The following is a 144179-nucleotide window of genomic DNA, read 5'->3' on the forward strand; positions in this document are numbered from 1 at the left end:
ATAGTAGGAGCACGCCATGTGGTGCCCTCTCTGGAGGCTCTTTACATGTGTCAGAAGGACAGGAGTGGAAGAATCAGATTGTGCCACCTCAGAGGAATTCAAATTCTACTTTTCTGCATGAAAGGAGAGGTTGACATGTGGTGGTTCCTCAGAGTGGCTCCTACAATGCCATGTGGCAGGAGAACAGGACTGGAATAAGCAGAATGCGCCACCTCAGAGTGGGGGTTCTACTTTTTCTAATGCAGGGAGGTTTGGACATGTGGCAGACAAGTGTCAACTGTCTGGAGAGGCCTTCTCAAATGGCGCCACCTCAGAGGGGAATTTGAATTTCAAATAGAGGTTGGCCTTGGAGGAATGGAGAATGGACATGTGGCATTTCCTCATAATGGCTCCTACGATGCCATGTGGCAGTTTGGGAAAGGCAAGGAACATGTGGCGCCATCTTAGGCCAAGTAGAAAAAGGTAGAACTCCAGGATTTTCGCCACCTAGCTCTTGTCTTAAAATTTTTGAATGGTTGCTTTTCTGAAGGAAGCCAAGAGTGACATGTGTCCTCTACTTTTTCTAAAGGAGGTAGAAGGACACATGTGTCACCTGCTTTTTCTAAAAGAAGCAGAGAATGACATGTGGCAGAGGGGAGAGAAGGAGGTCCAAGCCATGTGGCACCATCTCAGACAAAATGAAAAAGGTAGAAGTTCACGATTTTCGTCACCTATGGAGAGATTTGAATATTTGAATTCTAGCTTTCCTGAAGAGAGCAGGAAATGACACATGGCATCTACTTTTTCTGAGAAGAGCAGAGAATGACACATGTCACCTGCTTTTTCTGAAAAGTGTAGAGGATGACACATGGCATTTGCTTTTTCTGAGGAAATGAAAGATTGACATGTGTCCTCTGCAGGAGACACACTTCAAATGGCGCCACCTCAGGGGAGACAAGCTTTGCTTTTTCTGAACAGGACAACACATGACACTTGGCATCTTTTAATGATCTTTGGAATGACACCTGGCGCAGGATGGATAGGGTGACACATGGTAGATAAATGGGATGACATGTGGCGGCTTCTTAAGGTAGCCCCACACTGACACTTGGCATAGAAATGGGAGGAGAGAGAAAAGACACGTGGCACCAATCCAGAGGACAAGGCTCCTATTTTTTGGGGTTTTTCAAAATTCAGATTTTTTCAAAAGAAGAGCCTGTGTGACACCACCTCAATGTGGGTCCCACATTGCTTCTTTATTGACATAAGGATAAAACAACAAAACCTCTTTTTGGAATTTTTATAAAATCTGGACTAATTGGTAAAACAGAATTTTTTGGAAAGAATTGGCCCCTGTAGGGTGATTTTGCAAAAGGAAGATAGTTGAAATAGCTGACAAAAAGGCAAAATCTGAGTTGAAATTTATTGAAAATTATCCCGATTGTTTTCCTGAGGAAATATTTTGAAATTCAGAGCCCTGGGGGTAAAATGGGAAGAATTGATAATTTTAAAGACCCAGGGTATTGAAATCAATTTTGAAAAGAGTTAAAATTCTAATCTGGATTGAAGATTTTGAAATCAAGAGTTCTGGACCTTGAAATGTCATGTTGTGCAGTGCAGTGATATGAGATGCTCATGTAATGATATGCAATGACATATTTTATGAAATATAATCCTGAACCGGGCTTGGGAGATTGTCGTCTCTTGTCAGGAGTAGAATTTTGAACATCTGAGCTAAAATAGAGAAATTTTGAGAGTTGCAGATGAAATTGAGACTTTTGTAAGGCCCGAGCTCGGAAAATGACCATTTTGCCCTCCAGCGATTTCAGAGGTTGGATGATGATGTTTGTTGAAAATGTCGGGGAGGTGAGTGAAAATTTGGGGTGTTTACAACTACAAACCCTCACGAGACCTTACTTGTCCACTGAGGTAACTCAAGAGTTTAAAGAGTTTGTTGCATGTGCTAAATGCAATCGTGATTCGTACAAAAGTGAGTTAGGACATTTATTTTATTTGTTTATTATATGCATTGTTTTATTTTAGTTCTTAGCATATTAACTTTTTTTAGTAGTTTGTTAGGAGACTAACAAACATTCAAGCATGGGGTTTTTTATGATGCATAAAACGTATATCATTTTAATATAATATTTATATATTTTTATGTATTTTTAAGGTTTAGAACCCATGTATTGATGTGTTTAGAGGTGAAGGAGCTACGGTTCAAATTTCACTCAAATTAGAGTTAAAATGAGTGAGATAATGCATTTTTAAGTTTCTAGAGTGGTTTTCGAGGCAAATTGGATCCAAATTTGACCCACTAGCCTACTTTTGGATCATGGATCAATTTTTAAATTATTCTAATTCAATCCACATATGATCCAAGGTCCAAAGGATGAAAAAATTCAGAAAACCCCCTCAAAAAGTGGCGCCTAGCAAATACTTCTATTTTAAACCTATTTTTGAAATTGCAAAACTTTATAATAGGTTTAAATAGTTTTTGAAAAACCCTAGCAGACGTCTTTGGCTGGAGCATGGTCGTCCCTTCCTTCCTCTCTCCATTGTGTTCTCTCTTTCTGACTCCTTTCCTTCTCCCTCATTTCTCAATCTATCTTCCATTTTATAGCCATCTTCTTTCCCAATCATCCACCGTGTTTTTCATTCAACTCTTTACTTTGTTTGCTTGCTTCATTAACGTATTTTACCTTAAGATTGTTGCTGGAGTTTTGCAGGTAGCAGCCATAGAAGTATCACCTTCAACTCGGATTCGGTTTGCCATTTACCTCATATGAAGACCGGTCGTGTTCTTCCTTCAACCAATCTTCCATCTTTGCTTCCACCACGTGTCTTCCTCTTCGTACCTCAGGTTCTACTTCGAAGCAGCAGCTAGCAGAGGTGTAGCAGCACTATCAAGGTCGTATGGGGGTTCATTCTGCACCAAAATTTGCTCTCTTTCTTCCCCTCCACTCGTCGGACGGCCCTAGAGGTTAGTCTTCTTCACCCCTCTTCTTCTAGAGTAGATCGAGTCTTGTGAGTTGAGTCAGTTTGTTTGTCCAATCGTGGATCAGCCTTAGAGTGTTGTGTCAGCCCCAAAAACCCATGTTATTTACAGTTAAAGTTATGTCAAAATTGAGTTCTTCCATGAGCAAGAATCGATCTTGACTCCTATGTTAAACCGATTATCAAATCGCTTAATTCCATATTTATGATAAGATCAGTTGGATATTGTAAATAGTATTAATTGTAAATTTAATTCTTCATTTTATTTTCCTGTTTCTGATTTTATGTATGGTTTTGACAGATCTGGGCATGATCTAGTTGCAGCTAGATCTTGCCACTAACATGTGGTTAGAGTTAGAATTAGCCAATTTAGGGTGAGTCGTTCCATTATGTTAGTGTACAGTCCATAATTAACTTTTAAAATTAATTTGTAACTATTTTAATTTGGTCTTAGCAGTTGTTAACAATAGATTAATGTTGGTAGTAAGTTTGTATGATGGCTGCCTAGTTACAATTAACATAGTTAAAATGTTAGATAGGATAGATTAATGTCTCATTGTAAATTGGGTAGCATAAACTTTCTAAATTGTTTAGCTTTATGGTATTACTAATTTGTCATTAATATAATTAGAGTAGGTTAATTTGAATAAACTTAGGGCTATGCATGTTAGTGTAATCAGCATATTAGGTTAGCAATTCCATCCTCATTGTAGTTTATTAATTTAGTAAGAATTGGCCGTTAGTTAGGATTTTGAAAATTCGTGCATTGTATCTTAGGTAGGTCCTTGTTGTTTTGGTTGGTTTAGGTAAAATTTCATAATTTGAATATGTTCTAGCCCTTACTTGATAGATTTAATTAGGTTAGCATTTCATGCCTTGTCACTTGTTTTATTTAGTAGGTGTTGACTTCTCATGGGTATTTTGAAAAACCGTGTAGCATGTGGTTTAGGTAGTTTATTTGATTGCTTAATTTAGCCTAGGTGAATTGCCTACGTTGATTTGCTAGATTCATTGCTAGATTTTAATGCCTTGTGTTAAGTTGAGTGCATGTTAAAATGTGATAGGTTAGCATAAATAATCTTTCCATGTCATATATTTTTTTAGTACGTCTTTAACTTTTTTGTTTAGGGTCTTAGCTTTAAAACCATGTAGTGCCATTTCAGGTATTCTTTGATTCTTTGTTCAGCCCTTAGGAAGTTAGATTTTAACTTAGTAGGCTAGCATGTCCATGTCCATTGCATTTTATTATTTTAACAAGTTTGAATTTTTTTAGAATTGACTTTCAATACCGTGAATGGTATTTTAGGAAATCCTTGAATTCTTGTCCAGCCCCTTTAGGTACGTGAGATTGTTAGTATAATTTTAGGAAGTAATAAATTTTAAGAGGGTAGCATAGGTATGACCTTTTTAGCAAGAATTGACCTTTAATTAGATTTTAGGAAAATTGTGTGGTGTATTAATTGCATTTTATCTTCAATTTGAATTCATAAGATAGTTGCCTTTTGCATTCATTGTTTTTATTAGAGCTAGTTTGAATTTAAGGTAAGTTAGGAAAGTATTGCATGAGTCTAGATGATTTTCCCTTTTTGGCTTTTCTTCTTACCTTCTTTGTTTCATTAGATTAATTTAAGTAATGTATTAATTGCTTTATTTTACTTAGTTCCCCTTTGATTTTATTAATTAGCCAATAACCATAGTGAGGTCCACCTAGGGGGCGTGAATGCCTAAGTCAAAGTCAATCTAAAACCGCTCCCTTGGGCTCTAATCTGATTTAGTTAGCTTTAGTTAGTTAAATTGTTTAAGTAAGTTAGCTAGTTTTAAATTTAAGTTCTTCTAAATAGTTTACTTTAAGATAAGTTACATTAGACATTTTATTTTTACTGTTTTGAATTAGTAAATTCATGCGTTAATTAGTTGGGTTAGTATTTGTTTCAGTAGTATGGTTCATGTGATATAGCAGCCATGTAGCATAGCCTTTGCTTCTTAGTATTTATTTTTATTCATTTTCTTGTTAGCTTTTACTTTATTCCATTTACATTCTTTCATGCTTAGCTCCTTAGAATTTAAATTCTGATTAGTTCATGTTTTTAGCTTAAGTAGTTAAGTGACTTAGTCTCTTTAGAGTTATTGATTAATATGAAGATAGTTAATGTATTAGTTAGTTTAGTTAATTAAGCAGTGTGTTGTTGCATTGTGTCGCATGTAAAATTTTTGTTTTAGATAAAGTGAGTTCATGGAATTGCTGATTTCTTGCAGCGTATAGTTGTGAATGATCCGTCATTGCATGCATTTCATTTCAATAGTGTGTGAATCATATGCATTTGAATTGAATAGTGCATTAAAATTTTGAACCGGATTTTACAGCAAATGGCAGTCATCATTTTATGTGTATTTTTCTAGAGTTTTTCTGAAAAAACACTTTTGTCCTTTTTATTGGGGTGTTGACTTTTTGCAAACCAAAAATCGGCTCAATCAGAGTTGATTTGGTTGGGTTTTGAAACATTTTTCAAAAACCGGTTTTTCTGGATTTTAAATTTTGGGACAAGCTTGTTTTCAAATTGTTACTGATTTTGAAACACTTATATCTGGAGCTCTCAGATGAATTTTTAAAATCCATAAAATCTGTCAAATTTCTGCACGTATCAGGAATCCAACAAGATAAAAGTCATTTGATGCAGACTCTGTTTGAGCTTTCAAACTCTCTATTTTTTAAAAACCTATCAGAATGTGATTCATGCATTTCATTGAGGGCAAAATGGACTTTTCACTACTTAGTTAGGTTTATGTGATTTTTCATATTTTCCTGCATAGTAGTTAGTGTAAGTATAGTAATTAACTTAGTTAGATTGAATATAAATTAGTTAGCTTAATTAGTATTTACCAACAATCACATGTTTTCACAAAATCTATGCAATAATCATTCTTTTTAAATCATTTTTTTGAAAAAAAAAATTGTACATGGGATTTACAATTCTAAACATATGTCAAATCTTACAAAAGACATTCTATGAAAAGTTGGAAATTGATTTTCTAAAAAAAAAATCAAATTTTTTTTTCAATGATCCCTCCCCCATGCTTAAATGATGTTGTCCTCAGCAGCACTCCCCCATGCTTAAATGAAACTATATGCTTGTATGAATGTGTCATAAGAACAAATATAAATTGAGACAAGGATAGATACAACCCGACTATATGCTGAAGCTCATCTGAATACTCCATTGCCACATCCATTGCACCACCATCGTGTATACTCAGATGCGTGATTTTCTGTGAAGTTGGCATCTTAATTGTTGCTCCATCCTCGTATCCTATAAAAATAATCACTATTCTAGCACAAGAGATTAGATCAAATGACTAATGAAATGATAATTAACAAATAACCAAAAGAAAATTAAAATCAAAGTAGACACTAAAAAATAAATGAAAAATCAAATTCTACTCCCACTATGTACATGTGGTACATAATTTCTGCTCAAATCCTATCCTATTCCTCTCTTGGGCACAATATGCCCGAGCACACTCCCCTTCTCCGACACAACAAAAGACATCTTAACAAAATCATTGTCTAGGCTATCTTCTGATGTATAACATATATCGAGTGGATCTCTAAACAACAACAAGTCTAAGTCTTCTTCCAGTAACTCCTGAATAATATCTACATGAAAACAAGACTCATCTCTGGTGAGTTCCATGACAACATTAAAAATATTCAATCTCACCTTCTTGTTGCCAAAGGATAAATCCATCACTCTGGTACGACAGTTGATACATGCATTGGTCGTCGCCAAAAATAGTCGGCCCAGAATAATCAGAGTCTGATGATAACTATCTACGCCCTCCATGTTTAGGATAATGAAGTCGATTACAAAATAAAAATCCTCCACTTTCACTAGCATGTCCTATAGGATTCCTCTCAGAACCTTGACAGAACGATCTGTTAGTTGCAGGGTTATAGGTGTCAGCTTCATTTCTCCTAACCCAAAAGAATCATAGAAATATCCAGGCAAGATATTCAAGCTTGCCCCAAGATCTAACAATGCACGCTCAATTTGAATATTTCCTATGATGCATGAAATAATTGGGGCACTAGGGTCCTTGAGCTTTGGTGGAGTCTGATGCTGAAGCACTAAACTCACCTGCTCAATCAGAAGGACCTTGGTAGGAACTTTTTCTCTAGATTTCTTTTTTGTGTACATAGTTCCTTCAGAAATTTGTCGTACACTGACACTTGCTGAATGGCATCCAAAAAGGGAAGGTTGATCTGTACTTGCTTGAAGATCTCAAGCATGTCCTGCACCTTGGTTCGTTGCTTATTGATGCCCACAGGAGATTCTAATGCTTTAGGATGAGATAGTTTAGGGACATATTCTGGGGGTTCCTCCTCTTTGTGAGGAGACTCATCTTTATCCTTGTCCTCGTCGAGAGAAGATGACTAAGCCGAAGTAGATGGTATGGTCATGTCTAGATCATCTGTCATCTGTCTTGGCTCGATGTGGTACTCACGTCCACTCCTAAGGGTCATAACTGCTTTGGTCTGTTGGTGTGGTATATCGGTCATGTAAAAGCCTCTAGAACTATGCTCCTTGCCCTTAGGATTCATGACAGGCTGACTAGGCAAGCTACCATCGGTCCTCCTACTCAATGCTTCTGCTAATTGACCCATTTGTGTCTCGAGTTTGGCAATAGACTGCGTATGGGTATTCAGCACTTGATTGCACTTCTCAAAGGCATTTTGATTAGAGATTTTCACCTCCTGAAATGTTTGGAGAAGTCTCTCCTCGAAAGATAACTAATTGTGGAAGCTCCTAAGGAATAACTGAGGGATAAGTAGGGGATGACTGAGGGTAACTAGGCCTCTGATATGTCTGCATGGGAAAGTTGGGCCTAACCTGCTGAATGGGAGAAACAGAAATTGATGCTTGTGGATTTATCCATGAAAATGAGCATGGTTTGGTTTCGCCAATCAGGATTATGTATAAAAGAATACAGGTCATGCATGGGTCTGGCGAACCCCTGAGTAGCCTGAACTTGTTCATGCACAAATTCAGGGTACTGAGCTGTCGAAGGGCACTCAGTGACAGAATGTGTTGGACTAGCACATAGAGTACACGTCGTCTGTTGATAGGATGGTCCAGCTAAAAGTTGGTCCAACTTATGCGCAAGCATATCAACCTTACTCTGAATCACATCAGTAGAACCTACTTCTAGTAGCTCACCCTTCTTGGGGCCACTCGGTACAACTCTCTCAGAATGAGATGCTGAAGATAAAGTCGTGTGCTGTAAGAAATTCTCAGTTAATGTCTCAAATAACCCCCATGCTTCGTCTTCATTCTTCAACATAAAAATTCCACCACAGAACGAATCAATCATTTGTTTGTTCCTCTCGAACATGCCATCATAAAAGCTCTAAACTATCTGCCACCTAGGTACTTGATGATGTGGGTGTTTCCCAAGCACGTCCTTCATACGTTCCCATGTCTCATGAATTTGCTCACCATCCATCTCTGAAAAGCTGGTGATGGCTCACCTAAATTGGTTTGTGCGACCAATGAGAAAATACTTCTTAAAGAATTCTTGCTGCAATTGAATCCATGTCTCGATTTGCCCCGGGTTCAAGGTCTTGAACCAATGCTTTGCCTTGTCCTTCGAAGAGAACGGAAAGAATGTCAGCTTCATAGCACCATCTCTAAAGTTATTGATTTGGACCATTGAACAAATCTTGAGAAACTCATCGAGATGCCTATCTGGGTCCTCATGAGCAAGGTCATAAAATGAAGGTAGCATTTGAATAATGTTGACCTTGATCTCATATTGAGGCACTCCTATCTCAGGTCTCCTAATGGCAGATGCCTGGGTGTACTGGCTAGGGATAAAGAAATCCCTCAATAGATGGGTTTCAATTTGCTTCGCCATTCGATTCAGACTTCTAGATCTTCTCAAAATACACTCTGGTTCTGGATTAAATGGGTAAAGAGGAGCTCGTAAAGTTCTCTGCCCCTACATACACTGAGTCAGCCTAGTGTATGGATCAACTAAATCTAACTATTCTATCCTATCTAAACTAAACTAACACACAACACACAAATTCACACCAATATAAAGTAAATGAAAATAAAGATTAATTAAACAAGTCAGAATCACTTAATCTACTCTACGAAATTCAAATAATAAAATCTACTCTAATCCACACAATTAGCAAATACAGAAAATCACAAACTACGTTCTCTAAAACTCACATGTCTATTCGCTCCTTTGATCATGCAATTTAGTGAATCCTAGAAAAATAGTATGTGAATCATATATGTACTATGTTAAATCCTATATTTACTTACTAATCCTACTAACTAAATATATATATATATATATTAATAAACTGAAGTATTAGAGATACTGAATATCAATCATCGTTCCCCAACAACGATGCCAAAATTTGGTTATACTTTTGAAATAGTGTTTTTAAAACATATTTCTCAATCAAAACTTTGGAAAATCGATAACCAAATATATAAAAACCAACTTTCCACTTTCGTGGTGAGTACGGGTCGAATCCACAGGGAACGGGATAATATTCCAATTAAATCTAAATATTTTAGTTTATTAATATTGAAAAATGTCTACAACTACAAGTTATAAGTTACACTAACTATGAATTAATTAAAGAAATTACAAAAATCTAAACTATGTTGCTCAAGCACTCCTTCAAGTCTGCAAGGGCATTTTTATCTTTTCATCATATATGCATTTGCACTCTTATCATAAATGCACCTTTTTTCACCTACATTATGCTTGTTGACCTATAAAAATAAAAATACTAAGTCAGTAAATAAAATTATGATAATTAATTCAAAAATTACACTAGAACTAATTCTAAAAAAATAGCAACTATTACTGCATTATAATTAAAATAAAACTAAACTAAAATGTGAATTATAATAAAAGTAATTAATTTAATCTAAACTAATTATGCTAAGCTCTAAAATCTAACTACAAAGTATGCAGGAAACTATGAAAAACTATAGAAAATTAATTGGTTAGTGAAATGTCTATTTTGCCCTCACGATAGTGCATGAATGACTCTCTAATAGACTTTTGAAAACAGACAGTTTGAAGAGTCAAAACAGATCCAAAAATTCTAAAATTTGTTTTGTTGAATTTTTGACACGTGCAAGAATCTGACCCTTTTTACAGATTTCAAAAAATCATCTAGAAACTTCAGATATAAGCGTTTTAAGATTAATCAAAATCTGAAAATTTGTTTATCTTGAAATTCAAACTTCTAAAAAACCAATTTTTGAAAAACATTTAAAAATCCAACCAAATCAACTCTGAATGAGTTGAAATTTGGTTTGCAGACAAAATACACGTGAATGAATATAATAGAATCAATTTTGCTTTAAAACTTAGAAAATTTTTACATAAAATAAAGAGTGTCACAGACTACAAATTTTGGGTTTTAAAGTCAATTCAAAATCAAGTAAAAATCACTCAAGTCATGCACTATTGAATTTAGGCTCATGCAATAACAGGCATATTGGTCCTAATACTCTGCTAAAATACAACAACTAGAGTTAATTATGCAAAAAAAAATAAATCTAAAATTAAAACCTAGGTTAGCTTGAAGGAATTAATCTTAACTCTAACAAACAAGTACATAAAAGATTAAGTTAAATGAACAAACTTAAGTTAATGTGAAGATTAACTAAGTCTAAATGCACACCAATGTTAATTGTCCCCTATATGGAACCTATTCAATATTACTAAAAACAATGTCTATGAAATGAACTTATGACCATAAAAGACTTACCTAATTCAACAAACTTAAATTAGTATACAGGTTATCTAATGTGAACCGTCCCCTACGTGGGACCTACTTACATTTAAGTGGCACCAATAAAAAAATAAAAATGGAACATCTAATTAACTAAAGACTAATGAACCTAACTAATATGTAAGATTGCTTAGTAAATGCCATGCAAGAATAAAAATATCTAGGTCAACTTACCTAAATGATTAATTAAATCTAAAATTAACTATATTATGCTAAATTACCTAATAGAAGGGAGCCTTAATGAATAATTAGGCTGACATGGATTTAGGGGGGTCGCATACACTATGTCCTGAGGGGAGTCATTTACCTTTTAGAGCCAAAAACATCAGCCCCAAGTGGGCCCACACATTTTTGGCTCACTCTCTTAATTAAGGAGGTGATATTCTTAATTAAGAGGTGATCTCCTCTTCAGTCAATTCAAGATGCATTTAGGTAAGAGATTTGAATTTCAAGTCTCTTACCTAAATTAAAAAGAGGAGGAGATCCTTTTGGCTGGACCCTCTTTGAAGACCCAACTCTTGCCTTTAGTGAATTCCCGAAATTTGGAAACCCCCCATGTTTTACCAAAATTGCCTATTCTTTGAAATTTCAAAATTACCCTTCTTAAAAAAAACAAAAATCAAGGATTATGATAATAAACTAACTTGACTTAGTCTAATTTATATAGTATCTAGCTTAACTAATATCAAGTCAGAACTGAAATGCACACACATAAAAAGAAACGTGAATTCTAATTTCCTAAATAAAACTTACCTACACTAACTTAATTCCCAAACAAGAATCTATGCCCTAATACCAAATTAAAACTTACTAATTCTAATTAAAATTTCCTAAAATGATTATTACTTAGACCTTGACTGAACCAACAATGGCCGTCATCTTCTTGAAGCCCTATAGACTCGATTTTACAAGTAATAAAAACCTACTTTTAATTAACAAAACAAAGCAAGTCCAAAAATAGATTTTTATTTATACTAAAGCACTAACTAAACTTGATCTTAGGGGATTGAAAACTGAAATTTGAACTTTTAAATTTTCTGAAAAAAATCAGAACATAAAAAAAAAATTTAAAACATCAAAACTGGCTAGACATGAGCTAGCCATTTCTTGCAAAATAACAAAAAATACACAAAATACAAAGAAAAGCAATGAATCTTATCGGATGATCCATGCTTGGTCCAAGCTCTGAGGCATCCCACGGATTCTTCTAAATCTCCGATTAAGTCTACAACTTTCAGCCGCTTGGTGACAGAACGATGGTGGTGGTTCGAAGGACGATAGGTTGGAATGAAACGCAAGCCCAGAAAACTCCTTGGCTCGTGTGAGGGCCCAAAAATATCCTCAGTCGGAAAGCACCCGGAAATCTCCTCGGTGCGAAGACTAAGCTCCGTCAATGGTTGCCCTGCTACTGCACACAAAAATCAGAAAGTTAGGAAAAGCTTAACACAAAAATAAAAGAAGCACAAAAAGACATGAAGGGGAAGAAATGTAAGGTGCCCAGAAATCTCCTCAGCGACGCAACACCCAGAAATCTCCTCGGTGCGATCAAACAGAGGTGGAAGGAAGAAGATGAAGGTGGCTGGGGCTGTAGAGGTTTCTCAGAAATCTGGACCAAAACTCAAATGAGGGGGGCGTCTCCTTTTGTTTCTTTCATTTTTGACAATTTTAAAAAACACTCTTATGAACAAAATATTTTCGCAAACACTCAAAATTTCTTGAAAATTGTTGGGCGCCCCTTTTAGAGAACGTAAATGGGTCTTGGGTTGGCTCAGTGTGATCCAAAACTGATCCAAGATCCAAAATTTATTTTTTTAACATGGGTATAGATCTGGATCCCACCGAAATTCGCTTCTTTTTACGAAAATGCTCATAACTTCGCCAATTTAACTCAGAGTTGGACGAAATTCAAAACGTAGTTTTCTATGACTAGAATCAACATAAACATGGGTTTTAACTCTAAAAATATGGATAATGATATGCATATTATATTTATTTTATAATACATTTTATACATTATCATGTACTTGTTTCTAGTTTAAATCTAATTGGTAATTTTCCATAATGTGTACTTTTTGGTTACTTTAAATTTTATATTATTTCTTGTTGTTAGATTTTAACTATTTAGTTGCCTTTTCCATTTACTATAACTGTGTACTTTTTATTTCCACATGGCACAGGGTGAAGATGGTGGGCACTGACACGTGGCATGGAATGAAGGGGATGTCTAATGACATGTGGCGGCTTCTTGAGATAGCCCCACATTGACACTTGGCAGATAAATGGGAGGAAAGAGAAAAGAAAAGTGGCGCCAATCCAGAAGACAAGGCTCCTATATTTTTTTGGGTTTTTCAAAATTCAGGTTTTTCAAAAGAAAAGCCTGTGTGACACCACCTCAGTGTGGGTCCCACATTGCTTTTTTATTGAAATAAGGACAAGACAACAACCTCTTTTTGGAATTTTCATAAAATCAGGACTAATTGGTAAAACAGAAATTTTTGAAAAGAGTTGGCCCCTGTAGGGCGATTTTGTAAAAGAATGATAGTTGAAATAGCTGACAAAGGGGCAAAATCTGAGTTAAAGTGGTTGAAATCCATATTGAAACTATCCAGATTGTTTTCCTGAGGAAATATTTTGAAATTCAGAGTCCTAGGGGTAAAATGGGAAGAATTGATAATTTTGAAGACCCAGGGTTTTGAAATCAATTTTGAAAAGACTTGAATTTCTAATCTAGATTGGAAATTTTGAAATCAAGAGTTCTGGATCTCGAATTGACATGTTGTGCAGTATGAAATGGAGAATGAAGAGGAAAGATTTGGTCTATAAGAATGAAATTCAGGTTTATGCCCTTAACCTGGATGGGACAGAAATACCTCGCTTGGAACGAATCTCAGGTTTGACCCTTAACCTGATTGGGCGGAAGATGAAATACCTCTTTGATTGAGGCTCAGGTTTATACCCTTATCCTGATCGGGCGGAAAATGAAATACCTCTTTGAATGAGGCCCAGGTTTATACCCTTATCCTGATCGGGTGGAAAATGGAATACCTCTTTGAATGAGGCTCAGGTTTATGCCCTTATCCTGATTGAGCGGAAGATGAAATACATCTTTGATTGAGGCTCAGGTTTGTACCCTTATCCTGATTGGGCGAAAAATGGAATGGAATACTCGAAGGAAGAGACCATGATAGAACCTTCGGATTTTGCAGGATAAATCCGACAGGGTTTTTGCAAAAGAAAGGAAAATGGGGTCCCTAAAGCTTGAAAAGGGATTGATTTTGGACGTCTCATTGCTGAGACTAAATAGCTTTTGAAATTGCCTTTTGCGGGAAAATGATTGGTGGTTCGACCCCGAACCAAAATGGGACTGTCTATGGTTGGACAGTGGGGACACAGGGAAGTGTGCAAATCCGAGAGTTCATGCTCTCAAAGAAGGAAAGGAATCAAGTCCTTAAGAGGGATTTAAAATTGGTGTCAGGACGCATCGAAAACGAACATCAAGCTCTCACTTCACGTCAGGATAGCTAGAAAATATTGTCAAAATGTTGTTGATTCAAAGTTTTTGAAAATGTTGCACATTGTTGCAAAGACATTTTTTCTTTTCTACCCAAAGCATTACCTCCAAACAAGGTTCACTTCGTAGAATCGAGACTTGAAATCCAAATTACTTGCAATTGCCCTTCTTCAAGGAAGCTATAAATTTCCTTGATATGAACAGGAAAGAGAATTTGATATTATGAAAGCAGTTGATGAAAGAATATTGATAATAGAATTTCACATAATTAAAGAGGATTCTTGATAGATTTGGCAGTTTGATATCCTAGGAGCTTCTCTCATGATAATCTTTCTGCACTCTTTTGGCTCTTTTTTGGGTGTTTTGGCTACATTCTCCTTCATTTTGGAGATGTTCTGACTTTTTCTCTCTTTCTTTTTCCTCTCTTTCTTTTTCCTCTCTTTCTCTCTTTTGGAAGGGTACGCCACAAACTCCTTCAACTTGGAGATGTTTCGATCCTTTTTGGACGATCTTGGCTCATGGGTTTAGAAATCTTTGGATGATAGCTGAAATTAAATATCTTTTAGGGATTGTCGAGAGGTTCATCGCATCTGCCTTCATCTCGACAGTGCTTTGGACTTCCCTGGAAGGATCCGTCGCAAACTCTGTCATCTTGGAGATGTTTCGAATCTTCTTTGGCCACGGAGGTCTACTCGCTTAATTCGTCTTCATCTTGACGACAATTGAGAGATCCCTTTTGCGGATATTTAATTGCAGCTTAGGTGATTTTGAGGGGACAAGGCTTGGGTAAATGCTTTCTTTTTCTAGCGCTCAGGATATTTCCATTGCCTTGTCTTTACAAGAATATTCTTTAAAGATGTGTCATTGACTGTGATCAATATCAATCACCTACGACTTTTCAATAACATTGAATCTTCTTTTCTGGCCATATCGAGGACTTATCCTTCATCCTTTTGGTTGGCCAATAGAAAGAATTTGAATTCTAGATCTCTTTTCGCAAAAGCTTCACTCTTTTGGAAGTAATGCTGAAGGTAAATTGAGATAGAGATTTGTATAATAAAGATTCTGAAATCAACAATTAATTGATAAAATTTTCTTGAAATCCTTGGTGAAAGAGAGCACTTGAAGTCCGACTCAACACATCCGTGACGAAAATTCTCCTCTCTTTTTCCCCAAAAAGAGAGACTCAGGCTTAGCCCTTATCTGAATGGGAAATGGGAAATACTCCTCTCTTCCCTGAAGAGGAGGTGTTTGCAAAACGAACTTTCGAAGAGAAATTAAGCTTTCGTCAAAGCTCCCTAATATTAGGCTTCTCTTATGGAAAGGGGGCCGATAATAGTGAGGTCTGAAAATTGGGTCATGAAAGGAACGAGTCCATCACACTCTCCCTGACAAGAGGGTCCTTCATGACAAAAATGGCCTAGTATGAAATTGGGGGGTCACAAGAAAAGCGAGTCTCCGTCGAGCCTCTCCCTTTAAAAGGGTTCCTTGTGTGAAATTGGAAATTGTTTTGCAAACGGTTCACAAAGACGTGAGTCCCTTCAAACTCTCCCTGAAAAGGGGCTAAGTGAACGGATTGGATAGCATGCGAAAAGAACGAGCTCCCTCGAACTCTCCCGAAAAGGGGTCTCTCGCAAGAGAAAATGACTGAAATTGGATATTGAGATTGATTGACCCAAAGGTCGAAATTGGAAATTGGAAATTGGAAAATTGGGTGTTGGAAATTGAATGACCCGAAGGTCGAAATTGGATGACCTGACGGTCGAAATTGAGAATTGGCTTGACCAAAAGGTCAAAATTGTGTGACTCGAAGGTCGAAATTGAGAATTGAGTGACCCGAATGTCGAAGTTGAGAATTGAGTGACCCGAAGGTCGAAATTTGGAAATTGAATGACCCGAAGGTCGAAATTGGAAATTGAGTGACCCGAAGGTCGAAAATTGGAAATTGGTAATTGAAATTGAGAATTGGAAATTGGGTGACCCAGAGGTCGAAATTGGAGAATTGCCTGATTTGAAGATTTAAATTGGAATTTGGAGGGCAAAATATCAAATTTGAGCAATTGACAGACCTTGAGGATCGAAATGACTCAACCAAGGAGAATGATGAGTTCGAGTCAGAGCTCGAATAAAATACAGAGATCACGAATCGGAACCTGGATCAACAAAAGAAAATGAAGAGCTCGAGTCAGGACTTGAGTAAATAAAGAGATCTCGAGTCGGAACTCGGATCAACAAAAGAAAATAAAGATCTCGAGTCAGGGCTTGAGTAAATAAAAAGATCTCGAGTCAGAACCCGGATCAAATGAAGAGCTCGAATCAGAGCTCGAATGAGGTTGAGAGATCTCGAGTCGGAACCCGGATCAATAAAAGAAAATGAAGAGCTCGAATAGGAGCTCGAATGAGTAAAGAGATCTCGAGTCAGAACCCGGATCAACAAAAGAAAATGAAGAGCTCGCATCTGAGCTCGAATGAATAGAGAGATCTCGAGTCGGAACCCGAATCAACAAAAGAAAATGAAGAGTTTGAATCTGAGCTCGAATAAGGTAATGAGATCACGAGTCGGAACCCGGATCAACAAAAAAAAATGACAAGCTCGAATCTGAGCTCAAATAAAGAGATCTCGAGTCAGAACCCGGATCAACAGAAGAAAATGATTTGAATAAAAACCCGAGTCGGAACTCGGTTTTCCAAATAGCTGGATTTTGAAAATGTACCAGTTTGAACACTGGATTTTGAAATAATACCAGTTCGAGCGCTGGGTTTTGGTTCAGTATTGGTGATTACCTTTCAATTTTGAATCATTTAGGAATTGTGATGGGACTGTTTGTTGCAATCCCAATACTGACTGGATTGTTGTTAATGCAGTTGAATGCAAATGAATGTGAATTGATGCATGTGAATGCACAAGTGCGTGAAATGAGGAGTTTGTTTATCCTGCCTGCATACAGAACAAAATTTTAAAAATGCCCCAGTGTGACTGGGAAAAGAAAGTTTGATTATTATTTGAAAGAAAAATTAGGAGAGATTACAAGAGGAGAATAACTGCTTCAAGTATAAAACTTTTTCAAGTGTCGAGCATTAATGGGATCTGGCAATTCTACCCCATCGACATTGATGAGCCGATATGAGTTGCGGGGTAATGCTTCTTTGACAACATAGGGACCTTCCCAATTTGGCGACCATTTGCCGCTGGGATGATGCTTGAGATAAGTTGTGGATCGAAGTACTAAATCATTGACTTTGAATCTTCTTTCGATGATAGACTTTGTATATTGCCTTACTACTCTCTGGCGATAGGATTGAGCATGCTCTGCTGCTTTTAGCCTTCTCTCGTCGAGCAAGTCTAACTGTACCAGTCGCTGCTGCTGGTATTGATCAAGAGGTAATTGCAGAATCGATGCGAATTTCAAAGCGAGCTTTTGAACATGTAGCGGCAATACTACTTTTGTTCCATAGACCAGTTCTGATGGGGTAGCGTTCGTTGGAGTGCGAATGGTGGTCTGATAGGCCCATAGTGCATCATAGATTTTCTCATGCCAGTCACGGCCTGTTTCCACAGTTCGCTCCAAGATTCGAATTAAAATCTTATTGGTGGCCTCTGCCTGACCATTCCCTTGGAGATAATATGGAGCAGAAAATGATGATAGATCTTGAACTTTGAGCAGAATGTCTTTATCTTTTCATTCTTAAAATGACTGCCATTATCTGACACGATGTCATGTGGGATGCCGAATCGGCAGAGGATGCTCTTGTGAATAAAAGAGACCACATGTCAGCCTTCTATTATGCGGAGAGTGATAGCTTCTACCCACTTGGTGAAATATTTTGTTGCGGCAAGGAAGTATTTGTGGCCATTTGAAGCAGAAGAAGTGATGGGACCTACGACATCGAAGGCCCACATAGAGAATAGCCATGGAGAAACAATGAATTGCAAATAAGTGGCCGGAGCATGAATAGAAGGTGCGTGTATCTGGCATTACACACACTTCTTCACATAGTGATAACAGTCTTGTTGCATGGTTTTCCAATAGTAACCTGCTCTTATGATCTGTTTGACAAGGGTTTGGTAGCCGACGTGGCCACCACAAATGCCTTTGTGTGCTTCTCGCATGACTTCTTTGGCTTCATCTTCGTCTAAACATCTGAAATACTCTGAACTAAATCCTCGACGATAGAGAACATTTGCCAGAATGAAGTATCGAGTAGACATACGCTGGACTGCTCGTTGCTCTTTCTTTGAGAGTTCTGGAGGAAATTCACCAGTTTCTACGAAAGTTTTGATATTGTAATACCAAGGTTTCTTCTTTTGCTCAACCTGGTTTACTTGTTATGTTGGAAGGAAAGCAGGTTGATCAAGTCTGCCAATTTCAAAAGAACGACAAGATTCTCCATTCTTGAATGCCATAATGGAGCCTAAACTGGCTAGACTATCTGCCACTTGATTAAAATCTCTCTTGATATGGAAGAGCTGAAATTCTTCAAACTTACTGACAAGAGCTGAAACGATCTTCTGATAAGGAAATAACTTTTGATCTTTGACTTGCCATTCGGCTCGAACTTGATTGACAACGAGTAATGAGTCGCCGTAGGCATGCATTCTCTTAACATTGAACTCTAGTAGAATCTTTAGACCTTGAATCAGGGCTTCATATTCAGCCATGTTGTGAGTGCATTGAAAGTCTAACTTGAGAGAAAATGGAATCATATCCTTCTCTGGAGTGATTAATAAGATCCCGATGCCTATTCCGGCCATATTTTTGGAACCGTCAAAAAATAAATTCCAGATTGGATACTGCTGGATGTTGCATATTTGTTCATCAGGGAAGTCATCTTCGGCTTTCACTTCTTCTGCCAGAGGAAAATCCGCCAATTGATCTGCAATTGCTTGGCCTTTGATTGATTGTTGCGAGACGTATTCTAAGTCATACTGCATCAGTAAGACTTGCCATTTTGCGACTCGTTCGTTGAGGAAAGGTTGCTCTAAGATATACTTGAGGGGATTGAGTTTGGACAAGATTTTGACTTCAGATGCCAGCAAGTAGTGTCTTAGCTTCTGACACATCCATACCAGAGCTAGGCAGGTTTTCTCTATTTGAGAGTATCTCTTTTCATAGTCTATGAAAGTCTTACTCACGTAATAAATGGCGTGCTCTATCAGGCTGCCTTCTTTGTATTGCGCCAAGAATCTGCCGCATGCGACTTGATTGACTGAGATGTATAATAAAAGAGGTTTTCCTAATTCTGGTGGCTTCAAGATTGGAGGATTGAGAAGATATTTCTTGATTCGATCAAACGATTGCTAACACTCTGGTCCCCATTAGAACTTAACTCCTTTTCTGAGCAAATGATTGAAAGGTTCGCATCTCATTGCCAAGTTGGAAATAAATCGCCGGACTGATTGCATACGTCCTTGAAGGCTACGCAATTCTTTGAGATTCTTTGGGGGTGGCATATCAATGATAGCCTTTGCTTTGGCTGGGTCAACTTCAATTCCCTTTTTGCTGACCAGAAAACCCAACAATTTGCCTGATTCGACTCCAAAGACACACTTTTGCGAGTTAAGCCTTAACTTATAAAGGATGAGTCGCTTAAAGACTTGATCAAGCGCTTCGAGGTGATCTTCTCCCTCTTTAGATTTCACGAGGATATCGTCAACATACGCATCCATGATTTTGTGCATCTGATCGTGAAATATAACGGCCATTGCTCGTTGATATGTTGCTCCAGCATTCTTGAGCTCAAAAGGCATAACTGTATAGCAGAAAGTGCCCCAAGGCGTAGTGAAGGAGGTTTTGGATTGGTCGCGGGCGGCCAACTTAATCTGATTGTGGCCGGAATATCCATCCATAAAAGAGAACATAGCATGTCCTGCCGTGCTGTCGACTAGAAGGTCGATGCTTGGAAGTGGATAATCGTCCTTCGGAGTTGCCTTATTGAGGTCTCTGAAGTCTATGCAGATTCTTACTTTGCCACTTTTCTTTGGGACAACGACGATATTGGCTAACCAATCTGGGTAGTCAATAGCTCGGATAAATCCTGTTTTGAGCAGATCTTCAAGTCTTTCCTTGACTTGTTGCTCTATTCTAGGATCCATTTTTCTTAGCTTCTGCTTAACTGGCTTAGCATCTGGCTTCAAGACAAGACGGTGTTCGACTAATTTTGGGTCTAAGCCCGGCATATCTTCATATGTTCATGCGAACACTTCCTCATGTTGCTTGAGAAAATTTGTAAGTCTTTCCTTCTCTTCCGGACTCAGACTGGTTCCGATCTAGAGAATTTTGGGATCTTCCTCTGAATCGATATTGACATCTTCAGTCGGATCTTGTACTAGAGGAGATGGTTCATCCTGCTTCTGAACTGCGGCGAACTCCGGTAATTCCTGTAGAGACTGATCATATTCTACATAATCATCGGACTGCTTTGCACTCTTGCCATCTTTGGTGCTTTCTTTGACTCTGTGGATTGTTGCCGACTTCTGAAAAGCCTTGGGATTGAGAACGAGCTTCTTGATTGTCCGAGAAGTCATTCTGAAATTTTGGATAAGAAATTTGGTTCAGATAAAATTGCCCATCGTAAGACAAGCAATCATTTGAAGAGAACTATGCATAAAATGGCATTAAAATTATAAAATGAAGAGATAGACGGAAGGGAGACAGATGGCATCCGGATAGACAAAGAAATTTGGAATTTTATTGATTGATCAAAGACATTGATAAAATGAGACATTTATTTTAAAATAATAGAAAATAACAAATGGTCTTTAATGTGCCCCTTTGACAAAAACAGTCTTCTTTGACGAGCTTCCTCCGGAGAATCCTAGTCCTGCTCTGTGGGGACGATGTTTTTGGATCACTGGCTCTATGCGGCCATCTTCATTCTTGCTGAGTCCCTTGAAGGGTTAATAACCGTGCTTCAGGAGTAAATCAAATCCATTTCTTGCTTTCATGAATTGAGGAAATAATGGGTGATCCTTAATGGTACTGTAGTTGATCCGACCTCCAACCTTGAAGAATTGAGGACCTCTCCATTGGGTCATGGCTACCGTGTGCGAAGATAGTTCTAAGGATGCCTAGAGTATTTCTCGATTTTCTCCGTGACTGATCTCTTCACTTTCCCTGATGCTGGGAATATCCGCAGTGAATGACGGTCGGGGAATCATGGGCTGCGGGAGCCTTTCTTCTGGGTCTTCTCTGAGCACTGTAGTAATCATTCCACCTTTTGACCACTTCACGCATTGATGCAGGGTGGAAGGCACTGCATTTGCATTATGAATTCACGTCCTTCCGAGCAACAAGTTGTAGATGGGTGGTACATTGACCACATAGAAAAGCATTGAATGCACTGAATAGTTGATGAACACCTCCAGAAATATCTTGCCCTTGGCCGTTTGACCATGGTTGTCAAACCCATAGATAGTGATGGGATCTGGGATATATTCTTCGTCCTTGATCCCTAATGCCTTCACTGTCATCTCGAGACAAATATTGAGGCTACTGTCTCCATCGACCAGCACATGCGGTACTGTCATTCCCCTGACTCGAACGACAATGTACAAGGCATTATTATGAAAGGAATGAGGCTTTGGAAGGTCCTCATCTAAGAAGGTGATTGGCGCATTGGTCATGGCGGAGTTCACAATTTGTGCCATGTCTTCAGGAGTGGTACTAGGTTTAACTTTAATTTTCCTGAGTAAATCATCCAGAACTCGTTGGTGTTTGCGGGAATTTCTAGCCAAGTCCAAAATTGAAACATTGGACAGAGCAATTAGAGGCTTCTGAGTTGAAGTTTCTCCCTTTTTTGGGTGGGATTTGAGAAAATGCTCTGGGAGTCGGAATTTTACTGGCTGCTGCAGGAAATACTTCGGATGGCTCCGCTGCTACTTTTAGGTTGCCAAAAGTTGCAATTAGATCCACCTTCTTGGTGGCTGGTGTTGCTTGTCGTAGCACCGAAACCTGGTGCTGAACTTGGAGATCTTGTGCGGAACACGGCTTGATGTGTTTGTGCGGTAGAAATGGTTGTGCAGACACTACTGCCGTGGTGTGTGGAGGAAAGGGGTGATTGAGAATATCCATTTTATCTTCTTCTTCTCCTTCCACTAGAAGATTTTTTTCAATAAGATCTTGCACGATGTTTTTGAGAACAAAGCAGTTCTCAGTGTTGTGCCCCACTGTCCTGTGGAATTTGCAAAATTGATCCTTCCACTTCCCCATAGGCACAGGGGGATCAGCCAATCTGGGAAACTTAACCATCTCTTTTGACATCATATACTCGAGCACATCCTCGAGTGATTGGTCTAGACGAGTAAACTTTCTGTTGTAACTCCATCTTTCATGCTTAGTATTCTCACGCAGTTTCGGCCCTTGATCCTGCTGAGGAGGCTTGTTGTACTGAGGAGCAGGCTTCGCTTTCTGATCTCCTTTGTGGTTCGAACTTTCTGCGCCGTAGCAGTAATCCCTCTTCTGCCCTTTGTACTGATTTCGGCTTTTGTTGTTGTTGTTGGCAGAATAGGTGAAGTAAGCTTTCTTCTTCTGCTCACCTTGGGGATTGTTCTTGAAAAATGTGAAGCCTTCGTAGACTCCATTCTCCACACTCAGCTTGAGCCATTCGGCTCATTCAGTCAACTCAATGAAGGTACGAGATGGTGCAGTAGAGATCAATCCTCTTAATGGTTGCGAGAAATTATTGAGAATCAATGACAAGGTGTGCGTTTCTGAGATAGGATCTCTCATTTTGTTGCAGGCCGATCTCCATCTGTGAATGAAGTCTTGTGCCTTTTCCTTCTCATTCTGCCTTAGATTGCAGAGATGACTCAATGTAGGAAGTGCTTCTGTGTTGAACAAGAAGCGTTCAATGAACAAATTTACTACTTTGTCGAACTCCTTGAGCTCGATGGGGTTGATATGCTCAGCATACCACTTAGCTGCAACTCCTTCCAATCTGTGGGGAAAGCATAAGAACAGTGCTTTGTTGTCCCTTTTGAACCTAGAGCATTCTGCGAAGAATGTGGCGAGATGAGCTTTTGGATCGCCAGAACCGTCAAACTTAATGAATTTACGGGGAAGATTCTCCAGATCATCATCCCCTTCTAGGCCGTCATAGAAGTCCTCACTGGTGAAGACTTTCTTGCCCTTGTCGCGGGCTTGCAGATCCTTGACAACTCGGGTCATTTCCTTGAATTGTGCTTGCAGGGGCTTTTCTGCATCCTGACTCTTAGATCTGTGGCTTTTTCTCTGTTCTCGGCCTCGCTTCTGAAATACCGGAGGCACTTCATATTCTTCCTCTGTATCTTCAGTGGAGTCTGTTCCATCTGAGATTTCTTCCAGCTGGATTTGCTTTCTGGAAGCCCTCTTATCCCTTTGACCATGGAACTTTTCTCTGAATGGGTTTCTTTCTGAGCTGGTCCCGGGCTGCTCATTCATCATTTTGTTCATCATCTTTGGAAACATGACATACATTTGAGGGTCTATGCCATCATCTTCTTGTTGCTGCTCTTGACTCCTCTCAGACCGGGGGGAACCCATCTCTTCTTCTGAGGCCGACGAGTATTGAGATGCCGCTGTCCTTTTGCCTGATCTTGTTTGCACCATCAAATGTTGTAGACGCTCTCTGCAGGGCAAAGACCTGATTAGATTTTTTAGGAATTGATTTTTGGAAGAAATATTTGCTAAAAATATGGTAGACAATTTGAAAAAGATATCCCATTACTAGGGACTGAGTCATCGCGGGAATCACGACAATTGTGTTGTCATTCTTTTTACAAAAGAAATAAACAACGAAAATATGCCTTGTTACCTAGGTGAGGTCGTCAAACCATAATGGAAATAGAGAAAATTTTATAGAAATGAGAAAACATGATTTTATTGATCTTGACAAAGAGGTGGAGAACAGACAATTTGCCACCATTCATGATAGTCGGCCGACACTCTAGGACCAGGAAAGATTTTAAGAGAGACAAAGGAATCCCAGCTGTAGCGGGCAGAATGATATGCTCCGGACCATTGTGCGGAGGTGAGATCGAACTCTGCCATAGCTTCTGATAGCAGTCGGGCTTCGATGTACTGTTGCCTCTGGGAGAATTGTCGAACACATCTCTCTGGTTGGTAGTAAGTGCAGAAGAAAGGTCCCAGCAACTTGAATCGTTTGCCATAAGCGTATGTATATCTGGGAGGGGATAATTGCCGATCAAAATAGTCCCAAACTATGTCATATTCTTGAATGTCGTCGATTATGGATCGGTACTGCGACACTGGGAGAAGTTTTTGACCATTGTATCTGAAAGAGCTTGCTCGGGCTGGAACATGTTGGAAGAACCAGGACTGAAGTGCATAGATGCAACCTTCAACTAAGATGGATTCTCCCAGTGAGAATCGAGTCAGACCACGATATAGGAAGGCGAGCGCTGCCATGGCTATGGAGAGGCGATTGGTCTGCCGACTTCCCCATCTTCTCATAAGCTGGATTATTCTGATGTCCATGTAGTTTTGTCCATCTGGAAAGAGGGATAATCCTACAGTGCACAGAACCATTGCATTCTGAATCCTTTCTTTAGTCGTCCTGGATAGCGAACTGACTTCAACGAAGGTCCCGTACTGGCGGTACAACTCGAGCAGGTCAACATATTCATTTCCCTCCAACTGGATCAGGGGCCAGGATCGGCGGCCTGTCATACGGGCTAAGGAGTCTCGGAGGTCCAAACCCTTGACATTGATAAGGAATTGATGTTCTAATGGATCGCCTGGTTGACCGGCTGGTTCTGGTAACCCCATGATTTCTGAAAATTCATCCATTAAAACGGTCATTTCTCCCCATGTGAACCAGAAGGTGCACGTCTGTGGATTCCATCGCTCCGCTATTGCGTGGATCAGGTTTCCATTGATGGTCTGCTTTCCAACTGCTGACGCCAGTTCTAATCCGCACTCGCTCAAATGGTTCGGGAACATTTGGGAAAAGCTTTTTAGCCAGGAATAGTACCACCGGGGAATGAAAGTTCGGTGCTAAGGGCTCGATGTTCAGGACGACCTTGTCGCACCTCGTAGGAGATGTGACCTTCAGGAAAGATAGGATCAACTTGACTGGATGCCATCGAACTAAAAACAGAGACAGACTCAGAATGAGACTTAGGAAAATGTGAGAAATTTTGAAAAAATTTTGCAGGCATGATATAAAATGCAGCTGAAAATTCAAGATCCAGTAGAAATGTAGAATAGAAAATCACTTGGAGTTTTGAAAGAGATAGGATATTTAAGAAAAATCATCCAGGGTTTGAGAAAAAAGATCTCGTGGAAAATAAGGATATTTTGAAAAAGGCCTAATAAGTTGGAAAACATTGGGAAATATGAAGAATTGAGGAAATAACATACAATCACATCCTGCACAAACATTTATGCACATTCAGCACTCCCTAAAAGGCTGACTCTAGATGCATCATTTTGAAAACAGCTGTAGGACCCTAATCCTAACTCTAGGTTCAGATCATCTTTATCCAATCCAGTTATGCCGATATACCCGAATCGAAATCCAAGGTACGTGGCATATAATTTCAACTCCGGTTCTAAGGTAAGGATTTTCAACATCCTTGAGCGCCTACCGATATACTTCGGACTGTGGCCTGCAGTACGTGGTAGAGGGGTGTTAACCCAAATAGTTGGCCCAGTTGTGAGGCTCTGTCCCGAACTATGGTTCTGGAAGAGAGCCCAGCAACGTGAAGACCGGGTAATGATAGGTAAGGGAGTTTTGAAAAAAATGATCACATGCAAGAAATAGAGGGCTCTAAATCCTAGAGAGATAGATTTTGAAAACCTTTGAAGAAGCATACATTCTTTGCATTCAGATCCTAAATTGAGGAGAGTTGTATTTAGACCTAAGTCTATGTGAACATGAAAATATCTCCTCAATCTGGTCTTACCAAACCATGCCTAGTCTATATGCAGTCAATGTCAGCTAGGTCAAAATCTAGGCTCCTAGGTTCACATGATATCAGAAAGTAAAGAGCTGACATTTTGGGAACACAATTTTGATAATTAAACTAAGTCAAGCACACTTTTGATCAGACAAGGACAAGTCCCATCACGGTCGCCAAACCTGTTATCGTCGCAAAATTTTTCCCGTCTTTCCTTCCTTGCGGAAGAGAGAGGGAAACGCTTTCGCAATTCAAACTTGACCAGATTTTGGAAATTGTTTTGAAATACTCACCTCCGTTTTAAAAATTGCGGGAAAATGCATGGGATGGGGCTCGAGCTGTCGGTACGAGGTTCGACCTTTCCTGTCGCCTTTAACAGGGGTAATTGAACCAAGGACCAAAATTGTGCTTGACTTAGTTAAATCATCAAAATCATGTTCTATCCTAAATGCACAGAGAATTCAGGCATGTGCTATGCAATTTTATAAAATGCAAGTTGGAAAATATGATGTATGCTTAGAAAATATTTGTAGTTGAAAATAGTTTTAAGGCAAATGATGAAAATCAATTTCTCAGGAAAACTCAGATGGATAGGATTGAAAATCTCGAGAAAGTTCATAAAGATGTGGGAAAATCATGAATGGATGAAAATCCTGAGAAAATGGAAAGAATTCTTAAGAAAAGGGTAAACATTTGAAGGGAAAATGCTTGTCAGGAAAAGCTTCAAGTTTTGAAAGCTTCCTTTGGAAAATGATTGAAATTCATTGGAAAATTCTTTGGAGAGGGATAATTGAAACTCGAGAAACTGAAATCCTGAGAATTTTAGCCTTGAAACACTTGGAAATCGATTTTGATCTTTGAGAAAGGTGAGAGACTTCTTTTGAAAATCTTGAGAAAATAACCTTTTTCATGGAAAACTGTGGAAAAACTTGACTTGGGAAAACCGATTTTGAAAAATTCTCAGAGTTTCTTGAGAAATCGATTTTCTTGAGAATGAAGTTTTCTTAAGAAAATCATGGGAAAACCAATGATTTCATGATGCAAATGATATGAGTGAATGAATGCACTTTAAAAAGATTTTTTAAGAAATTTGTTGGAAAATGTGTATTAAGTTAGAATAAATCCTTCACATATCCTCACTGTGGCCATGAATATGTTCAGAGTTTAATTGATTTAATGCACAATACATTGCAAAGTTTGAAATATGATGTGCATTTTAAGATAGCCTAAGAGTGTAGGCTCAATGTGACTGGTAGAAAGATGATGGATCTGGGTCTCGTCCATATTCCGACTAGGGCCGTAAATATGGATTCCACCGAGTTCATCAACTCCCTAAGAGTTGGTTCATGTGTCATTCGTGTACATCCATAGTGCTTTTGAAATAAAATGCATGAATCATATAAACAGGATATTATATGAATTCAAACTATATGATATGCATCCTAGTCTAAGCAGAAAATTAAATCTCTTATTCCAAAATTTACATTATTACATCACTAAATAAATGAAAGAAAGGGAAATTGCAGACTTTGGCTCCTTCTTTTGAATGTCCCTGCCAAACTTGAAATAAGGTTAGCTCAAATATGTGGGTTTTTCCAAGATTTTCCAATAATATTCTGAAATTATTGGATTTAATTGGATATAAACCCTATTATCATGCTTCCTTGATATTTGAAATGATGTGAATGCAAGAAATACAGTAGAAAATAGTTTGAAATTCGAAATTATGATCAAATTGACCAAAATACCCCTAAAATTAAAGTTATATCTTTAAAATCAGGGTTTTTGAAGAAAATTTTGGTAAAAATTGAGATTTTTAAATTCGAATTGAAACAAATGATTGTGAAATGCAGTATGAGGCATGATGACATGCTGCTAAGCACATTAAGACTGTAAAATCAGAATTTTGGCATGCTATCATTCATCAAAAGTAACGAATTTCGCTTGATTTTCGCTTGGATCAGGATCCCGCGGGGCCCTGTTTTGATGATATGGCTAAATCGAGCCTCAAATGAGATCCAAATGCTGTCAAATTTGGTATGGAGCATCTACCTATTCTGATAAACATTCTAGAATGTTAAAACTCATGAAATGATATGAATTAAATGCTGAAATTTAAAGAAAGTCCTAAAATGGACGAATTTCACGTACGGACCCGAACCAAATACAATGCTTAATATGATAATGCAAAAATTACACCATAAAAACCTCTTGATATTTTTTACACTGCTAAAGGACCCAAAATTGAACATTTTTGGTTTTTACAGCCTTGGGATTTGAACTACGGTGAGTTCGGTAATGGGCATTTGGTTCTATTGGAGGTAAAATTGACCTAATCTAATGTAAAAATGCTAAAAAAATAGGAAACAACGATGGAAATTTCTGATATTTAACTGAGCTACTCATGACACATACAGAGACAACATTCATGTTTATGACTTCGGCATTTGATTAACAGAAACATGGATAAAAAATACAACTTTTCATGCCTAAAGTAACAGAACAGACAAATGTGACAAAACAGAGGACTAACAAGAAAAATCTGAAACAGATCTTAAAACTGTTCTAAAAATCAAAAACTTTCAGATGCAAATAGAGGACATCCCGAACATGACATTCATCTTTTACAGATTTGGATTTGGAGCAATACCCAAAGAGAAACCATCTCCTTAAGTCGATCCAAGATCTCAAAGGCCCAAATCTGGCTCTGACACGTGTCCCGAACTCTGAGATTTTTGTCAGACATAAAAAAAAATCCGAAAACTCTGAGAAAATCTTGTTAAAAACTAGACATTCTCTCGAGTTCATAACAACTTTCAGATCGAAAATCAAACCTCCCACGAGAGAGATCTCGATTTTACAAGTCGGAAATGAAATTTTAAAACGCATCCCGGGTAACAAAACCCGACTTACCATTTTGAATGTTTACCATAGTAAAAAAATTCAAATCCTTCCTAATTTTTGGCACATTTCTAGGGACACCTAGGGGCGCATTCCACAATTGTTTTAGAATTTTTAATGAAAAATAAATACATGAAATAACGTGTGGACTGACTGACAAAAATAGAGAGTTACTGAAACTGAGCAGAATTGAAATAAATGCCAAATTAAACCTAATTAATTTATAAAACATGCTAAGTTAAAGAAATAAAATATGAATTAAATTCAACTAAATGCATGAATGCTAAAAATTATCAAGGAAGTATAATTGTATTTTTATATATGTCGTTTTATGAGAATAGCTCAATCCATCCCTCGGATGAGCTCTTTCTTCAAACGACACGTGAATCAAATCATAATATTATGAAATCAAGAGAAAATGAGGTGCACCTTGCGTCATTATGCAGCTTTGAAACTCTCGAGATGGATGGCTACCAACGGCTTCGTTCGTCCTTCGATTAGGGCTTCAAATGATTCACAAAGATCGACCCACGCTTGAATCAAATTGGCCACGGCACGAGCAATGTAGATGCTTCACTGCACCTTCTCCACTGAGCCCAAGGGGGCGTGAATTCCAAAATTCAAAATCGTGTTCTAGGTTGAATTTCAAAATCCAAAATTGGAGTCCCCTAAGTTGAGCGTGGGGGCTTGTATTTGTAGAATTCTTCTGAAAATTTTGAATTTCAAACACTCTCAATCTGAGCCCTCCATGTGGCACCATCTCAAGGCATGCCATTTGGAATTTTGAAATAAATAAAATATGAATTTTGTGCGTGAGACACCTCAGCAGCATTTGAAAATTTTCAAAATTGGGGTTTGCTTGATTTTCTCTGCAGGAGGCTCTGAAATTGCACCACCTCAGGAGGTGCTCCCTTGGAGTTTGAAATTCAAACTTGGCTTTTCTGAAGGTCCTCCTATGACGCCACCTTAGGGGGCTAATTTTATAAAAAAATAAAATAAATATCAAAAATGGAGACAAGTGGGGTTCTGGAATGGCGCCACCTTAAAAGGGATTCTGAGGTGTAAAGTTGGAAACAGTAGGAGCATGTTATGTGGCGCCACCTTTGAGGAGTTTAAATGTTCAAATTTATGCTTTTTCTGGAGAGAGCAGAGGCTGACATGTGGCGCCACCTCAGGGTGGCTCCACACTGCTATGTGACAAGAGGAGAGGAATGGAAGAAGCAGAATGTGCCACCTCAGAGGGAGGTTGTTTCTACTTTTTCTGATGCAGGGATGTCTGGACATGTGGCGGTTCAGGATGATTATGCTTTTGACAAGTGTCGGCTGTCTGGAGGAGTCTTCTCAAATGGAGCCACCTTGGAGGGAGATTTGAAATTCAAATGGGGGTTGGTCTGAAGGAATGGAGAGTGGACATGTGTCGCCACCTCAGGGTGGCTTCTACAGTGCCATGTGGCGGTTGGGAGGAGCGAAGAACATGTGGCGCCCTCATAGACCATCTGGAAAAGGCAGAACTTAGGATTTGCACCACCTAGGCCTTGTCTGAAAATTTTTGAATGGTTTGCTTTTTCTGAAGAAGGCCAAGAGTGACATGTGTCTTCTACTTTTTCTGAAGGAAGCTAGAAATGACATGTGTCATCTACTTTTCTGAGAAAAAGTAGGGGAAGACATGTGTCATCCTACTTTTTCTGAAAGAAGCAGAGATTGACACGTGGCAGAGGGAAGAGAAGGAGGTCCAAGCCATGTGGCGCCATCTCAGACAGAATAGAAAAGGTGAAGTTCAGGATTTGCGCCACCTCTAGAAGGATTTGAATGTTTGAATTCTAGCTTTTTCTGAAGAGAGCAGGAAATGACATGTGTCATTTGATTTTTCTGAGAAGAGCAGAGAATGACATGTGTCACTTGTTGCAGGAGAGAATACTTCAGATGGCGCCACCTCAAAAGGGGACAACTCTACTTTTTCTGGAGGAAGCTAGGAGTGACACGTATCTTCTACTTTTCTGAGAAAAGTAGGGAGAGACATGTGTCAGTCTACTTTTCTGAAGGAGGGAGAGGTTGACACGTGTCCTCTGCAGGAGACACACTTCAAATGGCGCCACCTCAGGGGAGACAAACTTCACTTTTTCAGAACAGGACAACATATGACACTTGGCATCTCATGGTGACTTTGGAATGCCACATGGCACAGGGTGAAGATGGTGGGCACTGACACGTGGCATGGAATGAAGGGGATGTCTAATGACATGTGGCGGCTTCTTGAGATAGCCCCACACTGACACTTGGCAGATAAATGGGAGGAGAGAGAAAAGAAAAGTGGCACCAATCTAGGGGACAAGGCTCCTATATTTTTTGGGGTTTTTCAAAATTCAGGTTTTTCAAAAGAAAAGCCTGTGTGACACCACCTCAGTGTGGGTCCCACATTGCTTTTTTATTGAAATTTGGACAAGACAACAACCTCTTTTTGGAATTTTCATAAAATCAGGACTAATTGGTAAAACAGAAATTTTTGGAAAGAGTTGGCCCCTGTAGGGCGATTTTGTAAAAGAATGATAGTTGAAATAGTTGACAAAGGGGCAAAATCTGAGTTAAAGTGGCTGAAATCCATATTGAAACTATCCAGATCGTTTTCCTGAGGAAATATTTTGAAATTCAGAGTCCTGGGGGTAAAATGGAAAGAATTGATAATTTTGAAGACCCAGGGTTTTGAAATCAATTTTGAAAAGAGTTGAAATTCTAATCTGGATTGGAAATTTTGAAATCAAGAGTTCTGGATCTCGAAATGACATGTTGTACAGTGCAGTGATATGAGATGCTTATGCAATGATATGCAATGCCATGTCTTTATAAAAATGTAATCCTGAACCAGGATTTGGAGATTTTCGTCTCCTGTCAAGAATAGAATTTTGAACATCTGAGCTAAAAATAGAGAAATTTTGAGAGTTGCAGATGAAATTTAGACTTTTGCAAGGTTTGGGCTCAGAAAATGACCATTTTGCCCTTCGGCGATTTCAGAGGCTGGATGCTGATGCTTAGTGGAAATGTTGGAGAGGTGAATGAAAATTTGGGGTGTTTACAGAGATGGTCATATTTTTCTAGCCAAACGGTAAAGAAAAAATATGATTTGTCTCAGTTAAAATATATCAGACTTAGTTGTATATTTTATTTTGGGTTTTATTAAATTTATGCAAGAGAAATCACGGGTGTACTGATTCGGGTGACCCGAATGCATAGACCCAGAATTATAGCTTTCTGGCCAGACATTTGACCAATAAAATTTTCGTATCTCCCTTGTCCGAAGGAGTTTTGATGAATGGTTTATTGCGTTGGAAAACTAACAAAATTTTTCATCTACTTTGAAATTTTGAGCTTTGATCATGGATTGAGCACGACCCTGTGACAGTTAAAACAAAATATGTCATATCAATAGTAAAACGCTCATAACTCACTCATACAAAGAAATTTTCATGAACGGTTTGCGACTACGAAAAGCTTACAAAATTTTTTACATGTAAAAATATCAGCTCTATTCAGCGATTGTAAATTTTTTTATTAACTCTGTAACAGTCGAACAAAGTTGAGAATTTTGCTAATCGAGACTGATCTTTGGATCAAGGGTCGACTTCTACATAGTTTGCACATATATTGTATAAATTTCTTCATATTGAATAGCATGCAACATGTGAATGAGTATGCAAGTTTGATTTTATGCAGAAGTTTATATGTCTAGCTTAAAACATGAATTGCCCTAAGAAAACCTACACATAAAGATGAAGAATCGAAAGGTCCATTGCATGCAAGTTTATGGTTTAATTTCAAATATTGTATTTGTTGCATGTATGCCCATGTCATAATGATATTGATGTTGTAATGATATGGATGCTCTAATTCACATTCTTTATTCTATTGGCCATGTACATGCATATGTGCCAACTATAGCATGAATATGAATGAAATTTTTATTTTTGCATATGCTCAAGTTTATGTTACAAGCATCATTGTTATAAGAATGCATTCATTGCTCGTAAAGTGGCCAAAGGTTTTGATGTTGTATAAAAAATATAAATATAATCAAGTAAACATGTGACATTAAAATCAAGATATTTGCTAGGAGAGTGGCAGGTGGAACAAAACTTCGTGTGGCAAGTATGTTTCGAGCACGGAAGGTTGCTTCTCTCCTCTCATGATTTTATGAGAAAATCTTTGCATTAGACTGCAACGTAGAGGGCAAGGCACTCATGAGAAAATCTGATGCATCTAGTTGAAAGGTGTTAGAAATTTCTCTCGTATTATCATCCCTGACCCCGTCTTGGTGAAAGGGCCTGGCCATGCTCCTGATCTGAGAGTCAAGCATGTGTCGTATCAACGAGGTTAAAAAGTGATAACTTAAGATGTATGCACATTAGTTAAGCATTGCATGCACCGTTTAAGAAAGAGAATATAATTAAAGAAAAGAATATATGCACGCATCGAAGGGTTTCTGCATATGGTAAGTCATGCATATTAACTCCTCATGCATTTTACTTCTTGAATATGTAAATTAATGCTCTCTTGTTTAATTTGTTATATTGAATATGCATGACTAGTTATATAATTATTTCAGTAAATTTTAAATGCTAAACTGTGGAACTGTTGTTGAAAATTCTGCTTTGTATTTCTGTCTTACGCGTTTAGCATATCTCACTCTACTGAGACATGTGTTGTCTGACCCTATACAGTTTAATATTTTTCAGGTAATGAGGAGTAGCTTATATGTGAAGGCGGGAGGTTACGACGAGGACTAAGCCTACCCTTCCTTTGCCCTCACAGAAATTTTGGACTCTGATTTATTATTTGATTATTATGTCAATGGACTAAAGTAATTAATTTCTTTTGAATCCCCACAATCGTATGGTTATGCATGAATAAGAGAAGTAGCATGCCAACTTTTAGACCCGATGAATTTTTTGTTGTATTTGTTTAAGTATTTTAAAAGGGTTTAAAAAAAAACACCAGTTTTTGGGTTATAAAAATTGGGGTGTTACACAACCACTGCCCCCTTCCTTTGCTGTTAGAACCACGGGCAGGGGTTGTGCCCCTGCTCCTTCTCTCTTTATTAATCGGCGAGCAGGGGTGGCACCCTTGCCCCTTCCCTACTTTCTTTATTAGTCGGCGGATAGGGATGCAACCGTACCCTATTTAGGGTCGTAACCCCTTTCTTTTAAATTTTATGAATGATTCTCATATTTTATCTTTTGCAGCTTGCGCAACATATGTCGCACGAAGACGTGCACAACACCGCGACTCCCCAAGGTAGGAGAAAGTTGCACAAAAAGGACAATAGATTAACTAAATTAAACAATTAATATTAAAATGGAAAAAGGACAAAATATATATATGTATACATATATATATATATATATATATATATATATATATATATATATATACTTTTAACTCAAGGACGCAGTTTCGCGATCCTTATCCTTTTCCTTTCTATCATTTATTGCTTTCTACTTTTACTTTGCCGTCGCACTTCAGTGCACATGCTTCTGCTTTTTGTTGTTTATTGCATGTCATTTACTACTCTTATCTTTACTTTGCTGTCATGTTTTAGTGTACAAGCTTCTACTTTCTATCATTTATTGCTTTTGTCATTTACTGTTGTTGTCTTTACTTTGCCGCCACACTTTAGTGCATAGGCTTTTGCTTTCTGTCAATTGCTATTTTATGTCTTTGCTTTGCCGCCGCGCTATTATGTGCACAGGCTATTATTTATGTAATTTATTTGGTCGATATACGATTGCGTACATCGTGCATTGCTTATGTAATTTATTTGGCTGATGTATGGTTTCATACATCATGCATTGCTTACGCGGTTTATTTAAGCTCGTCGTGTGGTTTCATATATTGAGTCTCGCTTTATGTTGATTACCTTGCCATATCACTAAAATTTGTACATACTTACACTTTTAAAGACGCAGATTTGTGCGTGCTTGCCTAGACATTTGAAAAAGGGGATTTCATGCAAGATTTAAATATTTGAAATATCCATCATTTCGAAAAGCAAAAATCAAACTTTTGGCGATTGCAAATTCGCAACCAAGTCTTTCTCTCAACCATGTGTAACCCTGAGAGTTATGTACGGTCGTTTGTTTTGATATTCAATAATGACTCAAATATCCCCGACCAAAGGTTTGTGATGTTGAGATTTTCTAAATAGAGTTTGGGGTTACATTGTAATAGATGTATAAATGCAGCCTCGTAGGATATACAAGACTGTATCCTATCCTGTTTCTCACTTGCTCATTTTCGAAAGACACGAGTTTTCATATGAGCATTAGAGTTTTAAATAAAAGGTTTTCCTTACGAGAATCTAGTTTTTTTCTAACTATGTAGTTTTGCAAAAGCAAGGTCTCCATGCTTATAGTTTGCGAAAATGCAACTAAGCCTTCCCAAGTCGGCACATTTGAGAGAAGTGTTTTATAATTACGGTTTGAGTTTCTGATCCAATTCGGATAACCCCAATTAGGGGCATGAGCATGTGATTGGGTGTGGTTCTGTTGAGAATCCCATATCCCCATTTATCGAAACCAGTATCATGAGGCATGCACAACATGCAGATACTGTGATAGACGGATGAGAGATCTATGGCGATCTCTTTTCATGCGATTTGCACAAAGTTGTATCCATGTTTGAAAGATAAATCATGTCAAAATAAGATATTTGGTTACAATGTATTCTATTTATGCTCTTTTTTGAAAGATACGGGTTTGCACGTAGGCGCTAAAATTCTTAAGAAATGGATTTCTTTTCATGAATCCGGCTTTCCAAATATACAGTTTTGCAAAAGTAACGTTTGAGAGCCTATAAGTTGCGAAATAACAACTAAGTTTTCTCAAGTCGGTGCATTTTAGAGAAGTGTTTTACAATTGCGGTTTGAGATTCTGATATAACTTGGATAACCCTCATTGGGGTCTGGGCATGAGTTTGGGAGGGGTTTCTACTGAAGAAACCTGTATTCGTAAATAGTATCGTAAGACATGTGTGACATGCTGATACTGCAATTGGATAAGAGATCCATGGCGATCTCATATCGTGCAATTTGCACAATGTTGTTCAAGTAGTATAAATCTTGTTAAATTAAAAATGTGTTGCATTATTCTTTTATGAAACATTGAAATTGGATTTCTTCTGAGAAACCAATACCCCTCTTATCGTAGCCATGCTTTTAGATCGGCACAACATATTTATACTACGATGATTGGATGAGAGGTCTGTGTAACCTCGAAGCGTATGAATGGCACTTTGTGGGAATCAGTTACATAGTAATGTTTTACCTTCACAGGCAAGATGCTCGTGTTGGTTTAAAGGACTAGAGCATGTCAAATAAAATTATTACATCGTTTCTTTAACAAACACATTAAAGCTGAGGTTTCTTTCAGAGAAACCTATACCCCTCTCATCGTAGTCATACTTTTAGACAGGCATAGCGTGTTAGCACTACGATGATTAGATGAGAGGTTTATGATAACCTCACAACATGCAAAGGCAAAATGATGAAATGAAAATCATATGAATGGTGATGTTTGCCTTCACTGGCAAGATGCTCGAGTGGGTTAAAAGACCAAAGTATATGAAATAAGTCTTAAGTTAAATAACACCTGACTTACCCATTTGACCCGCTATTTTTATCAAGGGAGAGGACGGATTAGTACAAAACTCCAATGAACATGTTGTTAACAACCACCCCTCAGGAAAATGCAGTCATCAGAGTCAGGGGACAAAACTAACAAAAATTATCCTAGATGGTAGATCACATAGATTTCTACAGAAGTAGGATGCATCCATTGTCTACAAATGCCTTTGGAGAATTCTCTTTCGGTCACTGGCCATCCCCTTAGAAGCGAACTTAACTAGCTATTCGGGGTAATAAAAATACTTGTCATAATAGACCCCCGAACTAGTCTGAGTTGTTTTTATGTGTTGTGCCTTGTACGTACCTGTAAGGGCAGCTAATATTGAAATAAAAGTTATCTTGCTCACTTTACTATTGAATCTAGATTAGTTCATATTACTTATCGAATCTAGATTTATTCACGTTAACTTGTTGAATTGCATATTATGAATGTATTTGATGCAAATGTTAGTTTTATTCACAATATTTGTGATTGAGTCTCTTGTATTAATTAACTGTTTATCTGTGTTAATTAACTGCTTACATCTTGTGATTATGAACTGCTTATTTACTTGTAATCAATTTATGATGCTAGCTATAACTTATTACTTGTTAAAATCACTTAACATATTAGAATAACATACATTGCTTAATTTTGTTCTTTATTATCTTGCTTGTGCACCTACCATTTTTTTTGAAACTTACTCATTTTATGGGTATAAGTGATATTTAGGATTACGAGACATGCGATAACATGATGATGTGATGATATCAAGATGAAACTCTTTCCCTGACGTTTCACTCCTGAGGACATTTCTATAGTTTTGCTTAAAGGTTTTCTTGAATTTTTTTTCTCTGTATAAACTTTAAATTATTAAAATAGTGTTTTAAAATTTTTTTGGTTTCAATGAATGTATGGAGTTTCAAATCTGTTGTCTAAAAAAAAGTTTGCACTGTAAAGCGCCCAAGGTTTGTTGACTTATTGTTTTAAAAATACCATTTTTCGCTAAATTACTATTTAAAACTTTGATAAAGGAATGATCACAAGGTCTTCCAACTTTTTTTTTAAAAAGTTACAAGTCCTGAATTTTAGGGTGTTACAATTATTATGCAGGAGGGTAATCTGATTGCTTATGAGAGTCGAAAGCTAAATGACGCGGAGAGGCGCTACACTGTGCACAAGTGTGAAATGACGACCAATGTGCACTACCTCAGGACATGGCAGCACTATCTTCTGGGTGCCCAGTTCATCATCAAGACAGACAATGTCGCCATGAGCTATTTCTAGATACAAAAAAAGATGACACCCAAGTAAGCTCAATAAAAAATGTTTCTAGTTGAGTTCGACTTCGCTTTGGAGTATAAAGTGGGGAAGATCAACGTTGTTGTTGACGTCCTGAGTCGCAAAGCAGAACTGACAGTTGTGCGGACAGAGCCTTCCGAAGTTCTTTTGGGGGACGTATTGTTGGACCGTATCCACGAAAGAATGCAACAGGACACACAACGCAACACCTTGTCTATCTAGCGTAGGTGGGAAAGACTCGATGATTCTGGCTACGGAACCACCTCCTGGTGACTAAAGAGGGACACATCTTTATACCATGGTGGAAAAGCCTTCACCGCAAATTGCTAAAGGAGTGCCATGATACTTTATAGGCCAGTCATCCATGTCAAGAGCAAACCTTGGTACTTCTTGAGCGCAATTACTATTGGCCGTAGATGAGAGACGATATGAAGAGCATGTGTAAATGTGTCTCGTCTGTCAGCAAGACAAGGGGATCAACTAGAAGACTGTCAGCCTCCTTTAGCCTCTATCTATCCCAGAACATCCTTGGGTAAGCATTTCCATGAACTTTATTGTTAGGCTATCGAAGGTAGATGACTTCAGCTCCATCCTGATAATGGTGGGTCATTTCTCTAAATACGTCACCTTTATCCCAGCTTTCAAAAAGTGCCCTACAGAGAATAGTGTAGAGTTGTTCGCCAAGCATGTTATGAAGTAATGGGGTATACCAAGAAGCATTGTAAGTGATCACGATGCTCGCTTCATGGGCAAATTCTAGCGTGAAGTGTTTCGGCTACTCAACTTCGATTTGTTATTTTCAACAAGTTTTCACCTATAAACCAATGAGTAGATGAAGCGTATCAATAGACTATTGGAGCAGTGCCTCAGGCACTTTGTTAGTGTCAATCAGAAAAACTGGGTGAAACTGCTGAACGTGGCCCAATTTTGCTATAATCTTCAGAAGAGTGAGTCTTCAGGCCATAACCCATTCAACATATCTACAAGACAACAATCACTAACCCCGCACACTCTAGCCACATAGGAAAAGAGATCCAGAACATAGCATGCCACAATCGCTCCTATCCTGTAGAGGGCCCCAACAACATAACAGGTTGATAGACGTCTCTTCAAGATCCTTCCCCAGAAGGTCAACTACTTGGGCAAAGCGAAGGAATATTTGGTGCAGTGGAAGGAGACAACGAAGCCGACATGGAAGCCAAAATTCTGGATAAAGAGCCGCTACCCGACCGAAGTCAGGGCCTACTACGAAATAGATGGCGTCGAGGGCAGCGTATGATTTGAAGGGAAGAGCATGTTCTCCTGCGACCTACTTTGTACAGTTGTATCTAGAGACTGTTTTGCTTTGGTTGAGTCTTGATCTAAAGTGTCAAGTCACTTGTACTTTTATCGGTGCCACACTTGCACTTTGGCTCAGGTTGATCAGTACCCTGAAGGGTTAGTTCGTAGATCTTAATTGTAATGAGTCATGGGGCAAAATTATGAATGAATGCAAATGCAAAGAGCTTTCTTTTGCTCACCCTCGTTATGATTGCTTTTGAATGATTGTGATTTCTCTCACTCCTATTCTTTCGCTCTCTTGCACTTCTGCAGTGGCAAGCGAGCGACCAAAAGAATTGCAGCGGTAATGAAGGACCATTGTGCCACACTAGCCTATTGAAGAAGTAGGCCCGTGACAGCCTTAGTCGGTCAATGATATCCCGGAAGCACCACACGATGTAATATGAAAGGCCCTGGGCTCCACTGAAGGGTCACTCATAGTTGATTACCCAAAGAGCCCAGTGATCAACCCGCTTTGCATGAAAGCAGCAGCAATGCTTATGCGATAAGACCGGTAGAGCAGACTCTGGACAGGAGTGGTGGACCACCAAAACTGATTCAAAATGAGCCAGACACTGAATGCAGTATTACCTCATTTATTAGAATAGATAAGTTGCAAACGATGAAGGAAATGAAACAAAACTAACTCTTGAACTTAAATATCGAAGAGAAAATATCAAAGTACCAGTTTCAACTTTTAAGCTTCGGAAATGGATTCTCCAAAAAATTGTAATCCGCATTTTTATTGTAATTAATCAACCAAGCCCAATGGCATTAAAAATCCATGGGTGCTTGATCTCAAATAACCATGCCTGAGCGTCTAAACACTTAATCACCCAGTTGGGCCTATTTACTGCTCAAGCCCGGTTGATGGACCAAGTTAAGCGGTGATGCTTCCCGATTCGAATGTGCGTAGGAGACCAAAAAAGGTCAATCAAACCTCGGTTTGTTTAATGCTGGCAGGGTGGGATTTGAGAAGAAGCCATGATGTTAACAGCCCAAGAAGAAGGAATAAGGAATGGTATGGAATGGCCGTATCTCACTCGAGGGTGCGGATAAAAGAATATTCCTTGGATGCCCACTTTGATGCGGGCGGGCAGGCAGGCAGGCACCGTTACTTGCATCTCTTCGTATATCTGCCTGCCATCATCACCTTCGGGTGGTGTGGGTAACCCAGGCCTTGGCTCGTAGTTATATCTCTGCGAAAAAGAAGCCAGGTGAGGTACTCCCGGGCCAACCGGTTGAAAAAGAATGGGAGGCGGCTGCTTCTGCTTGGGTGCTCTCTCCCTTTCATTTCCTTCTTCCTTTCCCTCCACTACCATCGCCTTCTCTCCCCGACTTCCTCCTTCCTTCTTCCTCTTTGCATTCCCATCGAGGATCACCTACTCGCGACGCAACAACTATCGGTCGGCAATACACCCCTCTCTCTCTCTCTCATGTTTTTTACGAAATTTTGAAGCTGAAGAAAGAGAGCGGGTTGTCGGTGAGGAAGAGCTTTTAGCAGCCGAGAGGCTCTTCTTGCCTTCCCCATTCTGATGATCCCCACCTTATCAAATAAATGCGTGATGACATTTGATGGAGGTGACTGATCCAGGAATTTGAAAAAGACTAGGAGAAAAAAAAACGTGTTTTCATTCATCCGCACCCAAGCTCACACCCACGATGAACTCTTTTATTCATCCTCTAGTTCAAAATATTCCTTTCATTGGAATCAGAATTGAGAATCGTTTTCAGCTTTGTGTATCAGCATCTTTCTGATCTTCTTCTTCTGGTCCCGCTAAGATTATTTTTGTTATCATTGCCAGTGTGGCTGGTTTTTGTTCTAATTGTTGCCGGGGAATGATGAGGCTTTTTGTGTATTTTTCATTGTTTTGTCTTGTTGCAGGTTCGGAGGAATTGCGATGGCAAGCTTAAACCAAGCGAGCACTTGCCAGGGTGTCCAAATCGTGGAGGAACTCGGGAAATTGCCCAATGTCTTGGCAAAATCTGCTGACGGTGTGCTTTTGCAATTCTCATTAGGAATCCCTTGAACTTCATCGTAGCTGCTTGGTTGCATCTTATGATGAATCGGGTTAAGCCGCTTATGTTGTTGCGGTTTAATTGCTTGTGTTTTTACAGGTTCTGAGGTTGAAATTTATTTGTTTGGTGGATGCATTACCTCCTGGAAATTGGACGATGGCAAGGATCTACTTTTTGTTAGACCAGACTCTGCGTTCAATGGCCAAAAGCCCATCAGGTTACACATCGAACCAGGAATCCCGTTTTATCTTTTCACAGTTCGTGGAGGCTTTATTTGTGCATTGTCTTGTCGGTTCAACAAAGAAGTTAGCGCACAGCCAATAGGTAGGGCCTGCTTAAGCACCATCCACCGTTAGAGAATAGTTCAGCCGTAGCACAAAACCAAGTCAGGAACCCACAATGGGACGGTACATAGTTACGCTAGATGGCTATTTTAAATTATGCAACTATATCTAAACAATTTTCTGTCATCTACTCCTTTGACGAACTGTGCTTTTCTGATTCTTTAACAGTAGTATTGCTCATAAAAGGTTTTCAGGTTGGATATAACTCTGTAACACAGAATGATTGGTGGGTGAAAGAACATGAATCAGTCGTTTCACTTGTTTGAAGGTCAGAAAAATGAGTCCACAGGATGTAACGACAATTGTTGCCAATGGTCCTAGATATATCTGAGTCTGAAATCATACAATCTACATCCCACAATGGCTCCGGGAATTTCATAACCATGGATGCTTAAAACTATAAACAAAATCTCTTTTGTTCTTTTCTTCCTGCTTGGTGGTAATAAAGTTTCTGATGTATGAATTTTGTGCTTGAAATAGTGGAGGCATCCCTCATTGTTTCCCTCAGTTCGGACCTGGACCAATACAACAGGTATGATGATGACTTCATGTCTCCTCTTCTCCATGAAAAGTTGCAATGCTGCTGGTTGTGACTGGGTTCAATGGGACTCATATTCTGTTTTCCTAGAGTTCATATTTTTCTGTTTATCCTCTATTCTCTTTATTCAACTATCATTTGTATCATGTTCTGTGCTATAGTTTGCTAAAATGTGAACATATTATTTTTTAACTTTGAGTGTAAAATGCATGTCTTACAATATTTGAAAAGTAAATGACGGCTGTAGAATGATGCTCAAGTAGGATTTTTTTCCCTAGTTTATTGACCTTGTCAGAATTTGTTCGCCTTGCAGTTTGAGTTTGCATATTTGCTAATAATTCCCCTCCCCTTCTTCTATACACTAGTTTTGCTCAACAAGAAGCGGAGGGTTGGTTCACATGATCAAATTTAGCATTGCCTGTACAAAGTTAGCCTACTACGTATACTCCCTCCAAAGCTTACCAGAATTTTTCCTGCCAAAGACATCTGAAGAATCATGTCATGTGCAAATTAGATTCTGATTTATGTATCTCCCATACCATACCCATTTCAACTTTACCTTACATCTATTGTTATGCCTTGCAAGTACACGATATGTGAATGCTTTGTATCTCCTCCGTTCTCTTTATAGAAATACATCAATAAGGGCATAGATAGGCAATAGTGTTTCACTTCCATAAGCCCTTTTCCATATGGATGATAAATCACTTGTCGACAACCATGAATATCTGGGGAAATTTGACTCCTATTTTCTGAAAACTTAAATTCGTACTTGGTGCAGCTTTTCACATTAATCACGACATATATTCTTAGCTCATGTACAACTTTTCACATTAATCATGACGTATATTCTTAGCTCATGTACGGCTTTTCACTTTGGCTTTCCTCATGATAGTCTCTAATATGTTGTATTCGTGTGTGTGTGTGTGTGTGTGTGTGTGTGTGTGTGTGTGTGTGTGTGTGTGTGTGTGTTGATTTATATCTGTGTATTCATGGTACATAAGGATTCACCCTTTGTTAACTGTACTGCTAAGATACCAAAACTTCTAATGCTGAGAAATCCTAGCCCAGTAGCAATTGAGGGCAACAATAAAAGTCACGAATGAACATCTAAGGACTCTAATGTGGCCTCTCAACCATCAAGATTATGCAAAGAATAGTTCATAAACAAACCAAAACTAATATAAGGAGCAAAAGAGAATCCGAAATGAACATAAAACTCCTATTATGTATATTCATAAGCAAAATGAACACCAAAATAAAGCTTCAAATTCCCTACTCATGTATATAAACAAGCAAACGAAACCCCATGATAAAGCATAAAACACCATGCCTAATCCACTGAACTTGAGAATGGGTTTCTCCCTAACCCTTCCGAGGATTACCTGTTGGAAGAGGTTCTCATTGAAGAGCCAACATCCTGTGACTTTGCTATGACAAATAGTCCTGTGACTTTGCTATGAGAAAATAGTCTGCCACTAGCTAACCATCAGCAACAAACAACAACTACGCCTTCATCCCAAAACAATTGAGGTCAGCGATATGAACCAAAAAAGAAAATCATTCTGGGTCTTCCACATGAATCCTTCTCCTCCAATCATTTCTATCCAATGCCATGTCCTCGGTGAGGTTCAAAGCATTCATATCCTTTCCTATCATCTCCATCCAAGTCTTCTTAGGCCTACCCCGACCTCTTTTAACTAATATATTTTCCCATTTCTCCATCCTTCTAACTGGAGCATCATTAGGCCTTCGCCGAATATGTCCAAACCACCGTAAACGATTCTCTCTCATCTTATTTTCAATGGATGCAACGCTTACCTTCTTACGTATCTCCTCGTTTCGAATCTTATCTTTTATTGTATTATCACACATTCATCTAAGCATACGCATCTCAGCTACACTCATTTTTTGAATATGATGTCTTGACAGCCCAACATTCCATACCATATAGTAAAGCGGGCCTAATTGTCGTCTTATAAAACTTTCCCTTCAACCGCAATGGCATTCTACGATCGCACAAAACTCCAGTTGCACTTTTCCATTTTGTCCACCCAACCTTTATCCTATGATTTACATCTCCATCAATTTCTCCATACTTTTGAATGATAGATCTCAAATATTTGAAACAGTCATCCACCGATATTTCTTACTCACCAAGCTTCACTACACTCCCATCACTCCTTCGTTGCTTACTAAACCGACATTTCATATATTCTGTCTTACTCTTACTCAACTTAAAACCTCTTGCTTCCAATGTCTGTCTCCATAATTCTAACTTAGCATTAACCCCAACTCTAGACTCATCAATCAAAACAATATCATCAGCAAACAACATACACCACGACACATTTTCTTGAATTGATCTCGTAAGCTCATCCATCACTATAACAAATAGGAAAGGGCTTAATGCAAATCTTTGATGTAACCCAACCGTTATAGGAAAATTGGTTGTCACCCCTCCACAAGTGCGGACATTGGTTACTACTCCTTCGTACATATCTTTAATTATACTAATTTACTTGAGAGAAACACCTTTCTTCATCATTGTCCACCAGAGAACATCCCTAGGTACTCTATCGTATGCCTTCTCTAAATCAATAAAAACCATATGCAAATCTTTGTTCCTCTCTCTCTATCTCTCAATAAGTTGTCTAAGAAGATGTATAGCTTCCATAGTTGATCTTCCAGGCATAAAACCAAATTGATTCTCCGATATCATGACAACCTTCCTCAACCTATACTCAATCACTCTCTCCCAAAGTTTCATAGTATGACTCATGAGTTTTATACCATGATAATTTGTGCAATCTTGTATATCACCCTTATTCTTATATAGAGGCACCAAAGTACTATTCCTCCACTCATTAGGCATCTTATTTGTCCGCCAAATCTTGTTAAAAATATTTGTCAACCATTCTAAACCTTTTTCACCCAAGCATTTCCAAGCCTCGATAGGTATACCATCTGGGTCAACTGCCCTTCTTGATTTCATTTTCTTCAAAGCCTCTACAATTTCTTTCTTTTGAATCTTGCGCACATGAAAAGGAATGGAGAAGTCTCCAAGATCCTGAGTATGACTTCCATTAAATATTTATCAAAATAATCTTTCCATCTCTCTTTAATCTCCTCATCTTTGACTAAAACCCTATGCGTTTCATCTTTGATACATCTAACCATACCCAAATCCCTCGATTTTCTATCTTTCATCTTTGCAAGCCTATAAATATCCTTCTCGTCCTCTTTGGTATCCAACTTGTCATAAACCTCCTTTTATACCTTATCCCTTGCGTTTCGAACTACTTTTTTAGCTTCTTTCTTTGCTATCATATACTTCTCCAAATTCTCATTATCATGACTCTTACTTAGATTTCTATAACACTCTCTTTTAACCTTAGTAGCTAATTTGGCATCCTCGTTCCACCGTGATGTATCCTTACCCAGCGGCGCATCGTCTTTAGACTCACCCAATACCTCCTTAGCCACCTTTCTCATGCTACCCGCTATCTTATTCCACATTGATTCTGAATCCTCCTCGAGACACCAATCAATTTCCTTAACTACCCGCTCTACAAACATTTCTTGTTTAGCTCCTTTCAGTGCCCACCACTTAATTCTAGGATCTATCCCATGTCTATCCCTATTGCAAAGAATTGTTAGAAATTAGAAGATTCACGGTATACATTTAAAATATAGCTGGATATTGGATCCAAAACCCAGATTCAATATCCATCTATAACTTTAATAATAAAACACACAAATACACACGTACGCTAATAAGAATCACACATTTCATGAGCACACGAAGCATATTGAGATGGACTGCCATTATGTTAGAGAAGAATATCTAAAGGGTGTCATTGATCTACCTTATGTAACATCAGAATACCAACTGACAGATTTCTTCACTAAGGCTCTCCATTCCCCTAGATTCATTTTTCTTCTTGGCAAACTTTTGGTCATCACACTGTAAGTTTGAGGGGAGATGTTAAAATGTATCCTAAATATATATATATCTATATATATAGAGAGAGATACATAGACATATATATATTATATATAAATATATGTCTATGTATCTATATATAAATATATGTATATATATATATATATATATATATATATATATATATAAACTATTTCATATAATACCCTATAAGGGTAAAAGTGTCCTTTCCCATTTTTACGCATATTCCACTTGGAATACATATGTAATTTATTTTTTATTCTTTTTCCTTTTTTTTTTCCTTCTTTTGAGGCATTGGGGGGCCCATATATAGACGTTGGGCCCCTCCAACGGTCATATTTGTGATCGTTGGAGGGGCTCCAACGTCTACATGATTTAATTATTTTATTATTTCATTTGCATTTTCTTGTTATAGTTATTAAATATTTTTTTTGCAGAAAAGGATAATGATATCTTAGACGGTGCAATGCTCGCGCTTGTAGTCATATCTGCTGGAAATGAAGAGCTATCTACACTTTATAGGTGTAACGCCCCAAATTTCAAACTTGCAAACCTTTTCAGAAAAACAGGCAAGAGACTAGAATTATCTCTTTTCTTCAGAGTTTGTTTATGAAATCAACGGAAGATTTTTCTTTTGTTAAATCAGAAGGCAAGCTGACAACTTTGGGCACGTTAGCTAAAAGAACCAAAACTCACAAAATTAGGGTATCCAAGGGAAAATCTGTTACAAACCCAAAACGTCCAGGATACGAGCTAAGAGCAGGAAGAAGAAGTCTTGAAGCCATCTTGCAATCGCGCCATCGCCCGTAGTGTACCTAATCATCACCTGTACCCATAGAATGTGTTAGTTTCACGAAAAACTAGTAGGTGCACAAGAGAGACTACAGGAAACTGAATTAAGTACATTTAATTCAGTATGCTAAGTAGTTTAAAGCAGATATGCAGTTAAACAAGGAAGCAGTGCAACAGGGTAAGCAGTGCAAGCGGGTAAGTGAGCAGTGCAAATGTGTAAGTAGTGCAAGCAAGTAGTTCAAAGCAATGAAGCAGTGCAACTGGCAAACGCAGTATACAATCCATTTGATCGTAAGCTGTGAACTACAACACAACAAGCGTGTTCTCGTTCCTAGAACGGGGTCTCTGCATCTAATCATTATCAGGACATCGTTTGTCGCTCTCACTATTTCTAACAAACGCTTTGTCCTGAATAACCTTTATCTATTCCCATCTCTCAAGGCCTTACGCGGCTAACTGTCACCGGTTATGACTCACTAAGGCGTCATACTTTCTCAGAAAAGTCCACCCTTCCATAGAAGGTCCAAAATATGATAATGATCTAAAATCGCTAAAGATCTGATTCTCACATAAGGGATCAACATGTAATTATGCTAAAGCAGAAAGCCAAAACTATAGATTCATAAGTGGCTATCTCAAACAATCTCAGAAGATCATCACAGCTCACCATAACTTTTTATGGTAAGCAAAAACACAAGATCCACGTCGGATCGCTCGGTCCGGGAGATATACGACCTGACAAGGAATTACCGCCTTAGAGGGTATACTTGGTCTTAGACCATACACTTCTTCACAAAAGTTCACCGTCTTTGCGGCTACCCGTTCGTGGATAGTGTACATTCTCACAGAGATTCTACCGCTCTAGCCGGATTACCCGATCTGGGAAATGTATAACCTCACAAGAAATTCTACCCTAGATGGTATACCTGGTCTTGGACCATACACTTTCTCACAGGAGTTCACCGTCTTTGCGGCTACCCGTTCGTGGACAGTGTACATCCTTATAGAGAATCTACCACTCTAGCCGGGTCACCTGGTCTTGATCATACATACCCTCACAGCGAAACCTTTGGGAATCCGGTCCCCAACAAATGCCATATCCAATGAAAATTATTGCGATACACACATCAACGCAAATGACCACTCTCAGGGTCGATAGCCACTATTGCAATCAACAAGATCAACGCCAGATCACCTGGTCTGGGAAATGTATAACCTCACAAGGAATTCTGCCCTAGATGATATACCTGGTCTTGGACCATACACTTCCTCACAGGAGTTCACCGTCTTTGCGGCTACCCGTTCGTGGACAGTGTACATCCTCACAGAGACTCTACCACTCTAGCTGAGTCACCTGATCTTGATCATACACGCCCTCACAGATAATCCTTTGGAGATCAGGTCCTCAACAAACACCACACTCAGTGATACATGCATCTATACAATCGATTGCTCTGAATGATTGACCGCTCTTGGGGTCAGTAGCCACAATATGGGCATAAGCACGTATATCAACAATATGCATCGGATCACTTCACATAGTAAACACAACACGCTAGAACTGTAATGAAATATGCGAAAAAACAAAGAGTGCGATAAGCACTTACAATACCCAGTAATGAACAAACAAAAGAGGTAACACCCAAACCCACAAGAGACAACACAACATAAAAATATAAATGTCTCTTATTGAAAAAGAGAGAGAGCTCTCAAGAGTGAAAAATACAAGAGGGGTTCACCCCTATATATACACAAAAGAAGGAGAGAAGGGATGACCTTAAAAGAAGAGCCACCTAGGGGCTCCCCATGGAGTCGTTGGGAGCCCCCAACGGTCACAAATGTGACCGTTGGGGGCCCCATCGACTCCATGGTGGGCCCCCTTTTAAGTGAACGAAAAAAGAAAAAAAAAGAATTACAAAAAATAAATGAAAAGAAACAAGTACCCCTATCGGGTACTTGTGAAATGACTAAAATACCCCTATTGGGTATATTAGACAATATATATATATATATAAACATATATATATATATATATATATATATATATATATATATATATGGATTACATGTATTTTAACACCCTCCCTCAAGTTTTACGGGGATATAACCGAAAGCTTGTTAAGGAGAAACAAAAAGCGAGGAGCAGCAAGGGCCTTAGTGAAGAAGTTCGCCAACTGATACTCGGATGTGACGTAAGGTAGTGCTATGGTTCCTCTTAGGTATTCATCACGTACGTAGTGGCAGTCCATCTCAATATGCTTAGTACGCTCATGGAAGGTGTGATTGCTTGCAATATAAATTGCGCTTTTATTGTCACAACACATCTTCGAAGGAGTAGAGATGACAATGCCCATATCACTGAGGAGACTTCTTAGCCATACAAGTTCCATGGTTGTAGTGGCCATAGCACGATATTCCGCTTCTGCTGAGGACAAGGATACTTTGTGCTGCTTCTTGCATCTCCAAGAAATCATAGAGTCACCTAAGAAAACATAAAAACCCGTAGTTGAGACTCGGTCATTGGGATTTCCTCCCCAATCAGCATCAGTATAAGCAATTAAATTGAGTGATGAGGAGGAGGAAAGAAAAACTCCCTTAGTTATGGTGTTTTTGATATATCTGACGATCCTTAAGACTGCACTCATGTGTACTGTTGTAGGTGCATGTTGAAACTGACTGACAGAGTGAACGACATGAGCTATGTCTGGCCGAGTGATGGATAAGTAGGTTAGAGACCCAACAAGTTGCCGATAGGGAGTAGGATCCTCGAGAGGTGTTTCATCTTCCAACCTTAACTTTGCATTGATGACTTCAGGGGTTTCTGTCTTCTTATCATCGGAGATACCAGATTTGGAACAAATATCAGCATCAAGTTTCATCTGAGAGAGAATGTACCCTCGAGGAGAGTACGCCACTTCAATTCCTAAAAAATATCTTAAGAAACCAAGGTCAGACATGTCAAAATTTTCTTTCAAAACTTTCTTAATATCATTAATTCCTTGCTCATCACTTCCAGTGATGATCATATCATCAACATAAAGTAGTAAAATAACTACTGAAGACCCTGCACTTTTCACAAACAAAGCAGTGTCAGTATAACATGAACGAAAATTCAAACTTATCATTACATTACTAAATCTATCATGTCAAGCCTTTGGGGCTTGTTTCAAACCATATAATGCCTTTTTAAGTTTGAGAATTTTATTTTTACCAATACATACTCTTGGTGGAGGATCCATGTAAACTTCTTCATTTAATTCACCATTTAGGAATGCATTCTTAACATATAGTTGATAGATAGGCCATTTTTTGACTGATGCAACGGCGATAAGAGTCCTAACACTGGTCATCCTAGCTACGGGTGCAAAAGTTTGTTCATAATTTATACCGTATTCTTGAGCATATCCTTTTGCTACTAGTCGGGCTTTATAGCGTTCTAATGAACCATCACTTTTAGTTTTAATTTTGAAGACCCATCTACATCCAATCGATCTCTTTCCAGTGGGTAATGAAGTTATTTCCCAAGTTTTTGCCTTTTAAAGGGCACTAAGCTCTAAGTTCATGGCTTCAACCCATTGGGAATGCTTTTGGCTTCATTATAATGTGAATGTTCATGAAATGAGTGTAACACAATTAGACACGCTCTATACCTTGGAGTTAGAGACTCATAGGAAACAAACCTATTAGGAGGATTGGAGATTCGGCCGGATCTCCTTAAAGAAGTTTCTTCTATGTTGGACCCTTGAGAGTATTTTTCTAAGGCGCTCATTTGAGCTTGTTGACCACGCCTAACATAGGTTTGGATTGGTCTATCACTTTCATTTTCAACATTGTCAAGAGGAATATCCTCTAGGTCATTTAACGACTCATTAGAGATTTCCTCTTCTTGAGGAGTCTCATCTTCTTGGGAGAGAAGATCAAATAAGAAAGCATATTCACTTTCGTCAATATCTTTAGTTTTCATAAAACCATTTTCATTTTCCAAAAATGTTACATCTTTGGATACATAGAGTTTATTATTTTTTTAAGTCAAAACATCTAAAACCCTTTTGATTTTCTCCATATCCTAAGAAAACACATTCAATAGCTTTAGGAGATAATTTGTCTCTTTTATGTGTAAGAACAAAACATTTACACCCAAAAATTCTTAATCTATTGAAATCGGGTGTTCTTTCAAATAATTTTTCATATGGAGATGTATTTTGTAAGGATGAAGATAGCATTCTATTTATCAAGTAAGTTGAGGTTAAGGCGGCTTCGGCCCAAAAACTCTTTGGATTTTTTTTGGAAATAAGGAGTGTCCCAGTGGTTTCCATGATGTGTCTATGTTTTCTTTCGGCTAAACCATTTTGTTGAGGAGTCCTAGGACACGATCTTTGATGACAAATTCCATTTATTTCTAAATGATTTTGAAATTCATTTGATAGATATTCTCCACCTGAATCAGATCTAAGAGTAGATATATTACTTGAAAATTGATTTTTGACTATCATATGAATTTTTTTGAAGAAGTCAAAGACTTCAAATTTTAAATTGAGAAAGTAGATCCACACATATCTAGTATAGTCATCAATGAAAGTAACGTAATAGGAGCATCCTCCTTTAGACATGACCGGGGAAGGACCCCAAACGCCCGAATGGACTAACTCAAAAGGTCTTTTGGACACAAAAGTTCGATTTGGAAAAGGGGTGGATTTCATTTTGCCAAAAATACAACTCTTGCAAACAAAATGTTTCTCATTACAAAATTTCTTTCCAAATGGAAAGGAGTACATTTTTGAGAAACTTGGATGTCCAAGTCTTTGATGCCAAATTTCAATATTTTTATCTTGGACATGGTTACAAAAGGAATTAGTGGGAAGTTTCAAGTTGCTCATGTAATAGAGATCTCCCCTCCTATGGCCTTGCCCAATCTGCTTCCCGGACTGAAGATCCTGTATAGAGCAATCCGTAGTTGAGAAGGAGATTTCACATCCATGATCACATATTTGAGCAACAGTGAGGAGATTTAAATTAAGTTGAGGTACCACTCTCACGTTTGACACAAAGAAATCTTTAGAAAAATTTAAGGTTCCAAAAGTTTTTACTTGTAAAGATGTACCATTGGCAGTTGAAACATAAGAGTTTTTAGAGTTATTACACAAATCAGAAAGCTCATTTTCAAGAGGGGTCATATGAAAGGAAGCTCCAGAATCAAGGATCCAAGAAGACATACTTAGAGGAGAGGAAGAAGCTATGGCGGCACCCGAGGTTAATGGAATCTTGAGTAGAGTTTGTAGTGCTTCCGATAGTTGAGCAAGAGAAAAAGACTCCTTCCCTTTGATAGTTTCCTCCTTTTGAGTAGCTTCTTCAACGGAGGCAACCTTGTTTTTAGGTGCTTCACTCAACTTAGGGCAATTAGGTCTTATGTGACCCGGTTCTTGGCAATGATGACAAATGGCTTTTCTATAGTTGCCATTGTAATTATTTTGCCTTCCAAAGTGTGGAGGCTTATAGGCTTTTACATGGTTGCTGGGTTTAGATACGACCAAAACATCATCTCCTCCTTTAATCATGCCAAGACGAGTTTCTTCTTGGCATATTTTGGCTATGGCATCTTCCAAGGGAAGAAGCTTAGATCTATGAAGAAGGGAAGATCTAACTTGTTCATATTCGGGCCTAAGCCCATATAGAAATTTGAAAAAGTGTTCTTTTTCCATTTGTTCTCTTCTTAGTTTCACATCCACACTAGAAACCCACTTTGGTTCTAGTAAAGATAGCTCATCCCATAAGGGTCTAAGAGTGCTATAGTAATCCCTTACACTCATTTCTCCTTGCTTGATAGTCCGGATTTTTTCTTGGAGAAAAAATTGACGAGCAAGGTCTTTTTGAGTAAACATACATTTCATAAAGAACCATGCTTCATTAGCCATCCAAAAACTTGGCAATGTTGGCGCAAATCTTGAGCTCTACATTGTTCATGAACCAAGCAAGAATCTTCGCATGCTTACTTTTTCAATCTTCCACTTTAGATTGATGATCTTCAATGGCCTTCATGCGTGCATTTCCTTCAAGAGTTTTTTCTTGATCACCATCCATCTTAGTGAGTTGGAGTTGTGGTTCCGGAATGGTGCCCATAACGTATCCCAAAAGTTTTTTACCTTTGAGGTTGTTCTCCGTGGCGGCGGCCCACATCATGTAGTTGGAGCCATTGAGCTTGGAGGAGAGATCAATCTTTTGTTCCCCTTCCATTTAATCACTCACAAGAGGACAAACGAAGCGAGATACAAAAAACAATAATATATAACTACTCAACTAGCTATATTAAGAAGAAGAGCATACACAAGGCTCTGATACCATGTAATGAAATATGCGGGAAAACAAAGAGTGCGATAAACACTTATAATACCCACTAATGAACAAACAAAAGAGGTAACATCCAAACCCACAAGAGACAACACAACATAAAAATATAAATGTCTCTTATTGAAAGAGAGAGAGAGCTCTCAAGAGTGAAAAATACAAGAGGGGTTCACCCCTATATATACCCAAAAGAAGGAGAGGAGGGATGGCCTTAAAAGAAGAGCCACCTAGGGGCTCCCCATGGAGTCGTTGGGAGCCCCCAACAGTTACAAATGTGACCGTTGGGGGCCCCATCGACTCCATGGTGGGCCCCTTTTAAGTGAACAAAAAAAAAGAATTACAAAAAATAAATGAAAAGAAACAAGTACCCCTATCGGGTACTTGTGAAATGACTAAAATACCCCTATTGGATATATATATATATATATATATATATATATATATATATATATATATATATATATATATATATATATGGATTACATGTATTTTAACAAGAACATGCAGATATGGCAATCCAACTGATTTTATAGGCAAAGAGTAACTAACTCTATCCGACAGCCAAACAAAACAACTGAATAAGACAAGCACTCATAACAATGCTCATAAGACATACAATTACCATCAAATGACTCAGTCCATCAACAAGTAATTAAATTAATCGTAAAGCATAAACCATTGCATCACAAGCCATTTATAAACATTCATACGGCAACAGTTATATCAAATATGTAAGCAGCTTATAAGACAAGCGACCACATCAATCCTAGTTGCCACTGTATGTATTAGAATATGGATCGGATATGGATCCAGTAGAAGATCCATATGGTTCGTGTATGTTCTATACTCCAATGTAATTTGTATTACTAACATAGGACAATTTTGTCCATGTAAAAAGTACTCTAACCCTATTTATCTTAATGAAGTATTAGTGCAGCTGCATTGAAAAAGTTAAGGCTGTCGATTTCACCAAAGAAGTCTCTGCTCTCTCTCTCTCTCTCTCTCCCCCCCCACTCCTCTTCTCGGTTTCTACAACAAAACACGCCAACCTACTGGCAGTTTTGACATGGTATCAGAGCAACGACAGTACTGGGAGTAAAACGACTTTCATCAGGGACGTGAAAAGCTGTATCCCCATTCTCGTCAGGTCACACTTCATTTCTGGAAAAGCTGTGTTCTCCTCCTCGACAGGTCATGATTTGTTTCTCTTTTTCTTTTCGTTTTTCTCCTCGTTATTCCTGTTTTCACGTATCTCTTCACATGAATATAGTCTGGTCTGTCTCCTCACGTGAATTTGATCTGGTCTGGACTGATTATCCCAGCCGAGTTCTTTTATTTTTGAGTTCCCCCCGTTTCACGTGTCCTCTCACGTAAATCTAGTCTGGTCACCCCAGTCGAGTTTCCTCTGTTTCGAGTTCTTTCTGTCTAGACTGGTCACTCCAGTTGAGTTCTCCCCTTTTCTTTTGTGTGTGTTGTTCTTCTTTTTTCACGTGACCTCTCTTGGTCACGAGAATTTGGTCTGGTTACATTCTTCTTATTTAACACACCTCTGTTACTCCAATTCAAAGCTCGTTATTCCATTCACAGATTTGAATACACTCAGATCTGCTCATGGTTCGTTATTTGTCTCACAAATACTGAAACAATACCCAGATCAGCTGTCTAAACCCTGTTGTGACATTCTTTAAAATCCTGTCATGACGTTCTCTGGTTCTTCTATCATAAGCCGATTTCTGAGTCTTTTATAATATCAGTCTCATTTCAGCCAACCTTGATCTTTCTGTTATAAAGTCTATTTCTGCCATAAATTTCTGCAAATGGATAGTTCAACAATCTCTGTTCTTTCTTCCAATTTTCTGGGGCAACTAGTTTCCGAAAAGTTAAACACAAACAACTACCTGGCCTGGAAAAGGCAGATTACTCCCTTCATTCGAAGTCAAGACCTTTCAGGTCACTTGGATGGCTCCATTCCAACGCCTCCAGAATCTATCACACAAGAAGCGGAGGATTGCCAAACATCATTCGCAACCCTGCATTTGTTGCTTGGATGAAGTGAGATCAGGCCCTCGTTGCGTACATCACTTCCACATTGTCGCAAGAAGTATTAGTTTCTATTCCTGATGATTGCACAACTAAAGTATTGTGGGAGACTCTAGCTCAGACCTACTCTTAGATATCAGAGGCTAAGGTGTTATTTCTCAAATGTGAATTCCAACTTTTAAAAAAGGGAGCAATAACCATTATTGAATTTTTAAATCAAGTCAAAAGTATCACAAATCAATTGGGCATTGTTGGATATCCAGTGTCAGATAAAGAAAAAGTGCAGCAGACATTGAATGCCCTAGGATCAAGAGTATCATGTTCTTGTCACTTCTTTATTGTGCTTGCCGACGTTGCCCAGTTTTGAAGATTTACGCGCTAAACTGTTCTAGTACGAGATGTCTTTAAAAGGCATGTCAGATGATTCGGCCGGACAAGCATCTACGCATGATGTTCTTGCCACAGGGATGATTGCTGATCGTGCACTAGGAGGGCGTGGTAGAGGCAGGGGAGCACAACTCCAGGGTGGACGTGGGCTGTTACCTACACCAAATTTCACTGTCAGCTTTTCAACAAATGTTCCCACATGCTACTAGTGCAACAAATGTGGTCACATTAAAGCCAACTGTTGGTACAACCCCCAAAATCGTAATAGAATACAAAGCAATAGAAATGTTGGCACATCAGGAACTGCAGGTACCTTTCGGGTTAGTGATGATGCTAAGGATCTCCTCTTGTCTGCTATGGCCAACTTGAACCTGAAACAGAGTGATGATGGGATATGGTATGTGGACTCTGGGGCAGCAGCTCATGTCACTGGCAATGCCGGTAAGTTCTCTACTTTGATTCCCTATTTTGGTAAATCTAATATTGTAACTGGAGATGAGACTCACCACCCTATTTCAAATGTAGGCAATGTCCTCGTCCCTTTGTCCGAGTCTTCTTCCATTCCTTTATCTAATGTTGTTCATGCACCAAATATAAAGAAAAACATTATCTCTATTTCTAAGCTTGTTGACTCTACCAATTCATCTGTGGAATTCACTCCTACTTCTGTCTTTGTCAAGGATCTTCAAACGAAGGAGATGTCCGCTAAAGGAGAGCGACGTGAAAACATGTATGTCTTCAATGAAGATCGAGCCTCCAATGTCCTGAAGCCCAAGTTTGATCATGTCTCTAAAAGCATCCTAAGTTTATCCAAATGTAATAAGTCAGATCTCTAGCATTCCCGTCTTGGTCATTGTAGTCAAGTCTTTATTGAAAAGTTAGTGTCCAATGGTTTTCTTTCAGAGTCTGTTTCACCTTCATTGAAGGATAAAATGTGTCTTAGTTGTCAGGTCTGCAAAAATCATGTACTTCCTTTTCATCAAATAAATAAAAGAGCTTCCATGCCTTTTGAGATAATATGTTCTGCTGTTTGGGGCCCAGCTCCCAATCCTTCATCTTCTGGAAGTAAATATTATGTATCCTTTATTGACAGTTTCTCTCGCTTTACCTGAATATTATTTATGAAACACAAATAAGAGGTTTTTCTTATTTTCTGTTACTTTCATGCCTACGTTAAAACTCAATTCTCCCAAAATATTCAAATTCTCCAATGTGATGGAGGTGGTGAGTATTCCTCCAGAGAATTTTTAGATTTTCTCCAAGAAAATGGGATACATCATAGAGTTTCTTGCCCGTACACTCCACAACAAAATGAAATTGCTGAATGTAAACACAAACATATTGTGGAAAGGGCAATGAGTATGATGCATGGCTGTAACTTGCCTATTAGTCTTTGGACAAAAGCTTTTCACACTGCCACTCATGTGATAAATCGTCTTCCTATGCCTATTCTTGAATATCAGTCTCTCTATTATGTTCTTTTTGGTGTACAACCTGATTATGATGAGTTACGAGTTTTTGGATGCAGATGTTATGTACACATTGATAAATCGATGAGAACTAAATTTCAGGACAAAGCCTCTATATGCCAATTTGTAGGTTATGCAGATGAACACAAGGGTTACAGGTGCTATGACCCCGCAAATAAGAAGATCAGAATTTCCAGAAATGTTGTATTTGATGAAAATAATTTTCTAGAAAATAAAGCAGATCACAATCGTGAACATATTGACGCAACTGCTAATTGGTATGATCCATGGCTCAGTGCTGAACTTATTTCACATACTACAGAACATACCACTTTGGTTCCTGAAAGCGTACATGATGAGACAACTTCAGATAAGGTATCAGAAACAGAATGTTCGATATACAAAGGAAATGTCTATACCAGGAGACCTAGAGAGCAAATAGATGTACCTGTTGGAGAACAAGTGGCATTTTCCAGTAATAAAAAGGCAACAAGAAGATCAGGCAGGATAAGGCATCCTATTGAAAAATGGGTGAGTTATGATAACTTCTCTATGGATTTTTAGATCTTTCTATCCAAGATTGAAAAACATGAGGAACCACTTGGTTTTTGTCAAGCTGTTCAATTTAACAAATGGATTGAAGCAATGAATGAGGAGATCGAGACACTTCATGAGTGTCAAACATGGGAGATAGTTGGTTGTCCCCCCGATAAAAATGTTGTTGGCTCAAAATGAGTGTATAAGATTAAATACAAACCAGATGGTAGCATTGAACGATACAAGGCATCTCTTGTTGCCAAAGGTTTTACTCAAGAATACAATCAAGATTATGATGAGACATTCAGCTCAGTGGTGAAAATGGGAACTATTCGTATGATTCTTGGCCTGCCAATTGAACATGAGTGGCCCCTTAGTCAGTTTGATGTTAAAAATGCATTCCTTCATGGGGATTTGAAAGAAGAAGTTTACATGGAGCAACCTCAAGGTTATGCAGAGGAAGACCCAAAAGAATATGTATGCAAATTAATCAGAGCATTGTATGGTTTAAAGCAAGCCTCTAGGTCATGGTTTGAGAGCTTCTCCTTAGAGATTCAGAACCACGGTTTCATTCGTTCCCAACTAGATCATTCTCTATTCATATACGGGGATGAAACCACTATGGTTTTCTTACTCATATATGTTGATGATATAGTGATCACTGGTAATGCTCCAGATCATATTCAACGAATTAAAACCTTACTAAGCATGCGGTTCAAAATGAAAGATCTTGGGGAACTGAGATATTTTCTTGGTGTAGAGGTGGACAGACAGGATGGAAAAATGTCATTAACTCAACACAAATACACTCTTGATCTTCTGGCCAAAGCAAGAATGACGGATTGCAAACCTGTGCCTACACCCAGTGTTGTCAATCAAAAGCTCAGTATTTGTGATATTGAGTTATATCTTGATGCAAGCAAGTATTGCAACTTAGTGGGCATGTTACATTACCTTACTTTTACTAGACCAGACATTGTATATTCTGTAAATCAAGTATCTCAGTTCATGCATGAACCGAAGACTGGTCACATGGATGTTGTCAAACGTATCCTTCGTTATCTAAAAGGCACGGTGGGTGGACTCACATATGCACAATCTCCTTTGGGGACACCAAAACATGACATATTGGCCTATACAGATGCAGACTGGGCAGAAGACCCAGATGAAAGAAGGTCTGTTTCAGGATACTGTGTTTTCATTGGAAGGAATCTTGTCTCATGGAGTAGCAGAAAACAAAAGGCTGTGGCAAGATCTAGCACAAAGGCAGAGTATAGATCTATGGCAGCTACCACAGCAGAAGTGACCTGGATTAGGCATCTACTTACAGAGATGCGAGAGGATATCTCAAGATCGACTCTTATGTGTGATAATAGAAGTGCTATACGAATTATGTTAAATCCGGTTCATCACAGTCGGACTAAGCATATTGAGGTTGACCAACATTTCATCAGACAAAAGATAGCAGACAAAGAGATTGAACCGGTTTATGTGCCTTCAGAAGACCAAGTCGCTGATATGTTCACAAAAGGTCTCACAAGTAACCGTTTTTGGTACTTGAAGAACAAGTTGCACATGGTTCACTCCCATGCACAACTTGAGGGAGGGTATTAGAATATGGATCGGATATGGATCCAGTAGAAGATCCATATGGTTCGTGTATGTTCTATACTCTAATGTAATTTGTATTACTAACACAGGACACTTTTGTCCATGTAAAAAGTTCTCTAACCCTATTTATCTTAATGAAGTATTAGTGCAGCTGCGTAGAAAAAGTTAAGGCTGCCGATTTTACCAAAGAAGTCTCTGCTCTCTCTCTCTCTCCCCCCACTCCTCTTCTCGGTTTCTACAACAAAACATGCCAACTTACTGGCAGTTTTGACAATATGCAATCACATCAATCATAAGAGATGCAAGCCAACAAGTGCTACGCTACAATAAGCACCAAACAGTTCGACCAAGGGGTAAAACAAGTCACATGCTAATATGTAGCAACTGACATAATGCTATTATTATAAGCATTTAATTAGTACGAGAAGCTAGATGTTACTTAGCAAAGAACTGCGTAAGCAGTTTAACAAACTAGAGTAACGCCTCGACAGGCAGGTACAGCTCGACGAGTAGCGTACTGAACTACCGAGCAAGCAAACAAGCACTCGACCGGTGTGAACAGACTTTATGTTTCGATATTACTGGCCTGCGGCTACGCGTAGGCAAAACGTAGAAACAACTGAGACTAGTTCGGGCGTCTGTTATTCTATGTATTTTCAATAACCCGAATAGCTAGTTGAGTCCGCTCCTAAAGGGCCGGCTTTAGCCAAGAGAGGATTCCCCAAAGGAGGCAGTGCCACGGATGCATCCAACTTCTGCAGAAGTGTTCAACTAACTATTGTAGCCCCTTTTCCCTTAACTCCAATGACTGGGGAGGCCGGATCATTGCCCGTGAGGTGGTTGTTAACAACGTGTCCATTGGAGTTTTGTACCGCTCTGTCCTCTCCCTTGATAGAACAACCAGAAACGAATGAGTGCGTTAGGGGTTGCTTAACTAACGACCCATCCTATGCTGTGGTCTTTAAACTACTCGAGCATCTTGCCTGTGAAGGCGAATGTGAGGCCATTTATGTGATTACAACATTGTGCATTTAGCACTGTTTCAGGTCGCACGACCGTCTCATCCGATCATCGTAGTACTAGACGTGTCGTGCACGACTAGAAGTACTCTAGGATGAAGGGGGTATAGCTCATCAATAGAAGCCTCAAAATGAGTGTTTCACAAAGATGTAATGTTTATCAACTATACTTTGATATTCTTTATCTTTTGAAACAACAGTACCTTGTGCCAACATTATGTATGCGATTTTCTAGAATCTCATCCGCTATCGGGGTATCTACATGCCTCGCATGACTCGATACCGGCCTCGATAGACGGGATACAGGTTTCTCAACAGAACCCCTGCTAAGTAGTTCGCTCGAACCCCAACTCGTCTGCAGGACCGCATACTCAAAGAGTCAGGATCCTTGCAAGGTATCCCTCGCCTTAGACGAGGATGTAACGCTAGCTCCCAACTCAACTCTCGTCGCAAGAGAGAGAGTGGTGAATGCCCCTTCCATCCTCCATGAGGATGTCTTTAAGGCATACGCAAAGAGCGAAAACCTGCACGTCATCTGCAATAGCAAAGCAGCAACAACACATATGCAAAAGCAAGAGCCTAGGCGCAAAGCGCGACTGCAAAGTAAAGACTGTAGGCAGGAGTGCAACGCAGAACCTTTGCGCAATGCGCGACGACAAAGTAAATGAATGTAAGCAGGAGTGCAACGCAAAACCTTTGCGCGATGCGCGACGTCAAAGTAAAGGCTGTAAGCAGGAGTGTAACACAAAACCTTTGCGCGATACGCGACGACAAAGTAAAGGACAAGGATCGCGAAATCGCGTCCTTGAGTTAAGTGCGTACTCGTATAAATATATATGATATATATATATATGCACATATATTTATTTAATTATCCTTTTTAGTTAATTGAACTTAATTTAATTGTTTAAGTTTTATGTGCAATCTTTCCCTACCTTTGAGAGTTGCAAGCTTGCTGGCGTCTGCGAGTGTAAGCGATGGACGGCTCGGGTCGCAGAGCGCGAGCAGGATTCGTCGCACGAGCTGCAAAAGTAACGATCTTAGCAAGCTAATACCAAAAATAGAAGGTCAGGGGCACTGTCGCCGTCCTGACGTAAGGGAAGCAGAGGCAGCAAGATCATGGCAGAGGGGCGAAACCCCCTACCGAAAACAAACAAGGTGCAAGGGGGCAACGGTCCCCGCCAACCTTGAAGAAATGCGAGGCAGGGTCCAATGACCCTTACTGCCGAAGAACAGATGCAGGCAATAGGGGGCGTCGCCCCTGTCGACAAAGGACAGGCAGGGCTCCAGCCCCTGTCGACCTACAAGAAACGACAGGCAGGGGCTTTAGCCCTTGCCGATCCAAAAGTTTCAGGCGACAGGGGCGATGCCCCTGTCATCCTGCCAAAAGACGATAGGTACGGGCCACAACCCCTACCGACCAAAGGTAACAGAGAGAGAGTGAGGGGCAGGGGCTGTAAACCCCTGTCAGTCGATCAACAACAGGCGGCAAGGGGGATTCACTTCCTGCCAACCAGTCGGACACAGGCGACAGGGGGCATCACCCCTGCCGGCTGAAAAGGAGGAGAGAAGAAGAAGACGATGGTGCAGGGAGGGGGCTCGACCCCTCCCCTGACCAAAAGAGGCAGTAGGGAGGGCTCGACCCTCCCCTGCCGTCAAAGGTAGCAGGGAGGGCACGACCCTCCCCTGTCGTAATGAGACGCAGGGAGCAGGGAGGAGGGGCTCGACCCCTCCCCTGCCGTAACAGAAAGCAGGGAAGGGTCGGGTCGTGCCCCTCCCCTGCCGTAATAGGGAGCAAGGAGGAGGGGCTCGACCCCTCCCCTGCCGTAACAGAAAGCAGGGAAGGGTCGTGGCCCTCCCCTGCCGTAATAGGGAGCAGGGAGGAGGGCTTGACCCCTCCCCTCCCAAAAGTGGCACAGGGAGGGGGGACTCGGCCCCTCCCTTACAAAACACGTCGCAGGGAGGGGCTCGACCCCTCCCTCGCTGAAAAGAGTCGCAGGGAGGGGGCTTTGCCCCTCCCTTGTGATTTAGAGCAGCAGGGAGGCGGCTCGACCGCCTCCCTGCGCAACGGAAAGTTGAAGGAGAAAGAGAGGGGATCGGGAGAGAGACGAGTGAGCAAAGAGGGGGAAAGGGCGTACCTGGGGAGGCTGCCGGAGAGGAGCTCACCGGAGGAAGGAAGTCGCCGGAAGGAGGGGGGTCGCTGATGGGGGTACTCGACAACGCAGAGGTCGACAAGGGGGGTCGATCGAGAGAGAGAGAACAGAAGGGGGGAAGGAGGTTTCGAGTGACCTTCCCTTTGTCGCTGCGTGCTTTTATTAGCACGCAGCCGACTAAGCCCGTGACAAATTCGGGTCGGGTTCGGGTTAGGGTCCGACCCGGGCCCAAATAATTTTTTTTCTTGAGTTGTTACAATAGGTCACAACTTGTGGCTTTTGCATCAAGAAGTGGAAGATTTAGCCGAAATGCAGCAAAAACAGATGCATTGAATCCTACAATGTCGGTGCTTAATTGGTGGTGTTTTTATGGTGGTGATACACCTGAGTTGGGAGCATTAGCCATTAAGGTTTTATCTTAACCTATTGACACATCTTCTGCAAAAAGAGTGTGGAGAACCTACAGTTATATTCACAATGTTAAAAGAAATAGGCTCAATGAAGATCGTGCTGATACCTTGGTGTATATTCATTCCAATCTTCGATTGATTGATATGTATAATTAAACTGTGTTGTACTTTTGTTTTTGTATTTTTTTCCTTTTTCTATCATTGATTGTTTATTAGCATTCATATTTTATATTCTTGTTATAAAAAGGTGCAACAATCGCTACAAAGAAGGACCTAGTCGAAAATGGGATATCAATCCTGAACTTTTTATTGTAGAAGAAAACACGTTGAGATTAGAGGACATGCGTTTGAGAGATTTGGATGATAGTACACAACAATCAAACACTATTTTCTAATCCAAACCCAAAGATGTACAATTAAGAGCTTCATTACCTCCAATAATCATACGTACAAATGAAGTTGAAGAGTATACAAATCAATCCAACAGAGCTAGTAGAACTGCAGATATACAAGAGCGACCATCAGTTCCTCAAGGTCGGATTGATCGTTTCTTTAGCAGGATACCTAGGCAAGGTATGTTGATCACTTGATCTTGTGTTTTTTATTTTTACTTTTTTCTATATATTTTTTTATATTTTAAATTATGTTTTTTGAACATTTTAATTTTTTAACATATTCATTATAAGAAATGAAGGAAAGAGCAGAAGGCATGGTCGTGGAGGATAAGAAGCGCGTGATGATGCAGAAAGTTCTCGATCTATTGCTGACTTGAAGGGGAATGCACTTTTAAATGTTATTAGGTGAGACTCCCTCTTCCTAAACCAAGTGTTTGCTAAGATCATATCCTAGGACAAATCAAAATCTAAAATCCTTTCTTCACTTTCGTTTCTTTCTCCTATACCATAGCCTCCATGGATACTCTCAAATCCATTCCTACTAATGCCTACATGCCCATTAAGGTCACCGCCGATGAAAAGCCTTTCTCCATAAGATATCCCTTGTACTACTCCATCTAAATCTTCCCAAAATTGACACTTAATGGAATCATCTAAACCTACTTGAGGTGCATAAACACTAATAATATTAATAATATCCGTACCTAATACTAATTTAATAAGTAAAATCCAATCACCCTTCCTATGGACCTCAATTACATTATCTATAAACTCACGACTCATAACAATCCCTACTCCATTCCTATTCCTATCTATTCCTGTAAACCAAATCTTATATCCCCAAGGTTCTATCACTTTTGCTTTCTCGCCTACCCATTTGGTCTCTTGTAGACATAAAATATCAATCTTTCTCCTACACATAACATCTACTAACTCTACCAACTTACCAGTTAAAGACCCTATGTTCCAAGTGGCTAACCTAATTTTATGGTCTTGGACTAACTTCTTTACCCCCACCCGTCCAACAAAGTGAGGGAACCCTTGCCTATTTGACACCACACCCGGGCGCCGGTGTGACGCGTTGCTTCCGGGCGACGACCTAGCAACCCTTGCCCATTTATCAGTGCCTTCGGGCCTATAGAGTACAACGCGTCGCTCAGTAGGAAACGCCCCAACGAAATTCTCATATTGGTTCATATTCATAGGGTATGACTAAGTTTTTATGCTGGCTGTCACAGGCTTACCGCAACCCTCCTCCTTTATCCGGGCTTGGGATCGACAGTGTATAACTAAACAGTTATACACAGGCGGAGTTTTCAAGACATATCACACGATGATAAAAAATCAATTTAATGGTAAGTTAAAAATTCTTAGAACTGATTCCGAAGGAGAATATCTCTCAAATGATTTCAAAAATTATCTTGACGCTAATAGAATTATTCATAAAAAATCGTGTCCCAAAACACCCCAACAAAATGGCCTAACCGAAAAAAATACAGACATATTATTGAAACCATAGACAAAAATGATAAACTTTTACTTAAAGCCATTCCTTGTGCATTTCTTGGATACTCGAAAACACAAAAGGGATTTAAATGCTATGATATTAAAAATGATAAATTATATGTTTATAGAAATGTAACTTTTTTGAAAAATGTTGGTGGTTTTGAAAAATGTGAGTCTCGTAAAGAGAATGTTGACTATTCTTTTTTGTTTGAATTGTTAACTAGAGATGATAATATTTGTAGCGATAATGAATTAGCACATAATGATCTTAGTTATAATGAAAAAATAGAAGAAAATAATAACTCTTCTTATCAATCTATTAATCATCCCATTAAAGAAAGAACATCTAGTGATCCTATTATCTATACACATAGAAATAGAAATAATTTTAAAAGTGCAATTGAAAAATACAATGAATCAAGTGAGCCCTTCTCTATAAATAACCCAAATCCTAGAAGAACCGAAAGAGTTTGAAGAATTCCTTCTAAATTTATATCTTATGAATCCTTTTCACCAAAATATAGAGCATGCCTTAATGTCATCCATTCGTACGTAGAACCTAGAAACTTTGAATAAGCAAAAAAAATTATCGAATGGAGGGAAGCCATGGATAATGAACTTAGAGCTCTTAGAAAAGCTAAAACCTGAGAATTTCAAGATCTTCCTAATGGTAAGAAGACAATAGGATGTAAATGGGTTTTTAAAGTAAAGACCAAGAGTTATAGGTCTCTTGAAAGATATAAAGCTCGTCTAGTTGTCAAATGGTATAATTAAGAATATGGAATTGACTACGATGAAAGGTTTGCCCCCGTTGCACGTATGGTTACTGTTAGGTGCCTTATCACAATTGCTTCAATTAAAAAATGGAACATATATCAAATGGATGTCAAAAATGTTTTTTTAAATGGTGACCTAAACGAAAAAGCTTATATGGATGCTCCTCCAGGAATGGATGTTCCAAAAGGTAAAAGTTTTTTGCTTACGAAAAACCCTCTATGGACTAAAACAAGCTCTCAAGGCTTGGTATGATCGTTTTAACAATTTAATGATAGAAAATGAATTTACCTCATGTTATACTGACACTGCTTTGTTTATAAAGAAATCTGATACAAAAATTGTGATCTTGCTATTATATGTTGATTATATGCTGATTGAAATCAAGAAAATTAAAAGTACATTAACAACAAAATTTAAAATGTCAAACTTAGGATTTTTGATATATTTTTTGGGCATTGAAGTTGCCTTCTCTCACAGGGGATATTTTTTGTCTCAAACTAAACTTGCTTGTGAGGTCATTGATAGGTCAGGAATTAATTATGACAAAATTTGTGAAACTCCTAAATTAGTAGGATCAAAGATGAAGATTGATAGGATTTCTCAAAGATCCCACTCCTTACAGGCAATTTGTTGGATCACTGATATATCTTAGCATTACCAGGCCAAATATCTCTCATGCAGTACATGTTGCTAGTCAATTTTAGCATGCCCCTACATCAGTACATATGAGCGCCATTCTTCGAATTATCAGATATATAAAGGGGTTTATAAATAATGCAATATTTTTATCTTCGTCTTCTGAATTAAATTTAATTGCTTATACTGACACTAATTGGGGAGGTGACCTAAATAACCATCACTGCACCACTGGTTTTTATATTTTTTTAAGAGAATCTTTGGTTTCATGGAGATGCAAGAAACAACAGAAGGTGTCACTATTTTTCTACGGAGGCTAAGTACCGGGCCATGGCAACAACTATGAAAATTATTTAGATTCGATGGTTATTGGAAGATATGGGAGTTCGTATTCAAGGTCCTACTAAGTTGTGTTGTGATAACAAAAGTGCAATATATATTGCAAAGAATTGTCAGAAATTGGAAGATTCACGGTATACATTTAAAATATAGCTGGATATTGGATCCAAAACCCAGATTCAATATCCATCTATAACTTTAATAATAAAACACACAAATACACACATACGCTAATAAGAATCACACATTTCATGAGCACACGAAGCATATCGAGATGGACTGCCATTATGTTAGAGAAGAATATCTAAAGGGTGTCATTGATCTACCTTATGTAACATTAGAATACCAACTGACAGATTTCTTCACTAAGGCTCTCCATTCCCTTAGATTCATTTTTCTTCTTGGCAAACTTTCGATCATCACACCATAAGTTTGAGGGGAGATGTTAAAATGTATCCTAAATATATATATCTATATATATAGAGAGATACATAGACATATATATATTATATATAAATATATGTCTATGTATCTATATATATATATAAACTATTTCATATAATACCCTATAAGGGTAAAAGTGTCCTTTCCCATTTTAATGCATATTCCACTTAGAATATATATGTAATTTATTTTTTATTTTTTTCTTTTCTTTTCTTTTTATTTTTCCTTCGAGGCATTGGGGGCAACGGTCATATTTGTGACCGTTGGAGGGGCTCCAACGTCTACATGGAGCCCCTCGAAGGCCTCCGTCCTTGTGTATTATAAATAGGGGTTTAACCCCATTGTATTCTTCAAGCTTGGAGTTTAAGCTCCTTCATTGTTCAATAAAGTTTCTCTATTTTTCATGCCTTTGTGCATTTGTGTTTGTCTATGTGCCTTTGAGCACATTTATTCAAGTGTTCTTGGTTGTGCCTTCGTACACGTTACTCTTTGAGGAGTTTACACCTTTTGTGCATATTGTCTCTTTGAAGACATTTTCACACTTGGTTCATGCATGAATTAAGAAACTTGATTAACAAAATACACGATGTCTGGCCTGGTAAAAGTGAGAGATTGAAGCATTCCAATGATACTCCGATATTTGGTCGGATCATCACATAAGTCTCCATCATTAGAACTTAGTTTTTTATGCAGAATACAAGGTGTGCTTAGGGGTTTACAATTAGACATACCTGCATTGCACAAAAGATCATGAGTATATTTATGTTGAGTGAGAGTTAAAACACCATCTCTTCTGTCCACCTCAACTCCGAGAAAATACCTTAAGTCACCAAGATCTTTCATCTTGAAATTTTGCATCAATAATTCTTTCACAATCTGTATATGACTGTTAGAACTGCCTGTAAGAATTATGTCATCAACATAGATAAGTAATAGAGTAATGACATCATTATCCTTGAAAATGAAGAGAGAATGATAAAGAGAGCATCTGCGAAAACCATAGTTTTGAATTTTAAGGGAAAAACTCCCAAGCCAAGAATGAGAGGCTTGCTTTAATCCGTAAAGAGCTCTTTTAAATTTACAGACATAATCCTTGGGTTCTCCTTCAGCATATCCAAGAGGTTGCTCCATGAAAACTTCCTCCTTCAAATCTCCATGTAAGACGGCATTTTTAACATCAAGCTGGTTTAACTGTCAACCATAATCAACAACCAGAGATATAACAACCCGTATTGTTCCCATCTTAACAACAAGACTGAAAGTTTCATCATAGTCTTGCCCATATTTTTTTGTAAAACTGCGTGCCACAAGTCTTGCTTTATATCTTTCAATATATCCATTAGGTTTATACTTAATCTTATAAACCCATTTGCACCTAACAACATCTTTCTTTTAAGGTCTAGGAACAATTTCCTAGGTTTGACATTCACGAAGAGCTTCAATTTCCTCATTTATAGCCTCTATCCATTTATGTGATTTAACGGCTTGATGAAAGTTAACAGGTTCATCATGCTTCTCTACTTGAGACATAAATAACTAAAAAATCATGAAAAAAATATCATAGTTGACTCATCTTTGAATAGGATGACATATCATTTCTGATCTTCTCAAAGAAGGTTGACTCATACCTTGCTCAACATTGTGCCGTGACATTATCTCTTGCCCTTCTGACATAAACTTGACAAGAAAATCTCTGAAATTATCTAGGCACTTCATTTTTAGAAGGATGTGAAGGCTCGAGATATTGTTCATTTGAATTCAATTCTTCACAAAATGGCAGACAAGATCTCTTTTCACTCTCAAACGGTTCAACACTTAACCATGGATCATAAACTTCAACATTTTTAGATGAGTTATGTTCTTGAATTAATAACATGTTCTCAAAATTCTGTTCATCAAAAACAACATTTATGGAAATCTTCATACGCTTGGATACCAGATCATAACATCTGTAGCCCTTATAATCATCCGCATATCCAACAAATTTGCACTTTATAGCTTTATCCTGAAATTTATTCCTTGGAGATTTGTCAATATGAACATAACAAACACAACCAAAAGTGTGCGAGTTATTATTATTCAAGATGCTTTCCAAAAATGGTAAAATATGGGGACTTGTCTTCTAAAATTTCCATGGGCAGACAGTTAATCACATGTACAATAGTATGAAAAGCTTCCGTCTAAAGATTAATAGAAATGTTACTATCATGAAGCATACTTATGGCACTTTCAACGATATGTCAATGTTTTCTTTCAGCCACTCCATTTTGTTGAGGAGTGTGTGGACATGACACATGCCTACTTATCCCATTATTTTAAAGAAAATCAAGAAAGTCATTTGAAGAATATTCACCTCCACCATCACATTGAAAATGCACAATATTGGAAGAAAAACGATTCTTAACAAGGACACAAAGTCTTGAAACAATGTAAAAACTTCGGACTTGTGTTTCATGAAATATATCTAGGTGAAACGAGAATAATTGTCAATGAATAAAACATAATATCGACTTTCAGACGAAGATAATACAGGAGCTGGCCCCATACATCAGAATACACAATTTCAAAGGCTTTTAAGGCTCTTTCATTAACAAGATTAAAAGGAAGGACATGACAGTTACATAACTGACATCTTGAACATTTTTTAACATCTAAGACAGAATGTAGACAAGACTTTAAAAACAATTTTTTTGACACAAGTTTTTTAATGAAACCATGACTACAATGACCCAATCGACTATGCCACAAATTTGACTTATTATATTGAGAAAGACTAAAAACATCTGAATGACAAGACTTCAGACTCTGAGATGTCCGCTCCAAAAAAGGTGACTTCAAGGTAGAAGAAGAATGAGAAGTTAGATCCTCCTTGAAGATGTACATATTTTCTCGTCGCTACTCAGCGAACGTCTCCTTCATTTGAAGATCCTTAACATACACCGAAGAGGGAGTAAATTTGACAGAAGAATTTGTATCATCAATAAGTTTAGATACAGAAATGCTATTCTTTTTAATATTGGGAGCAAAAAGAACATTGGATAGGTTAAGAGAAGTACTAGACAAAGGAATTTGTGCACTTCCAACATGAGAAATGTGATGATGTGTTCTATCTCTAGTGACTATACTAGTTTTTCCGAAAGAAGGAGATAAGCTCGAGAGCTTACCAACATTACCAGTGACATGAGTGGCCGCTTCAGAATCCAAATACCATTCTCCTTTATCATTTGCTTAAAACTCATCTGTAATAAAGCTGCAAGCACTGGTTTATCATTCTTTCTTTTATTTGGAGGATTAAACCAACAATCAGCTTTTACTTGTCCTTTCTTATTACACTGAAAACATGTAGACACTCTTTTCTGATTCCCCGTATTGACAAATCCTGGTGTGCTCGGAGTAGGAAGAATACCACGTCCTCCTTGACCAAAATGGCCTCGACCTCTACCACTTTGAAGATTGTTACTTCCTTGTACAAAATCATGATATATATCAGATGATAAGACATTATGTGAATCTGCATGATCACTTCCTTCTGTCAGGTGTTTTATGCTCATTTCATACTAAAGAAGTTTAGCTTGAAGATCCTCAAAACTGGGTAACACAGGCAGAACCGATAAAGAAGTAGAGAGAACATGATATTCTGGACCCAATCTATTGAGAGTTTGCTGCACTTTCCTTGTCAGAGAAGCACTTCCAACAATAATAAGCTGGTCACACTAACTGATTTCACTTTGTTTAAAAATTCCATATTTGACATTGAGCCCTTTTTAAGAGTTTGGAATTCCCTCTTTAGAAATAAAACCCTTACCTCTGAAATCTAAGAATATGTTTGCACAAGTTTGTTCCATAATTGGCTAGCTGTACAATCTATTAGATATCGTGAGAGATCTTTACCACAGTTCAAGTTGCACAGAAAATAAAGAAAAGAGAGAGAGGGATGCACAATGACTAGGGTGGCAAAAACTAATTCCACCTCCAAGCCCTAATCTTTTTATATTAAAATACTTTTACAATGGGGACTAAAATATCATATTACAAAAATGCCATTAATGAAAAAGACGTCAACAACATAGTTAAAAGGATTGACGCGTATGGATCTGGATCTAGATCCATACACATGCTCTATTTTAACACCCTCCCTCAAGTTGTACATTGTTTTGGAGCATGTACAACTTGCTCTTCAATAGCCAAAATTGACGTCATGTTAACCCTTTAGTAAACAAGTCTGCCACTTGATCTTCTGTTCGAACATGACGTAGTTCTATCTCTTTTATATCGACTTTCTGCCATATAAAATGTTGATCAATCTCAATATGCTTCATTCTGTTATGCTGAATAGGATTAAATGCAATATTGATTGCACTTTGATTGTCGCATAGAAGAAATGATCGAATAATTGTCTCCCCAAGATCACTCAATAAGTGTCTAATCCATGTAACTTCTGCCGTGCCTGCAGCCATCGACCTGTATTCTGCCTTTGTACTCGATCGTGCCACTGCCTTTTGTTTTCTACTGCTCTAAGACACTAAATTGTGTCCAATATATACACAATATCCAGAGATAGATCGTCTCTCATCTGGATCCCTTGCCCAATCTGCTTCTGCATAAGTGATGAGTTCATGTCCTTTATGTAGGTTATCATTCTTGTAATAAACAAGTCTGTCTCCTATAAGTCCTTTTAGATAGCGTAGAATACGCTTCACAACTTCCATATGACCTTCCTTTGGAGCATGCATAAACTGGGATACCTGATTGACAACATAAACTATATCAGGTTTGGTAAAAGTCAAATACTGCAGCATCCCTACAAGACTTCTATACGTTGTAGGGTTGACGCAAATGTGGCCATCTTCAAAACTCAGCCTTTGATATAATGCACTCAAAGTGTTGATTGGTTTACAATTCGTCATCCCGGCTCTTTCCAGAAGATCAAGAGTGTACTTCTGTTGCATGAGTGTCAATGTGTCTTTTTGTCTGTCAACCTCTACACCAAGGAAGTACCTCAACTCTCTTAAATCTTTCATCTTGAAAGTTTTGATAAAAAACCGCTTCACTTCTAATATAATGCAACTGACCAACAAATCACAATATAATGCTGCTAATATGCATATGCCAACTAAAAATATGCGAAACGATGGAGAGAAATATTGGAACCGAAAGAAAATTGGGATTACGGATTCTAGAGAATAAAAACTGCACAAATATTGGAAAACAATAATTTTTTTTAAGATTTGGGAATATCAGAACTAGATTTCAGATAAGGGTATTGGAAAACAAAATAACCTCTATTTTGACATCAAATGCATATTCCTTCCTCCCTTTTTTTATTGATGTCAAAGTGAAAGCATCATGAAAATGGATAAATAAACCAATAAAGAACTTGCAGTCAGTAAAGGAAAATTGACAGTATAGAGAAATAGGAGAGAAAAGAAAGATTAGAAGAGATTTTGACCAGAAGAAAACAATATTCGATCTAAATAGGCATACCTTTTGGAAGAAAACCGAAGTCCCGCTCTGATACCATGCAAGAAAAGGCCACAATTACATTCAGTTGAAGGTGGAGAGAGAGAGAGATGCTAAAAAATGACAGCCATTAAACAAGAGGTATGCCCTAATTCTATTATATGAAGCATAGTTTACAATGGGTTTAAAATATAAACAAATAACGAGAATGCCATTATACGTTATAAAATAGGATTATATGAATAGATGTCACAGATCTGGATTCGATCCAGATTCAGATCCAGTGACGTCTAGTCACATTTTATCAGAGATTTCCAACACCAAGATACGAATTGATGATTGAGAACTTCTTTAAAATCCTACTCTCTACATACAACTTATTAGAGCGTTCTCTTATCTTTCGGTTACTAGACCTGATATAACACATGTACACACAACTACTTAATTTCAACATGCTCCCACTTCTGTTTACTTAGGAACAATTTTGTGTATTATTAGATATATTAAAACCTCTCTTTATCGAGGCTTTTTTTGCCTGATTCATCCTTTTTAGATTTAATTACTTATACTGATGTTGATTGGGGAGATGATGCTAATAACAAGCACTCAACCACTGGTTTTTGTGTTTTTTTAGGTGAACCTCTAATTTTGTGGCCATACAAGAAGCAATAGAAGGTTTCACTTTCATCAATTGAGGCTGAATATCATATCACGACAACCACAATGATGAAGGTAGTTTGGCTCAGAAGGTTCTTGGCTGATATGGGAGTTCAAGTGATAGGAGCCTCCCGCATGTGTTATGACAACAAGAGTGCGATCTACATTGACAGTAATCGTACTTTTTATGAACGTACTAAGCATATCGAAATAGATTGTCACTATGTTCGAGAGGAGCATCTACATGGGACCATAGATCTGCCCTATGTTACATCAAAGTATCAGTTAACATATTTCTTCACCAAATCTCTTGTTACCCCCCGATTTCACTTTCTCTTAGACAAACTTTCGATTATCTTACTGTAAGGTTGAGGGGGAGTGTTAAATTGTATATATATATATTGATATATACATTTTTTATTTTTTTATATTTTATCTAGTTCTTTTAGAACTGGAGTTGGACTAGTCAACACTTTGTTGACAAGTCAAAGGATTCGTTGGACTAGCTCCAACGGCTCTATTTTCACACGACTCTTTTAAGTACCTCTTGCTCCTATATAAATAGGGGTGTTCCTCCTCTCTTGTAACAAAATGCATTTTGCATGGTGATGAATAAAATAATATTTATTTTAGCCCTCTTATGAAATACCTCTTTTGTGAGTTTGGTACTGAGCACATGTGCCCTTTTGTGGACACTTGTTGTGTGTGTTCTTTTGAATCTTTGGTGATTGAAAGGTTTTTGTTTTTTTACGGGAAGCACTCAACCTCTTTATATTCTTTGTGACATAATTGATAAACAAAGAGAAAAGTGATGAGTCTTAAAGACTCTAAGGGTCATGTTAAATTGTATTGTAATTCCTATATATATATATATATATATATATGTGTGTGTGTGTGTGTGTGTGTGTGTGTGTGTGTGTGTCTACCTAGATATATATAGATATATATATTTTGTAATACCCACTAGGGGTAAAATAGTCTTTTCCATGTAACACACATATTCCTCTTGGAATATGCTTTTCTTTTCTTTATTTTTTTCTTTTTCCTTTTTCTTTTTTCCTTTTCATCATTGGAGGGGTCCCACCATAAAGTCGTTGGAGGGGCTCCAACTACTCTATGGGAGCCCTTCCTTGGGTCCCATTTTGTCTATAAATAAAGGGGCATGCCCCATATTCTTAAGCTTTTTTGAAGCTATTCTCAATAGAACAACTATATTTTTTACCTCTCTCTCTCTCTGTGTTTTTTGCCACTTAGTGGCTTATTGTATTTTTGCCCATTAGTGGCTTTTTGCTTGAGTGCTTGCGCATTTGCTAGTCACTTTGTGACTCTTTTATATTTCGTGACATGGTATCAAAGCCTTGGTTGTGAAAGCTCTATTTGAAGACTTCTCAAGCTTAACACATTGTGTTATTTTTGCTCTTCATCACTCTTCTCCAAAATGGCATTGGATAGAAATGATTGGAGGAGAAGGATTCATGTGGAAGACCAAGCATGATTTTCTTTTTTGGTTCATATCGCCGACCCCAATAGTTTTGGGATGAAGGCGTAGTTGTTGTTGTTGTTGTTGTTGTATCACTCTTCTCCAAAATGGCCAACAAAGATTCAAAGATTGATCTTTCATTCAAGTTGAATGGAACAAAGTATAGGATGTGGGCGGCCACCATGAAAAATAATCTCAAAGGTAAAAAACTTTGGGGTTATGTATGTGGAACCGTTCTGAAACCACAACTAAAGCTTACAAAGGAGGGAAATAAAGAGAAGGCCTTGAATGAAGAAGAGAAGGCCAAAGTTATTCAAAAATACCAATCTAAAATGGAAGATTGGGAAAGTGAGCATGCCAAGATATTGACATGGTTCATGAACAACGTGGAGCTTAAAATATGCACCAATCTTGCAAAATTCAAGAGAGCAAACAAAGCTTGGTTTTTTTATTAAAGGTATGTATACTCTTGCTAGACACTTTTTAGTGCTTTATCTTCTTTATGGGATGAAATCGCCCTTCTCGAATCTCAATGGGAAGGAAGTGCTATTGCCATGAGGCAAGAGCAAATGGAAAGAGAGAGATTCTTTCATTTTATTCATGAGCTTCGTCCCGAATTTGAACAATTAAGAGGGTCCCTTCTTCGTAGGGTTTCTACCCCTCTTAGTGAAATATTAGCCGATTTATGCCAAGAAGAAACTTGCTTGGCCTTAAAAAAGGATATTGATGAAGTACATGCGGTCTCAAGACCGGGAAAAATGTGAGGACTTATAAAGCACCTCATTTTTTGAAAAATAATAGTAGTGGAGGAAGAAAGATTATTTGCCATCATTGCAATTATCCTGGGCCAATCTTTCGGAATGGGGCATGTGCAGTGCGGAGCTCTACTGAGTGAAAGATGCATCGAGTGTAAGAACATGCGATATGCATTGGCTTGATCGGTGACGTGCGGTGATAGCATGACATGCGATAGGCATCGATATTGTTGTTAGTGCATCACTGTGTGGCGGCATAGAGGTGGAGCGTTGTTCGGTTAAGAAGTGCCAATAGATCATAGGATTTGCCTTTGGAGATTTGGTTAAGGACCTCTCGGCTTGCAAGATGTTTCCCACGCGTAGCGGTTGGACGCACGGGGGTGCGTGTGGGTTAGGGCTGATTCCCTCAGGAATCACCTTAGGTGGTTCCAACCGAGTATGGTGACTCGGGGCTAGGCGAGTGAATGCCTAGGCGCCGACGAATGAGTCTGGGTGGTGCTCTTCGCTATGGTGTTCAATCATCAACTGGTCTTCAGACTGGGGCCGCAAGATCTTGTTCCTTCAGTGACGAGGTTTTGCTATGTTGTGCGCATGGAGCCGCGATACACTCTATGACACACAAGGCTAAGTCAAAGTTTGTGCCTCTTTGAGAAGAGATATAGCTGGTATGGGACGGCTATGCACCAAGCGGCATGAACTACATGAAATGCGCATTTGAAAATGCACTTGATCAACTTCTGCTAGGCTGTGCACGGGGTGGTGCGTAGGGCCAATAAAAATGATTCAGTACATGGAAACGTGATGGTACGCGACCTTTGGCTGTTAGGCTGGCCAATTTGGGCAGCTTGGCGCATTGCGGGTTTGCGAAGCATTCTATGCCTGTGACAGAGCGATAAGTAGGCTTGCGGCGGTAAGGAAGTACCGTCACGCCGCATTGGCTTATTGAAAAAAGTAAGCCCATGACAAATTGGCATCAGAGCAGAAAGATTCATGGAGACCTTGTTCTTCATTGTGTGCGACACTGAAAAGGACAATGCTGATTTATCTTGGTTACGTAATTTTATGGGACATCTTGTCGATGATAAGAAGAAGTGTAAGGTTGCCTTTCAGTTGGCTAAGGGAACATAGATAAGCCAAAGATTCCTACCAGTTGTGCGTTAAGCTCACAGGTGGAGCGTGATGTTTGCCTTGTGCATGCAGATAATGCATGTTGGATTTAGCTGAATGAATTTGCACCTTTGGGTATGGGAGACTCAATTAAACTTCTAGATACTCTTCCAAGATTCTGGGTTAGCAGAGTGCTCACGTTGAGCAGAAGGCTTATTGTTTTGGTCCCTTGAGTTGACAGATCTTCAATGGATTGCATATGTAAAAAAAGTTGTTGTTTGTGACTCGTTGGTTCTTGTGAGAACGTTTTGCTGACTTTGAGAGAGAGTACAATGTTCTGACTTCGAGAGGAGAGTGCAACATTAGGGCAAAGTGCCCTTGTGAGGACGAGTGCCCAGGAAGACACTTTGAAGGACCACATTGGGGTGTTACGTAAGAAGGCATCCCCCACTTGAGGACTAATTTGGACCAGTGAAAAATCGCAAGTTGCTTAAGGGAGTTGATATCCCTGCGGCACACATTGGTGGTCGTCTTTCTCTGTGAGGACCACGAAGGGCTTGGACTTGCCCTTGCTGGGGTTGGAAGGCACCCCAGCCATGAGCATCAAGACGACAAGTTTGTCGTGCGGGCGAGGATGACCCGTTTGTATTTGAGACTGCACTGGGGTCTCACGAGCAGAGAATGCTCGATGTTGATAGAGCAGTAGACCATTGTCTAAATGATCGGAGATGCGTTAAAGGTATGGAACTTGACGTATTAAAGGTTCTGGCGACGATGGATGTAAACCGAAAAGAGTAAACCAAAGATAAGTACAAAGGAAAACTGGTGTATCAGTGAAGACTGTGTTTTTACCTACACCAATATTGTCGAGGACGACAATGGTTTTGGGTGAGGGAGAATGTCCCAGGATGATCTTTCAGAATGGGGCATGTGCAGTGCGGAGCTCTACTGAGTGGAAAATGCATCAAGCGTAAGAATGCGCGGTATGCGTTGGCTTGATCGGTGACGTGCGGTGGTAGCATGACATGCGATAGGCATCGATATTGTTGTTAGTGTATCACTGTGTGGCGGCATAGAGGTGGAGCGTTGTTCGGTTAAGCAGTGCCAACAGATCATAGGATTTGCCGTTGGAGATTTGGTTAAGGACCTCTCGGCTTGCAAGATGTTTCCCACGCGTAGCGGTTGGAGGCACGGGGGTGCGTGTGGGTTAGGGCTAATTCCCTCAGGAATCACCTTAGGTGGTTCCAACCGAGTATGGTGACTCGGGGCTAGGCGAGTGAATGCCTAGGCGCCGACGAATGAGTCTGGGTGGTGCTCTTCGCTATGGTGTTCAATCATCAACTGGTCTTCAGACTGGGGCCGCAAGATCTTGTTCCTTCAGTGGCGAGGTTTTGCTATGTTGTGCGCATGGAGCCGTGATACGCTCTATGACACGCAAGGCTAAGGCAAAGTTTGTGCCTCTTTGAGAAGTGATAGCTGTTATGGGACGACTATGCACCAAGCGACATGGACTACATGAAATGCGCATTTAGAAATGTGCATGATCAGCTTTCGCTATGCAGCTGCGCATGGGGTGGTGCGTGAAAAGTCTATTTGTCTGTGTATTGTCTGTGTATTCTTTACTTGTATTTGTTATTTTGTATTCCGGGTCTGGATAATATAACAGACTCGACCCATATTGTAAACGAAGGATATATATACACGTTTTAGGTCACGATTTCATTATTGGAAATCGTGACAGCCGCAACTCCTCCTTTCTCTTTCATCTCTCTTTTCGCGTGTGACAAATCCTAGTGAAATCTAACATGGTATCAAAGCAGAGATCCATCTAGGGCTTTAAAGCTGCTTCCAGAAGGTCTGACCTAAGAGATCGACCTGTATCCAATCAAGAGGTTTTCTTCTTCCACACTTTTCTTTCATCTTCTTCTTCTTTCTTTCATTTACTCCTCTATTATTTTTCATGCCTGAGTATTCAGATTTGACGTGAATCTGCGTTAGACCTGAAAGGCTCAATTTTTTCTTTCTCCCAGTTTTTCTTTCTATTCTCGTCTCACGGTTTGTCTTGAATATTCAGATCTGATTGTATACATGTGTCAGATCTGAAATATTCAATCCTTGCATCAGATCTCAAATTTTCTTGATTGTGCATATTCTCCGTTTCACACTTCCTCATTCTGTCAGATCTGAAATACTTAGATCTGATCATGAATACTCTTGGTCTCGCAATTCATATTTCTGCCAAACCTTGTCTGAAACAATCAGATCTGATCATCCATCAGTATCCGATCTGGAATACTATATTTCTAGATTGCTAAATCACGCAAATCATTGGGCCTACAAATCGTTGTGTCTACAAATCGTTATACCTACAAATCACTGTGTCTACAAATCATTGTGCCTATAAATTGTTGTGCCTGCAAACCGTTGTGCATGAAATACACCTGTTGTCAAATTCCATATTCACAAAACTCTTTGTTTTTGAACCAGCATAATTTCCATCTGCGATTTATTAAAGTCTATACAACGTGAGCTGTTTTGCTCCCTTTCCTGCATCTATCACAACTGTAAAAAAAAAAAGCAAGAAGGGACGACCAACAAGTTTCTCAAGCAGTGGACTGTGCATCTCGTGAATACCTTGTTAACTTTTAAGCTATGGACTCCTCCCATTCTTCCCACTTTGGCCTCTCTTCGAGTTTTCTCAATCAGCTTGTTTCTGAAAAATTGACTACCTCAAACTTCTTAACTTTTTGATTTGGAAAAGACAGATCATTCCTTTTATAAGGAGTCAAGGTCTCTTAGGTCATCTGGATGAAACCGTTTTAGCTCCACTGAAATTCGTTGCGCGAGAAGAGAAGGATGATAAAAGGTCAATTTCAATTGTGTATGTCAAAAATGCAGAATATCTCAACTGGGAAAAGAAAGACCAGTCAGTGGTCGCGTATATTACCTCTACACTCTCTCAAGAGGTACTTATTGCAATTCCTGACAATTGCACAACCATGCAACTTTGGGAGAGACTGGTTCAGACATATTCACAAGTTTCTCAAGCAAGAATGGTTTTTCTCGAGAGAATTTCATCTACTAAGAAAAGACTCCATGACTATCATGAAATATCTAAACAAGATAATGACCATCACAGATCAACTTGCGGTTATAGGATGTGCTGTGAGCGACAGTGATATGGTGCAGCAAACCTTGAGTGGATTGGGATAAGAATATAACATGATTGTTACTTCATTACTGTGTTTGCCTGCTCTTCCCACCTTTGATGAGCTTCGGGCTAAATTAATTCAGTATGAAATGACTCTGAAAGGCTTTTCTAAGGATAATCACACTCATACGAATACCCAAGAGGTCTTTGCCATAGGAATGACTTATGGTTGAGGACAAGGGCAAAATGGACACGGGGGACATGGATTACTTCCTACACCCACCATTACTCAGGGATCAAGACCCATTCCCACATGCTTCTTTTGCAACAAAAGGGGGCATATCAAGGCGAATTGTTGGCATAATCCTGAAAATAAAGGAAAGTCTCATCAGGCAACATCTAAAAGGAAGTCCAACAACACCAAAGACAGTGGAGAGATTAAAGAGTTTTTAATATCTGCCTTGTCGGGATTGAATCTAAAGCAAAATGAACAAGGAACTTAGTTCGTTGACTCTGGGGCAGCAACTCACGTGACCGGTGATGCAAGTAAACTTTTCAAACCTATTCCCTATTTTGGAAAAAGTAAGATTGTCATTGGAGATGGATCTTCCTACCCTGTTACTTACGTTGGAAAGTCTATCATCCCCATGCCACATTCTACTCTTGAATTCTCCAATGTCCTTCATGCTCTCAATATCAAGAAAAATATTGTCTCTGTTTCTAAACTTGTTGATGATAATCATGCTTCAGTCAAATTTACTCTCTTCTCTGTGTAGGTCAAGGACCTTCGCACGAGGAAAACATTCGCTGAAGGAAAGAGACTAGGCAATATGTATGTCTTTCAAGAAGACCCATGTCATTCGGTCTGTCTTGCTCGCCCGGATTTGAAGTCTCCATTAGAGTTATGTCTTTCTGAAAATGTTCTTAGTATTTTTGAATGTAATAAGTCTTCTCTATGGCACAGTCGTTTAGGACATTGTGGGAGTCATTTTATTGAGAAACTTGTTTATAATAATCTCATTCCAAAAGAAAGTCTCAATGTAGAAGAGAGAAGTCAAAAGTATTCCAGTTGTCTTTTATGTAAGAGTCATGTATTACCTTTTCGTTCCATTAATAAGAGATCTTCAAAGTCTTTTAAGATAATATGTTTTGATGTATGGGGGCCTGCTCCAATCATCTCTGGATCTGGAAGCAAGTACTGTCTAATTTTTGTTGACAGTTACTCTCGATACACCTGGATATACTTCATGAAAAATAAGTCTGAAGTTTTCCTTTTGTTTCAGAACTTCCTGTCCTTAGTAAAAAATCAATTCTCCGAGTCCATTCAATTTTTTCAATGTGATGGAGGGGAGTTCACATCCAGTGATTTCATTTATTTTCTTCAAAATAATGGGATAGGAAGAAGAGTGTCATGCCCACACACGCCACAACAGAATGGGATTGCTGAGCGCAAACATAGACATATTGTTGAAAGCGCGATGAGTATGCTTCATGACAGTCACCTTCCCATCAATCTGTGGACAAAAGCTTTTCATTCTGCTGTACATGTGATAAATAGACTGCCCATGGTTGTTTTAAAAAATAAGTCTCCTTATCACTGTCTTTTTGGAATTCATCATGATTATCATGACTTACGTGTTTTTGGATGTGTTATGTGCATACTGATGAGTTCTTGAGAAACAAGTTTCAGGATAAGGCTTAGAAGTGTAGATTTGTGGGATATGCGGATGACTACAAAGGATACAAATGTTATGATCCCATTAACAGACGCATCAAAATCTCGAGAAATGTTGTTTTTGACGAGCTGAACTTTGATCATAAAACTGACACAGGTGACATGTCCTCTACCTCAGTTGAAGTTTATTACCCTTGGCTGAATTCAGAGCTCTTTGATAGTTCGAATGAAGAATGTCATTCGAACTGTGTGCAACACGAAGAAGAGAGTCCTAAGATCGTTGGTACATCGAAATCACAGAGCTGTGAAGCAGCACCACCATTGGAATCGGGAAGGTATAAGGGCATTTTCTACACCAGACAGAGAACGACGGCTTCAGGACTCCCAAATCGGGCTCAAGAGGCTGCACCAACCTCCCCACACACCCTTGACGTCAGGAGGTCCAGTCGCATGCGGCATCCTATTGATAGGTGGGTTAGCTACAACAATTTCTCCATGGATTTTTAACTCTTTTTGACTGCTCTCAACAAGGAGGATGAACCTATTATGTACTACCAGACAGTCACTTATAAGAAATGGGTAAAAGCCATGAATGATGAAATGCAAGCCTTTCATGAATGTAGAACCTGGAAAATTGTTCCCAGACCGCCTGACAGAAATGTGGTAGGATGCAAATGGGTCTACAAAATAAAATATAAACCAGATGGGACCATTGAACGATACAAGGCAAGATTCGTAGCAAAGGGTTTCACACAAGAAGCAGGACAAGACTATGATGAGACCTTTAGTCCAATGGTGAGAATGGGAACGATTTGAATCATTCTTTCCATAGTTGTTGAATATGGATGGACACTGAGTCAGCTTGATATTAAGAATGCATTTTTGCATGGAGATTTGAAGGAGGAAGTCTACATGGAACAACCACCTGGATACTATGAGGAAGATTGTAAGACAAATGTATGTAGACTAAAAAGGGCTATCTATGGTTTAAAGCAAGCATCTCGCTCTTGGTTTGACAACTTCTCTCTTGAGATTCAGAAGCATGGCTTTGCTCACTCGATCACTCATTGTTCATCTTTAGAGGGCAAAATGTGATCACCTTATTGCTAATTTATGTTGATAACATTGTCATCACAGGAAACTCTGAGGATAATATCAAAGAAGTAAAGAAACTACTAAAGAAACTACTGAGTCAGAGATTCAAAATGAAAGACCTTGGAGCCCTGTTTATTTTCTTGGAGTTGAAGTTGATAGCCGAGCTGATGGGTTAACTCTCACCCAACCAAGGTTTTAAAACCCAGTGACTCGGGACTCTACTCGTTCTTTATTGACTCGTGACTCGGCGGGTCAACTTGGTGACTCGGACCGGGTTTTGTTAACTTTTGATTTTAAAAGAAAAACAATATATAATTTGTCTCAAACCATATATATATATATTTTCTAACAAATATTTATTAGTTATGATGTCTTTGTAGAAGGATCGCTACAAATATTCAAAGTTGCTTATCATGGCTTCAATGAGATGTTCAAAGAAGATAAAATTGCAACTTATGAAAATACTTTGATACGAGATTCATTTGAAGTTTTACTGGTAATAATGAGCCATTACATGTGCGTGTGTGTGCATGAAGTTTTATTGGTAATAGTAGCAGTTTTGTGTGTGTACGTGCATGCAGTTGGTTGTTTTATTTACCATTAAGGAAATTTGTGATCTGTCAGCTGAGAATCAAAATATATGGCGATAGTTGTTAACTTGGTACAATTCATTTTAGTCTATAATAATGCTGAAGTGGAGGACATTCATATTTTTGAAGACATGAAGTATTTGTCTTCGTACACTAGGGCCTCCAACTAAGTACAACACCTTTTTTTTTATTTTGTGGCAACCCTGATGTTTGTATTGAGCCAGTTAAAAGAGGGGCCTTGAGATATTTTGGTTTGCTAGCCATTTGAAATTTTGAAGTAAGCTATTGCAGTTGAAAAAGTCCATTACTAGTCATTCTGTAGTGTCAATAGATTTTTAATGAAATCTTTTTAAGAGTAAGCAGGTTACTTGTTTGTTTTGTTAAGTAACTCTTGAACATATTTTTGCCATTGTCATAATGAGGAGAAAACTACGTGCTTTCTTTTGTGCTTCTTTAAATGTTCTCTATTGACTCTTTTTTATTTCTAGAAATCTTTGCAAGTCTAAACACGTCACATTTGAGTTGTTAAGAATTAACTGTTAACATATTTGTGTTGTCATCATAGCAAGGTCAAAATACATGATTAGGAGAATCAAAGAAATATCGATTGATGGATAATAAAATGAGACATATTTACCTTAAAAGGTCTATCTATTCTAGGAATTATAGGTTCTGGGGTGAGTATTAGAAAGCCGGTAATTCTCTCAATAATATTATAAATTTCTTTTTATTCTGAAATACCCAAAAAATCAAATTTCAAACATCCTAGAACTCGCCCGAGTCAGCAGCCGAGTCTTTGCAGCCCGAGTTAAGCTTGCCGGGTTGACTCGCTGGAGGGCCGAGCCGGGCCAAGTCAGCCGAGTTGACTCGGCGAGTTTTAAAACATTGCACCCAACATAAGTATACGATGGACGTTCTAACCAAAGCAGGTATGAAGGATTGTAAACCTCTAGGGACTAAGTATTCTTCACCAAAAACTGAGTGCCCATGATGGAGACTTGTGTGAGGATCCCATCAGGTACCACAACCTAATAGGGATGTTACAATATCTCACATTCACTCGACCTGATATTGTTTATTCAGTCCATCAGGTGTCCCAGTTCATGCATGAACCGCGTACTGAGCATATGGAGGCTATCAAAAGGATACTCAGATATCTGAAAGGCACAGTTAGGGATAGATTGATATACTCTCCAAAATCATATGGCAAGGACATACACGAGATTACTGTATATTGTGACGCAGACTGGGCAGGGGATCCAGATGAACGAAGGTTTACATCAGGATATTGCATCTTCATCGGAAGAAAATCAGTATCCTGGAGCAGTAGAAAACAAAAGGCCATTGCTAGATCAAGTACTGAGGCTGAGTATAGATCCATGGCTACCGCTACTGCTGAAGTCACATGGGTCCGACATTTGCTAACTGAAGTGGGAGAAGTGATATCCCGGTCTATCTTGTTGTGCGACAATCAAAGTGCCCTCAACATGTCATTCAATCCGGTTCATCACAGTCGTGCCAAGCACATTGAAATAGATTAACATTTTGTGAGACAAAAGGTTAAAGAAAAGGAGATCGAGCCCGAATTTGTTATCATTAAAAGACAAGTTGCAGACATATTCATAAAAGGCTTGACCAAGGATCATTTTTGGACACTTAAAGGCAAGTTGTTCATGGTTCAAAACCATGATCAACTTGAGGGGGGGGGGTGAAAAAATCTATTTGTCTGTGTATTCTTTACTTGTATTTGTTATTTTGTATTCCGGGTCTGGATAATATATCAGACCCAACCCATACTATAAACAAAGGATATATATACATGTTTTAGGTCATGATTTCATTATTGGAAATCGTGATAGCCGCAGCTCCTTTCTCTTTCATCTCTCTTTTCACGTGTGACAGATCCTAGTGAAATCTAACAGTGCGTAGGGTCAATGAAAATGATTCAGCACATGGAAACGTGTTGGTACGCAGCCTTTGGCCTTTAGGCTGACCAGCTTGGCGCGTTGCGGGTTTGCGAAGCATTCTATGCCCATGACAGAGCGATAAGTAGGCTTGCGGCGGTAAGGAAGGACCGTCGCGCTGCATTGGCTTATTGAAAAAAGTAAGTCTGTGACAACAATGAACTCGATCATGTTCGGTCGAATTGTCCTAAGTTAAAAAGAAAGGTGGCTTCTGTTGGAGAGACTCCAAGCAATCCAAATGAAGAACCAAAGAAGGATGGAGACAAAAGACTCCATTACACAACTCGCTGAAGCTCTCAGACAATTTATGAGAATCAATTCCTCTACACTTTCCACTTCCGGTGCCGCAATCTCATCAATCCCAGGTATGTCCTCTTGGATTCTTGATTCGGGTGCCTCTTTCCATATGATTCTAAATGCATCTTTTTTATCAAAACCAAGTCTCAATACTTTCAAATTTTTTGTTTCCATTGCCGATGGAACATCACTAGATGTTGAAGGAATAGGAAATCTTGAGAAAGTTTATGTCCAAAACAAAGAGTTTTATGTTCTAAAAATAAGAATTATTCCAAAACTTAATTTAAATATTTTTTCGGTTTCTCAAATCATCGATTTTGGATGTAGTGTCTCTTTTTTACCAACCCATTGCTATGTGCAGGATCTCTGATCCAAGAAGCGGATTGGGTAAGGCCATAGAAGAGGAGACCTATATTATATAAATTTTTTGTCTTTGCCATCCAAATCATTTTGTAATCATGTTCAAACTAAAGATGCTGAGACTTGGCATAAGAGGCTTGGTCATCCTAGCATTTCCAAGTTGTATCTCTTTCCATTCTTGAAAAAAATTTGTAATGAAAAATCATTTACTTGCAATGATTGTATCGTTGGAAAAATGCATTCGCTTTCGTACTCACATAGTAATTTTGTTTCCAAAAGACCATTTGAACTAGTGCATTCCGATGTATGGGGACCAGCACCCATCATATCCAAAGGAGGTTATTCATATTATGTTATCTTTATTGATGACTTTACTAGATAAACATGGGTGTATTTTATTAAAAATAAATCCGATGTCTTTTCTAATTTTAAAGAATTTCATGCTCTTATTCAAAATCAATTTCAAAGCAACATAGCTATTTTTAGATCGGATTTTGGAGGCGAATATATGTCAAAAGAATTTCAAAATTATTTCAAACTAAATGAAATTATACATCAAAGGGCTTGTCCAAAAACCCCTCGACAAAATGGTCTTGCTGAGAGGAAGCATATGCATCTCATTGAAACAACAAGGACTCTTCTTGTTTCAAAAGGTGTTCCAAATTTTTTTTGGGCCAAAGCCATTCTTACCGCCACTTATCTCATAAATCGTATGCCTTCCTCCTCTTTTAAAAATATTTCTCCTTTTGAAAAATTGTTCAAAATATCTTCGAATTTTAAGAGACTGAGAATTTTTGGTTGCAAGTGTTACATTCTCTTTCAAGGACAAGATAAAGCTTTTATTGGCTATGGTGAGAATAAAAAAGGTTATAGGTGTTATGATATACAAAACAATAAACTTTATGTCTCTAGAAATGTAACCTTTCTAGAAGATCAAAATGGTTTTGAAATTCAAAAGTCTAAAGAATAAGTTGATTATTCTTTTCTATTTGACTTGGTACCTAGAACTAAGCCTAACAATGATTTAATTTATGACAACAATCAAATTGATAATTTTTCTAATGAGAATCCTAATGACATTCATGTTTATACTTGGCGTGAGGGAAATGAACACCAAAATGCTTTTGATAGATACTCTCAAGATCTCCCCTTAGAAGATCAAGTTGAAGAAGCCCAACTTAGGCGATCCTCTAGAAATAGTAGACCTCCTCAAAAATTCTTGTCATATGACTCTTTTCATATAGAACTTGCTTAATGATGATACACTCCTATGATGAACCTTCCAATTTTAAAGAAGCTATGTAATATCTTATGAAAATGAACCAATATGAGAATTTCGTTGGGGCGTTCCTTACTGAGCGACGCGCTGTACTCTCTAGGCCCGGAGGCAGTGATAAATGGGCAAGGGTTGCTAGGTCGTCGCCCAGAAGCGACGCGTCACACCGGCGCCCGGGTGTGGTGTCAAATAGGCAAGGGTTTCCTCACTTTGTTGGACGGGTGGGGGTAAAGAAGTTAGTCCAAGACCATAAAATTAGGTTAGCCACTTGGAACATAGGGTCTTTAACTGGTAAGTTGGTAGAGTTAGTAGATGTTATGTGTAGGAGAAAGATTGATATTTTATGTCTTCAAGAGACCAAATGGGTAGGTGAGAAAGCTAAAGTGGTAGAACCTTGGGGATATAAGATTTGGTATACAGGAATAAATAGGAATAGGAATGGAGTAGGGATTGTTATGAGTCATCAATTTATAGATAATGTAGTTGAGGTCCGTAGGAAGGGTGATAGAATTTTACTTATTAAATTAGTATTAGGTACAGATATTATTAATATTATTAGTGTTTATGCACCTCAAGTAGGTTTAGGTGATTCCATTAAGCAACAATTTTGGGAAGATTTAGATGGAGTAGTACAAGAGATATCTTATGGAGAAAAGCTTTTCATCGGCGGTGACCTTAATGGACATGTAGGCATTAGTAGGGATGGATTTGAGAGTATCCATGGAGGCTATGGTATAGGAGAAAGAAATGATAGTGGAGAAAGGATTTTAGATTTTTGTTTGTCCTATGATATGATCTTAGCAAACACTTGGTTTAGGAAGAGGGAGTCTCACCTAGTAACATTTAAAAGTGGGGTTAATACGAGTCAAATAGATTTTTTCATACTTAGAAAAAGAGATAGGGGTTGTTGCATCGATTGTAAGGTTATACCGGGAGAAAGTGTAGCTACACAACATAGAGTCTTAATTTTAGATCTTAGAATTAGACAATGCCGCAAAAGGGATAGACATAGGATAGATCCTAGAATTAAGTGGTGGGCACTGAAAGGAGCTAAACAAGGAATGTTTGTAGAGCAGGTAGTTAAGGAAGCTGATTGGTGTCTCGAGGAGGATTCAGAATCAATGTGGAATAAGATAGCGGGTGGCATGAGAAAAGTGGCTAAGGAGGTATTGGGTGAGTCTAAAGGCGGTGCACCACTAGGTAAGGATACATCATGGTGGAACGAGGATGTCAAATTAGCTATTAAGGTTAAAAGAGAGTGTTATAGAAATCTAAGTAAGAGTCGTGATAATGAGAATTTGGAGAAGTATATGATAGCAAAGAAGGAAGCTAAAAAAGTTGTTCGAAACGCGAGGGCTAAGGTATATAAGGAGGTTTATGACAAGTTGGATACCAAAGAAGGCGAGAAGGATATTTATAGGCTTGCAAAGATGAGAGATAGGAAATCGAAGGATTTGGGTATGGTTAGATGTATCAAAGATGAAACGCAAAGGGTTTTAGTCAAAGATGAGGAGATTAAGGAGAGATGGAAAGATTATTATGATAAGCTATTTAATGATAGTCATGCTCAAGATCTTGGAGACTTCTCCATTCCTTTTCATGAGATTAATCGTGACTTCATGCGCAAGATTCAAAAGAAAGAAATTGCAGAGGCTTTGAAGAAAATGAAATCAAGAAGGGCAGTTGGCCCAGATGGTATACCTATCGAGGCTTGGAAATGCTTGGGAGAGAAAGGTTTAGAATGGTTGACAAATCTTTTTAACTTGATTTGGCGAACAAATAAGATGCCTAATGAGTGGAGGAAGAGTACTTTGGTGCCTTTATATAAGAATAAGGGTGATATACAAGATTGCACAAACTATCGTGGTATAAAACTCATGAGTCATACTATAAAACTTTGGGAGAGGGTGATTGAGTCTAGGTTGAGGAAGGTTGTCATGATATCGGAGAATCAATTTGGTTTTATGCCTGGAAGATCAACTATGGAAGCTATACATCTTCTTAGACAACTTATTGAAAGATATAGAGAGAGGAACAAAGATTTGCATATGGTTTTTATTGATTTAGAGAAGGCATACGATAGAGTACCTAGGGACGTTCTCTGGTGGACAATAATGAAGAAAGGTGTTTCTCTCAAGTACATTAGTATAATTAAAGATATGTATGAAGGAGTAGTAACCAATGTCCGCACTTGTGGAGGGGTGACAACCAATTTTCCGATAACGGTTGGGTTACATCAAGGATCTGCTTTAAGCCCTTTCCTATTTGCGATAGTGATGGATGAGCTTACGAGATTAATTCAAGAAAATGTACCGTGGTGTATGTTGTTTGCTGATGATATTGTTTTGATTGATGAGTCTAGAGTTGGGGTTAATGCTAAGTTAGAATTATGGAGACAGACATTGGAAGCTAGAGGTTTTAAGTTGAGTAAGAGTAAGACTGAATATATGGAATGCCAGTTTAGTAAGCAACGAAGTAGTGATGGGAGTGTAGTGAAGCTTGGTGAACAAGAAATACCGGTGAATGATTATTTCAAATATTTGGGATCCATCATTCAAAAGTATGGAGAAATTGATGGAGATGTAAATCATAGGATAAAGGTTGGGTGGATGAAATGGAAAAGTGCAACTGGAGTGCTGTGCGATCGTAGAATGCCATTGCGGTTGAAGGGAAAGTTTTATAGGACGACTATTAGACCCGCTTTACTATATGGTACAGAATGTTGGGCTGCCAAGAGACATCATATTCAAAAAATGAGTGTAGCTGAGATGCGGATGCTTAGATGGATGTGTGGAAATACAATAAAAGATAAGATTCAGAACGAGGAGATACGTAAGAAGGTAGGTGTTGCACCCATTGAAAATAAGATGCGAGAGAATCGTTTACGGTGGTTTGGACATATTCGGCGAAGGCCTAATGATGCTCCAGTTAGAAGGTTGGAGAAATGGGAAAATATATTAGTTAAAAGAGGTCGGGGTAGGCCTAGGAAGACTTGGATGGAGATGATAGGAAAGGATATGAATGCTTTGAACCTCACCGAGGACATGACATTGGATAAAAATGATTGGAGGAAAAGGATTCATGTGGAAGACCCAAAATGAATTTCTTTTTTGGTTCATATCGCTGACCCCAATTGTTTTGGGATGAAGGCGTAGTTGTTGTTGTTGTTGTTGTATGTAATATTCACATTGGATTGACGCTATGACATTAGAACTAGAAGCTCTCAAGAAGGCAAATACTTGGACCATAGTAAGTCAACCATTAGGAAAAAAGGCTATTGAGTGTAGATGGGTATATAAGGTCAAAACTAAAAGTGATGGAGCATTAGAGAGATACAAGGCATGGTTGGTTGCTAAGGAATACGCCCAAGAATATGGAGTCGACTATGAGGAAACCTTTGCTCCGGTAGTTAGGATGACAAGTGTACGAACTTTAATTGCTTTAGCATTCATCAAACAATAGCCTATCTATCAATTTGATGTTAAAAATGCTTTTTTAAATGAGAATCTTAATGAAGTGTTTATGGATCCTTCGTCGAGTCTTAATATTGGAAAAAAAAATGTTCTAAAACTTAACAAAGCTCTTTATGGTCTCAGACAAGCTCCAAAAACTTTGGTATGATTTATTTAGCAAAGTTGTTTTTGCTAATGGTTTTTCCTCTTGTTATACTGATACTGCTTTATTTGTTAAGACTGCAGGAGATCACATCACTATTTTATTGTTATATGTGGATGATCATCACTGAAAATAATAAAAAAGACATTGCCCTTATTAAAAATATTCTCAAAGAAAACTTTGATATGTCTGAACTTGGTTTTCTAAGGTATTTTTTAGGGATTGAAGTTGCATATTCTCTAAGGGGGTATGTGCTATATCAAATGAAGCTTGATCCGACATTATTGATGACAAGAAAGTGGAGACTCCAGAAATAATCAACGCCAAGATGAGAGCTAATGGTGAAACTCCTTTAGAAGATCTCACTCCTTACCGTTAGCTGATTGGTTCACTTACATATTTGTCCATCACAAGGCCAAATATTACTCATGTTGTTCATAGTGCAAGTCAATTTCATACTGCCCCTACTTCAATTCACATGGCGGCAATTATGAGGATTATTAGATATTTAAAAGACACCATTATAAAAGGATTATTCTTATCCTCCTCTTCATCTCTTAATTTACTTGTTTATACTGACTCTGATTGGGGGTTAACCCCGATAATCGTATTTCTACAACAGGTTATTGTGTTTTTCTTGGAGAGTCACTCATTTCTTGGAGATTTAAGAAACAACCAAAAGTTTATCTTTCATCTACGGAGGTGGAGTACCGGGCAATGACCACCACTACTACCGAACTTATCTTGTTGAGAAGTCTACTCAAAGATATGGGCGTCCTTTTCTCCAATCCTTCGAAGCAGTGTTGTGATAACAAAAGTACTATCTACATTGCTAGCAATCACACCTTCCATGAACGAACCAAGCACATAGAGATGGATTGCCACTATGTTCACGACGAATTCTTAGGGGGTACCATTCAACTACCCTATATTGCTTCTGAGTATCAGCTTGCGGACTTCTTCACCAAAGCCTTGCCATCGCCTCACTTCTACTTTCTCCTTAGCAAACTCTCGGTGTTCTCCCCATGTGTTTGAGGGGGGGTGTTAAATTGTATTGTAATCTCTCTCTCTATCTATATATATATATATGTGTGTGTGTGTGTGTGTGTGTCTACCCACTATGGGTAAAATAGTTTTTTTCATGTAACACGCGTATTCCTCTTGGAATATGCTTTTCTTTTCTTTCTTTATGTTTTTCTTTTTTCCTTTTCATCATTGGAGGGGTTCCAGCCCCTCCTTGGGTCCCATTTTGTCTATAAACAAAGGGGCATGCCCCATGTATTCTTAAGCTTCTTTGAAGCTATTCTCAATAGAAGATCTATAGTTTTTACCTCTCTCTCTCACTTTGTGTTTTTTGCCACTTAGTGGCTTATTGTATTTTTGGTCATTAATGGCTCTTTGCTTGAGTGCTTGCGCATTTGCTAGTCACTTTGTGACTCTTTTATATTTAGTGACAGGTCACTCATACAATGATTAGATAGATATTTCTTTTAGGTCTTGTTTGAATTGTATTGATAAATTTCCAGCAGCTGCATTCTTTAGCTTGTGTTTTCTTTCTTCCCTCATTTCTTCTCCTGTTTTGTCCTGTTGGGGTGGGAGGCATGATGTTTACAGCTTCATGAGCTAGACAGAACCTTGGGAGCTTTTTTAGCTTCCCTTAACTTGCACTCTTGGTTAGGCCCTACCCATTCTACGCTTGGACCAATAAAATTGTCACTCTCTGAGCATATTTAGTAGCAGAAGCCTGGTTACCTGCAAAAGTAGATAGAAGAAAAAAGAATCTGAATTATCTGTGGGTATGAAATCAGATCTTCTGATAATAGGGATGTCCTTAATGTATTCCAAGATGTCGGGAAATGACCAAAGATGATAGTAAACAGATGCATTCAAGAATCTGGATAGACAAACTGCATTAGATGTTTAGATTTTCTGTAATTAAGCTTCTAAATATAGAATTATTGAGAATTTCATATGCTGATACTCAAGTTAGCTTGGCTAGAACATTGGATCTTGTCTGTCATTTCAAAACTTAATAAATAATTCCTTTCATTTCAAATCTCATCAATTTTTTTTTCAATCTATGCAATTTTTTTGTTCAATCTATTAACTGCACGAGAACAGATTTTCAACTTCAACGACCATCATATGCACAACTTCGTCTATGCGGTTGTAAGTGTGCTACTGCACATGCATTCAGGCTGTCGTGCAATGTAGATGTCCCATCAACATGCAATTTTACTATGGTGAAAACTAATTTATGATGAAAAATATTTTTGGCTATTCCATCTTGGTTCATTTTGATGATTGGTTATACACATCTTGGAATTGGTGTGTTATCTTTTGGTTAATGTCCAATTGCATGCAATCCCTCTTCGATCATGTTGATGGTTGGTTGCATGTCTTTGAATTGGTGGACCTAAATTTAGCAGGAAAGATAAAAAACAATCATGAAGTTCTAGTTGTCAAATTTGAATTTAATACCTGTTTACTTGGTGATTACCATTGATTGCAGCATGGATTTGCAAGGAACATGACATGGTCCCTTACCAACTCTGAAAATACAGAAGGGAATCCAGCTATAACTTTAGAGCTTAAAGATAACCCTTACAGTCGCTCTATGTGGGATTTCAGCTTTACGGCTCAGTACAAGGTAATGATCTTTATGTCATCTTTATGGTAGAACTCTTATGAATATTACTATGGTTGTCATCATTAACATCTGCCCTTGTCCAATCTACATAGGGTAGGTTTGTGGTTTTCTTTTTTTGTTTTAAATACATAAAAAGAACTTAAAAAGTTCATCTGCATAACATAAATTTCATTTTGTATGAAGTTGCCTATATATTTCACACTGGGAAAAAATGAATGCCAATAAGAAACTTTTGGCTGATGGGTTCAAGCAAAAGTGCATGCAATTCCTTGTTCAAGCTATTCCATGAGTAAACCAAACCTAAAAGAACTTTTACTCTTGTCACGAGGAAGTTGTAGGCCATGAGCATTCAAACCAAGGTTGTCAGACTAGGAAGCGGAGCGAGAAACGATACGGGAAGCGGAAGCAACCACGAGAAGGGATGCATTTTAAAATGTATTGGAAGCGGGAAGCGAGGAATAAAAAAAAGTAATAAGAATTGAATGAGAATAGAAATGAAACATAAATAAAAACTAAAATAAAAGTGACTATTCTTAAATTTCATGATTTTTTTAGTGAGAATTAAATTTTTAACAAAATCTAAAAATAATGACTGCCAATTTAGAGAAAGTACATGGAAATGAGTGAGAAGCATTAGAGGAAACACATAAAAAACATGAAAAGTAGAGTGAAAAAACATATAAGAAGAATAGATGAAGTGTGTGGAAAGCCTGGGAGAATCGAGATTCCCATCAAGATTCGGAATCGAGGAGTATCGCTTTTCCGAAGTGAGTTTCTGTGATGCGGGCTTCCCACCTATCTAAGAAGCTTCTGGTAACTCTGATTCAAACCAACCCAGTATGTTAGAGAGCATGGTAATATTCTTCTGCTATATGATTTCCGTTTCCTTCATAGCTTAATAATTCAACATTTTTTTTAACATGCTGTGAGTATGAATTTTTTCGCAGATCTTCCTGAAACCCAGAATCCTCTCAACAGAACTGGTGATAACAAATACAGACAACAAGGTGTTCTCTTTCAATGGTGCATTGCACACGTATTTCCGTGTATGAAGTGCTTTTTCCCTAGCTGAAATAGTTCTAAATCTTGATGTAGTGGCAAACTACTCCTGATGTTTATCAATATTATTGAACAAATTTAAAAGGGGGTATTATTTAAATGATATAAAGCTTTTTCTTCAGGCTTCTTCTACAGAAGCGTCAGTGAAAGGTCTGAAGGGTTGCAAAAGACTAAACAAGGATCCAGATCCTATAAACCCATCAGAGGGTACAGAAGAGAGGTTTGGCTGATTTTAAAAGTTTATAGATATTGTCTTACTTTATATGCAACTATAAATATTAGTTTTCATGTCTTTGTTAATTCATGTAAATCAAATATAATATCGTCAAGTAGATCTTCAAATAAATATATATATTTTTATTATTCCTTTATGGAACAGGGAAGTGGTAAACTTTCCTGGCTTCGTTGATTGCATCTACCTTGATGCACCTGGCGAGCTTCTCTTTGACAATGGACTAGGCGACAAGATTTCTGTTAAGAACACAAGGTATGCAACCTGATGTCTGCCAACCTTCCTCCACGAAGGTTGAACTTTTCTAATATCTGCATAACATTTTGAGCTTGTATTCTTATTTTTACATTGATTGCTTGCAGTTGGTCAGATGCTGTGTTGTGGAATCCATATTTGCAGATGGAAGCTTTCTATAAAGATTTTGTTTGTGTTGAGAATGCAAAGGTCTGCATAAGGCTTTTTATTGTAACCTTCTGTAGCATGAACTTTTTCTTAGATAGGCTTCAACAGCATGAACATTTTCTTCTTTTTCTTGATATAGGCTTCAATAGTTTACTTGTTCTTGCAACAGATTGGGAAAGTTCAGCTGGAGCCTGGCGAGGCGTGGACTGCAGAACAGCACATCAGCATTATCAGCTGAATTTTAGGCCTGGAAATCTTACTCGGGAGTAGACCATATTGTAATTCCCTTGAATTAGGCGAACTTGTTAACAAAGATTGCCAAAATAAATTTGAGTGAATGTGTACGAGTAACATATATTCTCAAATAAAGAGTCTTGCAAGCCTTCTCATTTCCTTACAAGTATCACTTGGGATTCACGAAAAAAATCACTGTTAGTGGCAGATGCCTCTCCTTCCTAAAACTTGCCAAGAACATGAGCATCATATATTCTCTCTTGGAGGGCATTTTCCACGCACCCAACTCGAGGAGGAATGTGGGATGAGCTGGGAAGTTGCGTTGTGCCTCGCATTGTAAATTGCTCAACTTGTCCCACATTTCTAGATAAATGCACGCATCTGCCTCCTCAAGATTCATGAACAGGGTTAGCATCTAAGCAGCCTTGAGAAGAAGCTGAAATCCCAATAATTCAAGCCAACTGGCATGTATGCAAATTGTCAAAAGCTTACAAATACGTGGAAAACTTGCAATAACATGGTAAAAAGCTCCCCGTGTGCTGGTCTAACCAACCCCAACTCTTCAACATTTCATATATATGACAGATGACACGATTCCAACCAAAACATGGTTAGGTTGTACTTGAGTGATACCAAGATAAGAAAGCGGGTCTCCGTCAGAGGTGCCTCTGCTACCATTCATCCATAAGATGAACGGCTTCCCAAAAATACTAGAGTTATGGGCTTATATTCCAGCCGTCCATTCTATATGCTCCAGATGCTCTTCATCTATAGCGTCAACGGCCCTGAAAACAAATGACACAGTCATAATAATGTTTGGGAGGATGAATGGTAGAAGAGGGACCGCTGACCCATTACCGTAGCTGGCGTGTCTGACCTGATGCGCGCGCCTTGCATAACCTCCTGACAGATCCGAGTTTCAGCAGGTTCATGCCCGGAATACCAACCTCCTGACTAGGGGTTCAACGAGCCGAACCAAACCCTATGGGGTCTGAGTGATAAATAAGAAGTCCCATTTAAGACCCAAAGGTCCAATTAATACATAGACCCGAGTATAGTTTGTGAAATTTTATACCAGACCCAAACCCGACCCGAGTTGATTAAGACCTGCAAAATTTTCAATGAAAAAATGATAAAAAATATGGTTTTATTGGGTTTGGTTCATGTAGTAGACTCAATTAGACCCAGGTCTGGACCCAATATCATTTCCAAAAATCTGGTCCAAGTCTGGTTCCACCTGGGTCCGAACCAAACCCGAGCCCTTGACACCCCTACTCCTGACCATAGTGACAAATATCGCGAGATTTATGAAAATCTCGCGATAATATCGCAAGAAATTGCCTGAAAGTTTAAAACGGCAATTTCTCGTGAGATTTTCAAAATCTCGTGAGATTTATGAAAAAACATAAATACCGCGATTTAAATGTGATATTTATGTTTTAAACAGCTATTTATTGCAAAAAAATGTGTATTTTTATTTTTAAATAATTTTTATTAATATTTTGTTATAAAAAATAAAATTTATATTTTTTAATTTATTTTTTAATTGCTGAGATTTTGCCGAAAAAATGCGAGACTTATAAAAAAAAAATTCAATTTCTCGCGAGTTTTTGAAAAACGAGAAATTGCCGTTTAAAACGTTTGTCACTATGCTCCTGTCACTGTGTGTCTGGAGTGAACCCAATGAGACGCCTACCAAGTCCAACCCAACCTTTTTTTATCAGTCATTCACTGCTGAAACTGAAAGGGCGTTTGGTGAGAGCAAAACCCATTAAAGTTGAGTTGACCCTTGGCTTGGAACGAACCAGACTAAAGATCCTGGCTCATTTGCTCCAGTGGCGCCGTTAGCAGGCATCTATGAATCCGAACGGTTGAGAGAACAACAACCGATTCGAAGTCAGTGCATGGGCATGCCCTTTACTTCTTCTGTAACCAAACGGAAGAGGAGGAGGAAGAAGAAGAAGGACAATTGTAGATGAATCTGAGTTGGAGTACCAATGAAAAACCATATCCGTATTCTCACGAGGACCATTTCCACTCTCCGAAATCCAACCACCGGCAAAGCAGCATTTCAAGCGCAGGACCGACCTCCAATCTTTTTCGGATCCGATGTCCTGGTCAACCGCCTGTGCAAAGACAAGAGATTCAAGGAAGCCATCGAGATCCTGTGCAGAGAGCGCCGCCTGAGGGATGCAGTGTCCATTCTCGACCGGCTCGATGCTTCAGGCGTTCGCCCATCTGCTGCCATCTATTCCACCCTTCTCCAAGTTTCCCTTCACCAGAGGGCTCTCAGAGAAGGCAGAATCATCCATCAACACATGGCCAGTTCCGGCTTCCAAGCAGGTGTCTTTCTTTCGAACCGAACCATCGATATGTACGCGAAATGCGAGAGTTTGGATGAAGCGCGCCAAGTGTTCGACAGAATGCCTGAAAGAGATGCTTGTTCTTGGAACACCATGATCGCGGGATACGTTAAGGTGGGACGGCTCCATGATGCACGCCGGCTTTTCGATGAAATGCCCGAGAGGGACCATTTCTCTTGGAGCACGATGATGTCCGGCTACGTCCGGCACCAGCATCCCCAAGATGCCCTGGTCCTGTATAGCAAGATACAGGATGAAGAAGACAAATCGAATAAGTTCACTGTTTCCAGTGCCCTTGCCGCCAGTGCCACGGTTCAATCGCTGAAGCATGGAAAAGAGATCCATAGCCACATACTGAGAAGTGGTCTGGACTCCGATACTGTTGTCTGGAGCGCTCTATCTGATATGTATGCAAAGTGCGGTAGCATTGAGCAAGCACGCTATCTCTTTGATAGAACATCAGAAAGGGATGTAGTTTCGTGGACGACAATGATTGGTAGGTATGTCCAAGGAGGTCGAGGAGAAGAGGCCCTAAATCTCTTTCGTGCAATGTTGGAAGTCAGAGTTGCACCAAATGACTTCACATTTGCAGGTGTTCTAAGTGCTTGTGCAAGCCAAGCTGCAGAAGAATTGGGGAGGCAGGTTCATGGACATATGACCAGAATCGGCTTTGATCCATGCACATTTGCGGCAAGTGCTCTTATTGATATGTATGCAAAATGCGGGAACATTGAAAGAGCGAGAGCAATATTTTCAAGGATACACGCACCTGACCTGATCTCGTGGACTGCCATGATATGTGGTAGTGCTCAAAATGGTCTAGCTGAGGAGGCTCTCCAGTACTTCAAACGTTTACTGGCTTCTGGCACGAAGCCAGACCATGTTGTCTTCGTTGGTGCTCTTTCCGCGTGCACTCATGCTGGTTTAGCTGATGAAGGGCTTACATTGTTCCATTCCATAACCAAAACCCATGGGTTAACAAAAACTGCTGATCATTATGCCTGCATAATAGATCTCCTGGGCCGAGTTGGCCGTTTCAAAGAAGCAGAAGAGATCATCAATAGCATGGTCATCAAGCCTGATAAGTTCTTGTGGTCATCGTTGCTTGGTGCATGTCGAATTCATGGAAATCTTGAATTAGGCAAACGTGCAGCCGATGCTCTTTTTGAGATAGAGCCTGAAAATGCAGCAACTTATGTTACATTAGCTAATATTTATGCGGCTGCTGGCATGTGGGATGAAGTCCTTAAAGTTAGAAAGATGATGGATGGTAGAGGGGTTGTCAAGAAACCAGGTTCTAGCTGGATCGAAGTAAAACGCATGGTTCATGTGTTTTTGGTAGGCGACCGATCGCATCCTAGATCGGAGGATATTTATAGTGAAATGGAGAGACTGTCAACTAGGATGAAGGAAGAAGGATATGTTCCAGACACAAATTTTGTACTGCATGATGTGGAGGAAGAGCAGAAAGAACAGAATTTATCCTACCACAGTGAAAAGCTTGCTGTTGCATTTGGGATAATTGCAACACCTCCAGGAACACTGATCAAAGTAATTAAGAACCTTCGTATCTGTGGTGACTGCCATACTGCCATTAAGTTTATATCGAAGATTACAAAGAGGCAGATCATAGTGAGGGATTCATCCCGATTCCATCAGTTTAAAAATGGGCATTGCTCTTGTCGAGATTTTTGGTGATTTGCGTAATCATGTTTTCTTTTCTTGAAATTGGGTATGAGGCTATCACATTCATGGCGAGTTCAGCCCCTCATGCTCGCCAACTAAATCAGATGTGAATTTGCAGGAAAAGCAGAGGAGCTTAGAAATCGAAGTTATAGTTCATGGGGAACTTGAAGAACCTTACAAGCATTCTGAATTTAGCTTCGTTGATAATGGTTGCGTCTGTTTCTTTGCCATTTCTTTTGCTCCTGGGCCAGATGTTCATGTAGATTAGTTGAGAGTTGATTTTGCAAGAAAGAAGGTTTTTGAGTTTGATTTTCACCAGGCCTTACTAATGGCGAAACTTTCCGTTGGTCATCAATCATGCAACCCCACATGCCTCCCACCAATGTCCCGCACTAAAGATAATGCCTGTAGAAACTTGGAAAAGTTTTGACTGTAATGATGAAGATGATCGGTGCAGCACGACTATGAATCGCCATCACCTTATTATAACGGATATTAGCGGATATTCTTTTCATTGTTTTTATGAGAAGTGAATATTCTTTCTTCCATTCATAAAAATGAAACTATTACGGTTACTGCAAGGCAGAAAGGACCTACATGTCCCTCCCTGGCGTTAAGACGATGGCAATCCTGCGACTCTCTCTCTCTCAATTTGTATGGGCTCATGCAAGATACATGAGCGCCATGATCTTGGAATCACCCTGGTAGTATCATATAAATATTTTTTCACGAAGCTATAAGGGCGTGCCAGGTAAATTGTTCTTTTGGAACCTCGCCACCTTGCATGTGAAAAGCCGTGCCTCCCCCTCCATTGCACGTCAGCTTGCATGACAAACAAAAAAGAGAGATGCCATCACCATATCCAAAAGCAAGCTGCCGCCTTCAATGCACCTTGTTTTCGGATAAGGACGCCCACCAAAAAACTTTCGATATCAGCGCTCAGTATAAGTTGTGAAAGAACTCCTAAATAGCTTTAACTCACCAACAAAACCTTGCTCCATTTCCGAGGAGAAATCCAAGGTTTTGAGCCCATGGGGTCTCTAATGGCTGGCTGGGATTCATATGCTCACCATGATCCTAAAGCAGGTAAACAACGTGTACACACCTTCGGAACCCCAAAAAGGTTTTCTGCCTTATGGTAATAATCTTGTCTCCATGCAGCTATTTATAAGAGGAACAGATCCTTCACCAAAGGGGAGATAGAGGCTTACTGGAGATCAAAGAAAAGAACGGAGGAAGATCACCTCAGAGCCATTTCCCGTTCACCAACAGAGACTCCGGTGAAGTCCTTACCACAAGCAAAATTGTTATACCAATTAAGACTCATTTACTTAAGCATGTATGTAAAGCCTGTGAGTTGACGATGAGTGGTTTTGCTGGCAGGAAGATACACCGAAGAAAAGAACGGAGGCTACGTTTCAAAGATCGAGTACTTTTCCTATGACGCCGAGGATCCAGGACATACTCAAGACTGAATCCCTCCCTGGGTTGGAGGAAGTAACCAAGCACAGTGGTTGGTAAGTAGCCACCAGCTGCAAATTGTAGTGAAAGGTTTCATGTAACAGCTCAGGCCCAGGAGGCTCAAGCTGCAGCACCAAGTTTGAAGCGACTTCTGGGCTTGCTTGGGTACTCCAGAACCAAGTTCTAACTGCTCTGTTTGGCTTTTCTATGACACAGGTGGACCAGAAGCTACTGGGCGTTCTTGAATGAGCCTCCAGTGATCGCCATGGATGAACCCTCTTATAGATGTCGTCACGGCATCAGTTCGCGCATGACCCCCCACACAATTGACAGCCCCAAACCAGATACCCAAGCTTTCTAGGGGGTGTCTTCTTCTTCTTTTCCTTTTTATAGATATGGTTGTAAGTTCTCGTTTGTATAAGCATGCGCTTTCTGTATGGTATGGAAGATTGTGTGTGAAGACGACCGACTTTTAACAGGTATAATTGTATATTCTAGTGTAGGTTATGTCGTAGAAGTTTCACCTGTAGTTCATTTTATTTGTAATAACAAGCCGTGCCAACGTTATTTGGATTCAAAATGCTATTGCACGATGACATTATATATTCTTAGAGAGACAGAGAGATCTGCATCGATACAAGGATGAACTTGAAAACTGTTGGAATCATGAAATTCTCTCCCAAAAGAATTCGATGACAAAAAAAATCAATAGGAAGACAATTAAAAAATCAAAAATAGAAACAACATACAAAATTCTGAGCCGCAAGATGTAGAGTTCACTTCTGCTCAGCAGGAACGCACTCATCTAGGAAACCCTGAAGCTGGGCAGAGTAGATATCCGGGAAGGTCCTAACATGTTCCACATGAGGGGAAGATACGAAGTCATGAGACATCACCACCCTTCCCAATGTCTTCTGCAGATCCATAAAACGCTCAATCGACTGGGAATGGACCACTCTGTCAGCACTACTGTATAAGTAGAGCTGTGGACAAGCCGGTTGGTTGTATGAGAGTGTGGAGATTATCCTATCCAATTTCCTGCAAAATAGAATAGTAGTAGTCCTGGGTGTATACAGCATTTCCTCAAAATCATTAATTCAATTTCCTAAACGCTACGACAGTAACCAGAACCATATACACCTTTTATCCAAATCATGTCCGGGTCATACTTCCGAAGAGTTTAAAGAATTCAGTAAAGAACATCATCATGGGTCCTGTACGTGATATGCCAACATACTACACAAGATCCCACAACCAGCAGGTTTCCCAAAGTGAAAGCACGGAAATTGGAGCCAGTTGAATCCTTTTTTACTTGATCATCTCCATCCCATGTGCTTCCCGCTCTTCAGAAGCCGACGCTCCGCCAAAAATGTAAGGCTTGGTCATTCCCCGATTCCAACTTTGCCATCCCTCTTTAGAGACATTAATGGAGAGGTCACTCGATCATTCCATCTGGACCAAACTAGGGCCTGCTGTGACAGCAGGCTGTTTGATTTAGCTAAGGTAATTGGGGAGTTATCCGGTCCGAGAGGATGACAACCAATAATAATAACAATATTTTATTATCATCGTCCTTTGACGCCTACAAAGTTCAGGTGCTCTAAGAGAAGAAAAACATTCACAAATTTTGAGAAGAAATTGAGACAACGTTACATGTTGAAGCAGGTCATGAGGGGGGGCTTTATTTCTTAAGTAGAGAAGTCAGGCAATCATTTTTTCTAGTGAAGAACACCTAAAAGTAATAGAAGCCCTTACCAGACTGCATTTCTGAGATTGCCTTCCAAAAACAAATTTCTTGTCAAACGACTCAAACCTACAAACTGATACACCACTTTTTTTAAACAATGCGTTTGGAACAATGAAGAATGCTTAGCAAAGAAGAGTCCAAGACCCCTTCAAACGGAAGAGGATTAGATGAGTTGACAGAGTTGAGCAGAAAGCACCAAAGTTGGTAGAGGTCTAGAAACCACAGTGCAATGAAGGTTCTTACACGAACAGCTTGAAACCAGGGAACTAACCGTACGAAGTTTTTGCTTTAGGCATACTAAGAAAATGCATACAACAGATTTATATGGAAACATAAGGGGAAAAATATTATCAAGAACCAAAAACGATAGTGTTAAGAACTCAGATTACAAGGTAGCTATATAATTTTTGCTTTAGCCATGCTAAGGAAATTCATACAACAGATTTATATGGAAACAAATGGGGGAAAAATATTATATTACCAAGAACCGAAAGGATAGTGTTAAGAATTTCAGATTACTAGGTTGTGTGTACATGGGCGAGCATGTCTATGCATAGAGAGCAAGACATAGAAATTAGCGAATTGTAATGGTCATATGCTGAGTCAACTAGCCATGACATAAAGGTAAGGATATTTTTGTAATCTAAACCACTCATAATATGTTATCGAGAAGATTAATTTTATGTGGTCTTTCAAAGAAATGTGTCCTGTACATTTGTTTGCTCATGCAATTGAATGTTACAATACGAAGAAGGTAGCCTGATTGAGCATGCCATTTATTATTTAAGTAAGACCTTCATAGACTATGAAAAGAAATACTCCCAAATAGAAAAGACCTGCCTAGCTCTGGTATGGATGTGTCAGAAGTTAAGACACTACTTGCTGGCATCTGAAGTCAAAATCCTGTCCAAACTCAATCCTCTCAAGTACATCCTAGAGCAACCTTTTCTCAGTGGACGAATTGCCAAATGACAAGTCTTACTGATGCAGTATGACTTAGAATATGTCTCACAACAATCAATCAAAGGCCAAGCAATTGCAGATCAATTGGCTGACTTTCCTCTGGCAGAAGAAGTGAAAGCTGAAGATGACTTCCCTGATAAGCAAATATGCAATATTCAACAATCTCCAGTTTGAAATTTATTTTTCGATGGTTCTAAGAATATGACTGGAATAGGCATTGAGATCTTATTAATCACTCCTGAGAATGAGATGATTCCCTTTTCTCTTAAGCTCGATTTTCCATGCACCCACAATATGGCCGAGTATGAAGCTCTAATTCAAGGTCTAAAGATTCTACTAGACTTCAATGTCAAAAGAGTGCATGCCTATGGCGACTCGCTTCTAGTTGTCAATCAAGTTCAGGCCGAATGGCAAGTCAAGGATCAGAAGCTGCTTTCCTATCAAAAGATCGTCTCAGCTCTTACCAGCAATTTTGAAGAATTTCAGCTCTTCCATATAAAGAGAGTTTTCAATCAAGTGGCTGATAGCCTAGCCAATCTGGACTCCATCATAGCATTCAAAAATGAAGAATCTTGTCGCTCCTTTGAAATTGGCAGACTTGACCAACCTGTCTTCCTTCCAATAGAACAAGTAAACCAAGCTGAGCAAAAGAAGAAGCCTTGGTATTACAATATCAAGAACTTCATAGAAACCGATGAATTTTCTCCAGAACTCTCAAAGAAAGAGCAACGAGCAATCCAGCGTATGTCTACCCGGTATTTCATTCTAGCAAACGTCCTCTATCGTCGTGGATTCAGTTCTAAGTATTCCAGATGCTTAGACGAAGACGAAGCCAAAGAAGTCGTGCGAGAAGCACATGAAGGCATTCGTGGTGGTCACGTCGGCTACCAAACCCTTGTCAAGCAAATCATCCCAGCAGGTTACTACTAGAAAACTATGCAACAAGACTGCTACCATTTTGTGAAGAAGTGTGTTCAATGTCAGATACATGCACCCTCTATTCATGCTCCAACAACATATTTGCAGTTTGTGGTCTCTCCATGACCATTCTATATGTGGGCCTTTGATGTCGTAGGTCCCATCACTCCTGCTTCAAATGGACACAAATACTTTCTTGCCGCAACAGAATATTTCACCAAGTGGGTAGAAGCTATCACTCTCCGCACAGTAGAAGGTCGACATGTGGTCTCATTCATCCACAAGAGTATCCTTTGCCGTTTCGGCATACCGCACGACATCGTGTCAGATAATGACAATCATTTCAAGAATGAAAGAATGAAAACGTTTTGCTCAAAGTTCAAAATCCATCATTTTCCCGCTCCCTACTATCCTCAAGAGAATGGTCAGGCAGAAGCTACCAACAAGATCTTAATTCGTATCTTGGAGCGAACTGTAGAAACAGGTCGTGACTGGCATGAAAAGATCCACGATGCACTATGGGCCTATCGGACCACCATTAGTACTCCAACAAATGCTACTCCATCTGAACTGGTCTATGGAACCGAAGTAGTATTGCCTTTGCATGTTCAGAAGCCCGCTTTGAAATTTGCGTCACTTCTAGAATTACCTCTTTATCAATACCAGCAGCAGCGACTGGTACAACTAGACTTGCTCGACGAGAGAAGGCTAAAAGCAACAGAGCATGCTCAATCCTACCGCCAAAGAATAGCCAGACAATATGTGAAGTCTGTCATCGAAAGGAGATTCAGAGTCGATGATCTAGTGCTTCGATCCACAACTTATCTCAAGCATCATCCTGGCGGCAAATGGTCACTGAATTGGGAAGGTCCCTATGTCGTCAAAGAAGCATTACCCCGCAACTCATATCGACTCATCAATGCCGATGGGGTAGAATTACCAGATCCCATTAATGCTCGACACTTGAAAAAGTTCTACACTTGAAGCATCTATTCTTCCTTTATAATCTTCCTATTTCCTTCAATAAGGATCAAACTTTCTTTTTTCAGTTACACTGGGGCATTTTTAAATTTTTATTCTATATGCAGGCAGGATAAACAAATCTCTCATTTTACACACTTGTACACCCGTGTGCATCAATTTGCATTCAACTGCATTAATATCAATTTGATCAGTATTGAGATTTCAACAAATAGTCCCATCACAATTCCCAATTGTTATTCAAAATTAAAAGACAGTCATTAGCACTGAATAAAAAATCCAGTGCTCGAACTGGTATATTTTCAAAATCCAGTGCTCAAACTGATACATTTTCAAAATCCAGTGCTCGAACTGGTATATTTTCAAAAATCCAGTGCTCGAACTGATGTATTTTGAAAATTTAGTGCTCGAACTGGTACATTTTCAAAATCCAGTGCTCGAACTGGTATATTTTTAAAATCTAGTGCTCAAACTGGTACATTTTCAAAATACAAGGTTTGAATTGGTACTATTTCAAAATCCAGCGCGCGTACTGGCATATTACCAAAATTCAGTGCTCGAACTGGTACATTTTCAAAATCCAATACTCGAACTAGTATATTTTCAAAAATCCAGTGTTCGAACTGATACATTTCCAAAATCCAGTGCTCGAACTGGTACATTCCCAAAATCCAGTGCTCATATTGATACATTTCCAAAATCTAGTACTTATGTTGGTACATTTTGTAAAACCCAATGCCTATACTGGTATTCTTCCAAAATCTAACCCCGTGTTAGTATCCCATCAATCGCATTAATCGATCTTCTAGGTTCGGTCTTCGTACGAACCTCTCATCAAAATTTAATTCCCAATTTTGACCTCCGGGTCATCCAATTTCCTATTTTGACCTTCAGGTCATTCAATTGCCAATTTCGACCTTCGGGTCACTCAATTCTCAATTTCGACCTTCGGGTCATCCCATTCTCAATTCCGACCTCCTGGTCGCTCAATTTTCATACTCTTAATTTCCAATTTCCAATTTTGACCTCCGGGTCACACAATTTCGACCTTTGGGTCAACCAATTCTCAATTCGACCGTTAGGTCATCCAATTTCAAACCTTCGGGTTACCGATTCTATCTCAATCATTCTCGACCTGCGGGTCACATTTGCCAATCATGGTCGTATTCATTCCACCTATTGGCCTAATATCCAATTTCAATCATTTCCTCCTGTGAGAGACCCTTTTTATAGGGAGAGTTCGAGGGAGCTCATTCTGCTCGCATGCTATCCAATTCGTCCACTTAGCCCCTTTTTAGGGAGAGTTTGAAGGGACTCGTGTCTTCGTGAACCGTTTGCAAAACAATTTCCAATTTCACACAAGGAACCCTTTTTTATAGGGAGAGGCTCGACGGAGGCTCGCTTTCCTTGTGGCCCCCCTATTTTCATACTAGGCCATTTCGTCATGGAAGACCCTCTTTTCAGGGAGAGTGTGATGGACTCGTTTCTAACCCAATTTACCGACCTCACTACTATCGGCCCCCTTTCCATAAGAGAAGTCTAATGTTAGGGAGCTTTAACGAAAGCTCAATTTCTCTTCGAAAGTTCATTTTGCAAACACCTCCTCTTCAGGGAAGAGAAGAGTAATTTCCATTTTCCATTCAGGTAAGGGCTAAGCCTGAGTCTTCTCCTTTGAGGAAAGGAGAGGATAATTTTCGTCACGGATGCGTTAAGACGGATTTCAAATGCTCTCTTTCACTAAGGATTTTAAGAACATTTTGCCAATTTGTCAATCAATTACCTGTTGATTTCAAAATCTTCATTGCACAAATCTTTACATCAGTTTACCTTCAGCATTACTTCCAAAAAAGCGAAGCTTTTGCGAAGAAGGATTCAAAATTCAAATTCTTTCCATTGGCTAACTAAAAGAATGAAGGATAAATCCTCGACATGGCCAACAAAGAAAATTCAATGTTATTTAAAAGCTATAAATGATTCATATTGATCGCAGTTAATGACACATCTTTAAAGACCATTCTTGTAAAAATGATGCAGTGAAAATATCCCGAGCGCTAGAAAAAGAGAGAATTCACCCAATCTATGTCTCCTTAAATCACCTAAGCTGCAATTAAATATCTACAAAAGGGATCTCTCAATTGTCGTCAAGATGAAGACGAATTATGCGAGTTAGACCCCCGGGGCCAAAGAAGATCTGAATCATCTCCGAGATGAAGAAGTTTGTGACGGATCCTTCCAGGGAAAGTCCAAAGCACTGTCAAGTTGAAGGCAAATGCGATGAACCTCCCGACAATCCCTAAAAGATATTTAATTTCTGCTATCATCCAGATATCTCCAACCAATGAGCCAATATCATCAATATAATCCCTGAGGCAAAGAAGGATCAGAACATCTCCAAGTTGAAGGAGTTTGTGACGTACCCTTCCAAAAAGAGAGAGAGAGAGAGGGAAAAGAAAAAGAGAGTGAGGGAAAAGAAAAAGAGAAAAGTCAGGACATCTCCAAAATGAAGAATGATGTAATAAACTCCCCCGAAGCCCAAGAGAGCCCAAAAGAGTGCAGAAAGATTATCATGAGAGAAACATCCCAGGATATCAAACTACCAAATCCATCAAGAATCTTCTTTAATTTTGTGAAATTCTATTATCAATATTCTTTCATCAATTGCTTTCATAATTCTCTCTTTCCTGTTCATATCAAGGAAATTGATAACTTCCTTGAAGAAGGTCAATCGCAAGCAATTTGGATTCCAAATCTTGATTCTATGAAGTCAATCCCGTTTGGAGGTAATACTTCAGGTAGAAAAGAAGGAATATTTTTGCAACAATGTGTATCATCTTCAAATACTTTGAATCAACAACAAAATTTTCAATATTTTGGTAGTATTTTCTAGCTATCCTGACATGAAGTGAGAGCTTGATGTCCGTTCTTGATACATTCTGACACCATTTTCAATCCCTTTTTAAGACTTGTTAATGAGAGTTTTCAAGATTCCTTTCCTTCTTTTTATAATTTGAGAGTGCGAGCTCTCAGATTCACACACTTCCCTGTGTCCCCACTGTCCCACCATAGAGAGTTCAATTTTGGTTAGAGGTTGAACCTCCAATCATTTTATCGCAAAAGGCAATTTCAAAAGCTGATTTAGTCTCACCAATGAAGCGCCCAAGATCAATCCCTTTTCAAGCTTTAGGGACCCCATCTTACTTCCTTTTGCAAAATCCCTGTCGGATTTATTGTGCAAAATCCAAAGGTTCCATCATGGTCTCTTCCTTCGAGGATTCCATTCATTTTCTGCCCAATCAGGTTAAGGGTACAAACCTGAGCCTCATTTGATGAGGTATTTCATCTTCCACCCGATCAGGTTAAGGGTACAAACCTGAGCCTCATTTGATGAAGTATTTCATTTTCCGCCCGATCAGATTAAGGGTACAAACCTGAGCCTCATTTAATGAGGTATTCCATTCCTCAATCAGGTCAAGGGTTAAAACCTAAGCTTCGTTCCATACGAGGTATTTCCGTCCCATCCAGGATAAGGGAAAAACCTGAACTTCACTTTCGCAGAGTGAATCTTTGTTCTTCATTCTCCATTTCATAAATACCATCTTCATCAGGGTCAATTTTCTCATACCCGGTCAGATCCTTCCAACTGGGGCATTTTATATAGCCCAAATTTGGTGTGTTTTCTTTGCCACTAAGCTCGGCCACAAGCCGACTCAGTAGCAAAGAGGGGCATCTGTAAACACCCCAAATTTTCACTCACCTCCACGACATTTCCACCAAACATCGCAAATCATCCCCTGGGATATTCGAGGGCAAAATGGTCATCTTTTGAGCCTGGAACTTGCAAAAGTCCAAATTTCATCTGCAACTCTCAAAATTTCTTTGTTTTAGCTTAGTTTTTCAAAGTTTTACTCTGGACAGGAGACTGGAATCTTCAATTCCTAGTTCATGATTGCATTTCATAAGACATGTCTTTGCATATCATCGCATGAGCATTTTATATCATTTCACTACACAACATGTCATTTCGAGGTCCAGAACTCTCGATTTTAAAATTTTCAATCCAGATTCAAATTTCAACTCTTTTCAAAATTGATTTCAAAACCCTCGGTCTTCAAAATTGCCAATTTCTCTCATTTAAACTCCAGTACCTTAGATTGTGAAAAGTTTTCTCAGGAAAATGATCTGGATAGTTTTAATATCAATTTCCAAATTTTCTCAACTGGACCGGCTCTGCCTGAAGAAGGGACGAAGCTTTGAATTTAGCAATTTTATCCCAGATTTTACCCGTTTATCAACAATTTCAAAAATCATTCTTTTACAAAATCGTCCCATAGAGGTCAGCTCTTTTCAAAATTTCCGCAATTAGGCCAAGTATTTCTTATTTGCCAGTTAGTCTAGGTTCTTATGAAAATTCCAAAAAGTGGTTTTACTTTATTGCTTTTATTTCAATAAAGAAGCAATGTGGGGTCCACCCTGAGGTGGCGCCACATAGGCCTTCCTTTTGTAAAACTTGAATTTCAAAAAACCCAAAAATATAGTAGCCTTGTCCCTGAGGTGGCACAATTTGGTGCTTCATCTCTCTCCTTTTATTCTCTGTCATTTGGCAATGTGGGGTCGCCCTGAGGTGACGCCACATGTCCCACTTCTCTCTCCTTCCACCTTCTGCCACATGTCATTCTCTTTCTCTCTTATTCACTTGACATGTGTCAATGTGGGGCCACCCTGAGGTGGCGCCACATGGCTATCCTCCCTTCCTCCAGAACCCACCAAGTTTAAATTTCAAATGATTCTTGAGGTGGCGCCATCTGAGGTACTTCCTCCTGCAGCTGACATGTGTCAGTGTGGAGCCACCATGAGGTGGCGCCACATGTCCAGCTCTTCCTTCTTCAGAAAAAGTAAAATCACCCCCTCTGAGGCGGCGCCATCTATGAAAAAGGCTCTCCTCACAAATAGCTCTGCAGCTTAATTTTAGGAAAAGAAAATTCAAAAATTTTGAAATGCTCATGAGGTGGCGCCATATACTTCCTCTGCGCCTTCCTTCTGACACGTGTCAATGTGGAGCCACCCTGAGGTGGCACCACATGTCTATCTCTGCTTCCTCCAGAAAAAGCAAAAGTTCAAAATTTCAAATTCCCTACTGAGGTGGCGCAAATCCATAATTTTCCATTTTATCATTTAATTTATTTCACTTTGCAAAATCCCAAAGTGGGCCCACACATAGGTGGCGCCATATGAGAAGCTCCTGTAGAGAAAATCAAGCCAACTCCTTTTTAAAATTTTTTGAATTCTGCTGAGGTGTCTTATTTACAAAATTTGCATTTATTTTATTTCAAAAAATCCAAAGTGGCATCCTCTGAGATGGCGCCACATAGAGGGTCCAGAGAACTTCCTGTTTGAATTTCAAAACTCTCAAGAAATCTACAAATCCCCTAGCCCACGCCCAGTCTGGGGGGCTCTCTTTTTGGATCTGAACTTCAACTTCAAACTTCCTTTCCTCCTTTGAATTCACGCCCCTCATTGGGCCCAGCTAGGACACTACTTCGAAGTGCCTACCTGGCTCACGCCACTCCAAGCTCGACCTAGGAGCATAGGTCGATTTTCACGTACATTCCGAAGCTCGGTTCAGAAAATGAGAGAAGCCATCCGTAACCGCCCATTTCTGAAGTTTCAAAATAGCAAAAGAACACAAGGTGAGCTCCCATTCGAGTTGATTCTATTGAAATAATGCTCTTGTTTCAATTTACATACTGAATCCTATGGATTTTTCGTTTTAAAGAAAGGGTTCGTCCGAATGATGGATCGAACCATTCCCGTAAAATGACATATATTAAGTATGATCATGCTTCCTTGGTGATTTTCCAATATTCATGCATTAATTAGATTTAATTCATATTTTATTTCGTTAATTTAGCATATTTTAGAAATTAATTAAGTGGTATTTAGTGTTTATTTCAATTCTGTTTCATTTCTGTAGTTCTCTGTTTTTAGCAGTCAGTCCACACGTTATTTTATGCTTTTATTTTTCTCCAAAAATACCAATTATGTGCGAATATCTATTCCTGATAATCTGCAAAAAAATCAGAATCGTTTGAGTTCATTTGCTTTATTCAAAATTCAAAATGCCAAGTCGGGTTTTAAGACCTGGGAAACGTTGATAATGTTGGGATTCAACTTGTAAAATTGAGATCTCCCTCATGGGAGATCCGATTCCAGATCCGAAAAAATGCCCTGAACTCGGGATTGAGTCTATTAGTTAACCTGATTTTATCAGAGTTTTCTGAATTTTTTGATGCCTGACAAAAATCTGAGAGTTCGAGATACGTGTGAGAGCTTAATTTGAGTCTCTGAAACTCTAGATCGACTTAAGTCGATAGGTTCTCTAAATATAGCTCCAAATCCGGATCTGTAAAAAGTGAACTTTATGTTCTAAATGTCCCTTGTTTGATTCTGAAATTTTACAATTTTTAGGACAGTCTGCATGTCAGTTTCGTATTTTTTAAAACCCGGTTCAATCCAGTTCACTTCAGTTCAATCCAGCTCAAATCATAATTTTCAGTGTCACTCTGGCCCAGTAGAGTCCAAAAACCATTTCTTGAACCATTTTGCAAATTTTATCAATTTTAACACTTTTTGAACTGGTACAATTGTCAATCGGGGTGTAAAATCCAAAATTCTTCATTCAGGGTCTGCATTTCGCATAGCATTTCATATCATTCCTCATCATTTCATAACATTTCATCACATTTTATTTCATTTTCGAAGTCCAGAACTCCAGTTTTATAAATTTCAATCCAGATTGAGTTTTAAAAGTTTTCAGAAATCAATTTCAGACCCTCGGTTTCCAAAATTGACATTTTTACCCCCAGAATTCTAAATTTGGAAATATTTTCTTGAGAAAAATAATCTAGATTAATTTCAAACTCAAATTTTCAAATTCTACACTAGATTTGCTTTACAACGGGGTATTGAACTTCAAATTTCGAGCTCGTTTCAAAAACTACCAAAAACAGCTCATTTCGTCGGAAATCTTTCTAAAAAGACTATTCTACCCCTATGATTCTCAAAATGAATTTCAAATTCGAAAAATGAGCAAACTCTGAGATGGCTTGTTTGTTCTTTTGATTTATGCATGCATCATCGTATTTTTATTTCTCTGTCGGTTGCTCAAATGCTGAATACATACAAATGAAAGTTGTTCATATGCATGTCAATAGTTCCTTTTAATTTTCAGAAAATTTGGTGGTCAATTATTATTTTTTATCCATTTTCATAGCAGATCTTATTGATTTCAGTCCCGTCAGAACTAAATCTCTACTACCGAACTCATCGTAGGTCAAATCCTAGGGCTGTAAAAATCAAATCTGTTCATTTTCATGTCCTTTAGCAGCCTGCAAAATATCAGACATTTCTATGGTGAACTTCTGCATTATTGCGTTAAATGCTATGTTTGGTTCGTACACGTAGGCGAAATTTGCTTATTTTAGGGTTTTCTTTGAGATTTTGCATTTAGGCCATGTCATTCCATGCATTTTATCATTCTATGCTTCCTAAGGGTAGATGGATGCTTTCTACCGAATTTGGCATGATTTGATAATCATTTGATGATCGGTTTAATCGTATCATTAAATCAGGGTTCTCGCGGGACCCTGATCTAGGCGAAAAACAAGCGAAATTCGTTATTTTGGCCAAATTTCAAATAACATTTCTGATTTTTACAGTCCCATCATATTTAACAGCATATCATCATGTCTTATCAAGCATTTCATCATCGTTTTATTCCATTTGCATTTTAAAACACTCAAAATTTGTCAAAACTCCTTCAAAAACCTTGATTTTAAAGGTATAACCTCAATATTAGGGGTATTTTTGGTCATTTTAACCACAAATCCGAATTTCAAACTATTTATTACCTGATTTTCATGCATTTGCATCATTCAAATATCAAGGAAGTATAAAAATCGGGTTTATATCCAACTCAATCCAATAATCTCAAGATAATATTGGAAACCTTGGAAAAACCCACATATTTGCGCTAACCCCATTTCAAGCTTCGCAGGGACATTCAAAGGAGGGATCTAGAATCTGCAATTTTCTTTCTTTCATTTTATTTAGTGATGTAATAATATAACTTTGGAATAATAGATTTACTTTTTCGCTTAGATTATGATGCATATCATATAGTTTGAATTTATGCAATATCTTGATTATATGATTCATGCATTGTATTTAGAAAATCACTATGGATGTACACGAATGGCACATGCACCAACTCTTAGGGAGTTGATAAACTCGGTGGAGTCCATATTTACGGCCCTAGTCGAAATATGGATGAGACCCAGATTCAGCATCTTCCTACTAGTCACACTGAACCTACACTCTTAGGATATCTTCCAAAATTCACTGCATATCTTCAATTTTTACAAAATATTTTAGAATTAACTAAGTAAATTACAAGCATATTTACGGCCATAGTCGGAATATGTGGTAATCTTACCTTAGTTTAATTTTAAAATTGCATATTTTTCTGAAAAAATGTTTTCATAAAAAGACATTCATTCATTCAGCATAGTTCATATCATGAAATCATGTGCATTTCTGTAAAAACTTCATTTCAAGGAAATCGATTTCTCAAGATGCTCTGAAAATGTTTTTAAAGATTGATTTTCCCAAGCTAAGTTTTCCCTGATTTTCCCAGAAAATATTTCTTATCTTAGAATTCATTTCCAAATTTTCAAATGAAACTTTTCATCATTTTTCAGAGTTAAAATCGATTTCCAATTCCTCAAGGCTAGGATTTCCATTTCCTAGGATTCGATTTCCTCTCTCAAGATAGTTTTCCTATGAATCTTCAATCATTTTCCAAAGACGATTTTCAAAGTAGGAATATTTTCCATTCAAATGCTTATCTTTTCTCAAGAATTCTTTCTATTTTCCCAAGATTCTCATTGCTTCATGATTTTCCAAAATCTTTATAAACTTTCTTGAGATTTCAAATCCTTTTATCAGAGTTTTCCTGAGAGATTGATTTCCATCTTTTGCCTTAGAAATATTTTCCAACTCCAAAGCATTTTCTAAGCATACATCATGTTTTCCAACCTACATTTTACGAAGTTTTATAGCACATGCCTGAATTCTTTGTGCATTTAGGATATAACACGATTTTGATAATTCAGCTAAGTCAAGCACACATTTGGTCCTTGGTTCGATTACCTCTAGTAAAGGCACGAGGAACGGTCAAACCGCGTACCGACAGGTCGAGTCTCATTCCACGAAATATTTCCCGCAATTTCAAATTGGAGATGAGTATTTGAAAACAATTTTCAAATTCTGGTCAAGTTTGACTCGCAGGAACGTTTTCCCCTCTCTCCCTCAGGGAATGGAAAAATTTTGCGATGATAACAGCGATCCGCCGGCAACCACCGTCTTCTTTTCTCTATTGCGAGGGCGCCAGTGACTCACCGCCACTGCCGTCCGTTCCGGCGACCTCGGCCAACATCTCTGATGCCGCCTTTCCTTTGCATTTTCCGGTGACGTCGAAGTCGCCGCCGCCAGATAAACCCTCTTCTTTACTTCTTCTTCTTCATGAGGGGTCGACCGACGGGGGGGCAGAGCCCCCTGTCGTCGCTTCTCGTCGACAGGGGGTTACCCCCTGCCTTTCTTTTGGGGTCGACCGACAGGGGGGCGGTGCCCCCTGTCGTCGCTTCTCATGGGAAGGGGGTTCCCCCCTCTGCTTTTCTCTCTTGGTCGACCGACAGGGGGGCAGAGCCCCCTGTCGTCGCCTCTTGTCGGCGGGGGGTTACCCCCTGCATTTCTTATTTATTTATAATTTTAGATAATTTTTATAGTTTTTTTTAAGTTAATTTTTTTTAGGCTTACGCTTTGCGCCTTGCTACGCCTCAACGCTTTTAACAACACTGCATCAGACGCACCTAAGATGTGACAACCTATGCAAAACAAAACACCAAAATCTAGAATGCAAGTACTCATGCTTTTAGTGGCCATCCTATAGTTACCAGGAAATGAAATGAATACAAGTCGCAATGCATGAAGCAGAATCTGGGAAGCGAGTGATAAAAAGTAGTATAAAAAGGGAAACATATACGATTGTGAAGGGAATATGGAAGCACATGAGCAACAAAAATAAAAAGGAAACATATAGGAAGCAATATGAAATGGGAGAGGAAGTGAATCAGAAATAACATGAAAACAAGTAAAAAGCTATATAGAATCAACACAAAAGCTTGTTATAAAAAAATATTACCTTTTAATACGAAAAATGTAGGAAGTGAGGTGGAAGAGAGTGGGAGGCAACAAGAAGTGAGAGAAAAACTTTAGGGAAGCGAGAGGAAATAGATCTGCAAAGTGAGGGAAGAAGCATGTTTTATGTTTTGGAAGCGAGTTTCTGAAAGCTTCCCCTCATTCAGGGGAAATGAAGAGTTTCCGCTTTCTTGCTTCTAAAGTGCACTTCCGGGGAAGCAATCTTCCCCATATAGCAAAAAGCTTCTGGTAACTATCCACCAGCATATAGGAAACCATCAGTAAACCAAAACCGAACAATCATAGTCTAGAAATGTTTAGTGGCAACAACCATACTGTAATGAAGTATGCGAAAAAATAAAGAATGCTAAAAGCATTCACAATGACCAACAATGATCCAATACATGAGAGATAATAGCCAAGTCCACTATGGGACAACATAAACAAGCCTTAAGAAAGGCACAAACTAAAAAAGAATACTCTTTATTGAAAGAAAGAGCTCTCAAGCATGAAGAATACAAAGGGGTTCACCCCTATTTATACACCCCAAAAGGGGTCTCAAAAAGAGAGCCAAAAGGGAGCTCCCATAAAGTCGTTGGGAGCCCCCAACGGTCACAAATGTGACTGTTGGGGGCCCCAATGACTATGTGGGTCCCTTTTGGGTTGGATTATGAGAAGAAATAAAAAAGAAAAAAATAAAAAAATAAAATAAAAAATGAAAAGAAAAGAAAATAGTTGTTTGCTAAAACAACTATGTGAAAAGATGATAATACCCCTATCGAGTATTATATATATATATATATATATATATATATATATATATATATATATATATATATATATATATATATATATATATATATATTAACACCCCCCTCAAACTTTATGGAGAGATGACCGAAAGTTGGCTAAGAAGAAACATGAAGCGAGGAGCAGGAAGAGCTTTAGTGAAAAAATCCACTAACTGATACTATGATGTGACATATGGTATAGTAACTGTTCCTCGTAGGTACTCATCACGAACATAATAACAATCCATCTCTATATGTTTGGTGCGCTCATGGAAGGTGTGATTACTGACAATGTAAATGACACTTTTGTTGTCACAACATAGCTTTGAAGCTCCTTTAATGTCAACACCCATATCTTTAAGAAGGCTTTGAAGTCAAACAAGTTTCATTGTAATAGTTGCCATAGCCCGGTATTCAGCTTCAGTAGAGGATAGCGAGACTTTCTATTGCTTCTTGCATCTCCAAGTAATTAAGAAATCTCCTAAAAAGACACAGAAGATAGTAGTTGAGATTCTATCATTAGAATTACCTCCCCAATCTGCATCAGTATAAGCAAGTAAATCCAAATAAGAAGATGAGCATAAAAATGACCCTTTAGTTATGGTGTTTTTGATGTATCGAACAACCCGGAGCACGACACTCATGTGCACAGTTGTAGGAGCATGCTGAAATTGGCTAGCAAAGTGAACAACATGAGCGATGTCAGGTTTGGTGATAGTCAGATATGTGAGAGATCCAATGAGTTGTCTGTAGGGTGTAGGATCTTCTAGAAGAACCCCCAACCTTAATTTTGCATTAATTACTTCTGGAGTCTCCACCTTTTTATCATCTAAAATTCCAGATTTAGTACATATATCTGCAGCAAGCTTCATCTGTGACAGTATATATCCTCGGAAAGAATATGCAACTTCAATGCCGAGATAATATCTAAGGAAACCTAAATCAAACATGTCAAAACTATCTTTTAACATATTTTTAACATTAAAAATACTAATTTGATCATTTTCTATGATAATCATGTCATCAACATAAAGCAATAAGATAACAATACTATTGCCTGCACTTTTGACAAACAAAGCAGTGTCAGTATAACATGAACAAAATCCTAATTTGATCATGATATCACTAAAATGATCATACCAAGCCATGGGGGCTTGTTTAAGACCATATAAGGCTTTTAAAAGTTTAAGAGTTTGACCTTGTCTAATATTAACTCCGGGTGGCGGATCCATGTATACTTCTTCATTTAAATTTCTATTTAGGAATGCATTTTTCATATCGAGTTGATATATAGGCCATTTTTTGGTTGATGCGACAACTATTAAGGTTCTAACACTTGTCATTCTAGCTACATGGGCAAATGTTTCCTCGTAGTCAATTTCATATTCTTGCAAATAATCCTTAGCTACTAACCTGACTTTATATCTTTCTAAGGATCCGTTGCTTTTGGTTTTAACCTTAAAGACCCAGCGGCATCCAATAGGTTTTTTATGTGGGGGAAGCTTGACTATTTCCCAAGTATTAGCCTTTTTTAGAGCATCTAATTCTATGTTTATTGCTTCAATCCAGTAAGGTAGAGTTTTGACTTGATTATAATGAGTGGGTTCATAGTACGAATGTAAGGCTATTAGGCATGCCTGATAATTGGGTGCAAGAGACTCATATGACACAAACATATTGGGTGGAATGGATTCTCTAGAAGATCACCTAACGGGGGTTTCTTCCACTGATTCGATAAGTTGAGAAAATTTCTCCAAGGCACTAATAGGCCGTTCTTGTTCTCTTCGAGTATAAACATGAATATTTTCATTATTAGTATCACCATTATGTGGTGATATTTCAATATTGGATACTTCACAAGTATCATCTATATTGTCAAGATCACATATATCATCTATAAGATCATGTAAGAACAAGTAGTCAATTTCATTTGGTTTATCTAGTTTTTCAAATCCAGTTTCATCTTCCAAAAAAGTCATGTCTTTTGAAACATATAGTTTGTTATTCTGAAAATCAAAATACCTATAACCTTTTTTATTTTTTCCGTAATCTAGAAAAACACATTCAATTACCTATGAAGACAACTTATCTCTCTTATGTGAGAGAACAAAGCATTTACAACCAAAGATGCGAAGGCGATTGAAGTCGAGGGAAAATTTAAAAAGTTTTTCATAAGGAGAAACATTCTTTAATTTAGAAGAAGGCATTCGATTGATTAAGTATATTGAAGTTAAGTATATTGAAGTTAAGACGACTTCAGCCCAAAAAAATTTGGAATACTTTTAGAAATAAGCAATGTCCTAGCGGTTTCAATAATGTCTATTTTTCTTTCCGCTAGTCCATTTTGTTGTGGAGTTCTAGGGCATGATCTATGATGGCAAATTCCATTTTATTTTAAATAATTTTGAAATTCGTTAGACAAATATTCTTCACCGGAATCGGATCTAAGAATGGATATATTACTTTGAAATTGATTTTGTATTTTCATATGAAAGTCTTTAAAAAAAGAAAATACTTTCGATTTATGATTGAAAAAATAAATCCAAACATAACGAGTAAAGTCATCAATAAAAGTGACATAGTATGAGTAATCAACCACCTTTAGACATGACCGGAGATGGACCCCAAACATCCGAGTGCACCAATTCAAAAGGTCTTATGGAAAGAAATGTTCTAGTTGAAAATGGAATAGACTTCATTTTTTTAAAAATGCAATCTTTGCAATTAATATCCTTTTCTTTACAAATTTTGTTTTCAAATAGAAAAAGATACATTTTTGAATAACTTGGATGTCCAAGTCTTTTATGTCATTTTCCATGCTTTTGTCTTGGACATAAGTACAAAAAGAGTTTATAGGAAGGTTTAGATGATCCATATAATAGAGGTCTCCCTTCCTATGGCCCTGCCCAATCCGCTTCCCGGACTGAAGATCCTGCACAAAGCAACCATTAGATGAGAAAGATACTTCACATCCATGGTCGACAATTTAGGAAACTGAAAAGAGATTCAAATTTAACTTTGAAACAACTCTTACTTTTGGAACAAAAAGGTTTTGAGAATTTTTAAAATTAAGTGTTCCAATACTTGTGATTTTTAAAAAAGTTCCATCGGCCGTAGAAACACATGAACTTTTTGAATTGGTGCACACATCGGTTAATGCATTTTCATGTAGGGTCATATGAAAGGATGCTCCGGAGTCTAAAATCCAAGAATAAGTACCAGGTGATGATGTAGATGCAATGGCCGCACCCGATGTGAAGGAAGTAGCTTTGAGAATTTGTTGTAGAGCCATAGATATTTGACCAAGTGTTCCTTTGAGGTCACCACTCTTGCCCTCATCTTCTTTGGTGATAGAGGATTCTTCAAAGGACGCCACCTTAGGCTTGAATGTTTCATTTAGCTTTAGGCAAACGGGTTTAATGTGACCCGATTCATAGCAATGATGACATATAAGCATCTTTCTTCCTCCACCATTGTTTCCATGTTTTCCAAAATGAGGTGGTTTATAGGTTTTAACATTATTACCGGGTTTGGATACGACAAGCACTTCATCAATGTTCTTACTCATACCAAGCCTAGTTTCCTCTTGTGTGATTTCGACAATGACATCTTTAATTGGTGGAAAAATAGATCTATGGAGGAGTGATGACCTTACTTGCTCGAATTCGAGACGTAGCCCAAACAAAAATTAGAACAATCGATCTTGTTCCATTTGTTTTTGCCTTAGTTCAATATCCTCCATAACTACCCATTTTGACTCTAAAAGAGCCAACTCATCCCATAGTGGATTTAAAGCACTGTAGTAATCTTGTATACTTGAATCACCTTGTTTGGTGGTTCTAATTTTCTCTTGCAAAAAATATGCTCTTGCAAGGTTTTTTTGGGTATACATACCCTTCATAAAGAACCAAGCCTCATTGGCTCGACGAAATTTAGCTATATTAGCACATACCGTGAGTTCGACATTGTTCATGAACCAAGCAAGGATTTTGGTGTGGTTGCTCTCCCAATCTTCAACTTTCTTTTGGTGGTCTTCAATGGCTTTGAGGCGAGCATCTCCCTCAAGAGCTTTTTCATGACCTCCTTCCATCTTAGTGAGCTCCAATTGGGATTTCGGAATAGAACCCATTGAAAAAGGTGAATAGTGTTTTGGGTCTGGATCCTGTACCAGACCTGAATTTCATTCCTGTATAAGTCTGTTTTTATTTGTATCCGGGTTCGGATAATACACCAGACCCGACCCGAACCACTGTGTACACTTAAGTATATTTATATTAACATTAGGTCACGATTTCTATGGGTAAGAAATCGTGAGCCGCAACTCCCTTTTCGTAACCTTTTTTTTTCGTCTCTCTCTCTCTCTCTCCCTTTCTCTTTCTCTCTCTCGTTTTCTCAATGCAGGAAAGAAGGTGGAATTCTAAGATAGTATCAGAGCAGAGATCTGCCTAAGGGCCGGAAAGGGTTCTCGTGAGGTGCGACTCAGCTTCTTCTTCTTCTTTCAGCGAGCCACCTTCATCTCCTTCAGTCGAACCCATCAACAGCTCCTTCAGCGAGTCCTCTCCATCTTCAGCCGAGCCCATCAACAACCTCTTCAGCGAGTCCTCTCCATCTTCTTCAGCTGAACCCATCAACAGCCAATCTGAAGCCCTCATCTCTTCTAAACAGGTTCTGATATTCAATCGAAATTTTAATTTTTTTACCCCTTATCTACTCTTCTTCTTTTCTCCTCTTCTTCCCTCATTATTCTTCTCTTTTCTGAATTATACTGTGCACCCACACCTCAAGTGGGTCTGTCTCTCTCCTTGGATCTGAGGCTCACGTGAATTCTGTTCATGCTAATCCAAACCGTAACGTGAGTGGTTGTGTTTCACGTGAATCGCTGAAATCGACTCACGTGAAACACCAGACCAATCACGATTCCTGTTTCTTTCATTGATATTGCCTGTTCGATCTTCTTGGGTCCACCCTTCTTCTCGTACTTGCACATTCAAATATATGTTTACTGTTCTGATTCTTATTTCTGCAAATATATTTAACGTGTGAAGGTGTTTTTCACACATCGTTGAATAGCAGTTCTCATAAGTTGAACCTGCGTTCCTGCATCCTCTGACTGATTCTGTCCATTTACGACCTTCTGTTTTCACCAAAAAAAAAAGGAAAGAAGGTTAGAATTTTTGTGGATACTTCAGTTGTTTCTAATTCTCAATGGATTCTTATCACTCTCAATCAAACCTTTCTTCAAGTTTTCTCAACCAGCTTGTTTCTGAAAAGTTAAACACCTCAAATTTCTTGATTTGGAAGAGACAAATTATTCCTTTCATAAGGAGTCAAGGCCTCTTAGGTCACCTGGATGGAACCACTTCAGTCCCACCCGAATTTATCCCGAGAGAAGAAAAAGATGACCAAGGGGCGAGTTCAATCGTGTTTGTCAAAAATGTTGAATTTCTCAATTGGGAAAAGAAAGATCAATCAGTTGTTGCATACATCACATCAACTCTGTCTCAAGAGATTCTTGTTGCCATTCCTGACAATTATACATCGCTACAACTCTGAGAACGACTGGTTCAGACATATTCGCAGGTTTCTCCAGCAAGAGTGGTTTTTCTAAAAAGGGAATTTCAATTGCTAAGAAAAGATTTTATGTCCATCATGGAATATTTGAACAAGATAAAGATTATCACAGACCAACTTGCAGTTATAGGGTGTGCCGTTAGTGATAATGACATGGTGCAACAAACTTTGAGTGGATTGGGATCTGACTACAATATGATAGTTACATCACTACTATGCCTTCTTGTTCTTCCCACCTTCAATGAGTTACGAGCCAAATTGATCCAGTATGAGATGACTCTGAAGGGATTCTCTGAAGAAACTCATAATCATCCAAATACTCAAGAAGTTTTGACCACATGAGTGACTTATGGTAGAGAACGGGGACGAGGAGGACAAGGGCGAAATGGACACGGAGAGCGTGGTTTGCTTCCCACTCCAAACATGTCAGCTCATGCGCAGGGACCAAGATCCATTCCTACTTGCTTCTTTTGTAACAAGAAGGGGCATATCAAGGCGAATTGTTGGCATAATCCAGAGAATAAAGGAAAGGGTCCGCAGACAGAAACCAAAAGAAAGTTCACAAATACCATAGACAGTGGAGAGATTAAAGATTTGTTGATATCAGCCTTGTCAGAGTTAAAATTGAAGTAGAGTGATGAAGGCACATGGTTTGTCGATTCAGGGGCAGCAACTCATGTAACCGGCGATGCAGGTAAAATTTCTAACCCCATTCCTTATTTCGGAAAAAATAAGATTGTCACTGGAGACGGATCCCACCATCCTGTTTCTCATGTTGGAAAGATTGTCATTCCCATGTCACATTCCACTCTTACCCTTTCTGATGTTCTTCATGCTCCTGACATTAAGAAAAATATTGTCTCCGTCTCTAAACTTATTGATGATAATAATGCTTCAGTTGAATTCACTCCCTTCTCTATGCAGGTCAAGGACCTACGCACGAGGGAAACATTCGCTGAAGGAAAGAGATGAGGCAACATGTATGTCTTTGAAGAAGCTCCATGTCATGATATTCGCCCTGCTCACCTGATTTTGAAGCCTTCATTAGAGTTGTGTTCATCCTCTTCTTCCAGTGTTTTTAGTATCTCTGAATGTAATAAGCCATTCTTATGGCATAGTCGGTTAGGACATTGTGGGAGTCATTTTATTGAGAAACTTGTTTTCAATAATCTTATTCCAAAAGAAAGTCTTAATGGGGATGAGAGTAGTCATAAATGTTCTAGTTGTCTTTTATGTAGAAGTCATGTATTGCCTTTTCATTCCATTAATAAGAGAGCTTCAAAACCTTTTGAGATTATTTGTTCTGATGTGTGGAGACCTGCCCCAATTGTCTCTGGGTCTGGAAGCAGATATTATCTAATCTTTGTTGATAGTTATTCTCGATACACTTGGATATATTTCATAAAAAATAAGTCAGAAGTCTTCTCTTTGTTTCAAAATTTCCTTTCCTTGGTCAAAAATCAATTTTCTGAGTCCATTCAATTTTTCCAATGTGATGGAGGTGGAGAATTCTCATTCCGTGATTTTATTTCTTTTCTTCAAAATAATAGAATAGGAAGGAGGGTGTCCTATCCTCACACTCCTCAACAAAAAGGCATTGTTGAACGAAAACATAGACATATTGTTGAAAGTGCCATGAGTATGCTTCATGATAGCAATCTTCCCATCAACCTATGGACAAAAGCTTTTCATTCTGCTGTGCATGTGATAAATAGACTGCCCATGGTTGTTCTGAAAAATAAGTCTTCTTATCACTATCTCTTTGGAGCTCATCCTAGTTAACATGATCTGCGTGTTTTTGGATGTGTTTGCTATGTTCATATTGATCGGTCCCTGAGAAACAAGTTTCAAGACAAGGCCCAGAAGTGTAGGTTTGTGGGATACACAGGTGACTACAAAGGATATCGGCGTTATGATCCCACCAACAAACATATCAGAATCTCAAGAAATATTGTCTTTGATGAAAAAAATTTTGATGACAGAGCTGATGCAACGAATATACCAACTGAAGTTTATTATCCTTGGTTGAGTTCAGAACTTTTTGCTGGCTCCAATGAAGCATGTTCATTAGATTGTGTGCAGCAAGAAGAAGAGATGTCTGAGAACACTGAGACGTCGGGGCCACAAAATTCAGAGAAAGTATCGGGCAAATACAAAGGCATTGTCTATTCTAGACAGAGACAAACAACATCAAGCCATTCAGATCATGTCTCAGTCAGCAATTTGAATCCTTCTCACACTCTTGAGGTCAGAAAATCAAGTCGCATACGACATCCTATTGACAGGTGGGTTAGATATAACAACTTCTCCTTAGATCTTCAACTCTTTTTAACTGCTCTCAATAAGAAAGATGAGCCCACTATGTACTATCAGGCAGCCACTTCTACCAAGTGGGTAGAAGCCATGAATGATGAAATGCAAGCTTTGCATGAATGTGGAACCTGTGAAGTTGTTCCCAGACCACCTGACAAAAATGTTGTTGGATGTAAATGGGTCTACAAGATAAAGTACAAGCCAGATGGAACCATCGAACGATACAAGGCAAGGCTCGTGGCAAAAGGATTCACTCAAGAAGCAGGGCAAGACTATGATGAGACTTTTAGTCCAGTTGTAAGAATGAGAACAATTCGAATTATTATTTCTCTAACTGTTGAACATGGATGAAAGTTGAGTCAGCTTGATGTAAAAAATGCTTTCTTGCATGAGGACTTGAAGGAGGAAGTGTACATGGAGCAACCTCCTGAATATCAAGAACAAAATTGTAAAACTCATGTGTGCAGGTTAAAAAGAGCTATCTATGGTCTGAAGCAAGCATCTCGCTCTTGGTTTGACAGCTTCTCACTAGAGATTCAGAAACATGGATTTTCACGTTCCATGCTGGACCACTCATTGTTTATTTTCAGAAGTCAGACTGTGACCACTCTGTTATTGATATATGTCGATGATATTGTTATCACAGGAAACTCTGTGGCCCACATTCAAGAAGTAAAAGACTTACTAGGTCAGAGGTTCAAAATGAAAGATCTTGGAGCTCTACGCTATTTTCTTGGTGTAGAAATTGATAATCAGGCTCATGGCTTGACACTCACTCAACACAAGTACACCATAGATGTTCTCAGCAAGGCAAGCATGAAAGACTGCAAACCTCTGGGAACTCCGAGCGTGCTTCATCAAAAACTTAGCGCTCATGATGGAAATCTGTGTGATGGCTCCACCAGGTATCGAAGCATAATAGGAATGTTACAGTACCTCACATTCACTAGACCTGATATTGTTTATTCAGTCAATCAAGTGTCTCAATTTATGCATGCATGTACTAGACATATGGAAGCCGTCAAGATATTCCTTAGATATCTGAAAGGGACTATTGGGGATGGATTGACATACTCACCACAACCATATGGCAAAGATGATCATAGACTCACTGTATATTGTGATGCAGACTGGACAGAAGATCCTGATGAACGAAGATCTACATCAGGACATTGTGTCTTCATTGGAAGAAATTTAGTCTCCTGGAGCAGTAGAAAACAAAAGGCTATTGCTAGATCGAGTACAAAGACTGAGTATAGATCTATGGCTACTGCTACTACCGAAGTCACATGGATCAGACATTTATTGACTGAAGTAGGAGAAAAGATCTCCCACACTATCTTGCTATGTGACAACCAAAGTGCTATAAACATGTTATTCAATCCAGTACATCACAGTCGTGCTAAGCACATTGAGATTGACCAACACTTTGTGAGACAGAAAGTTAAAGAAAAAGAGATAGAGCTTGAGTTCGTCAATACTGAAAGACAAGTTGCAGACCTATTTACGAAAGGGTTAACCAAGGATCATTTTTGGTCGCTTAAAGGCAAGTTGTGCATGGTCCATAACCATGATCAACTTGAGGGGGGGTGAAAAAGGTGAATAGTGTTTCGGGTCTGGATCCTGTACCAGACCTAAATTCCATTCCTGTATAAGTCTGTTTTTATTGTATGTTTTTATTTGTATCCGGGTTCGGATAATACACCCGACCCGACCCGAACCACTATGTACACTTAAGTGTATTTATATTAACATTAGGTCACGATTTCTATGGGTAAGAAATCGTGAGCCGCAACCCCCTTCTCGTAACCTTTTTTTTTCGTCTCTCTCTCTCACTCTCTCTTTCTCTCTCGTTTTCTCAATGCAGGAAAGAAGGTGAAATTCTAAGATCCATAACATAACTCCAAAGTTTCTTACCTTTGAGGTTGTTCTCCATTCATGTAGTTCTTTCTGTTGAGTTTGAAGGATAGGTCGATTTTGAATTCCATGATGTCACCAAAAAAAGTGAAGGATAGAGACAGATTGTGAAAATGAATATCATGCTTCTTCCTCTAAGAACCGAATGGTGCTGATACCACCAAATGAAGTATGAGAAAAAGCAAAGAATGCTAAAAGCATTCACAATGACCAACAATGGTCCAATACACAAGAGAGATAATAGCCAAGTCCACTATGGGACAACATAAACAAGCCTTGAGAAAGGCACAAACTAAAAAAGAATACTCTTTTTTGAAAGAGAGAGCTCTCAAGCATGAAGAATACAAAGGGGTCCACCCCTATTTATACACCCCAAAAGGGGGCTCCCATAGAGTCCTTGGGAGCCCCCAATGACTCTATGTGGGGCTCCTTTTGGGTTAGATTTTGAGAAGAAATAAAAAATAAAAAAAATAAAAAGAAAATAAAAAGAAAATAGTTGTTTGCTAAAACAACTATGTGAAAAGACAATAATACCCCTATCGGGTATTATATATATATATATATATATGTATAGTTACATATATTTTAACACATACAACTATTCCTACTTCAAGTAGTTTGTAGAACCACTTTCTCCGACAAGGTTAAATAATTAACAGCCTGCAATCAAATTGCAAAAGGAAAAATTATCCATAAGGAAAACAATCTGCTTGATAGAATCTACAAGAGCAACCCTTCAAATCCATTATGCTATCAGAAAGTGAAACATTCACTCAAAAGGCTTAATTATTTCTAAGTAAATTAATAAATTACAAGCTCTTAAAACGTGAAATAGTCCCTTAGTCCCTTAAACTCCACTTTATCTTAAATGTCTTCTCGCTCTTCTTTTATCAAATGCCTTTTGTATAAGTAGAAACAGAGTAAATGTATTCCAGATTTTTTTTGGTCTACTTAAAAAGGTGAAACTAAAACTAAAAATGAAACACACAACCTTTTTAGATAAATGAAGCTCAAAAGAAACTCATTTGTGTTCATGGATTCCATACCAGCGGGTTCAGTTTTGGTTCTGGAGCAGAGTCAACAACTGATGCAGCGGAGGGGAAATCTGAGGTCAACCTTCACGTAATGGGTACTGGACACGCTTTCGGTGCAGCAAAGGGAACCCGGACCACAGCCTACATGCTGGGTGTTGACGCTGAAGATTGTTAGTGCAGTGAGAGGATCGACGTTCCTGGTTGCTGGACTGACGTTAGAGGCTCCTCCCAGGCTACGATCGTGCAATATCAATATTGCAATGACAATGTGAAGTAACAGAAGGCTCGGTTCAACAGATCAATAGTTTTATTTAAGAATCTGATAATGATTACAATGGGCATAAAGAAAACGACTACACTAGTAGAAGACAAGAAGTCGTAGGTCTGGAAAGCAACAACACTAGACTGAAATAAATCAATACTCACGTACGACTGATAGAACAATAAATAAGTATTTAGACTGATAGAAGAAAGCAAACACAAAATGACAAAGAAAACAATAAAGAAGTTCAACTGAATGCCAGAAATAAAAAGGAATATCCAAAGGTAAAAACTGCTGAAAGGAAGACGACTGCAAATTTCAACCCTCAGGAAAGGGTTTTTAAAGGCTACGGGCGGACCCGGGTCTCGGGTCCATTAATGGACCTGAAACGTGATCTGGGTCGCCTATGCATTGGAGCTGGATCCGAAAAGCTCTGGCTCGGGCTCGTCAGGGGTGCTTCACTCTTGCGCCTTGGTACCATTATCTGGATCGGATCCACCACCTGGATCCGATCATCAATCCCCAGGTACAGACCCGGTTCCCTGCTTGGGTCACTCAGTGTAGACTGAACTCGGTCTTGCACTACATCATTCTCCCCTGGTTGGGAAGAAGTCGGCTCTGACCACTTATCGTTTCCACAATAATCATTTAGATCAGACACATTAAATATAGGAGAAAAGTGACAATTTTCGGGCCGCTCAAGGAGGTAAGACCGATCAAATAGGCCTATGAGTCGGGGAAACCCGGCCTCCTTGGTGGAAAGAAGAACTATCTTATGACCCTTAAAGACAAATGTGTTTGTGTTCCTACGACCATCATGGATGGTCTTACGGTCAAACTGCCAGGGACATCCCAAAAGGATATGACAAGCACTCATAGGGGCCATATCACACCACACTTCATCGTGGTAATGCTCTCCCATGGAAAACCGAACTAGACAACGCAAGTTGATAGGTACCTCATTTCATTTCTTAAACCATGCCATCTTATAAGGTTGGGACAATTTTTCCGTTTTTAGGTTCAAGGTGGACGCGACACTCTCGGACACCATATTCTCGCACGCCCTGGTATCAATGATAACATCACATGCACGCCCTTCACAGTTGCACCGAGTTCTAAAAATATTATTCCGCAACCATTTTGTCGAGGCCGACTCTCGGGGTGCAGTCAAAACATGACGGATGGTTAACAAGTTTTCAAGGCTGCCGTCGAACTCTACGACTTTCATCTCGTCATCTCCCTCAACAAGCGACTCACCCTCGCTCTCACTATCGGGCGCTGACTCAACAATGCCCTCTGCTAGATGGGTGTTCTTACTGACGGTGGGACACTTGGATGCAATATGACCTAACTCTTGACACCTAAAACAACAAACGATAGACTCACTGGGCTTACCTTTGGATCTGGTGTGGTACACGGGTCCAGACTGATCGGGTTTGCTAGGGTCGACTCCAGAGGTGGACTTTGAGTCTTCTTTCCTAGGGAAGCTCGCTCCCCTGGTTGGAAAACTTGACTTGGGTTGACTGAACTGATCACTATGGGGTGTCCTATGTTCCTGCCTTCTTTTTAATTTCTCCTCCACATTCATGGCATAACTGCTTGCTTGATCTAGTGACTCGACTGTGATACAACTAAAGTCGTCAGAAATAGCAGGACGGAGGCCATAAATATACCTCGTGACCTGCTGGCGAGCGATCTTCTCGATCTGCACTCGTAGGGAAAGATGATGGAACTCAACAGTGTACTCCGCCACAGTGTTGGTGCCTTGACGCAGGGTCAGGTATTCCTTGTAGGCCCTCTCAACGTGATCTGAAGACATGAACTTAGACTGCATCAACCGCTGCATCTCCTCCAAAGTCTATACCCGCCCTAGTTTCAGCCGCTCCCTCGACCTCTACAGCTCAACCCACCATGTCTGCGCTAGGCCTCTCAACCGAGTAGAGGCTAGGGAGACACGACAGTGCTCAGCGACATCGTGGTAGTCAAAGAAGAATTGGATGACATAAGACCTGTCGAAGAACTGCTGTGCATCGAACCGGCCTGCGAACTCTGGAAGCTCCAACTTCACCCCGTACGTGGAGGGGCGCTCTGGTGCTCTCTATTGACAGACCTCCACCATGCCCGTGGGGTACTCATTCCAGAAGGCATAATCATCCATCACAATCTCATCTCCTTCACCACGATACTGCCCTTCTGGTAATTGATGCTGACGAACTCCGATGACCTGTGGTTAGCACTCTGGTCGCGCCGGTCCCTGCTGAATTTGCACAGGAATCTGTCTAGCTTGCCCGTGAGGGGGCGCCATTTGCGGTCTGCGTGGTGGCACCAGTATGACAGGTGGTCCTGCAATAGGTGAAAGGGCTGGTCGGGTCTCGAGCTCTAGGTGGGTAGGAATGGGATAATACGGGTTTGGGTTGATGGGTTGGTTCTAGTGCGGGTATTGAGTCTGGTTGATATAGTATTGGGATGATTCACCCGATTGGATATGGATCAGGTCTAGTCCTAAGCTACTCGTCGGACCCAGATTTGGATAGGTTGGATCGGGGATCGAGTTGTGGGGATAAAAGGCTTGGTTTGAACTCGATCCACATGATTATGGGTCTGGTTTTAACTTGGCTCAAATTCAAACTGGAGCTTCGTCCGGGTCCGATATGGGTTTTGGTCGGCATTGGACCCATATTGGTGTTCAAACATAAGGGGTTGGGTCTAATTCGGGGCAAACTGCGAACCAAACCCAACTGGGTAGGTCGGATAAGGAGCTTCAAAACTTAGACCCACTCCTGGGGACCCAAAGGATGGTCCACGAGACTCGGGCCCCATGTTCACAAACTCGGGTCGCGACCCACTTGGGTCCAGACCTGTCCACACAACCCCCCTGCTCCCGCTCGTGGGTTTGCTGCCTTACGGCTCCCACACGCGGGGCCCAAGGGGGAAGGTCACAACCTTCCAAGGTCGGATAGAGGAACCCGGGTCCCCAGCAGTGCCCAGCGGGACGTCGGGGCCCTGCAAGTCCGACCCACCTTGTGGCGCGAGCTCCCCAGTGCGAGGCCACGAGCCCAGGCCTGGGACGGGACCCAGCGTAACACTGTGGTCCTGCAGCTCAGGCCCAACCTGCGATGCAGTCGCAAGGACTCGCTGCCACGATTGGGGTGTATTCGCACCTTGCTGGTTCGGTGGGAGGGAACTCGGAACTGGGCGACCCACGGTTGTAACAGGGTCAAGTTGGAGAGGGTATACCATATGAAAATTACCGCGACCTGCATCCCTGTGCAGAGTCTCTCCAACGTCTTTCCGTTGCGCTGTGAGTTGGGGTGTCAACGAGGCTGGATCGACGACAATAATATCATCGAGGTTGTTCGCTCGCGTGCCTAACTGGTTCAATAGCATCACATGCGCGTCTACTTTGGATTCAAGGCCACCCATCCGCGCTTCGACCCTGTCCATACGCTTCGACAGACCGGCGATGTCCTTACTTACGCATGTCATACCCTCTTGAACTTTGGTCATCATGGCCATCAACTGCGCCATTGGATCTTCGTTGTCGGTCGCCTCCCGTTCCTTTCCAGTCGTCGGATCGCTCCTCGCCTCTTGACCCATGTCGTTGTCGAAGGAGGAAAACCCTGGGCTTTGATACCACTTTGATGCAGCGGAGGGGAAATTCGAGGTTGACCTTCACGTAATGGGTACCAGACACGCTTTCGGTGCAACAAAGGGAACCCAGACCACAGCCTACACGCTGGGTATTGACACTGAAGATTGTTAGTGCAGTGAGAGGATCGACGTTCCCGGTTGCTGGACTGACGTTAGAGGATCCTCCCAGGTTACGATCGTGCAATATCAATATTGCAATGACAATGTCAAGTAACAGAAGGCTCGGTTCAACAAATCAGCAGTTTTATTTAAGAATCTGATAACAATTACAATGGGCAGAAAGAAAACGACTACACTAGTAGAAGAAAAGAAGTCGTAGGTCTGGAAAGCAACAACACTAGACTGAAATAAATCAATACTCACGTACGACTGATAGAACAATAAATAAGTATTTAGACTGATAGAAGAAAGCAAACACAAAATGACAAAGAAAACAATAAAGAAGTTCAACTGAATGCCAGAAATAAAAAGGAATATCCAAAGGTAAAAACTGCTGAAAGGAAGACGACTGCAAATTTCAACCCTCAGGAAAGGGTTTTTAAAGGCTACGGGCGGACCCGGGTCTCGGGTCCATTAATGGACCTGAAACGTGATCTGGGTCGCCTATGCATTGGAGCTGGATCCGAAAAGCTCTGGCTCGGGCTCGTCAGGGGTGCTTCACTCTTGCGCCTTGGTACCATTATCTGGATCGGATCCACCACCTGGATCCGATCATCAATCCCCAGGTACAGACCCGGTTCCCTGCTTGGGTCACTCAGTGTAGACTGAACTCGGTCTTGCACTACATCATTCTCCCCTGGTTGGGAAGAAGTCGGCTCTGACCACTTATCGTTTCCACAATAATCATTTAGATCAGACACATTAAATATAGGAGAAAAGTGACAATTTTCGGGCCGCTCAAGGAGGTAAGACCGATCAAATAGGCCTATGAGTCGGGGAAACCCGGCCTCCTTGGTGGAAAGAAGAACTATCTTATGACCCTTAAAGACAAATGTGTTTGTGTTCCTACGACCATCATGGATGGTCTTACGGTCAAACTGCCAGGGACATCCCAAAAGGATATGACAAGCACTCATAGGGGCCATATCACACCACACTTCATCGTGGTAATGCTCTCCCATGGAAAACCGAACTAGACAACGCAAGTTGATAGGTACCTCATTTCATTTCTTAAACCATGCCATCTTATAAGGTTGGGACAATTTTTCCGTTTTTAGGTTCAAGGTGGACGCGACACTCTCGGACACCATATTCTCGCACGCCCTGGTATCAATGATAACATCACATGCACGCCCTTCACAGTTGCACCGAGTTCTAAAAATATTATTCCGCAACCATTTTGTCGAGGCCGACTCTCGGGGTGCAGTCAAAACATGACGGATGGTTAACAAGTTTTCAAGGCTGCCGTCGAACTCTACGACTTTCATCTCGTCATCTCCCTCAACAAGCGACTCACCCTCGCTCTCACTATCGGGCGCTGACTCAACAATGCCCTCTGCTAGATGGGTGTTCTTACTGACGGTGGGACACTTGGATGCAATATGACCTAACTCTTGACACCTAAAACAACAAACGATAGACTCACTGGGCTTACCTTTGGATCTGGTGTGGTACACGGGTCCAGACTGATCGGGTTTGCTAGGGTCGACTCCAGAGGTGGACTTTGAGTCTTCTTTCCTAGGGAAGCTCGCTCCCCTGGTTGGAAAACTTGACTTGGGTTGACTGAACTGATCACTATGGGGTGTCCTATGTTCCTGCCTCCTTTTTAATTTCTCCTCCACATTCATGGCATAACTGCTTGCTTGATCTAGTGACTCGACTGTGATACAACTAAAGTCGTCAGAAATAGCAGGACGGAGGCCATAAATATACCTCGTGACCTGCTGGCGAGCGATCTTCTCGATCTGCACTCGTAGGGAAAGATGATGGAACTCAACAGTGTACTCCGCCACAGTGTTGGTGCCTTGACGCAGGGTCAGGTATTCCTTGTAGGCCCTCTCAACGTGATCTGAAGACATGAACTTAGACTGCATCAACCGCTGCATCTCCTCCAAAGTCTATACCCGCCCTAGTTTCAGCCGCTCCCTCGACCTCTACAGCTCAACCCACCATGTCTGCGCTAGGCCTCTCAACCGAGTAGAGGCTAGGGAGACACGACAGTGCTCAGCGACATCGTGGTAGTCAAAGAAGAACTGGATGACATAAGACCTGTCGAAGAACTGCTGTGCATCGAACCGGCCTGCGAACTCTGGAAGCTCCAACTTCACCCCGTACGTGGAGGGGCGCTCTGGTGCTCTCTATTGACAGGCCTCCACCATGCCCGTGGGGTACTCATTCCAGAAGGCATAATCATCCATCACAATCTCATCTCCTTCACCACGATACTGCCCTTCTGGTAATTGATGCTGACGAACTCCGATGACCTGTGGTTAGCACTCTGGTCGCGCCGGTCCCTGCTGAATTTGCACAGGAATCTGTCTAGCTTGCCCGTGAGGGGGCGCCATTTGCGGTCTGCGTGGTGGCACCAGTATGACAGGTGGTCCTGCAATAGGTGAAAGGGCTGGTCGGGTCTCGAGCTCTAGGTGGGTAGGAATGGGATAATACGGGTTTGGGTTGATGGGTTGGTTCTAGTGCGGGTATTGAGTCTGGTTGATATAGTATTGGGATGATTCACCCGATTGGATATGGATCAGGTCTAGTCCTAAGCTACTCGTCGGACCCAGATTTGGATAGGTTGGATCGGGGATCGAGTTGTGGGGATAAAAGGCTTGGTTTGAACTCGATCCACATGATTATGGGTCTGGTTTTAACTTGGCTCAAATTCAAACTGGAGCTTCGTCCGGGTCCGATATGGGTTTTGGTCGGCATTGGACCCATATTGGTGTTCAAACATAAGGGGTTGGGTCTAATTCGGGGCAAACTGCGAACCAAACCCAACTGGGTAGGTCGGATAAGGAGCTTCAAAACTTAGACCCACTCCTGGGGACCCAAAGGATGGTCCACGAGACTCGGGCCCCATGTTCACAAACTCGGGTCGCGACCCACTTGGGTCCAGACCTGTCCACACAACCCCCCTGCTCCCGCTCGTGGGTTTGCTGCCTTACGGCTCCCACACGCGGGGCCCAAGGGGGAAGGTCACAACCTTCCAAGGTCGGATAGAGGAACCCGGGTCCCCAGCAGTGCCCAGCGGGACGTCGGGGCCCTGCAAGTCCGACCCACCTTGTGGCGCGAGCTCCCCAGTGCGAGGCCACGAGCCCAGGCCTGGGACGGGACCCAGCGTAACACTGTGGTCCTGCAGCTCAGGCCCAACCTGCGATGCAGTCGCAAGGACTCGCTGCCACGATTGGGGTGTATTCGCACCTTGCTGGTTCGGTGGGAGGGAACTCGGAACTGGGCGACCCACGGTTGTAACAGGGTCAAGTTGGAGAGGGTATACCATATGAAAATTACCGCGACCTGCATCCCTGTGCAGAGTCTCTCCAACGTCTTTCCGTTGCGCTGTGAGTTGGGGTGTCAACGAGGCTGGATCGACGACAATAATATCATCGAGGTTGTTCGCTCGCGTGCCTAACTGGTTCAATAGCATCACATGCGCGTCTACTTTGGATTCAAGGCCACCCATCCGCGCTTCGACCCTGTCCATACGCTTCGACAGACCGGCGATGTCCTTACTTACGCATGTCATACCCTCTTGAACTTTGGTCATCATGGCCATCAACTGCGCCATTGGATCTTCGTTGTCGGTCGCCTCCCGTTCCTTTCCAGTCGTCGGATCGCTCCTCGCCTCTTGACCCATGTCGTTGTCGAAGGAGGAAAACCCTGGGCTTTGATACCACTTTGATGCAGCGGAGGGGAAATTCGAGGTTGACCTTCACGTAATGGGTACCAGACACGCTTTCGGTGCAACAAAGGGAACCCAGACCACAGCCTACACGCTGGGTATTGACACTGAAGATTGTTAGTGCAGTGAGAGGATCGACGTTCCCGGTTGCTGGACTGACGTTAGAGGATCCTCCCAGGTTACGATCGTGCAATATCAATATTGCAATGACAATGTCAAGTAACAGAAGGCTCGGTTCAACAAATCAGCAGTTTTATTTAAGAATCTGATAACAATTACAATGGGCAGAAAGAAAACGACTACACTAGTAGAAGAAAAGAAGTCGTAGGTCTGGAAAGCAACAACACTAGACTGAAATAAATCAATACTCACGTACGACTGACAGAACAATAAATAAGTACTCAGACTGATAGAAAAAAGCAAACACAAAATGACAAAGAAAACAATAAAGAAGTTCAACTGAATGCCAGAAATAAAAAGGAATATCCAAAGGTAAAAACTGCTGAAAGGAAGACGACTGCAAATTTCAACCCTCAGGAAAGGGTTTTTAAAGGCTACGGGCGGACCCGGGTCTCGGGTCCATTAATGGACCTGAAACGTGATCTGGGTCGCCTATGCATTGGAGCTGGATCCGAAAAGCTATGGCTCGGGCTCGTCAGGGGTGCTTCACTCTTGCGCCTTGGTACCATTATCTGGATCGGATCCACCACCTGGATCCGATCATCAATCCCCAGGTACAGACCCGGTTCCCTGCTTGGGTCACTCAGTGTAGACTGAACTCGGTCTTGCACTACATCATTCTCCCCTGGTTGGGAAGAAGTCGGCTCTGACCACTTATCGTTTCCACAATAATCATTTAGATCAGACACATTAAATATAGGAGAAAAGTGACAATTTTCGGGCCGCTCAAGGAGGTAAGACCGATCAAATAGGCCTATGAGTCGGGGAAACCCGGCCTCCTTGGTGGAAAGAAGAACTATCTTATGACCCTTAAAGACAAATGTGTTTGTGTTCCTACGACCATCATGGATGGTCTTACGGTCAAACTGCCAGGGACATCCCAAAAGGATATGACAAGCACTCATAGGGGCCATATCACACCACACTTCATCGTGGTAATGCTCTCCCATGGAAAACCGAACTAGACAACGCAAGTTGATAGGTACCTCATTTCATTTCTTAAACCATGCCATCTTATAAGGTTGGGACAATTTTTCCGTTTTTAGGTTCAAGGTGGACGCGACACTCTCGGACACCATATTCTCGCACGCCCTGGTATCAATGATAACATCACATGCACGCCCTTCACAGTTGCACCGAGTTCTAAAAATATTATTCCGCAACCATTTTGTCGAGGCCGACTCTCGGGGTGCAGTCAAAACATGACGGATGGTTAACAAGTTTTCAAGGCTGCCGTCGAACTCTACGACTTTCATCTCGTCATCTCCCTCAACAAGCGACTCACCCTCGCTCTCACTATCGGGCGCTGACTCAACAATGCCCTCTGCTAGATGGGTGTTCTTACTGACGGTGGGACACTTGGATGCAATATGACCTAACTCTTGACACCTAAAACAACAAACGATAGACTCACTGGGCTTACCTTTGGATCTGGTGTGGTACACGGGTCCAGACTGATCGGGTTTGCTAGGGTCGACTCCAGAGGTGGACTTTGAGTCTTCTTTCCTAGGGAAGCTCGCTCCCCTGGTTGGAAAACTTGACTTGGGTTGACTGAACTGATCACTATGGGGTGTCCTATGTTCCTGCCTCCTTTTTAATTTCTCCTCCACATTCATGGCATAACTGCTTGCTTGATCTAGTGACTCGACTGTGATACAACTAAAGTCGTCAGAAATAGCAGGACGGAGGCCATAAATATACCTCGTGACCTGCTGGCGAGCGATCTTCTCGATCTGCACTCGTAGGGAAAGATGATGGAACTCAACAGTGTACTCCGCCACAGTGTTGGTGCCTTGACGCAGGGTCAGGTATTCCTTGTAGGCCCTCTCAACGTGATCTGAAGACATGAACTTAGACTGCATCAACCGCTGCATCTCCTCCAAAGTCTATACCCGCCCTAGTTTCAGCCGCTCCCTCGACCTCTACAGCTCAACCCACCATGTCTGCGCTAGGCCTCTCAACCGAGTAGAGGCTAGGGAGACACGACAGTGCTCAGCGACATCGTGGTAGTCAAAGAAGAACTGGATGACATAAGACCTGTCGAAGAACTGCTGTGCATCGAACCGGCCTGCGAACTCTGGAAGCTCCAACTTCACCCCGTACGTGGAGGGGCGCTCTGGTGCTCTCTATTGACAGGCCTCCACCATGCCCGTGGGGTACTCATTCCAGAAGGCATAATCATCCATCACAATCTCATCTCCTTCACCACGATACTGCCCTTCTGGTAATTGATGCTGACGAACTCCGATGACCTGTGGTTAGCACTCTGGTCGCGCCGGTCCCTGCTGAATTTGCACAGGAATCTGTCTAGCTTGCCCGTGAGGGGGCGCCATTTGCGGTCTGCGTGGTGGCACCAGTATGACAGGTGGTCCTGCAATAGGTGAAAGGGCTGGTCGGGTCTCGAGCTCTAGGTGGGTAGGAATGGGATAATACGGGTTTGGGTTGATGGGTTGGTTCTAGTGCGGGTATTGAGTCTGGTTGATATAGTATTGGGATGATTCACCCGATTGGATATGGATCAGGTCTAGTCCTAAGCTACTCGTCGGACCCAGATTTGGATAGGTTGGATCGGGGATCGAGTTGTGGGGATAAAAGGCTTGGTTTGAACTCGATCCACATGATTATGGGTCTGGTTTTAACTTGGCTCAAATTCAAACTGGAGCTTCGTCCGGGTCCGATATGGGTTTTGGTCGGCATTGGACCCATATTGGTGTTCAGACATAAGGGGTTGGGTCTAATTCGGGGCAAACTGCGAACCAAACCCAACTGGGTAGGTCGGATAAGGAGCTTCAAAACTTAGACCCACTCCTGGGGACCCAAAGGATGGTCCACGAGACTCGGGCCCCATGTTCACAAACTCGGGTCGCGACCCACTTGGGTCCAGACCTGTCCACACAACCCCCCTGCTCCCGCTCGTGGGTTTGCTGCCTTACGGCTCCCACACGCGGGGCCCAAGGGGGAAGGTCACAACCTTCCAAGGTCGGATAGAGGAACCCGGGTCCCCAGCAGTGCCCAGCGGGACGTCGGGGCCCTGCAAGTCCGACCCACCTTGTGGCGCGAGCTCCCCAGTGCGAGGCCACGAGCCCAGGCCTGGGACGGGACCCAGCGTAACACTGTGGTCCTGCAGCTCAGGCCCAACCTGCGATGCAGTCGCAAGGACTCGCTGCCACGATTGGGGTGTATTCGCACCTTGCTGGTTCGGTGGGAGGGAACTCAGAACTGGGCGACCCACGGTTGTAACAGGGTCAAGTTGGAGAGGGTATACCAGATGAAAATTACCGCGACCTGCATCCCTGTGCAGAGTCTCTCCAACGTCTTTCCGTTGCGCTGTGAGTTGGGGTGTCAACGAGGCTGGATCGACGACAATAATATCATCGAGGTTGTTCGCTCGCGTGCCTAACTGGTTCAATAGCATCACATGCGCGTCTACTTTGGATTCAAGGCCACCCATCCGCGCTTCGACCCTGTCCATACGCTTCGACAGACCGGCGATGTCCTTACTTACGCATGTCATACCCTCTTGAACTTTGGTCATCATGGCCATCAACTGCGCCATTGGATCTTCGTTGTCGGTCGCCTCCCGTTCCTTTCCAGTCGTCGGATCGCTCCTCGCCTCTTGACCCATGTCGTTTTCGAAGGAGGAAAACCCTGGGCTTTGATACCACTTTGATGCAGCGGAGGGGAAATTCGAGGTTGACCTTCACGTAATGGGTACCAGACACGCTTTCGGTGCAACAAAGGGAACCCAGACCACAGCCTACACGCTGGGTATTGACACTGAAGATTGTTAGTGCAGTGAGAGGATCGACGTTCCCGGTTGCTGGACTGACGTTAGAGGATCCTCCCAGGTTACGATCGTGCAATATCAATATTGCAATGACAATGTCAAGTAACAGAAGGCTCGGTTCAACAAATCAGCAGTTTTATTTAAGAATCTGATAACAATTACAATGGGCAGAAAGAAAACGACTACACTAGTAGAAGAAAAGAAGTCGTAGGTCTGGAAAGCAACAACACTAGACTGAAATAAATCAATACTCACGTACGACTGACAGAACAATAAATAAGTACTCAGACTGATAGAAAAAAGCAAACACAAAATGACAAAGAAAACAGTAAAGAAGTTCGGCTGAATGCCAGAAATAAAAAGGAATATCCAAAGGTAAAAATTGCTGAAAGGAAGATGACTGCAAACTTCAAAAAAATCCCCCCCCCCCGCATAAAACCCTAGGAGAGGCTTTTTAAAGGCTACGGGCAGACCCGGGTCTCGGGTCCAGTAATGGACCCGAAACATGATTTGGGTCGCCTATGCATTGGAGCTGGATCCGAGAAGCTCTGGTCCGAGCTCGTCAGGGGTGCTTCACTCTTGCGCCTTGGTACCATTATCTGGATCAGATCCACCACCTGGATCCGATCATCAATCCCCAGGTGCAGACCCGGTTCCCTGCTTGGGTCACTCGGTGTAGACTGGACCCAGTCCTCCACTACATCAACAACACATCCTTTTATATTCTCAATCAGGTTGCCCTTAGACTGCAAGTTCTCCAAAATGATGCCATAACTACAGGAAACATAAACATTTTTTTCTCCATTATGCACCATGCAATTAAATGTCATTGGATGTTGTCACAAAATAAATATGGTGATTTATCCAATTTCATGTCAGCCACGTTTAGCTGAACAGGCACACATGCACATAGGATTAACTAGCTGGCCATATTCAATCTTAAGATGTGCAGATGGATTAAGAGACAAAAAGGAAGGGATAATGAGAGGCCCTTCGATCCAAGTTTTTCATTCTAAGGTTCTATAGCTTGACAAAATTACAAGCAGATCACAACAGTCAATATGCATTCTTTCCTCATAGGAGGTTTATAATCCATAATGCCTAAATCAGTTGTATCCAAAGTAATTGACATCTACAGGAGACATAAGAACTAAGGGTTCTTGTTATAACTTTTTGATCAATAACAAGAACTAACACCAAAGTATTTTGTCTAGCAAATTTTTTGGAGTTAAAAGGCCCTAAAGCCGCGTACTGTCTGAGCAGGCGAAGGGTCTACTTTCTGAACTGCAAGGTACTGTCACTCCACCAGGGCTCTAGAAATGGGAGCCTTGGCGTTTTCACTCAAGGTGATCTATCATTTTAATCTCCCTGAGCTTAAATAGTGAAAAAAACTGAGTTACAACTAGGAATCATCTAAGTCACAGGGACTCGGCAAAACAGGTGCCGTACCCGCATCGATGCGACGTGTGCGGGTGCGGCACCGGGTGCGGTCAACACGACCCTAGGTGCGATCAACACACCTAGGGTCATTTTTGTCCACTTTTTGGCGTTAAAAAAAAATCCCCGATGAAAAGGAGGATTAGGGCAATTTTTTTTTGCCCCTAATCTCTCCTCTCCTCTCCCCCTGAGCTCGAGCTCTCTCCTATCGACGCCCCAGCTCCACCTCACAGGCTCCTCCTCTCCTTTTGCAGGTATGTACCCTCTCTCGCTCTCTTGTTGGGTCGGTAGGGGAGGGGCTGAGCCCCCCCTGCTCCCTCTGTTTTTGGCACAGGAGGGGCTGAGCCCCCCTGCTCCCTCTATTTTCGATAGGAGAGGGGTCGAGCCCCCCCTCTCGCTCTCTTGTTGGGTCGGCAGGGGAGGGGCTGAGCACCCCCTGCTCCCTCTGTTTTCGGTAGGGAAGGGGCTAAGCCCCTCCCTATTTTTGGCAGGGGAGGGACCAAGCCCCCCACCCTACTCGCTTTGATTTCAGGGGAGGGGCCGAGACCCCCCCTCTCGCTCTCTTGTTGGGTCGGCAGGGGAGGGGCTGAGCCCCTCCTGCTCCCTCTGTTTTCGGCAGGAGAGGGGCCGAGCCCCCCTCACTCTCGCTCTTTTGTTGGGTCAGCAGGGGAGGTGCTGAGCCCCCCCTTCTCCCTGTGTTTTCGACAGGGGGAGGGGGTCGAGTATAATTGATTTAAAAATTTTAATGTATTTTTTTTGTATGTTTTCAGGATAAAAATAACGGATAAAGGGAAAGGACTTGCGTCATCTTCATCCCAACATGTGAGTTCTGCTGTTAGTTTTGCTGATAGTTGTAGTGGGATTGATGATGTGGGGCCACTATGGGTACATGTAGATAAACTTGCAAAAACTGGAGAAGGAGGTGGTGAAAACAAGAGATTTCGATGCAAGCTCTGCGAAAGAGATTTTGTTGGGTCGTACACAAGAGTGAAGGCTCATTTGTTGAAGATACAAGGACATGACATTTCAGCTTGCAGAAAAGTTGATGAGGCAATGCGAAGACAATACAAGAAAATACAAGAAGAATATGAGAAGAGAAAGGCAATGACCAATTCTTCTGCAGTTAGTGTGCCATTTGCAAGCCACCAAGAAGATGCTAAAAAAAAAAAAGTCAATGTAGGAGGTAGAGGAACGATACAAGCATAATTCAATACATATGGAAGAGAAAAATTGGATAAAAAAGCTGGGAGGTATTTTTATTTTGGTTCACTCCCATTTAATGCGACTAGAAATCCTTATTGGAAGGATTTAGTAACATCTTTGGCAAATTATAATTTGAGTGGTTATGTGCCTCCAAATTCAGAAAAAATATGAACCACACTTCGTGCAGAAGAGAGAGCAAATATGAAGAGGTTGCTAGAGATTAAAAAATATTCATGGGAGCAAAATGGAGTTATTCAAAGGCGTCCATTAATCAATTTCATTGCTTGTTCGCTTAGTGGCCCAATATTCTTGAAAGCAGTTGATGCATCTAGGGAATATAAAAATACAGAGTATTTGAAGGGATTGTTTATAAAAGTGATAAAAGAAGTGGGTGATCAGAAAGTGGTACAAATCATTACAGACAACACTCCAGTTTGTAAAAGTACAACGTTGAGTTTGGAGAGTGAGTACCCTCATATTTTTTGGACTCCGTGTGTAGCACACAGCTTAAATCTAGCCCTAAAGAGCATCTGCAACCCTAAAGAAAAAGAAAATTTACAAGCATATGCTTTATGTTCATGGATTGAAGATTTAGAAAGAAATGTTAAAAACATTAGGAATTTTGTTGTTAACCATCATCGTGCTAATGCTATATTTAATAGGCATTCTGATTTGAAATTGTTGAAGGTCACTGAAACACGTTTTGTGTCCATCATTGTGATGATGAAGAGGATTAAAAGAGTGAAGAATGCTTTGATTAACATGGTAACTGATGAAAATTAGACATTCTATCGTGCTGATGATGATATCAAGGCTCAAGAAATTAAAAAATCCATTCTTGATGATGAGTTTTGGGACAAAGTGGTATATTTTCTTCAATTTACGCAACCTATTTGAGAAATGTTAAGAGAAGTTAATAAGGATGAGCCCATGCTTCACAAAGTTTATGAAATGTGGGATAATATGATTGAAAAAATACAAGCTATAGTTTTCAAGCATGAAGAAAAAAATCCTGCATTGGATGATTCAGATTTTTTTAATCATATTTATTCAATTTTAGTGAGAAGATGAGATAAGAGCAACACTCTTTTGCATTGCATGACACATTCTCTTAATCCAAAATATTATGCAAATAAGTGGCGGACTGGTGGTATTGGTCGTGTCCCTCCAAATTTAGACCCAGAGCTATCAAGACATAAAAATATGTGTATGACAAGAGTTTTTTCAGAAGCATATCTTCTACATCAAGTCACACAAGAGTTTGGAAAATTTTCATCTTCGAGATTATATGGACCGACATTATTCGCGAGAGAATAAGATAATATAGATCCTTTCACATGGTGGTCAACATTTGGATCAGAAACACCTCTTCTCCAACGTCTTGCATTAAGATTGTTATCGCAGCCTGCTAGTTCATCTTATTGTGAAAGAAATTGGAGCACATATTCTCAAATCCACAACATGAAGAGAAACAAACTCACCAGCAAGCATACAGAGGATTTAGTATATGTTCATTCAAATCTTCGATTACTTTCGCGAAGCAATGATGAATACAGGTACTAATTTGCTCTCTTAGTTATTTAATTATTTCTTAGTTTTCATTTAAATATACTTGTATTGTATTTATCATTTTCAAATTGAGTTTGAAACGCAGACAAAGAACATCCAAATTTTGGGATGTAAACCCAGAAGAGTGTGACTTCGAGGGAGAACATGATTTCAACATAACAAATATGGATTTAGCTGAGCCCAGTATTCATTCTAATGATGCATTTGATGATGAAGAAGAAAATTATTAACATCCATTACTTCATCAGGATATACTTTGGTATGTAATTTAGTTCTTTTATGCTTTACTTATTTGATTGATATTTAAGTCGATTTATGTAATTGCTTTACTTATTGATAATTTGATATTTAGGTTGATATACTGCATGCATGATGAATGATATTATGACAATGTTAATTGTTAAATGTTAAACTGTTAAAACTTCAAAATTATATATATATATATATATATATATATATATATATATATATATATATATATATATTACATTTTTTCCTCTGCCGCACCCCCGCACCCGGGTTTTTTGGAAGTGCCGCATCCCCGCACCCACACCCGCACTCGCACCTGCACCCATGTGACATAGAGAATCATGTTTCAATATTAGAACCCTTTGTTATATTCCTTTTAAGAAATATGAGACAAGGTTTTTGCACATAGAATTACCACACAGAACTATATAAGCCACGTGCACTTGGTGATTCTAAGAGCACACGACTTGTGCAAATCCATTATAAGCCTCTCTAAGAAAATGAGCTCAATAGTAATGGCAGCCCACTGCACCATTTTCCTCGGACTGAGGCCGATTCTTAAAGACTCTAGCATTGGTGTGCTCTTGACAATAAGCTTCACAACTTAAGGTCAGGAACCGTCCCCTTGAAGGAGCCGAGGGGCTACATGATAAATCACTTTTCCTTATTTGTCATAAAGTATATTAAAGATTAGACTAATATTTTTTCAACTGTGAAGTATGGTTTGTGAACAATGGAGGATCCGACAGTAGGAATAGATCAAATAGATGAACATCTGCATCACCCCCCTATCTATCATGCAGATAACCACCATAATCATCATTGAAG

General features: G+C 39.7%; 3 protein-coding genes across 4 annotated transcripts; all 3 read left to right on the plus strand.

Moving 5' to 3' along the window:
• The first annotated feature begins 40479 nt into the window (after positions 1–40479).
• On the plus strand, positions 40480–95330 carry LOC149832333 (putative glucose-6-phosphate 1-epimerase). 2 transcript variants are annotated; one of them, XM_090014458.1, is made up of 10 exons: positions 40480–40606; positions 41275–41384; positions 41508–41625; positions 42233–42284; positions 93109–93246; positions 94194–94292; positions 94428–94525; positions 94685–94792; positions 94900–94981; positions 95109–95330. In XM_090014458.1, exons 2-10 carry the CDS (start codon positions 41291–41293, stop codon positions 95175–95177), a joined length of 858 nt encoding a protein of 285 aa, XP_089870584.1. In that variant the 5' UTR covers positions 40480–40606; positions 41275–41290; the 3' UTR covers positions 95178–95330. The 2 variants fall into 2 exon arrangements, with proteins under 2 accessions (XP_089870584.1, XP_089870583.1); XM_090014457.1 differs by having other exon boundaries at positions 40586–40795.
• Positions 95331–97170: 1840 nt separating this feature from the next.
• On the plus strand, positions 97171–99535 carry LOC149832334 (Pentatricopeptide repeat (PPR) superfamily protein). Its single transcript, XM_090013224.1, has one exon. It carries the CDS (start codon positions 97171–97173, stop codon positions 99232–99234), a length of 2064 nt encoding a protein of 687 aa, XP_089869350.1. The 3' UTR covers positions 99235–99535.
• Positions 99536–100213: 678 nt separating this feature from the next.
• Positions 100214–101235, plus strand: LOC149832335 (uncharacterized). The gene is made up of 4 exons (XM_090012424.1): positions 100214–100308; positions 100384–100502; positions 100606–100739; positions 100900–101235. Exons 1-4 carry the CDS (start codon positions 100254–100256, stop codon positions 101042–101044), a joined length of 453 nt encoding a protein of 150 aa, XP_089868550.1. The 5' UTR covers positions 100214–100253; the 3' UTR covers positions 101045–101235.
• The last annotated feature ends 42944 nt before the right edge of the window (positions 101236–144179 follow it).

This window comes from Nuphar pumila, chromosome 7 (genome assembly GCF_984573655.1).
Source record: "Nuphar pumila chromosome 7, dmNupPumi1.hap1.1, whole genome shotgun sequence".
NCBI classification, from domain to species: Eukaryota; Viridiplantae; Streptophyta; class Magnoliopsida; order Nymphaeales; family Nymphaeaceae; genus Nuphar; species Nuphar pumila.

What these genes read in the sequence shown, in the direction of transcription:
- LOC149832333 (XM_090014457.1), top strand. Translation starts at nt 40,641, where the DNA reads ATGGGAGGCGGCTGCTTCTGCTTGGGTGCTCTCTCCCTTTCATTTCCT. An exon ending in GCTTTACGGCTCAGTACAAG is followed by an intron (nt 93,247 to 94,193) that starts GTAATGATCTTT and finishes ATTTTTTCGCAG; the next exon opens with ATCTTCCTGAAACCCAGAAT. An exon ending in TTTGTGTTGAGAATGCAAAG is followed by an intron (nt 94,982 to 95,108) that starts GTCTGCATAAGG and finishes TTCTTGCAACAG; the next exon opens with ATTGGGAAAGTTCAGCTGGA.
- LOC149832334 (XM_090013224.1), top strand. Translation starts at nt 97,171, where the DNA reads ATGAAAAACCATATCCGTATTCTCACGAGGACCATTTCCACTCTCCGA.
- LOC149832335 (XM_090012424.1), top strand. Translation starts at nt 100,254, where the DNA reads ATGGGGTCTCTAATGGCTGGCTGGGATTCATATGCTCACCATGATCCT. An exon ending in GTTCACCAACAGAGACTCCG is followed by an intron (nt 100,503 to 100,605) that starts GTGAAGTCCTTA and finishes TTTTGCTGGCAG; the next exon opens with GAAGATACACCGAAGAAAAG. An exon ending in GTAACCAAGCACAGTGGTTG is followed by an intron (nt 100,740 to 100,899) that starts GTAAGTAGCCAC and finishes TCTATGACACAG; the next exon opens with GTGGACCAGAAGCTACTGGG.